Source organism: Palaemon carinicauda, chromosome 34 (genome assembly GCF_036898095.1).
Source record: "Palaemon carinicauda isolate YSFRI2023 chromosome 34, ASM3689809v2, whole genome shotgun sequence".
NCBI lineage: Eukaryota > Metazoa > Arthropoda > Malacostraca > Decapoda > Palaemonidae > Palaemon > Palaemon carinicauda.
Window position 1 is genome coordinate 75,752,315 of NC_090758.1, and position 144,179 is coordinate 75,896,493.

The 144,179-nt window shown below is 41.8% G+C and overlaps 3 protein-coding genes across 3 annotated transcripts; 2 read left to right on the forward strand and 1 right to left on the reverse strand.

Moving 5' to 3' along the window:
* The first annotated feature begins 8,951 nt into the window (after nt 1-8,951).
* LOC137626462 (coenzyme Q-binding protein COQ10 homolog A, mitochondrial-like) lies at nt 8,952-57,550 on the forward strand. Its single transcript, XM_068357476.1, has 5 exons — nt 8,952-9,131; nt 24,523-24,705; nt 34,842-34,953; nt 43,820-43,975; nt 51,672-57,550. Exons 1-5 carry the CDS (start codon nt 9,058-9,060, stop codon nt 51,855-51,857), a joined length of 711 nt encoding a protein of 236 aa, XP_068213577.1. The 5' UTR covers nt 8,952-9,057; the 3' UTR covers nt 51,858-57,550.
* Nucleotides 57,551-60,788: 3,238 nt separating this feature from the next.
* Nucleotides 60,789-89,256, forward strand: LOC137626463 (thioredoxin domain-containing protein-like). The gene is made up of 6 exons (XM_068357477.1): nt 60,789-60,988; nt 63,677-63,822; nt 64,439-64,582; nt 72,614-72,828; nt 81,398-81,523; nt 86,116-89,256. Exons 1-6 carry the CDS (start codon nt 60,835-60,837, stop codon nt 86,291-86,293), a joined length of 963 nt encoding a protein of 320 aa, XP_068213578.1. The 5' UTR covers nt 60,789-60,834; the 3' UTR covers nt 86,294-89,256.
* A 13,138-nt stretch (nt 89,257-102,394) lies between these two features.
* On the reverse strand, nt 102,395-138,894 carry LOC137626464 (ras-related protein Rab-43-like). Its single transcript, XM_068357478.1, has 6 exons — nt 138,840-138,894; nt 121,566-121,813; nt 119,503-119,587; nt 110,958-111,056; nt 108,396-108,553; nt 102,395-105,027 (listed from the first exon to the last, which is right to left on the reverse strand). Exons 2-6 carry the CDS (start codon nt 121,776-121,778, stop codon nt 104,920-104,922), a joined length of 663 nt encoding a protein of 220 aa, XP_068213579.1. The 5' UTR covers nt 121,779-121,813; nt 138,840-138,894; the 3' UTR covers nt 102,395-104,919.
* Nucleotides 138,895-144,179: the final 5,285 nt, after the last annotated feature.

Here is a 144,179-nt window from a genome sequence, read left to right on the forward strand (position 1 = left end):
GCAAAAGGGTCGTTTAAGAGAAAAAGTCAAAGTTAGTGATCGGTCGATTATGTCTCAGATGTTTTAGAGAGAAAAGACCTTAACGCATAGAAAGTGGAGAGAGTTTATGCTCTATCTATAAGGTGTTAAATGTGCTGTTGATGACCATAGTATTTTATATATTCTTTGCTGACAAATTCCTATTAATTCCATTAATTTTAACAAGAGAAGCTTTGATGATCTTTGGCTATGTGGAACGAAAGAACTTACCTCGCTAATGGTAACTTCGAAGGCTCACAATCTGTCGGTCCTGAGTTCGTATTGTGCTTGGGAGCAAGAGGAGTATATAGACCTAGCTGTTGAATCATCTGCAAACTATTACCTGGTTATCCTTGGTCCTAAGTTGGGTGCTTGACATCTGCGCATGCGGTCGCCTCCGCGACGCTAAACGGCAAAGCAGCGACACCATCTTTCGTCTGCTACTCGCGAGCAATGTTTGTAAACTTTTAAGCTTATACATATACCTGCTGAATCACCTGCAACTATTACCTGGTTATACTTGGTCCTAAGTTGGGTGCTTGACATCTGCGCATGCGGTCGCCCTACGCGACGCTACGCGGCAATGCAGCGACATGATCTTTCGTCTGCTACTCATGAGCAATGTTTAAACTTTTAAGCTTATACATATACCTGTTGAATCACCTGTAACTATTACCTGGTTATCCTGGTCCTAAATTGGGTGCTTGACATGTGTGCATATGGTCGGCCTCCGCGATGCTACGCGGCAACGTAGCGACACGATCTTTCGTCTGCTACTCACGAGCAATATTTAACTTTTAAACCCTGTTTTGGCTAAATTGGGTAGATTATTCATACAACTGAATAGCTGATTATCAATATTCCCCTTTTTAAATGTCTTCTTAATGAAAAGTTAAAGTAAAATAGTGCCCTCATTAATTGTAATAATCTCGTGCTTTTCAAATATCCTCGATACTACGAAGCCTTTATCCAATTAGGAAATAAACGAAGAAGCTTTCATCTCCTGCACCAGGATTTGAACCAATCCTTTGAAGGGTCCCAGGGTAGGTCGGCTGACCCACATAGCTATGGAGATGGGATAAATGTTCCTGTAAGTGTTGAAGGATAATCTTATATCCTGCGAACATCTACAGAGTGTCCTTCGCAGAAGATTTCCTGTAACTCTTTTTAGTAACTCAGAATGTAAATTTATAAGTAAATTTATATATGTAATCTATCATTAATAAAGATTTAACAAATAATAGTATACTTTCAATCGTCAAAATGCACCATTACTGTACCAAAAATGTTCAGACTACACACACACACACGCACACACACACACACACACACACACATATATATATATATATATATATATATATATATATATATATATATATATATATATATATATATATATATATATATATATATATATATATTATTACTTGCTAAGCTATAACCCTAGTTGGTAAGCAGGATGCTATAAGCCCAAGGGACCTTACAGGGAAAATAGCCCTGTGAGGAAAGGAAACAAAGAAAAATAAAATATTTTAAGAACAGTAACAACATTAAGATAAATACTTCCTATATAAACTATAAAAACTTAACAAAACAAGAGGAAGAGAAATAAGATAGAACAGTGTGCCCGAGTACCCTCAAGCAAGAGAACTCCAATCCAAGACAGTGGCAGGCCATGATACAGAGGCTATGGTATTACCCAAGACTAAAGAATAATGGTTTGATTTTGGAGTGTCCTTCTCCTAGAAGAGCTGCTTACCATAGCTAAAGAGTCTCTTCTACCCTTACCAAGAGGAAAGTGGCCACTGAACAATTACAGTGCAGTAGTTAACCGTCTGAGTGAAGAAGAATTGTTTGGTAATCTCAGTGTTGTCAGGTGTATGAGGACAGAGGAGAATGTGGAAAGAATAGGCCTGACTATTCGGTGTATGTGTAGGCAAAAGGAAAATGAGTCGTAACCAGTGAGAAGGATCCAATGTAATACTGTCTGGCCAGTCAAAGGACCCCATAACTCTCTAGCGGTAGTATCTTAACGGATGACTGGTGCCCTGTGTGTGTGTGTGTGTGTGTGTGTGTGTGTAAATATAGGGTGATGCTTGGTAGGACCGTACCATTAATGGGAAAATATTTGGGAAAAATCCTATTTCAACCAGATTGAATACAGACTGTATCCAAAACAAACTCCATAGAATGGGCTATCTATGGTACCCACATGAATTGTTAAAGATAATGGCAAATACGAAATTTTGAGCCTCAAAAAATAAAAATAAAAATTGACTGCATGGAGTTCCACCATATGTGTTTAGCGCTGTTCAGTATCGGGTACCAACAAATAAAGATTTTTCAACCACCTGAAATTGTATATTAATGGTATAAAGAGGTTTTCAATATATAAGATTACTCTAGAGGGGTTTATTAAGCTTATCAGTATATGGAATTAACTAAATTCAATAAAACTTACATTTATTTTGTATGAATAAACTCAAGAAAATATATGATGTTGTGTTTAGCAGAAGTGAAATCGTTGGCAACACTGCCTATAAAAGAAAGATACTGAGCTTGTAAAAAACGTTATACAAGATATTCTTATTAATTCTACAAAGTGATTTTAAGCAAATAAAATTATTTATCTATACATAACTTCAGAAAACGAATTGAAATAATTTTTGATTATGTGTTTACAAACTCAGAGAATTTGTTTTTAAAGGCAGCGTTGCCAATAGTTTCTCTTTCATACGTGTCATAAGCTTTCAATTATTATTATTATTATTATTATTATTATTATTATTATTATTATTATTATTATTATTGCTTGAAGGTACACTCAGGCACACTTTTCTATCTTATTTCTCTTCCTCTTGTTATTTTAAATTTTTATAATTTATATATGAAAGATTTATCTTAATTTTGTAGTTTATATCCTTAATTCCTTTCCTCACTGGGCTATTTTCCCTGTTGGAGCCCTTGGTATTTTAGCCTCTAGCTTTTCCAACTAGGGTTGTAGCTAAGCTAATAATAATAATAATAATAATAATAATAATAATAATAATAATAATAATAATAATAATAATAATAATAGCTAATAATAATAATAATAATAATAATAATAATAATAATAATAATAATAATAATAATAATAATAATAATAATAATAGCTAAGCTACAACCCTAGTTGGAAAAGCAAGATGCTATAAGCCCAAGGGCTCCAAAAGTAAAAAATAGCCCAGTGAGGAGAGTAAATAAGGAAATAAATGAACTTCAATAGAAATAATATATTTAACAAAAAAGAAAATAGAAAAATAGAAAATAGATATATTAATTAATAAATAAATAGATAAATAAATAAATGAATAATTAAATAAATAAATAAATGGATAAATGAATAAATACATTAATAGATAAATAGGTGAATAAATAAATAAATAGGTAAATATATAAATAAATATATAGATAAATAAATAAATAGATAAATAAATAAATAGATAAATATATAATTAAATATATAGATAAATAAATAAATAAATAAATAATTAAATAGACAAATAAATTAATAAATATATTAATAAATAAATAGGTGAATAAATAAATAGATGAATAAATAAATAAATAAATAAATAAATAGTTAAATGAATAAATAATAATAATAATAATAATAATAATAATAATAATAATAATAATAATAATAATAATAATAATGATAATTATTATTATTACTATTATTATTATTATTATTATTATTATTATTATTATTATTATTATTATTATTATTATTATTATTATTATTATTATTATTACTACTACCTAAGCTACAACCCTTGAAAAGCAAGATGCAATAAGCCCCTACTGGCTCCAACTGGGAAAAATAGCCCAGAGAGGAAATGAAATAAGGAAATAAATAAAAGAAATGAAAAATAATGAATAATTGAAATAGAATATTTCAAAACCAGTAACAACATCAAAACAGATATTTCATATATAAACTATAAAGAGACTTATGTCAGCCTGTTCAACATGAAAACACTTGCTGCAAGTTTGAACTTTTGAAGTTTTACCGATTCAACCACCCGATTAGGAAGATCATTCCACAGCTTGGTCACAGCTGGAATAAAACTTCAAAAGAACACTCCATTTTGGGTGGTTCTTTAGGTTCACTCTCCTCATCCCTGTCCAGGGACTGAGAGACAGTCTGTTTTCCAATTTTACCTTTCCTCTCTGCCTTCTTCTTTTCCTCATTGGTCAGTACATCAGAGCATCTTCATATCTGTCATAAGGGCATGAAGGAGCCCTTACGGTAAGGGAAGACACTCTCCTGGAGTCCTATGGAGTCCTGGGTGCCTTCTCACACGTCTCCACTAAGGGACGAAGGTTGAAGATCTTGGAATGCTGTAGGAAGGATCACCGTAGGTCAAACGTTCCAGTCTACTGGCATCGCAGGTGCCTTGCCTCTGCCTTTGTGGCAGAGTAAGAGATACCTCTGAGTCCTGGTTCAGAATCAGTAGCAGTTCTCAAGCAGTAGAAGGAGTCTGCTACGATACCTGGGCCCTTATCAATGCCTCACTGGGGAGAAGGTTGCTGCTCACAAGCCGGTGTAAGCAAAACCACTATGAATGTTGGTCCGAATGACTGTGGTCGAAACTCTAGAGGCAAACTCTGGCAGCATGTACTTGGTAATATACGTGTTTTGATATGATAGAGTGAAGTCACCATGCAATTCATACAGGTAAATCTTGAAGGGTCCAAACACACTAGCATCTAATAGCTGGAGTTTGTCTGTGGTATGTGGTGGCAAGGTAAGAATCGCGATATCAAGTTGGGTCGCAAATGTCGCAGCACGAATGTTCATGTGATATTCAACACTGTTCATAATAAGCTAAATCTAATTCTCTATATAGCAATAAGTCTTCATGAACATGCAGAAGTGTCTTTAAGAAACACTTACCATTCATCCAGCCAATTATCCGTCTTATGAAAGCATCGCTCCACATACATCCGGGGGTAATAAATTCTGGAGGGAGGTATGCCCTGCAGGATTTATTACGCCAATAAAAATCCATGATTGATCCTCTTTCACAAGTGATTTACGATGCTACAGGCTGACCCCTCTCTTATACGGGCTTCAACGGTTTCATTACAGCGGGGAAGCGACTCGCATCCAAGTTGAAGACCCGGTCTGAAATCAGTTTGTACTTTTCCATTTCCTCAATGTAAGCCTTGAGGAAGAAGACATCAACATTTACACAGGTGAATACTACTATCCTGGTAATGAACGTGTTCGCTGGAACCTTCAGCACAAGGTCTGGAGTGCGAGCCATGTACACTTAGCGACGATCGCGTTTTGCCGTTACCTCCCTCGCCCAGGACTGACTTACACAGCATACACCTCCCTGTAGAACTTATTAATTTTCAGGACATGGAACATCCGAGCATGATCAGCAAAGCTGTACTAGTCAGGGCCAGCCATACTAGGCTGGTTTGCTTTGAGCAATCAGACGAAAGTCTCTCACCATAACCAACTCGCACTAGCTGGCGTGGTGATGAAAACTGGCGAAACCCATGTACGAATAAGGACATGTCTGAGGCCTTTGTCTTGCAAAGCTGTACTAGTCAGGGATAACCATACTAGGCTGGTTTGTTTTGAGCAATCAGACGAAAGTCTCTCACCATAACCAACCCGCACTAGCTGGCGTGGTGATGAAAACTGGCCAAACCCTAGACATGAATAAAGACATGTCTGAGGCCTTTGTCCTGCGAAGCTGTACTAGTCAGGGCCAGCCATACTACTCTGGTTTGCTCTGAGCAATCAGACAAAAGTCTCCCACAATAACCAACCCGCACTAGCTGGCGTGGTGATGAAAACTGGCCAAACCCCAGACATAAGGACATGCCTGAGGCCTTTGTCCTGCGAAGCTGTACTAGTCAGGGACAACCATACTAGGCTGGTTTGCTCTGAGCATTCAGACGAATGTCTCCCACAATAACCAATCCGCACTAGCTGGCGTGGTGATGAAAACTAGCGAAACCCATACACGAATAAGGACAGGTCTGAGGCCTTTGTCTTGCAAAGCTGTACTAGTCAGGGACAACCATACTACTCTGGTTTGCTCTGAGCAATCAGACAAAAGTCTCCCACAATAACCAACCCGCACTAGCTGGCGTGGTGATGAAAACTGGCCAAAACCCAGACATGAATAAAGACATGTCTGAGGCCTTTGTCCTGCAATGCTGCACTAGTCAGGGATAACCATACTAGGCTGGTTTGCTCTGAGCCTTCAGACGAAAGTCTCCCACAAAAACCAACCCGCACTAGCTGGCGTGGTGATGAAAACTAGTGAAACCCATACACGAATAAGGACATGTCTGAGGCCTTTGTCTTGCAAAGCTGTACTAGTCAGGGGCAACCATACTAGGCTGGTTTGATCTGAGCATTCAGATGAAAGTCTCCCACCGTAACTTATCCACACTAGCTGGCGTGGTGATGAAAACTGGCCAAACCCCAGACATGAATAAGGACAGGTCTGAGACTTTTGTCCTGCAGTGGACTAGAAATGGCTGTATATGTTCTTGTTGAACACCCTTCTGGTATGGGACTCCATTAACACATATAGGCTTGTTCATCACTCAGATAATTACCTACAAAGAAGAAGAAGAAGAAGAAAAAGAAAACAATGGTTTAGTCATGCACAAACTTACTAAAAAGACCAAACTGTTTGAAAGCTTTTAAGGAAAATCCAATTGTGTTTTAATTAGTGATTCACATAAACTTTTCTTTACTTTCAAACCCTATATTTGATTCTCTATGTACCTTCGGTATTATTGAATACAAAACCAACACGATTTTAAAATTCAAATAGCAACAAAAGGCCAAATGATTTTCATATTTAGCTAAATATAAAACACACGTCCACTGGCAACCAGCTCCTTGTTGCTGGTGCTTATATATATACTGGGCTGGTAACTGAAGTGCTGGTGGGTTTTGAAATATTGCAATTAAAAAACAATAATTGAAAAATTAAGAAAAAATAAATAAAGTTTGGAAAAACTATTCATTTTGTCTCTCTCACCTCTATGGTGTTCCCAGAAATATCATATTTATAAGAATATCTTCAAAATAAACTACTAGGCCTAATAGATTCTAAACATCATATAAATGCCTTACATTTGTTATTATATATCTAGACCTAATAATAACATTGGTACCATATATTTTTACTGTTTCACATGTGGATCTTAAATTTTGATCTTAATTCAAATATGTAGAGAGAGAGAGAGAGAGAGAGAGAGAGAGAGAGAGAGAGAGAGAGAGAGAGAGAGAGAGAGAGAGAGAGAGGAGAGAGAGAGAGAGAGGAGAGAACACAAAAAACTGTATAATCATAGCTATCTGGCATATATATATATATATATATATATATATATATATATATATATATATATATATATATATATATATATATATATATATATATATATATATATATATATGAGAAACTAAGATCATATACATATATAAAAAAATATATATAACCCACGTGAAAAATACTAGGTGAAATACTCTAAAATAGAATTGTCCCAATAGCACAATGGCTATTAGGAAGCTATTTTTAAAAATAAAGTAATAGTACTCACGTTTTTACCCTTTTTTTTACAACATCACGTGAGGAGAACTTATGGCCAGGTCTGGCATATAGCCAGTTGGCTTAAGAATTTTTTAAATGTCGCCTCAGTGTGTAATCATATAGCGTTATCTTCCTTTTTCATTGAAAGTATTTTATAAGTTGTATATGAAGTAGATAATCATTGTAATTATAACTTATTATGTTTATTTTGATGTGAATACTTGAATATTTATGTCTGGCTAAGTTTAAGGCCAGAATCTAACTTACGAGTTCAGTTGACTTCGAAGTTGCATTTCAATTGTAAATGTCAAAATAAATGTGAAGTTAAACATATTTTAAACATATTTTATTATATTAATAACTTTGTTTATGAAAGTTTAATAACATGCCAATCAATTATTGTGATTACTGGAGGAATTAAGTTTTATTGTAGTGATATTTTTAGGAGAAATAAGACGTTTAAACAAGTGAAGAGAATATAGCTACTCGTGGCTAGTTTTACCTGATATAGCCTTTGAATGGGCTATTAGTAGCGATTTTGATCAAGTCCTATAATCTATGGTGTGTGTGTGTGTGTGTGTGTGTGTGTGTGTGTGTGTGTGTGTGTGTGTGTGTGTGTGTGTGTGTGTGTATAAACGTTTGTATTTTGTGTATGCTTGTCTGTAATTAATTCTAAATGATAAAATTTTACTCCATTTATGACATACATCGATAATTTCCCGATGAGAGAGAGAGAGAGAGAGAGAGAGAGAGAGAGAGAGAGAGAGAGAGAGAGAGAGAGAGAGAGAGAGAGAGAGAGAGAGAGAGAGAGAGAGAGAGAGGTAGCAAATAAATAGCGTTTTTTAGGGGCTGTATCCTTAAGAACCTCAAAAAATAAACTAAGAAGAATGTGGTCCTATTTTATGTCCTGCCTTAAATGCAATGTATTCCAATGTTAGTAATTTATTGCAATTTAATCTTGATAATATATACATTCTGAAAATTTGTATATTATACATAATTTTATACAATTTAAATTAATTGCTATTTTATATATTCGAAAAAAAAACACGCCAAACCACGGAATTTTAAACCTTATAGCGAAATTTTTATTGGCAACACTGCGATAATCAAGGGTAAATGTCTTATAAAGGCGGTTAATTAAACTGTATTTTAATAAAATATGATATATAAATAACATAAAATAGATAAATTAAATTTCTTTTAATAATTGGGTAAATAAAAGATAAAAAATATATGAATGATAAATATAATTAGAATGAAAAATAAGTAGTTGGCAATACTGCCAGAAAACCTTCCCAAGTTGTTATTGTACGATCAGCTGATTCAGTCTTCTGCCAGGTTACGCAACCTTATTTTAATAAATTCACGCTTTCCTCTGAGGTCATAAGGTCAAAGTGGGAGGTCAAAACACCAGTGAAATATGCGTGTAGTTCCTAGACCAGCTGTGAAGTTATTTACCGGCCATACCAGGAGATTATCTGCAAATACTACCAGGTAGATATGTGTGGCTCGTGGCCTCGTAACTACATTTTTATATATTTGGACATATTTTAATTTCTTTTTACTTTTTTGGGATCATAGGCAAATTTTTATGATATTTTGAAGGCTTAGGATTACAAATTTAATATATCTTTACTTTAAATACTTCCTTATGCCAAACCAGCTTTTAACTTTTCAAGGTTATACATATAGACCTTCATACCATTAGGTCAATTAATAAAAAAGCTACTTTATATATATTAACCTTTGTTTTAAGCTCCTCGTCTCATAGGGACGGCAATTTTTTGGTTTACAAGTGAGGTAAATCAAGCCTTGAGCTAGATTTCAAATAGGTCAAGGTCAACTAATCGGAGATTCTATTTTAGCAGAAAATATATTTTGGATCAATTGTAGTGTTATATTATAGTTACGGACTAAAAATCCTTTCTACTACAAAACCGGTATTTCCCCTAGAAGAACATCCGTTTTCTTCGAAAATGACACTTTTAACGGCAAATCAAATCTTAATTATCTAAGAAATAATAATCAATGGGGTTAGCGTGCGCATTTCAGCATGTACCGCTTGCCTGTACATAGGAGCTTGATGTTTTTCTCTCTCTGCGAGTGAAGTGAGCGCACTGCCAAGCAAAAAACCAATAGATTTATAAAAAATATCCCCGTTCCTAGCTGGTCTAATAGGTTTTTGGTTTATTTGCAATTGAAATGAAGGTAAAATTCAATGAAAGCACATTATTTACTACAGGAATAACTATTTTTTTCTGTTCAAACTGGTGTTCCGCCTTTAACTATAATTTTACCGTTTGTAGGTGGTTGGGTCGGTTAAGAAATTAAGTGAATAATATCCTAACTTCACTTATCCGTAGCTTACTTTACCTTACTTAGTTTAACCCTACCTAACTTTACCTTACTTAGTTTAACCCTACCTAACTTATCCTGTCCTATCATTGTTATTATTATCATCATTACCTATATGTTTATATTTGCTCAAGTTTAGGGAAAGTAACATTAGCAATGATACACCTCTGTGAAAAAGTATTTGAAAGAATATTAATGAAGGATGGTTTCAAAATTAACTCGTGAAGCTTCGTAGAGATCAATAATTGTTTGATAATCTACTCTGAACCAACTGACATGGGACAGACATAATGACAGAAGTCTTCGCCTTTTAGGAAATAGTTCATCCATTTATGTTACTCTACTCTGAAGTAATGACTGTAGCAGGTTTATCGGAAGAATATGGGATTCCATCAAGCATTGGACCCTTTGCTGAAGACTCAAGAAAATTCCAGAGCAGCAACAGACTTGAATAAATTATATTGCCTTCTTAATGTTTAACCCATTTACCCCCAGGCTATTTTGAAATTTCCAACCCTTAACCCCCTGGGGGTTATTTTTTTTCCAGCACATTTTGCAGTATATTTTTTTTAAATTGCTCTAAAAGCCGTAATGTTTGTCATAGAGAGGTCAGGTTGGTCTCATTCTCTTGGAAAATGCCTAAAATTTCTCAAAAAATTATCAAAAATATGAAAAAAAATTTTTATAGCATTGTTTTGCAAGGACGTACCAGTACGTCCATGGGGGTAAAGGGATGGGTTTTGTGAAACGTACCAGTACGTCCTTTGGGGGTAAAAGGGTTAATGTTTAATTGGAAATGTGAATGAAAAAAAGCTCTCAGATGGTTATAGTGACCAAGAACTAGCCAATAAATTTCTAAATTCTTTAAAACCAAAATACAGTATATTATAGGATTTTTGCCGATTTCAGAATCAGTTTGACACTGAACAAGACACAAATAAGATACGTGTGACTTAACAATGTAACAAATGATGAAATTACCAAGATTATTAGCTGGGTATTGATGATGAAGCTTTTGTGTACTGTTTATAAAAATTGCTTGGTTTACAGAGACTATTACAACTTGGAAAATCTTATTCATCATATGAACCATTAAGAAGTGGGGTGCCTCGGGGAAGGTGTACAAGGCCCAAGCTTATTCTGTATCTATACTATCAGTCTATCAAAAGTACCAGAGACATGGAGTAAAGTTCAAGCTATTTGCTTATGATACACAATTTTACTTCATAAATCGTATTGATGATACAACTATGAATTTAAACCACATTCTTGCTAGTGTTATGGAATGAATGACAATTAAACAACTAAAACCAAATGGAAATAATTGTGAATTTGCTGTAAGGTGATTGGAAAGAAAAACAATCTGAGAAGCCTTGTTGACATCCAAATCGATATTGATGACAACTTTGTTCTGATATGTAGTAAAGTTCATGACATAGTTGTATTATTATTATTATTGTTATTATCATCATTACTAACTAAGCTACAACCCTAGTTGGAAAAGGAAGATGCTATAAGCCCAACAGCTCCAACAAGGAAAAATAGTCTCTTGAGGAAAGGAAATAAGAAATTAACGGTATGAGAAATAATGAACAATTAAGATAAGATATTTTTCAATATTAATCTTACCCGATAATCATGTAGCTGTCAACTCTGTTGCCGACAGAAATCTACGGTCGGGATACGCCAGCGATCGCTATACAGGTGGGGGTGAACACCACAGCGCCATCTGTGGTCAGGTACTCCAGTACTTCTTGTCAACACCACCTCAATTTTTCCTCTGTCGTGCCTCCGGCTAGACCTACATGGATACGCTGTTGATTCTGGAGTTTTTGCTCACGATTTGGTGATGTATTTGCTCTAGAGTTTAGCTTTCGCTATTCAGGAAGTTTTATCATTAGCTTAGCTAGCTTTTGGAATTAATTTGATTAATTATGGTGACGAAGAGAGTATGAACTCTCTTTCACTTTTAAATGGCCGACCCTTCCCTTAGACGGAAGTGTTGGTGTCTAAGAGAGTATAGACTCTCTTTCTTAATTTTGCTTAACAAAAGTTATAGATTTATTTTATATCTCTCCGCCTTTTATAGGCCTCTTCGATTAACTTCCTTTTATTATAAACTTATTAAAATTAATTTTTATATTTGTTTATATTCGACCTTTCCTAATAGTAGGCGGTCTTTTCTTGGTACCGAAGTTAATTAACATTGAGCCCGTCATTTCGTTTTTACCTGTTAACATATTATGCTATTTTAATGTTTTTGAAAGAATTTCTTTGATAGTCTCGTACTGTTTTCAAAGTTGAACTAACGTTTTGTTTTGTCTCTGCAGTTGTTGACGTTTAGAACGTTCAACTTGCGCTCTATCGTTACGATAGAGAGAGAATTTTCACGGTGTCACGTTGCAGTAAGAGTAAACCGATTCTAGCGTTTTGTTCATTCTTTCTTAGCTTAATGGTTTTAATTCTAATAAAGGAACTTTTTATTTGGGAAATCTTTCAGTTTTTTTCCTTTAACAATAATACAGTATGTTTTAACGATATATATGATTGGGCTCATCTCTCAGGTTCTAAGTCAAGAGAGAGAGAGAGAGAGAGAGAGATAGAGACGGAGGGAGAGAGAGGAGGATAAACGTTTCGTTCAAGCGAGTAACGTTGTTATCGTTTTTGCTCTTCTCCCTAGTCTCTTTAGGGGAAGAAGGTAAACGTTTCTAGAGTTTTATTCTTGTTCTCAAGCTTTATGCGGTGAGAGATTTTAAACGTAGTTTATTTGATCTAGTGTTTAGTCTCTTTCCAGCCACTGAATTATTTATCTTTCATTATATTTTTCTGTTACATTGTAATTCTGTTTTCGCAATTACTAACTTTTAAGGAAGGATAGAATTGCGTGTTTCAGGTACAAACCACTTAAAGTTTCGAGTTCAGTGAAATAAGTGCAAACAGAAAATCAAAAGTGATAAAGTGATAAGCGCAAAGTGTTACAGTGTTGCGTTCGAGGGTTCGTCTGTTCGTGCCAGTTGTTCGCCTAGTCTGGGACCTCTTACAAGCTCCCAAGCCCAGGGGAGAAGTAATGTCGAAGGACTTATGGGTTCAGCAGGCCTTGATCGACGAACAGACGTTTCCCTCCGTGGTTTCGGGTGTATCTACACACGTTGCCGACGTGATCACCCCACCCACACAAAGACGAGAGAGCCCTTTTATTCCTCGTCTGCGGAAGAGGTTTCTCGCAGAAACCATGGACCAAATCTTGCAGCTTTTAAGTGCAAGTCGGTCCCTTCCGCGCAAGTCCAACTCCTAGGTGTAGCCATTAGCACTGGGTCAGTTCGGACTTGCTGCAGTACGACAACTGCACACCTCCCAGAGAGGCAAGGTGGTATCGCAACAGGCAGTAGCTCCGTCTGTTGCCGCACCAGCTGTTTTAGACCCTCAGTCTCAACGGACAGTAGCTCCGTTTGTTGTTGTCTTTCTTAAACTCTAGTGGTCTATGCTGCAGACAATGCAGTCTCAGCTTGCGGTGTTGATGCAGGAGTTTCAGGCAGAGAAGGTTAACACACCTCCTCCTGCGAGCGCTCCTCCACCTCTACGCAGTCCAGCCTGCCAGACGTATGATGTTGAGGTTCCTCAAGCTACCTCCATGCGTGAGCTGCCGCATTGGGAGTTGCCAGATACCAGCTCTGTGCAGCAACCTCCACTTTCCTTGAGGCAGGAGCCTCTTGCCACGCGGCAACCTCCTCAACACTTGAGGCAGGAGCCTTATGCTTTGCAGCAACCTCCTCTACCCTTGAGGTAGGAGCCTCATGCGTTGCGACTACCTCCTCCATCCTCGAGGCAACAACCTCTTGCGGTGCGACAACCTCCACCATCCTCGAGGCAGCAACCTCAACTCCACCTCTGCGCAGTCCACCCTGCCAGACGTATGATGTTGAGGTTCCTCAACCTACCTCCACGCGTGAGCTGCCGCATTGGGAGTTGCCAGATACCAACGCTATGCAGCAACCTCTTGCGTTGCGGCAACCTCCACCATCCCTGAGGCAGCAACCTCAACTCTTGCGGCAGCCACCTCCACTCTTGAGGCAAGAACCTCAACTCTTGAGGCAAGAGCCTCAACTCTTGAGGAACCTCATGCTATGAAGCAGCCGCCTCAACGCATGCAGCAACCGCATTCTTCACAGCATGAGCCTCTCTCTGCGCAGCTACCTCCTCAACCCTTGAGGCAGACGCAACTCTTGAGGCAGGAACCTCACAGGAGCCTCATGCTATGCGGCATCCTCCTCAAACCATGAGGCAGGAGCCTCATGCTATGCGGCATCCTCCTCAACCCATGAGGCAGGAGCCTCATGCTATGCGACATCCTCCTCTACCCATGAGGCAGCCTCATGCTATGCGGCATCCTCCTCAAACCATGAGGCAGGAGCCTCATGCTATGCGGCAACCGCTTCAACCCATGAGGCAGGAGCCTCATACTATGCGGCATCCTCCTCAACGCATGCGGCATAAGCCTCTTCCCTTGCAGCTTGAGCCTCATCCCATGCAGCATGAGCCTCATACCATGCAGCATGAGCCTCATCCCATGCAACATGAGCCTCATCCCATGCAGCATAAGCCGCACGCCATGCAACAGCATGCTCTACATACAGCATGCTCTGCATACAGCATGCTCTGCATACCTTACCGCATGCTTCTCAGTCACACATCTTTGGTTGTTGCCAACTCACTAGACTGTCAAGCAGTTTCATAACGTTGCCTTCTAGTCTGCTGCTTTTGCACCAGTGAAACCCTCACTGAGAGAACTTAGCTTTTCTCGGATATGGTTCCTGTAGATGAGAAAGTGCTATTCTCCCTCCTTCTGATATTCCCTTGAGGACTCTGTCATTTGGAGAGGAGCCTTTAGCTGCGTAGCCTCCTATGGACTTTTATTTAAGCATAACATGCTTCCAGGGAAGGTAATGGTTCCACTTCAGTCGCTAACCCCGTCTGTTACCACACCTGCTCCCATAGACCTTGAGCTGTGTTGCAAGACATGCAGTCCAAGCTTAGTCCTTGTTAGAGGATTTTTTGTTTACGGAGTCAGTGTGTCACTGGGAAGACGTTCAACAACCAGCAGAAGTGACTTGTGACGCAGTGCGGCAACCTCAGCAACCCGATAAGGAGTTGCCTGTACGACCCAGACAGTCTAGACAGCTTCGGGTTGTCACTGTACTTCCTCGCTTCCCCATGGTTGACAGTTCACAGACTGTGCAGCAGTACCATGATCTTGTGTCCGGCTCCGTCAGACGACTAGCTTTTAAGAGCTCCCACAAGTCGTCGCTGTCTGGAGATTCTCAGATGGACTATGGATCTGACCAAGGAACTGGGCCTCCTGGTCAATTTTGAGGAGTCCCAGCTCGTCCCATCCCAGACCATTGTCTACCTGGGTATGGATCTTCAGAGTCGAGCTTTTCGGGCTTTTCCGTCGGCCCCAAAGATCTACTAAGCCCTAGTTTGCATCCAGAGCATGCTGAGAAGGAACCGATGCTCAGTCAGGTAGTGGATGACACTACACTTTCATCGCTGGCCCTGTTCATCGAGTTAGGGAGACCCCACCTCCGCCCCCTTCAGTATCATCTAGCGGCTCACTGGATAAAGGACATGACGCTAGAGACGATCTCAGTTCCTGTTTCCGAAGAGAGGAGGTCTACTCTCACGTGGTGAAAGAACAGCTTTCTTCTCAAGGAAGTCTACCTTTGGCTGTTCAGAAACCCGACCGCCGTCTCTTCTCTGACGCATCAGACACGGGCTGGGGTGCGACTTTGGACGGACAGGAATGCTCGGGAACATGGAATCAGGAGCTAAGGACACTTCACATCTTTTGCAAGGAGCTGTTGGCGGTTCATCTGGCCTTGATAAACTTCAAGTCCCTCCAGCTTAACAAGGTGGTGGAGGTGGACTCTGACAACACCACAGCCTTGGCTTACATCTCCAAGCAGGGAGGGACTCATTCGTGGAAGTTGTTCTAGATCGCAAGGGACCTCCTCATCTGGTTAAAAGATCGAAAGCTCACGCTGGTAACGAGGTTCATTCAGGGCGATATGAATGTCATGGCAGATCGCCTTAGCCGGAAGGGTCAGGTCATCCCCACAGAGTGGACCCTTCACAAGAATGTTTGCAGCAGACTTTGGGCCCTATGGGGTCAGCCAACCATAGATCTGTTCGCTACCTCGATAACCTAGAGGCTCCCGTTGTATTGTTCTCCGATTCCAGACCCAGCAGCAGTTCACGTGGATGCTTTTCTGCTGGATTGGTCCCATCTCGACCTGTATGCATTCCCGCCGTTCAAGATTGTCAACAGGGTACTTCAGAAGTTCGCCTCTCGCAAAGGGACACGGCTGACGTTGGTTGGCTCCGCTCCGGCCCGCGAGAGAATGGTTCATAGAGGTACTGCAATGGCTGGTCGACATTCCCAGGATTCTTCCTCTAGGAGTGGACCTTCTACGTCTACCTCACGTAAAGAAGGTACATCCAAACCTCCACGCTCTTCGTCTGACTGCCTTCAGTCTTTCGAAAGACTCTCAAGAGCTAGGGGCTTTTCGAAGGAGGCAGCCAGAGCGATTGCCAGAGCAAGGAGGACATCCACTCTCAGAGTCTATCAGTCTAAAGGGGAAGTCTTCCGAAGCTGGTACAAGGCCAATGCAGTTTCCTCATCCAGTACCACTGTAACCCAGATTGCTGACTTCCTGTTACATCTAAGGAACGTAAGATCCCTTTCAGCTCCTACGATTAAGGGTTACAGAAGTATGTTGGCAGCGGTTTTCTGCCACAGAGGCTTGGATCTTTCCACCAACAAAGATCTACAGGACCTCCTTAGGTCTTTTAAGACCTCAAAGGAACGTCGGTTGTCCACTCCAGGCTGGAATCTAGACGTGGTCCTAAGGTTCCTTATGTCATCAAGATTTGAACCTCTCCAATCAGCCTCTTTTAAGGACCTCACATTGAAAACTCTTTTCCTCGTGTGCTTGACAACAGCTAAAAGAGTAAGTGAGATCCACGCCTTCAGCAGGAACATAGTTTTCACATCTGAAACGGCTACATGTTCCTTGCAGCTCGGTTTTTTGCTAAAACGAGCTTCCTTCACGTCCTTGGCCTAAGTCGTTCGAGATCCCAAGCCTGTCCAACTTGGTGGGTGAGGAACTGGAGAGAGTACTTTGCCCAGTTAGAGCTCTTAGGTACTATCTAAAAAGGTCATAACCTTTACGAGGACAATCAGAAGCCTTATGGTGTGCTATCAAGAAGCCTTCTCTTCCAAGGTCTAAGAACTCAGTTTCTTACCTATTCAGGCTCCTGATTAGGGAAGCACATTCTCATCTGAAGGAATAAGACCTTGCTTTGCTGAAGGTAAGGACACATGAAGTGAGAGCTGTGGCTACTTCAGTGGCCCTCAAACAGAACCGTTCTCTGCAGAGTGTTATGGATGCAACCTATTGGAGAAGCAAGTCAGTGTTCGCATCATTCTATCTCAAAGATGTTCAGTCTCTTTACGAGAACTGCTACACCCTGGGACCATTCGTAGCAACGAATGCAGTAGTAGGCGGGGGCTCAGCCACTACATTCCCATAATCCCATAACCTTTTTAACCTTTCTCTTGAATACTTTTTATGGGTTGTACGGTCGGCTAAGAAGCCTTCCACATCCTTGTTGATTTGGCGGGTGGTCAATTCTTTCTTGAGAAGCGCCGAGGTTAAAGGTTGTGATGAGGTCCTTTAGTATGGGTTGCAGCCCTTTATACTTCAGCACCTAAGAGTCGTTCAGCATCCTAAGAGGACCGCTACGCTCAGTAAGGAAGACGTACTTAATAAAGGCAGAGTAATGGTTCAAGTCGTCTTCCTTACCAGGTACTTATTTATTTTATGTTATTTTTGAATAACTAATAAAATAAAATACGGGATACTTAGCTTCTTTGTTAACATATATGCTGGTCTCCACCCACCACCCTGGGTGTGAATCAGCTACATGATTATCGGGTAAGATTAATATTGAAAAATGTTATTTTCATTAGTAAAATAAATTTTTGAATATACTTACCCGATAATCATGATTTAATTGACCCACCCTTCCTCCCCATAGAGAACCAGTGGACCGAGGAAAAAATTGAGGTGGTGTTGACAAGAAGTACTGGAGTACCTGACCACAGATGGCGCTGTGGTGTTCACCCCCACCTGTATAGCGATCGCTGGCGTATCCCGACCGTAGATTTCTGTCGGCAACAGAGTTGACAGCTACATGATTATCGGGTAAGTATATTCAAAAATTTATTTTACTAATGAAAATAACATTTTATCGAATTTCTAAAGTATACACGTAGGCTAGAGAGAGATAGAGTTAGGAGAAGTTCTTCTCGTTCTATTGATATATCCTCTCCTCATGCCCCACAACCTATTCCTTCCCCTGTAGTGGTTGCTCCTAACCCCCCTCCTGGCACTCAGGAACCTTCGATGGCTGATATGATGCGTGCCATCCAGGCTCTGGGTGAGAGAGTTGAGTCCCTTGCTAGTGACCGTAATCAGCTCATGGCGGATGTAAAGGAGCTTAAGTGCAAAAGTGCAGTGGGAAGTGCTAAAGTGCCGAGTGATAGTGTTGTGGATAGTGTTGCGCTTGAGGGTTCGTCTGTTCGTGCCTGTCGTCCTCCTAGTCCGGGACCTCTTGCAAGCTCCCAAGTCCAGGGGAAAAGCAATGTCGTACGACAAATGGGTTCGAGAGGCTTTAATCAGCGAACAGACGTTCCCTCCGTGGTATCGGGCGTATCTACCCAAGATCGCTCCTACCTAACTAAGACGAGAGAGCCCATTTATACCTCGTCTTCGGAAGGTGTTTCTCGCAAGAAACCCTGGACCAAGGTCTCACGACCGTTAAAACGCAAGTCGGTCCCTTCAGCGCAAGTCCAACGGCCCGGTTGTAGCCACTGGGTCAGTTCGGACTCGCTGCCGTCATCAGATGACTGCTCACCGCCTAAGAGAGGCAAAGCGGTACCGCTTCAGACAGTAACACCGTCTGTCGCCGCACCTGCTCCTGTAGACCCTAAGTGGTCTCTACTGCAAGACATGCAGTCTAAACTGACGTCTCTAATGCAGGACTTTCGTGCGGAGAAGGTTGCTGCCGCACCAGCTAGTGCAGTACCTAGCCTACAACCTTCCACACGATCGGTTGTGCGTCCTGTGGACGCTGAGGTAACCTTCTCACGCACACCAGTTGAGAGAGTTCCGCCACCCATGCGTTCCAGTGTGATCTGCCAGCCGCATGTTGACGTTAAGCGACGCACGGAGGTCTCCGTTGACGTTCGGGAGGTTCAACAACCGTCAGAGTTGCTTTGTTTTGACGCGGTGCGTCAACCTCCGCAACCCAGTGTGCTTTCCACTGCGCACCCACATCAGTCTGGAGTAGACGCTGTGCGTCCCCGTGCGGCCATGGTTGTTGCCAGCTCACAGACTGGGCAGCAGTTCCATGACGTTGCGTCCGGCTCAGTCACGCATGCACCCGTGCGACCGGACTCAGCGAACCAGCTGTTACCCACTCCGTTGCCGTTTCCTCATCAGTTATCGGATGAGGGACTTTCTGATGATGATGTTGCTGCACACATAGATGAACCACAATCTGAATTGGACGAGCCTAAGTCTACTCAACCCTCTTTGGACTTTAGGAAATTTTTGGCCATTTTCAAAGAGATGTTTCCGGACCAGTTTGTTTCTGTGGCTCCTCGTTCTCCTCCGTCAGAGTTTGTGTTAGGCATGCCGTCTACCACTCCTGCCTTTACTAGACTCGTCCTCGCACGCTCGTCCAAGAGAGCTTTGCGGGTGATAGGAGAATGGTTGCAGTCCAAGAAGAGTTTAGGGAAGACAGCCTTTACGTTTCCCCCTGCTAGACTCTCTTCTAGATCGAGCGTCTGGTATGCCACGGGAGAAGTTCTCGGCTTGGGAGTTCCTGCCTCTGCCCAGGGCGACTTCTCAAGCCTCGTAGACTCTCCCCGCCGCCTTGCCATGAGACGCTCAAAGATATGTTGGTCATCTTCGGACCTGGACCACCTTTTGAAAGGTATCTTTAGGGCCTTCGAAGTTTTTAACTTCTTAGACTGGTGTCTAGGAGCCCTAAGCAGACAGATCTCTCCGACAGAGAAAAAGACTTCCTTGCTCATTATGTCCTGCATGGACAAGGCCGTACGTGATGGGTCTAATGAGCTTGCTGCATCATTTGTGTCCGGAGTCCTTAAAAAGCGTGAAAACCTATGCTCATTTCTTTCAGCTGGAGTTACACCGTGCCAGAGATCCGAGCTTCTTTTTGCTCCTCTTTCCAAGTGCCTTTTTCCAGAAGACCTGATTGAGGAAATAGCCGCTTCATTGATACAGAAGGACACTCACGATCTTGTTGCGTCCTCCGCTCGCAAAGCTACCCCTTTGCCTACCTTGTCAGCTAGACCAAGGATGGACACTCCAGCGTCCCGTTTTATTCCGCCCTTTCGTGGCAGAGCCTCCAGCAGAGGAGGTGCTCGTGCCGAAGGGAAACGAGGAAAGAAGAAAGGAACCAAGTCCTTTAAGGGCAGAGTCTGACTGCCAGCTTCTTCAGACAGCAGTGGGAGCCAGACTCAAGAACTTCTGGCAGACTTGGGAAAAGAGAGGCGCAGATGCACAATCTGTGAAGTTGCTCAGAGAGGGGTACAAGATCCCGTTTGTACGGAAACCCCCTCTAGCAACGTCTCCCATCGATCTCTCTCCCAGGTACAGAGAGGAAGACAAGAGACAAGCCTTGAAACGGGAGGTGTCTCTTTTACTAGAGAAGGGAGCGGTGGTCAAAGTCTCGGACCTTCAATCTCCGGGATTCTACAACCGACTCTTCTTGGTGTCAAAGAAGACAGGAGTGTGGAGGCCGGTGCTAGACGTCAGTGCTCTGAATGTCTTTGTCACAAAGCAGACGTTCTCCATGGAGACCTCAAAGTCAGTCTTAGCAGCGGTCAGAAGGGAAGACTGGATGGTCTTTTTAGACCTAAGGGACGCCTACTTCCACGTCCCCATCCACCCGGACTCCCAACCTTTTCTGAGATTCGTTTTCGAAAAGGTTGTCTACCAGTTTCAAGCCCTGTGCTTTGGCCTAAGCACAGCTTCTCTTGTGTTTACGAGGCTGATGAGGAATGTAGCCAAATTCCTTCATTTAGCGGACATCCGAGCCTCCCTCTATTTGGACGACTGGCTTCTCAGAGCTTCTTCCAGTCGTCGCTGTCTGAAGGATCTAAAGTGGACTCTAGATCTGACCAAGGAATTGGGTCTCCTTGTCAATATGGAAAAGTCACAACTGGTCCCATCCCAAACTATTGTGTATTTAGGGATGGAGATTCACAGTCTAGCTTTTCGGGCTTTTCCGTCGGCCCCCAGAACAAGCCAAGCCCAGTTATGCATCCAGAACATGCTGAAGAAGGAACGATGTTCAGTCAGGAAGTGGATGAGTCTGATAGGGACGGTATCATCCCTGGAACAGTTTGTGTCATTAGGAAGACTACACCTCCGTCCTCTTCAATACCACCTAGCATTTCACTGGAAAAAGGACAAGACGCTAGAAGCGGTCTCGATCCCCATTTCCGAGAAGATGAAGTCTTGCCTGACTTGGTGGAAGGACAGTATCAGCCTAAGAGAGGGTCTTCCCCTGGCTGTTCAAACTCCCAACCACGTTCTCTTCTCGGACGCATCGGACGTAGGCTGGGGCGCGACATTAGACGGTCGGGAATGTTCGGGACTATGGAACTCGAGTCAAAGGATAATGCATATCAACTGCAAGGAGCTACTGGCAGTACATCTGGCCTTGAAAAGCTTCAGGTCTCTCCTTCAAGGCAAAGTGGTGGAAGTGAACTCGGACAACACCACTGCCTTGGCGTACATCTCCAAGCAAGGAGGGACCCACTCACTGACGTTGTACGAGATCGCAAGGGACCTGCTCATCTGGTCAAAAGGTCAAAACATATCACTAGTAACGAGGTTCATCCAAGGCAACTTGAATGTCATGGCAGATTGTCTCAGTCGGAAGGGGCAAGTAATTCCAACAGAATGGACCCTCCACAAGGATGCATGCAAGAGACTTTGGGCCACTTGGGGCCAACCAACCATAGATCTCTTTGCAACCTCGATGACCAAGAGGCTCCCAATATATTGCTCACCAATCCCGGACCCAGCAGCAATACATATAGATGCCTTTCTCCTAGATTGGTCGCATCTAGATCTATACGCATTCCCACCGTTCAAGATTGTCAACAAGGTACTGCAGAAGTTCGCCTCTCACGAAGGGACAAGGTTGACGCTAGTTGCTCCCCTCTGGCCCGCGAGAGAATGGTTCACCGAGGTACTTCGATGGCTAGTAGACGTTCCCAGAAGTCTTCCTCTAAGGGTGGACCTTCTACGTCAGCCACACGTAAAGAAGGTACACCAAAGCCTCCACGCTCTTCGTCTGACTGCCTTCAGACTATCGAAAGACTCTCGAGAGCTAGAGGCTTTTCGAAGGAGGCAGCCAGTGCGATTGCTAGAGCAAGGAGAACATCCACCCTTAGAGTCTACCAATCGAAGTGGGAAGTCTTCCGAAACTGGTGCAAGTCAGTATCTGTATCCTCGACCAGTACCTCTGTAGCTCAAATAGCTGACTTTCTCTTATACCTGAGAAAAGAACGATCACTTTCAGCTCCCACTATCAAGGGCTACAGAAGCATGTTGGCATCGGTCTTCCGGCATAGAGGCTTAGATCTTTCCAACAATAAAGATCTACAGGACCTCCTTAAGTCTTTTGAGACCACGAAGGAGCGTCGTTTGGTTACACCTGGTTGGAATTTAGACGTGGTACTAAGATTCCTCATGTCAGACAGGTTTGAGCCGCTACAATCAGCCTCCCTGAAAGATCTCACCTTAAAGACACTTTTCCTGGTATGCTTAGCCACAGCTAAAAGAGTCAGTGAGATTCATGCCTTCAGCAAGAACATCGGATTTTCGTCAGAAAAAGCTACATGTTCACTACAACTTGGTTTTTTAGCCAAAAATGAGCTACCTTCTCGACCTTGGCCGAAATCGTTCGATATTCCCAGCTTATCGAATATGGTAGGCAATGAACTAGAAAGAGTCTTATGCCCTGTGAGAGCTCTTAAGTTCTATTTAAAACGAACTAAACCTTTACGAGGCCTATCTGAAGCTTTATGGTGTTCAGTTAAGAAACCATCTTTGCCTATGTCAAAGAATGCTTTATCCTATTTTATCAGACTGTTAATACGAGAAGCTCATTCCCATCTGAGTGAGGAAGACCAAGCATTGCTGAAGGTAAGGACACACGAAGTTAGAGCTGTCGCAACTTCCGTGGCCTTTAAGCAAAATAGATCTCTGCGAAGTATAATGGACGCAACCTATTGGAGAAGCAAGTCAGTGTTTGCGTCTTTTTATCTAAAGGATGTCCAGTCTCTTTACGAGGACTGCTACACACTGGGACCATTCGTAGCAGCGAGTGCAGTAGTGGGTGAGGGCTCAACCACTACAATTCCCTAATTCCATACCCTTTTAATCTTTCTCTTGAAATGTTTTTATTGTTGTTTTTTAGGTTGTCCGGAAGGCTAAGAAGCCTTTCGCATCCTGGTTGATTTGGCGGGTGGTCAAATTCTTTTCTTGAGAAGCGCCTAGATTAGAGGTTTTGATGAGGTCCTGTGGTATGGGTTGCAACCCTTGATACTTCAGATCCTAGGGGTCGATCAGCATCCTAAGAGGATCGCGAGGCTCCGTAAGGAAGACGTACTTAAAAGGCAGAGTAATTGTTCAAGTCGACTTCCTTACCAGGTACCTATTTATTTTGTTTTTGTTATTTTGATAACTTCTAAAATGAAATAAAAACTCTTAGCTCATAAAAGTGTAAACATATATTGCTGGTCTCTACCCACCCCCCTGGGTGTGAATCAGCTATATAATCACCGGCTAAGTTAAATATTGAAAAATGTTATTTTGATAATAAAATAAATTTTTGAATATACTTACCCGGTGATTATAAATTAAAGGACCCTCCCTTCCTCCCCAATAGAGACGCAGTGGGACGAGGAGAAAATTGAGTCTTTGTTTACATTGAGTACTGGGTATCTGGACGACAGATGGCGCTGTTGGGCACACCCGCAACCTGTGTAGCGATCGCTGGCGAGTTTTTACCGTAGAGTTGTCTGTCGGGCAACAGAGTTGCAGCTATATAATCACCGGGTAAGTATATTCAAAAATTTATTTTATTATCAAAATAACATTTCTGTAGATCTTGCAGGGCGCAGGGCATTTCGATGTGGGACAGCGCAAGGAAAACAGCTCTTAAAGGAAAGTGAATAGGAAAGAGAGAGTACAGCATAGTAGTTTGTATTGCCAATTTATTTAAAGACTTAGTTTTTTTATAGAATACAGTATAAATAAGCTTCAAAATATTTCAAGGTTTCTACTCTCACGATGAAGAAAATATTCCCCAGATGTAGTTTTCATTCCCTTTTCTGCAACATCAAACTGTCTCTCGTCCTTTGCAGACGTCCCCTGAGCGTATGGGATCCCAACGGCACGAGCGATGATGCGGCAAGAGGGCATTACAAAGAGAACAGGTCGTTGCTTCTGCCGCCACCGGCCTGGCCAGGGATTCCGCCTCACAGATACATAGTCGGCAGTGTTCTCGGAAGTAAGAAGAAGGAATACTCCGAAAGAAGGATTCTAGGGTGAGTTCTTGTAGTCGGTCTAACTCTAAATAGTTTTTCCTTACCCTTAAGGTTTTGTATTTCATAAAAGTTGATATGAAAGTTAATGGATTTTAGTAGGCTTATTTTATTAAATATTTGATTGCTCATATTAAGTAAGGGTATGAATTGTTCCTCTATGTAGGTGATTCAAATCACGCTAAAGAATGTTTCTATATGAAGGACTCAGGTCGGTTAGGAAAAATACAAATGGGGAAGAAGGTCACCTCGACCTTCTCTAGACCCCGATCGTCCCAACCTGCAACTGCTTTTAATCGAAAGGATCCTGTAAAGCTTTTTCAAAACCCCTACCCTGACCAGTTAAGTAAGGGAGGCAGAGAAGACATAGAGGGGTATGTTTATGGTGGAGTCTCCCTTCTACTGCTGCTACGGGGAGGGGTATGCCGGGTATCGATTTTCCTTATGGATGGGTATACTACCTTTTCTTGACTGCCGACCCACCCCTTTCATACAGACAGATAGCATTTGTAACTATCCTCCAATGTCACCGAAAGCCCTTGCATTGTTGCAGAGTGGAAAGGGATGTTGGAAGAAGCTTGTACCAATTCTAGACCCGGAGTTCGGACTGCGCTACCCAACAGGTGTTGACGCTGATGGCAGCTTGGGTCTCTCTCATATGGGTTACATCTTTTCATGTATCCCAAAGGTTTGGTGTGAGCGTGGCCTTTTCAGGGAGGCTGTTGCCACAGGATCAAGATATCCTCCTTGCCTTTCATAGTGATCTGAGGATCGTGAAAAATTTGCGGAAGTTTGTTCTCGCACTCAAGAATAGGTTGAAGTAGCTGACCATGTTGATAAACAAGGCAGTAGCAAGAGTCTTTCCATCAGACGATGGCATCAGCAAGCTGAGAGGTAGCAAGATAATTTTTCCCAAATAGTACTTCCAGCTTGATGAGCTGAGTGAATCTAGTTTTGTTAGCATCTTTAGTGCATATTGCAGACACTTACTCATCGATCTTTGTCAAAATGCGCCTCTCAGTCATGACTACGGATGGCTGCTCCTGAGCATTGAGTCTTGTCTTCTGACTGAAGACCATAAATCTCCTATCCTCGGGGGAGTTGTTGGTACTCGTGAAGAGCTTCAAGCGGTCTTGCTCACTCCGGAACCTCGGACCATTGGAATCGAACATTCTCAAGTCTCTTGCTTACGCATTGTATGAGCCTTTGAGATGGTCACCAGACATTTCTAACTCTCTAGACTGTCTTTTTGCAAGCAGTAACATTGGTGAAGTAAGTCACACGACCCAGTTTCAAGGCATTCTCCGACCAATCGCTTCATGAAGTGGCTCATGGCAATCAAGGAGATATTTTTGTGATGGTTCAGCTGTGCTGTCTGAATAGAACTCTGCATCTTGGGAATTGAGTGGCAGTGACTCTTCCTTAGCACTGGTAGAACCAAGAAAGAGGTGTCAAGAATATATTTATTTTTTGGCTTCATATGACAATTACAATCATGTACTTTGACCTTTGATGGGGTAGAGGTACCAGCTCGTACTTGAGATCCTGAAGTCAAAGGGGGGCCCTTGAGAATCCGAAGAATCTGCTGTCGGACAGTTGATGAAGGTTCTCGTATTTTAAATATTAAACTTAGCCGGTGAATATATAATAGCTGATGTCTCCGACGGCTCGACAGATTCCAAAAACTCGCGAGCGATCGCCGTGAAGGTTGCGGGTGTGACCACCAGCGCCGACTATCGGCCAGATACCGCATATACTTGTCAACATCTCCAGTTCTTCTCTGTCGGTCTTGTCGACAAGTTGGTTCCACTCGCTTTATGACCTCGAGTTTTCTACCGAATTGGTGAAGTACTTGGTTTTGGTTTTATTGCTTTCGCCGTGTTGGATTATTCAATACTATCTTCAAAAGAAATGCTTTTGAAAGGAGAGGAAAAGTGTTTTGCCCTTGCTTTTTTTTTTTTTTTTAATCTCTGGTTTTTCCATAGAGAAAAGATGGCCGACCCTTCCCTCAGTGTACGGAAGTGTGTTTAAGGCTTTTAGTAGTTTTTTTTTTATCACTTTAGAAATTATTGTTGATATTTATAGATTTTCCTCTATATATTTTATATCTCGCCCGCCTTTATTAGGCCTCTTCGATTAGCTTTCCATTTATACTAAACATCAAGATAAATTTTATGTTTTGAATATATGCGGCCTTTACCTATTCCTTGTAGGCGGTCTTAACTTGGAAAACGAAGTTAAACAACGTTGAGCCCATTCGACTTTTATTTTTGTTAAGTTTAAATCAATTGCTCTGTAAGAGTTATGAAATGAATATTTGTTAGAAAATATTTTAAGAAATATATTCTTTGAATAGTCTTCGTGCTGTTTTTTCAAAGATGAACTTACGTTTGGTTTATTTATGCTACGCAGTTTGCGCTCTATCGTTACGATAGAGAAAGAGAGAATCACGGTTTCACTTTGCAGAAAGAGTAAATCGATTTTGACGTATTGTTCATTCTTCTTTCAAACTGAAGTGTTTTAAATACTAATTTAAAGGAACTTGTTAATTTTCATTTTCTTAGTCCTTTCAGTTTTTTCCTTTGGTCAAATAACCTGTTTATTGACGAAGGGTGAGTGGGCCATTCTCTTGTGTGTGACATGAGAGAGAGAGAGAGACGGAGAGAGAGAGAGAAAGAGAGAACGATCCGATCTTTATTCTCATCCCAAGTCTCTGTACAAGGAGTTTGGGAGCGAGTAACGTTCTCGATTCAGTTTTTTTACTCTCGTCCCAAGTCTCTGTACGGGGAGAGAGGATAAAACGTTTTAGTTTTTATTCTCGTCCCAAGGCACTGTACGGTGAGAGATTGAAAACGTAGTCCTTAGTGAACTAGTGTTTAGTCTCCTCCCCAGTCACTGATCTTTTTAACTTTATATTTTTCCGTTTTATTCGATATATATGTATATGTTTATTGATTTTTGCATGTGTGTTTCATTTTGTACTAATGTGCTTACATTATACGACTCATTTCGCAATTCTAACCTTTTGATGTAAGGGAGAATTGCGTGCTTCAGGTAGAAATCAGTTTTATTCATGTCTAATGTGAAATTATTGAAAAATACGATATCAGTGAAGTAAGTGCAAAAAACATGTTCTGTGTTGCGGAGGGTTCGTTTGTTCGTGCTTGTCACTTGCCTAGTCCAAGACCTCTTTCAGGCTCCCCTGCACCAGGGAGAAGGAATGTCGTAGGACCTAAGGGAGTGAGGAGTGTAAACCAACGAACAGACGTTCCCTCAAAGGTATCAGACATTGCTCGGCAAGCACGTCCTTGCCATAAGACAGGAGAGACGAAGTTTCTCCTCGTCTTCCGATGATTCGTCTCTTTAAAAGCCTGGGCGTATAGTTTCGAGACGGTTGAAACGTTTATTAGTTCCTTCAGAACAAGTTCAACGTCCTAGCTGTAGTCATAATAAGAGTCCCGTTCATAGCGATGACGTTCATGTACAGACATTTCTGCCACAGACTCGACGTGACGTTGAGCGGTGGACGCCGTGGACACAACGTGACGTCGAGTGTCAGTCACCGTAGTCTCGATGTAGCATCGATCAGCAGTCACTGCTGTTTACTACGTGACGTTGGAACGTCAGCCACTGCAGTCACAGGTTGATCCGAAGTTAGATATGCTGTTAAAGCTTTCTTCTTCAATAGAAGCTTTCGATCCTGTTCCTGTGTGAAAGGATCCTTTGCTTTTTGTACGTCACGGTTCTGGGATACGTGATTCGGGTCTTCAACCTTCTAGACGAGCTTTGTTACGCCACGCTGACGTTATCTCTAGTGACAGCTTTGCTGTTAAGCGAGATGCGGAGCATAAATCTCGATGTAACTTTGATCGCTTTGAACGTCAGCCACCGCAGTCACAGCGTGACGTTGAGATGCAGAACGTGACGTTGAGCGGTGGACGCCGTAGACATGACGTGACGTCGAGGGTCAGTCATCGTAGTCACGATATAGCATCGAACAGCAGTCACCGCTGTTACTACGGGACGTTTGAACGTCAGTTACTTCTGTCACGACGTGTAGTAGAATAACATTCTCTGCAGTCACAACGTGACATCGATCCTCCAACTTTAACTTCTGTTCATATACAAGTGGATGTAGCCTGTCAGGCTTTTCCTTCACGTCATTCTGAATATAAATCTCCTTCTCGCAAGACTTTAGTTTTATCAGATGATGTGCCTTCTGAAGAAGTTGATGACCCCCTTTCAACTAATGTACCTTTGGGGAGTCATTCAGAAGAGGAGTAACCTAGGGTGGTCCAACAATCCCTTGTATTTTAATTATGAATTTCTTTAGTGAAATTTTGTCCTAGACTTTCTTCGACGCCTGCTTTTACGAAGTCAGTTCTCTCTTGTTCTTCCAAGAGGGCCATGCTCTTACTGGGAGACTGGTTGGAATCCAGGAGAAGTTTAGGAAAGTCTGCTTTTGCTTTTCCTCCTTCTTAATTAGCTTCTCGCTCGGGCATCTGGTGTGATACAGGAGAAGCTCGAGGAGAAGTTCTCGGCTTGGGAGTACCTGCCTCTGCCCAGGGAGACTTCTTAAGCCTTGTGGACTCTCCTCGTCGTCTAGCCATGAGACGCTCCAAGATTTTATGGTCGGCTTCAGAGCTAGACCATCTCCTGTTAGGAGTTTTTTCGAGCGTTTGAAGTTTTTATTTGTTGGATTGGTCCCTGGGAGCCTTAAGTAAGAAGGTCTCTCCAGCTGTCAATGTATTGCTGTACAATTATGTCATGCATGAACAAGGCTATCAGGGATGGCTCCAATGATCTGACAGCCACGTTCACTGCAGGAACAAGGCTATCAGGGATGGCTCCAATGATCTGGCAGCCACGTTCACTGCAGGAGTACTTAAGATGTAAGTGCGCTCAATGTGTTCATTGTCAAGACAAACTTCACGATGAAGACTACCAAATCTGTCTTGGCAGCAGTAAGGGAAGGCGACTGGATGGTCTCTCTCGACCTTCAGGAAAGTAATGTACCAGTTTCGAGCACTGTACTTCGGTCTCATTCCTGCTCCTCTTGTTTTTACAAGGCCCTTGCAAAATGTAGAAAGCTTTCTACATTTTTTGAGGATTCTGAGCCTCCCTTTATTTTGACGACTGGCTAATCAGGGCGTCGTCATTATATCGCTGTCTGGAGAGCCTCTAATGGACATTAGACCTAACCAAGGAGCTAGGTCTCATAGTGAACGTAGAGAAGTCGTAACTTACAGTACCCCATCCCAGACTATTCTTTATTTGGGAATGGAGATACAGTGTCTGATTTTTCGGGCCTTTTCGTCTCCCACAAGAATGGAACAAGCTCTGTTAAAAGTCCTTCACTTGCAAGAGAAAAACAGTTGCTCTGTAAGAGTTTGAACTAGCCTCGTGGGAACTCTTTCATCGCTGGAGTAGTTTATCTCTCTGGGGAGACTCAACCTATGCCCTCTCCAATTTCACCTAAACCATTGGAACAAGGAGAAGGGCTTAGAGAGTATCTCTTTCCCAATCTCCAACTCAGTCTAGACATGTCTGACTTGGTGGGACAGCAACATCAGACTTCGAGAAGGTCTTTCTCTTGCGATCAAGAACCCAAACCATGTGTTGTATTCAGATGCATCGGATTTGGGTTAGGGAGCTCCACTGGACAGTCTGGAATGCTCGGGTCTTTGGTCCACGGATCAGAAGGAACTCCATTTAAGGCAAGTAACATCTCTCCTTTGGCGAGATTTGTGCAAGGAAAAATGAATGTCTTGGCGGACTGCCTCAGCAGAAGAGGACAAGTCATCTCCATGGAGTGGACGTTGCATAAGACTGTGTGCAAGAAGCTATGGATGACATGGGGTCAACCCACCATAGATCTTTTTGCGACTTCACTGACAAAGAGGCTCTCGACTTACTGCTTTCCAGTTCCAGATCCAGAGGCAGCCCACATAGACGCTTTCCTGCTGGACTGGTCTCACCTGGACGTTTATGCCTTTCCACCTTTCAAGATCCTAAACAAGGTGCTGCAGAAGTTCACCTCTCACGAAGGGACCAGGTTGACATTGGTTGCTCCACTCTGGCCCGCGAGAGAGTGGTTCACAGAGGTACTTCTATGGCTGGTAGACGGTCCAAGAAGTCTGCCGTTACGGATGGATCTCTTGCGACAGCCTCACGTAAAGAGATTTCATCAAAGCCTCCCCACGCTTCGTCTAACTGCCTTCAGACTATCGAAAGACTCTCTTGAGCTCGAGGGTTTTCGAAGGAGGCAGCTAGAGCGATCGCGAGGGCTAGAAGATCCTCTACCTTCAGGATCTATCAGTCGAAATGGGAGGTATTTAGAGACTGGTGCAAGTCCTCCTCTATTTCCTCTTCCAAGTGCCTCTGTAGCGCAGATTGCTGATTTTCTGCCTTATCTGAGAAACGGTCGCTCCCTCTCTGCATCCACCATTAAAGGCTACAGAAGCATGTTAGCTTCTGTTTTCAGGCATAAGGGTTTGGATCTTTCTAATAACAAAGATCTCCAAGACCTGCTTAAGTCTTTCGAGACTTCCAAGGAGCGTCATATTTCGACTCCTGCTTGGAACTTGGACGTGGTCCTACAGTTCCTTATTTCAGACAGGTTTGAACCATTAAATTCAGCCTCCCTGAAGGATCTTACCCTCAAGACACTTTTTTTTGGTGAGCTTGGCTTCGGCTAAAAGGGTTAGTGAGATACATGCTTTTAGCAAGAACATCGGCTTCTCCGCTAATAAAGCAGTATGCGCTCTTCAACTTGGTTTTTTTTGGCCAAGAATGAACTTCCGTCTCGTCCTTGGCCTAAATCATTTGAAATCCCCAGTCTTTCTGAGATTGTGGGGAATGAAGTTGAAAGAGTGCTGTGCCCCGTTAGAGCTCTTAAATTTTGTTTATCCAGAACTAAACCGCGACGAGGTTGTTCAGAGGCTTTATGGTGCTCCGTTAAAAAGCCCTCTTTGCCCATGTCTAAGAATGCGTGGTCTTATTTTATTAGACTTTTGATTTGGGAGGCACACTCTCAATTAAGTGAGAAGGATCATAATTTACTTAAAGTCAAGGCTCATGAAGTTAGAGCGATAGCAACTTCTGTAGCGTTTAGGCAAAATAGACCCATTAAAAGTATTATGGACGCGACCTTTTGGAGAGGCAAGTCGGTTTTCGCTTCATATTACTTGAAAGATGTCCAGACTCTTTATGAGGACTGCTACACACTGGGACCATTCGTAGCAGCGAGTGCAGTAGTGAGTGAAGGCTCTACCACTACATTCCCTTAATCCCAATATCCTTTTAATCTACTCTTGAAATTTATAATCTTATTTTGGGTTGTACGGGAGACTAAGAAGTCTTTCGCAATCTTTTTGATTTGGCGGGTGGTCAAAATATTGTTTCTTGAGAGCGCCCAGATTAAGGGTATTGATGAGGTCCTGTTATAGGGGTGTTCACCCTGGTTATAGCAGCTCCTGGGAGTCTTTCAGCATCCTAAGAGGATCGCTGGGCTTCGTGAGGATAGCGGACTAATGAGGCAGAGTAATAATCAGAGTCTGCTTCCTTACCAGGTACCTATACTTAAGTCTGTTTTTTGAATAGTTGTCAAAAACTCTTGAGCATATACGCCTTTATTGTATTAATACTGGTCTCTACCCACCACCATGGGTGTGAATCAGCTATTATATATTCACCGGCTAAGTTTAATATTTAAAAATGATATTTTGATTATAAAATAAATTTTTGAATATACTTACCCGGTGAATATATAAATTAAAGGCCCTCCCTTCCTCCCCGATAGAGACCTAGGGGACTGAGAAGAACTGGAGATGTTGACAAGTATATGCGGTATCTGGCCGATAGTCGGCGCTGGTGGTCACACCCGCAACCTTCACGGCGATCGCTCGCGAGTTTTTGGAATCTGTCGAGCCGTCAGAGACGTCAGCTATTATATATTCACCGGGTAAGTATATTCAAAAATTTATTTTATAATCAATATATAATTTTTCATAACAACCTTCACAGCTTTCTATTCAATGGAGGTTACCCCCATATCCTTTCAACACTTCTAGTTTTGTGATGTATGCTCTAATATTATTTTTTAGCCAGCCTAGCTCCCCTACTTGAGAGGAAGCTTCTTTTTTATGGTAACCTGTTCAATATATATCTGGAGGAAAGGTAGAATGACAGGCTTTTCTGCTTCTTCTTCCCTTCCCTTTACTTATGACGAAGCATTCGTACCATTACACGCTGGATCTGACATTGATACATGTTAGTTACATCTCTGAGTACCACTTTTATTAGATCAGATCTGTAGGAAATAGGTCTCGTAAAGGGAGTATGGTGAGATGAATACCTATCAATTGGCTGTCATGCGCCAGGTATTTCATTCCTAACTGTATATCCCCTTTGAGGGAGAAAGATTTCTCCATAGGCCAAGCCTACTCATCCCTATGATGGGCTGATAGGAGGTTGCAGGAGTCATATCTCCTTCGCTCCTGTATGGGACGAGGAAGACCGACATTTTCCAGGGAAGAAAGAGAACCAACTACTTCTATTCAAGAGGGACTTCTTCTTACCCAGCAATGAGTGTGTGTGTGTGTTTTAAATGGCAAAAGATTTATGTACGTACAGGAACAAATAACAATTGTTAAATGTACAGTAATATGTATTTTTCCTATCTATACAAATCCAAGTCCTTTTACCCCCAAAGGACATACTGGTACGTTTCACAAAAGCCATCCCTTTACCCCCATGGACGTACCGGTAAGTCCTTGCAAAAAAAATGCTATAAAAAATTTTTTTTTCATATTTTCTATAATTTTTTGAGAAAATTCAGGCATTTTCCAAGAGAATGAGACCAACCTGACCTCTCTATGACAAAAATTAAGGCTGTTAGAGCAATTTAAAAAAAATATACTGCAAAATGTGCTGGGAGAAAAATAACCCCTTGGGGGTTAAGGGTTGGAAATTTCCAAATAGCCTGGGGTAAAAGGGTTAAAGTGTATGTATTTTTCCTATTCATACAAACCTGAATCCTTTAAAGGGAAACTTCTCACCTCAGCCGCCTCTCTCAGTCCCAAGCCGAAGATCATTAGTGAAAGTCGAAAGGGCTGCTCGCCTTTACTCGGCATCTGTCCCTAACTACCTCGTTAACAATTTCAACGGCTGTTCCATCTCCGTTGATGTTAGAATAACCTATGTTAAAGTACTCGGGTTGTTAAAGGTAGGAAAATTACAAATTACTTTTAGGATGTTATATTGAACCTACATTCAGCCTATTCCTAGCCAATGTTCTTACCTCTAACGCTGTATATTCTGTGTAAATATATGTGATAGTGCTATCTTATTAGCTGCCAGATAATCTTGTGGGGAATTGTCACAAGTCAACTGATTTTCTTTATTTATTATATTATTTATTTTTATTTTTTATTTTTTTTTTATTGTGTATGTAAATTTGGCCTTGTATTCTGACAGCATGAGATCTATTATTATTTTTATTATTATTACTACTAGCTAAGTTACAACCTTTGCTGGAAAAGCAGGATGCTATAAGCCCAAGGGCTCTAACAGGGAAAAGTAGCCTAGAGAGGTAAGGAAATAAAGAAATAAACAAAGAAAAGTACAGTAATGAAATATTAATGTAAAATATTTTAAGAACAGTAACAACATTCAAATAATCTCATCCTTTTTTGAACAGTATAAGTAGTATAGTACTTATGAAAGAAAAACTCAAATAATTTTGAAATATGTTGTTAGTTTCAAGGCAAACTTTCGATAATCTATTGTAATTACTTTTGTACTTTTCAGTAAATTACAAAAGGATTCAAAGTTTAGTAAATTATTGCAAAAGTCTTATAATTTTTATAGATTATAGTTAACATGAGCCATCTTTTTCTTTATTACAATCATAATCATAAATCAAATGGTACTGTATTGATCTTGTATTATTCTTGCAATGAACGTGTTTCAGTGATCGAAAACTGTGGGATTTACTAATCATAACCTAATTTAGATAAGGCATCTAAACTAACAAGAGCTCGCTCCTTTTAGGACAAATAATTCATTCATTTTTGTCTGAACGGCTTGTTGAGAATACGTGTCGTTCGTATGTTTAATGGCGTCCCTTTTCTTTTCAGTTACTCAATGAATCAAATGTTTGATGTAGTGTCCGAGGTGGAACATTATCACAAATTCGTCCCCTATTGTAAGAAGTCCTTAGTCACGCTGAAACGGCCAGGTTTTCTCAAGGTATGGACAGTATTTAGTTTGTGTTTCTTGACATATCTAATACATCATCATGAAGCGTTTTGATAAGATTATATTCGGGTTTTTCTGAAGGCCTCGCGTTCTGTTAGATCGAATCTCCTGGCCTCTGGACCAGAACATGTTGTGAAGATAGATGTTTATGTAAGTATTCATACCAATGTACAAATTCAGGTACCTTACAGCCCTCTCTTCAAACAATAAATGATATCTCTTCTCATTCAACCATCTAAATGAAGAGGGAAGTTGTTTATTTACCACTTAATATACAAACTGAAAGGTAACGTAGGAATATTACAGTGCAACACAAGAATTAAGTTATGATACTTAACAATGCCTAAGAGAGCTTCTAGGGTAGCAGTCAGGGAGAGATGCATCCTCACTCGGTGACAGGGAAAGAAGACTAGTGATTGTGTTTGGATAAGGAGGATATCCCCTTGTTTCTCATTACTTACAACTTGTGAATTGCATGATAGCAAGCTTCTTTGACTATTTCAGCTTTAGCTTAAACTATATACATAATGAGTAGGTTCCATTTAAGATTTGCAATATTTTCAAGGACTTTCATCTTTTTCCTGTTGGGTTTTTTTATAGGAATCACATCTCTGACATAGATTTTTTTTGTAGAATAATTAGGATTAATGGAACCTCTCGTATAGGAGATACAGTAGAAAGTACGACATAAGGAGAAAAAGTTAATCGCAGATATTCCTGGTATCGTCAAAGAAGCCAGGAAATGAAGTAATTTTCTAGAAGTTCTTGATTCTTGAATAGAAGACCAGAATGGGAAAAAGATTGTTGAAACTAATACAGTTGAGTGACACTTTATTAATAACTGCATCTTTCTGGGTATAATAAAGTAAGAAGTTTGTATTCATGACTAAAATATTTTAGTTTTAACAAGATTACAGAATCATTGTAGACTTCCCTAGACCTGGTTTAACCCTTTTACCCCCATTGACGTAATGGTACGTTTCACAAAACTCATCCCTTTACCCCCATGGACGTACCAGTACATCCTTGCAAAAAACTGCTATTTACATTTTTTTGCATATTTTTGATAACTTTATGAGAAACTTCAGGCATTTTCCAAAATAATGAGACCAACCTGACCTCTCTATGACGAAAATTAAGGCTGTTAGCGCAATTTAAATAAAAATATATTGCAAAATGTGCTTGAAAAAGAAAACGCCTCGGGGTTAAGGGTTGGAAAGTTCCAAATAGCCTGGGGGTAAAAGGGTTAAATGACTTTTTTTTCATGTGGTTGTTGAAAATATGAGGCAAGGCATTGTCAATGAACTTGAGCAGGCAGGTATATTGAGGTCATAGGAATTGGTCAAAGTGTTGATGGATGAGATTATGTGGGGTTGTTGTTGTTGTTGTTGTTGTTGTTGTTGTTGTTGTTGGTGGTGGTGGTGGTGGTGGTGGTGGTGTAGGGGTATTGCAAAGAATCTTGAATGCTGCAGTAAGTGTAATAAGTAATTCTTTTGACGCTGTGTAAGAAAAAGTGTAACTGGCATTTACCGGACGTCAGTTTCTTTTTAGTACAGTCATTGTTATTATTATTATTATTATTTTTTAAATATTTAACTTAGCCGGTGAATATATATAGCTGCAACTCTGTTGCTCGACAGACAAAAAACAGTAAAACTCGCCAGCGATCGCTATACAGGTTGCGGGTGTGCCCACCAGCGCCAACTGTCGGCCAGATACCATACTCGATGTAAACAAAGACTCAATTTCTTCTCTGTCGACGTGTCGACAAGACGTACTTTACTCGCTGTTGAAACCTGGAGTTTTTCCCATCATATTTGGTGAAGTACTTTAATTTGGTTATGAGCTTTCGCAGTACAGGGTTTTTCTTCAAATAAATCCTTGAACTCTTTTTTGTATCGGATTCATTGTTGATGACTTATATCGTTTTTTGGAATTTTCCCTTGACCAATTCAAAATGGCTGACCTTTCACAAGTTCCCAAGTTTAGAAAATGCAATGCTAGGGACTGTCATAGGCGTCTTCCAAAGGCTTCTCTCGACCCTCACACTGTTTGTTCCAATTGTCGGGGTAAAACCTGTCAATTGGAAGATCGGTGTGAGGAATGCGTGGGCCTTTTGGAATTCGATTTTATCGAATTTGAGAAGTATACACGCAGACTAGAGAGAGATAGGGTAAGGAGAAGTTCTTCTAGGTCGGTAGATTTTTCCTCTCCTCATGCCCCTCAACCTAATCCTTCCCCTGTAGTGGTTGTTCCTAACCCCCCTCCTAGCACTCAGGAACCATCGATGGCTGACATGATGCGTGCTATCCATGCCTTGGGGGAGAGAGTTGAGTCCCTTGCAAGTGACCGCAATCAACTCATGGCGGATGTTAAGGAACTAAAGTGCCAAAGTGCCGCGGGAAGTGATAAAGTGCCTAGTGTTTCTCAAAGTGTTGTGAACAGTGTTGCGCTTGAGGGTTCGTCTGTTCGTGCCTGTCGTCCTCCTAGTCCGGGACCTCTTGCAAGCTCCCAAGCCCAGGGGAGAAGCAATGTCGTATGACGCATGGGTTCGAGAGGCTTTGATCAGCGAACAGACGTTCCCTCTATGGTATCAGGCGTATCTCCCCAAGATCGCCCCTTCCAACGTAAGACGAGAGAGCCCGTTTTTACCTCGTCGTCCGAAGGTGTTTCTCGTAAGAAACTTTGGACCAAGGTCTCACGACCTTTGAAGCGTAAGTCGGTCCCTTCAGGACAAGTCCAACGTCCCGGTTGTAGCCACTGGGTCAGTTCGGACTCGTTGCCGTCATCTGATGACTGCTCGCCGCCTAAGAGAGGCAAAGCGGTACCGCCTCAGTCGCTCACCCCGTCTGTTGCCGCACCTGCTGCCGTAGACCCTAAATGGGTATTGCTACAGGACATGCAGTCCAAGCTTGCGTCCTTGATGGAGGACTTCAATGCGGAGAAGGTTGCTGCTGAACCTTCTGGCCAACAACCATCCAAGCGGTCTGTTGTGCGTCCTGTTGACGCTGAGGTTACTTTCTCGCGTCTACCAGTTGAGGTTGTACCCCCACCGATGCGACCCAGTGTGGTTTGCCAGCCGCACGTTGACGTTAGGCGACGCACGGAGGTGGTTGTTGACGTTCAGGACGTTCAACAACCATCAGAGGTGACTTGTTTTGACGCGGTGCGTCAACCTCCGCAACCCGGTATGGTGTTGACTGCACAACCCAGACGGTCTAAACAGTCTCGGGTGGACGCTGTGCGTCCTCGCGCACCCATGGTTGTTGACAGTTCACAGACTGTGCAGCAGTTCCATGACGTTGCGTCCGGATCCGTCACGCATGCACCAGTGCGACCGGACTCAGCGAGCCAAACGTTGCCCACTCCGTTGCCGTTTCCTCATCAGTTTTCGGATGAGGAACTATCAGATGAGGACGTTGCTGAACCGCAAGAGGATCAACCTTCAGAACTTGACGAACCTAAGGCAACTCAACCATCATTGGACTTTAGAAAAGTCATGGCTGTATTTAAGGAGTTGTTCCCTGACCACTTTGTTTCTGTGGCTCCTCGTTCGCCGCCGTCAGAGTTTGTGTTAGGCGTGCCTGCTACCACACCTGCCTTTACTAGACTCGTTCTCTCTCGTTCATCCAAGAGAGCTTTGCGGCTGTTGGGAGACTGGTTAGAGACTAAGAAGAGTTTAGGAAAGACAGCATTTGCCTTTCCCCCATCTAAACTCTCGTCTAGATCGAGCGTCTGGTATGCCACGGGAGAAGTTCTCGGCTTGGGAGTTCCTGCCTCTGCCCAGGGCGACTTCTCAAGTCTTGTAGACTCTCCCCGCCGCCTTGCCATGAGACGCTCGAAGATTTGTTGGTCACCATCGGACCTGGACCACCTTCTTAAAGGGATTTTTAGGGCTTTCGAAGTCTTTAACTTCCTAGACTGGTGCCTAGGAGCCCTGAGTAGGAAGATCTCTTCTGCAGATAAGGACGTTTCCTTGCTCATTATGTCCTGCATGGACAAGGCCGTCCGTGATGGGTCCAACGAGCTAGCCGCCTCTTTCACGTCCGGAGTCCTGAAGAAGCGAGAGTCTCTATGTTCTTTCCTGTCTGCTGGAGTGACGCCATGCCAAAGATCCGAGCTACTCTTTGCTCCCCTTTCCAAGTGCCTGTTTCCTGAAGTCTTGGTAAAGGAAATTGCCCTATCTTTAGTTCAGAAGGACACCCACGATCTAGTTGCGTCCTCGGCTCGCAAAGCTCCCCCTTTGCCTACGTTGTCTGCTAAATCGAGGTTAGACACTCCAGCGTCTCGCTTTATTCCGCCCTTTCGTGGCAGAGCCTCCAGCAGAGGAGGTGCTCGTGCCGAAGGGAAGCGAGGGAAGAGGAAAGGATCCAAGTCCTCTAAGGGCAGAGTCTGACTGCCCGCAACTTCAGACAGCAGTAGGAGCCAAACTCAAGAACTTCTGGCAAGCCTGGGAGAAGAGAGGCGCAGATCAACAATCTGTGAAGTTACTCAGAGAGGGGTACAAGATCCCTTTTGTACGCAAACCCCCTCTAGTGACGTCCCCCATCGATCTCTCTCCCAGGTACAGAGAGGTAGAAAAGAGACAAGCCCTGAAACTGTAAGTGTCTCTTTTGCTAGAGAAGGGAGCGGTGGTCAAAGTCTCGGACCTTCAATCACCGGGGTTTTACAACCGTCTCTTCCTAGTATCAAAGAAGACAGGAGGGTGGAGACCGGTGCTAGACGTCAGTGCTCTGAATGTCTTTGTCACGAAGACGAAGTTTTCCATGGAGACCACAAAGTCAGTCTTAGCAGCGGTCAGAAAGGAAGACTGGATGGTCTCGCTAGACCTAAGGGACGCCTACTTCCACATCCCCATTCACTCAGACTCCCAACCTTTTCTGAGATTCGTCTTCGAAGATGTGGTCTACCAGTTTCGGGCCCTGTGCTTTGGCCTAAGCACAGCTCCTCTCGTATTTACGAGGCTGATGAGGAATGTGGCCAAATTCCTCCACTTATCGGACATCCGAGCCTCCCTTTATTTGGACGACTGGCTTCTCAGAGCCTCTTCCAGTCGTCGCTGTCTGAAGGATCTCAAGTGGACTCTAGATCTGACCAAGGAATTGGGACTCCTAGTCAATTTGGAAAAGTCGCAGCTGGTCCCATCCCAAACTATTCTGTATTTAGGGATGGAGATTCACAGTCAAGCTTTTCGGGCTTTTCCGTCGGCCCCCAGAATAGATCAAGCCCTGTTTTCCATCCAGAAGATGCTGAAGAAAGAACGCTGCTCAGTCAGGCTGTGGATGAGTCTGGTAGGGACGCTGTCATCCCTGGAGCAATTTGTATCACTAGGAAGACTACACCTCCGTCCTCTTCAATTCCATCTGGCTTTTCACTGGAAAAAGGACAAGACGCTAGAGGCGGTCTCGATCCCGATTTCCGGAAAGATGAAGTCTTGTCTGACTTGGTGGAAGGACAATATCAACCTAAGAGAGGGTCTTCCCCTGGCTGTTCAGTTACCCAACCACGTTCTCTTCTCGGACGCATCGGACTTGGGCTGGGGCGCGACGCTGGACGGTCGGGAATGCTCAGGTCTGTGGAACACGAGTCAGAGGAGCATGCATATCAACTGCAAGGAGCTGTTGGCAGTTCATCTGGCCTTGAAAAGCTTCGAGTATCTCCTTCGAGGCAAAGTGGTGGAAGTAAACTCGGACAACACCACGGCCTTGGCGTACATCTCCAAACAAGGAGGTACCCACTCACTGACGTTGTACGAGATCGCAAGGGACCTGCTCATCTGGTCAAAAGATCGAGACATCTCCCTAGTAACGAGGTTCATCCAGGGCGACTTGAACGTCATAGCAGACTGTCTCAGTCGGAAAGGGCAAGTAATTCCAACAGAATGGACCCTCCACAAGGATGTGTGCAAGAGACTTTGGGCCACTTGGGGTCAACCAACCATAGATCTCTTTGCAACCTCACTGACCAAGAGGCTCCCAATCTATTGCTCTCCAGTCCCGGACCCAGCAGCAATACATATAGATGCCTTCCTCCTAGATTGGTCACATCTGGATCTCTACGCATTCCCACCGTTCAAGATTGTCAACAAGGTACTGCAGAAGTTCGCCTCTCACGAAGGGACAAGGTTGACGTTAGTTGCTCCCCTCTGGCCCGCGAGAGAATGGTTCACCGAGGTACTTCAATGGTTAGTAGACGTTCCCAGAAGTCTGCCTCTAAGAGTAGACCTTCTACGTCAGCCGCACGTAAAGAAGGTACACCAAAGCCTCCACACTCTTCGTCTGCCTGCCTTCAGACTATCGAAAGACTCTCGAGAGCTAGAGGCTTTTCGAAGGAGGCAGCCAGTGCGATTGCTAGAGCAAGGAGAGCGTCTACCATTAGAGTCTACCAATCGAAGTGGGAAGTCTTCCGAGACTGGTGCAAGTCAGTTTCTGTATCCTCGACCAGTACCTCTGTAGCCCAAATAGCTGATTTTCTCTTATACCTGAGAAAAGGACGATCCCTTTCAGCTCCCACTATCAAGGGCTACAGAAGCATGTTGGCATCGGTCTTCCGGCATAGAGGCTTAGATCTTTCCAACAATAAAGATCTGCAAGACCTCCTTAAGTCTTTTGAGACCACTAAGGAGCGTCGTTTGGCTACGCCTGGGTGGAATTTAGACGTGGTACTAAGATTCCTCATGTCAGACAGGTTTGAGCCTTTACAGTCAGCCTCCCTGAAAGATCTCACTCTTAAGACTCTTTTCCTGGTATGCTTAGCCTCGGCTAAAAGAGTCAGTGAGATTCATGCCTTCAGCAAGAACATCGGATTTTCGTCGGAAAAAGCTACTTGTTCGCTGCAACTTGGTTTTCTAGCCAAAAATGAGCTACCTTCTCGGCCTTGGCCTAAATCTTTCGATATTCCCAGCTTATCGGAGATCGTAGGCAATGAACTGGAAAGAGTCTTATGCCCTGTTAGAGCTCTTAAGTTCTATTTAAAGCGTACTAAACCTTTACGAGGCCAATCTGAAGCTTTATGGTGTTCAGTTAAGAAACCATCCTTGCCTATGTCAAAGAATGCTTTGTCATACTTTATCAGATTGTTAATACGAGAAGCTCATTCACATCTGAGTGAGGAAGACCAAGCTTTGCTTAAGGTTAAGACGCACGAAGTTAGAGCTGTAGCAACTTCCGTGGCCTTTAAGCAAAATAGATCTCTGCAAAGTATAATGGACGCAACCTATTGGAGAAGCAAGTCAGTCTTCGCGTCATTTTACTTGAAAGATGTCCAGTCTCTTTACGAGAACTGCTACACACTGGGACCATTCGTAGCAGCGAGTGCAGTAGTGGGTGAGGGCTCAACCACTACAATTCCCTAATTCCATATCCTTTTAATCTGTCTCTTGAAATGTTTTTAATGTTGTTTTTTATGGGTTGTCCGGAAGGCTAAGAAGCCTTTCGCATCCTGGTTGATTTGGCGGGTGGTCAAAGTCATTTCTTGAGAGCGCCCAGATTAGGGGTTTGATGAGGTCCTGTTGTATGGGTTGCAGCCCTTGATACTTCAGCTCCTAGGGGTCTGTCAGCATCCTAAGAGGATCGCGAGGCTCCGTAAGGAAGACGTACTTACAAGGCAGAGTAATCATCTAAGTCGACTTCCTTACCAGGTACCTATTTATTTTGTTTTCGTTATATTGATAACTTCCAAAATGAAATAAAAACTCTTAGCTTAAACGATGTAAACATATTTAACTGGTCTCTACCCACCACCCTGGGTGTGAATCAGCTATATATATTCACCGGCTAAGTTAAATATTTAAAGATGATATTTTAATTATAAAATAAATTTTTGAATATACTTACCCGGTGAATATATAAATTAAATGACCCTCCCTTCCTCCCCAATAGAGACGCAGTGGGATGAGAAGAAATTGAGTCTTTGTTTACATCGAGTATGGTATCTGGCCGACAGTTGGCGCTGGTGGGCACACCCGCAACCTGTATAGCGATCGCTGGCGAGTTTTACTGTTTTTTTGTCTGTCGAGCAACAGAGTTGCAGCTACAGTATATATATTCACCGGGTAAGTATATTCAAAAATTTATTTTATAATTAAAATATCATATTATTATTATTATTATTATTATTATTATTATTATTATTATTGAAAACCAAGCTACAACCCTAGTTGGAAAAGCAAGATGCTATAAGCCCATGGGCTCCAACAGGGAAAAATAGCCCAGTGTGGAAAGGAAATAAGGAAATAGATAAGCTACAAGAGAAGTAATGAATACTGTAATCAAAATAGAATATTTTAAGAACAGTAACACAATTGAATTAGATCTTTTATATATAGACTATAAAAACTTCAAAACAAACAAGAGGAAGAGAAATAGTCACAGTGTGCCCAAGTGTACCCTCGAGCAAGAGATTATTATTATTATTATTACTAGCTAAGCCACAACCCTAGCTGGAAAAGAAAGATGCTGTAAGCCAAAGGACTCCAACAGGGAAAATAGCCCAATGAGGAAAATAAATAAACGATATAAGAAGTAATGAACAAATAAAATAAAAAATATTTTAAAAGCAATAACAACATTAAAACAGATATTTAATATATAAACTATGAAAAGACTTATGTCAGCCTGTTCAACATAAAAACATTTGCTGCAAGTTTGAACTTTTGAACTTCCACTGATTTAACCACCTGATTAGGAAGATCATTCCACAGCAAACTTGTTGCTAATTCTTATGAATATTTTACAGGGGATTAATACTGACAAGTTAATTTATACATATAGTTACATAAATAAAATACAGAATTACTGTTTGTAGTAAGCTATATGATGACTGCATTTCCCTATTTCTACTTCATAATTCTTTCCAGGCCGATCTTATCGTGGGCTTTCCACCCGTGGTAGAATCTTACACTTCGAGCGTGACCTTAGCCCGACCGCATCTCGTACGCGCCGTGTGTACAGAGGGAAAGCTGTTCAATCACCTTTTGACGATATGGAAGTTTTCGCCGGGAATCCCTGGTCAGGTAAGTGAAAATAGACTGGCTTGCGGAGAATTCCTTTCGTACTTAGGCTCTCATTGTCGTTTTCGTTCTTACAATATCAGACCTGTTTGTGAGAAGGAAAACGTTAGTGAGGCTTGACTGAATTCTGGATGATATATTGGACTTGGATGTTTTAGTGTACGGAAGTTATAAAGCTAAAGATAAACCTATATTCTCGAAAAGAAAATCGTGATTGGTTTTATTTCAGTGTTATTATCTAGTGTTGTTTAAAATATCACTGCAGACCAAACGTTAATGTTAGCCATCCGTGTTACAGTATTTTTTAGAAATGAGATTCAGATACAAATCTATTAGTCATTGTTTTCTGCGTAGATTCTCTTTTGGAAAATAAGAAATTAAGCAGCTTTTGTTATGCATGGGTAACCTTTAATGATTGCTAGTTCTCTTTGTACCTTTCCTAACCATTTGTTCGGGGCTTGGGATTAAGCCCATGTAATTATCTAGTCAGTCAACTAGCCTGGTTCTTTGGACTGTCAGATAGCTTGTCAAGTAAAAATGGGAACAAGTATTTTGAGACTACTGTAATGTACAGTAATACTTTACTGTACCTCAACATTTATTATTTTAAGTATTCTTATTAAGTACAGTACTATTTATTGTGCTATATACTTTGAAGCATAATGATTAATGTGTATTTAGATAATACATTTTATTAACCCTTTTACCCCCAGGCTCTTTGGAAATTTCCAACCCTTAAACCCCCAGGGGGTTATTTTTTCCACAGCACATTTTGCAGTATATTTTTTTTTAAATTGCTCTAACAGCCTTAATTTTTATCATAGAGAGGTCAGGTTGGTCTCATTTTCTTGGAAAATGCCTGAATTTTAAATATTTAACTTAGCCGGTGAATATATAGCTGCAACTCTGTTGCTCGACAGACAAACTGTACAGAAAAAACTCGCCAGCGATCGCTATACAAGTTGCGGGTGTGCCCAACAGCGCCATCTGTCGACCAGATACCAAGCTCAATGTAAACAAAGACTCAATTTTCTCTCTGTCGACGTGTCGACAAGACGTACTTTACTCGCTGTTGCTAAACTGGAGATTTTCACATCTAATTGGTGAAGTACTATATTCTGGTTTTGAGCTTTCGCTGTGCAGGGTTTTTCTTCAAACAAATCCTTGAACTCTTTTTTGTACGGATTCTTTGTTGATGACTTAGATCGTTTTTTGGAATTTTCCCTTGGCCAATTCAAAATGGCTGACCCTTCACAAGTTCCCAAATTTAGCAAATGCAATGCTAGGGACTGTTCTAGGCGTCTTCCGAAGGCTTCTATCGACCTTCACACTGTTTGTTCCAATTGTCGGGGTAAAACCTGTCAATTGGAAGATCGGTGTGAGGAGTGCGTGGGCCTTTCGGAATTCGATTTTATCGAATTTGAAAAGTACACACGCAGGCTAGAGAGAGATAGAATTAGGAGAAGTTCTTCTAGGTCTATTGATGTTTCCTCTCCTCATGCCCCACAACCTATTCCTTCCCCTGTAGTGGTTGTTCCTAACCCCCCTCCTAGCACTCAGGAACCTTCGATGGCTAACATGATGCGTGCCATCCATGCCCTGGGGGAGAGAGTTGAGTCCCTTGCAAGTGACCGCAATCAGCTCATGGCGGATGTTAAGGAGCTTAAGGGCCAAAGTGCAGTGGGAAGTGCCAAAGTGCCAAGTGATAGTGTTGTGAACAGTGTTGCGCTTGAGGGTTCGTCTGTTCGTGCCTGTCGTCCTCTTAGTCCGGGACCTCTTGCAAGCTCCCAAGTCCAGGGGAGAAGCAATGTCGCACGACGCATGGGTTCGAGAGGCTTTAATCAGCGAACAGACGTTCCCTCCATGGTATCAGGCGTATCTCCCCAAGATCGCCCCTACCTACGTAAGACGAGAGAGCCCATTTATACCTCGTCGTCTGAAGGTGTTTCTCGTAAGAAACTTTGGACCAAGGTCTCACGACCTTTAAAACGTAAATCGGTCCCTTCAGGACAAGTCCAACGTCCCGGTTGTAGCCACTGGGTCAGTTCGGACTCGTTGCCGTCTTCTGATGACTGCTCACCGCCTAAGAGAGGCAAAGCGGTACCGCTTCAGGCACTAACACCGTCTGTCGCCGCACCTGCTCCCGTAGACCCTAAATGGGCTTTGCTGCAAGACATGCAGTCCAAGCTTACGTCTTTGATGCAGGACTTTCATGCGGAGAAGGTTGCTGCCGTACCAGCAGCGAGTGCAGTACCTAGCCTACAACCTTCCAAGCGATCGGTTGTGCGTCCTGTTGACGCTGAGGTAACCTTCTCACGTACACCAGTTGAGGGGGTTCCTCCACCGATGCGATCCAGTGTGGGTTGCCAGCCGCATGTTGACGTTAAGCGACGCACGGAGGTGGTTGTTGACGTTCTGGACGTTCAACCACCATCAGAAGTGACTTGTTTTGACGCGGTGCGTCAACCTCCGCAACCCAGTGTGGTTTCCACTGCGCAACCCAGTCGGTCTAGACAGTCTCGGGTAGACGCTGTGCGTCCTCGCGCTACCATGGTTGTTGACAGTTCACAGACTGTGCAGCAGTTCCATGACGTTGCGTCCGGCTCCGTCACGCATGCACCAGTGCGACCGGACTCAGCGAACCAGACGTTACCCACTCCGTTGCCGTTTCCGCATCAGTTTTCGGATGAGGAACTTTCTGATGATGATGTTGCTGCACATCAATATGATCAACAATCGGAACTGGACGAGCCTAAGTCAACGCAACCCTCTTTGGACTTTAGAAAAGTTTTGGCTATTTTCAAAGAGTTGTTTCCTGACCAGATTGTTTCTGTGGCTCCTCGTTCTCTGCCTTCAGAGTTTGTTTTAGGCATGCCTTCTGCCGCACCTGCCTTTACTAGACTCGTCCTAGCACGCTCGTCCAAGAGAGCTTTGCGGCTGATAGGAGACTGGTTAGAGTCCAAGAAGAGTTTAGGGAAAACAGCATTTGCTTTTCCCCCTGCTAAACTCTCTTCTAGATCGAGCGTCTGGTATGCCACGGGAGAAGTTCTCGGCTTGGGAGTTCCTGCCTCTGCCCAGGGCGACTTCTCAAGTCTTGTAGACTCTCCCCGCCGCCTTGCCATGAGACGCTCAAAGATTTGTTGGTCATCATCGGACCTGGACCACCTTATGAAAGGAATCTTTAGGGCTTTTGAAGTCTTTAACTTCTTAGACTGGTGCCTAGGAGCCCTGAGCAGGAAGATCTCTTCGACAGATAAAGAGACTTCTTTGCTCAATATGTCCTGCATGGACAAGGCCGTCCGTGATGGGTCCAATGAGCTTGCTGCCTCATTTGCGTCCGGAGTCCTGAAAAAGCGAGAGTCTCTCTGCTCGTTCCTGTCTGCTGGAGTTACACCATTCCAGAGATCTGAGCTTCTCTTTGCTCCCCTTTCCAAGAGCCTATTTCCAGAAGTCCTGATAAAGGAAATAGCTGCTTCGTTAGTGCAGAAGGACACTCACGATCTAGTTGCGTCCTCAGCTCGCAAAGCTCCCCCTTTGCCTACATTGTCTGCTAGACCGAGGATTGACACTCCAGCGTCTCGCTTTATTCCGCCCTTTCGTGGCAGAGCCTCCAGCAGAGGAGGTGCTCGTGCCGAAGGAAAGCGAGGGAAGAGGAAAGGATCCAAGTCCGCTAAGGGCAGAGTCTGACTGCCCGCAATTTCAGACAGCAGTGGGAGCCAGACTCAAGAACTTCTGGCAAGCCTGGGAGAGGAGAGGCGCAGATTCACAATCTGTGAAGTTGCTCAGAGAGGGGTACAAAATCCCTTTTGTACGCAAACCCCCTCTAGCAACGTCTCCCATCGATCTCTCTCCCAGATACAGAGAGGAAGAAAAGAGAACAGCCCTGAAACTGTAAGTGTCTCTTTTGCTAGAGAAGGGAGCGGTGGTCAAAGTCTCGGATCTTCAATCACCGGGATTCTACAACCGCCTCTTCCTGGTTTCAAAGAAGACAGGAGGGTGGAGACCGGTGCTAGACGTCAGTGCTCTGAATGTCTTTGTCACAAAGACGAAGTTCTCCATGGAGACCACAAAGTCAGTCTTAGCAGCGGTCAGAAGGGAAGACTGGATGGTCTTTTTAGACCTAAGGGACGCCTACTTCCACGTCTCCATTCACTCAGACTCCCAACCTTTTCTGAGATTCGTTTTCGAAAATGTGGTCTACCAGTTTCGGGCCCTGTGCTTTGGCCTAAGCACAGCTCCTCTCGTGTTTACGAGGCTGATGAGGAATGTAGCCAAATTCCTCCACTTATCGGACATCCGAGCCTCCCTTTATTTGGACGACTGGCTTCTCAGAGCCTCTTCCAGTTGTCGCTGTCTGAAGGATCTCAAGTGGACTCTAGATCTGACCAAGGAATTGGGACTCCTTGTCAATTTGGAAAAGTCGCAACTAGTCCCATCCCAAACTATTGTGTACTTAGGGATGGAGATTCACAGTCTAGCTTTTCGGGCTTTTCCGTCGGCCCCCAGAATAAGTCAAGCCCTGTTATTCATCCAGAACATGCTGAAGAAGGAACGCTGCTCAGTCAGGCTGTGGATGAGTCTGATAGGGACGCTATCATCCCTGGAACAATTTGTGTCTCTAGGAAGACTACACCTCCGTCCGCTTCAATACCATCTAGCTTTTCACTGGAAAAAGGACAAGACGCTAGAAGCGGTCTCGATCCCGGTTTCCGAAAAGATGAAGTCTTGTCTGACTTGGTGGAAGGACAATATCAACTTAAGAGAGGGTCTTCCCCTGGCTGTTCAGACTCCCAACCACGTTCTCTTCTCGGACGTGGGCTGGGGCGCGACACTAGACGGTCGGGAATGCTCAGGACTGTGGAACTCGAGTCAGAGGAGCATGCATATCAACTGCAAGGAGCTGTTGGCAGTACATCTGGCCTTGAAAAGCTTCAAGTCTCTCCTTCGAGGCAAAGTGGTGGAAGTAAACTCAGACAACACCACGGCCTTGGCGTACATCTCCAAACAAGGAGGGACCCACTCACTGACGTTGTACGAGATCGCAAGGGACCTGCTCATCTGGTCAAAAGGTCAAGACATCTCCCTAGTAATGAGGTTCATCCAAGGCAACTTGAATGTCATAGCAGATTGTCTCAGTCGGAAAGGGCAAGTAATTCCAACAGAATGAACCCTCCACAAGGATGTGTGCAAGAGACTTTGGGCCACTTGGGGCCAACCTACCATAGATCTCTTTGCAACCTCGTTGACCAAGAGGCTTCCAATCTATTGCTCCCCAGTCCCGGACCCAGCAGCAATACATATAAATGCCTTTCTCCTAGATTGGTCACATCTGGATCTCTACGCATTCCCACCGTTCAAGATTGTCAACAAGGTACTGCAGAAGTTCGCCTCTCACGAAGGGACAAGGTTGACGCTAGTTGCTCCCCTCTGGCCCGCGAGAGAATGGTTCACTGAGGTACTTCGATGGCTAGTAGACGTTCCTAGAACTCTTCCTCACGTAAAGAAGGTACACCAAAGGCTCCTCGCTCTTCGTCTGACTGCCTTCAGACTATCGAAAGACTCTCGAGAGCTAGAAGCTTTTCGAAGGAGGCAGCCAGTGCGATTGCTAGAGCAAGGAGAGCATCCACCATTAGAGTCTATCAATCGAAGTGGGAAGTCTTCCGAGACTGGTGCAAGTCAGTTTCTGTATCCTCGACCAGTACCTCTGTAGCTCAAATAGCTGATTTTCTCTTATACTTGAGAAAAGGTCGTTCCCTTTCAGCTCCCACTATCAAGGGCTACAGAAGCATGTTGGCATCGGTCTTCCGGCATAGAGGCTTAGATCTTTCCAACAATAAAGATCTTCAAGACCTCCTTAAGTCTTTTGAGACTACCAAGGAGCGTCGTTTGGCTACCCCTGGTTGGAATTTAGACGTGGTACTAAGATTCCTCATGTCAGACAGGTTTGAGCCACTGCAATCAGCCCCCCTGAAAGATCTCACTCTAAAGACTCTTTTCCTGGTATGCTTAGCCTCAGCTAAAAGAGTCAGTGAGATTCATGCCTTCAGCAAGAACATCGGATTTTCGTCAGGAAAAGCCACCTGTTCGCTACAACTTGGTTTTCTAGCCAAAAATGAGCTGCCTTCTCGGCCTTGGCCTAAATCTTTCGATATTCCCAGCTTATCGGAGATTGTAGGCAATGAACTAGAAAGAGTCTTATGCCCTGTGAGAGCTCTTAAGTTCTATTTAAAGCGTACTAAACCTTTACGAGGTCAATCTGAAGCTTTATGGTGTTCAGTTAAGAAACCATCTTTGCCTATGTCAAAGAATGCTTTATCCTACTTTATCAGACTGTTAATACGAGAAGCTCATTCACATCTGAGTGAGGAAGACCAAGCTTTGCTTAAGGTAAAGACGCACGAAGTTAGAGCTGTTGCAACTTCCGTGGCCTTTAAGCAAAACAGATCTCTGCAAAGTATAATGGACGCAACCTATTGGAGAAGCAAGTCAGTGTTCGCGTCTTTTTATCTAAAGGATGTCCAGACTCTTTACGAGGACTGCTACACACTGGGACCATTCGTAGCAGCGAGTGCAGTAGTGGGTGAGGGCTCAACCACTACAATTCTCTAATTCCATATCCTTTTAATTTTTCTCTTGAAATGTTTTTAATGTTGTTTTTATGGGTTGTCCGGAAGGCTAAGAAGCCTTTCGCATCCTGGTTGATTTGGCGGGTGGTCAAAGTCATTTCTTGAGAGCGCCTAGATTAGGGGTTTGATGAGGTCCTGTTGTATGGGTTGCAACCCTTGATACTCCAGCTCCTAGGGGTCGATCAGCATCCTAAGAGGATCGCGAGGCTCCGTAAGGAAGACGTACTTATAAGGCAGAGTAATCGTTCAAGTCGACTTCCTTACCAGGTACCTATTTATTTTGTTTTTGTTATTTTGATAACTTCTAAAATGAAATAAAAAACTCTTAGCTCATAAAATTTAAACATATATTACTGGTCTCTACCCACCATCCTGGGTGTGAATCAGCTATATATTCACCGGCTAAGTTAAATATTTAAAAATGATATTTTAATTATAAAATAAATTTTTGAATATACTTACCCGGTGAATATATAAATTAAATGACCCTCCCTTCCTCCCCAATAGAGACGCAGTGGGACGAGGAGAAAATTGAGTCTTTGTTTACATTGAGCTTGGTATCTGGTCGACAGATGGCGCTGTTGGGCACACCCGCAACTTGTATAGCGATCGCTGGCGAGTTTTTTCTGTACAGTTTGTCTGTCGAGCAACAGAGTTGCAGCTATATATTCACCGGGTAAGTATATTCAAAAATTTATTTTATAATTAAAATATCATTTTTCTCAAAAAATTATCAAAAATATGAAAAAAAAAATTTTATAGCATTTTTTTGCAAGGACGTACCGGTACGTCCATGGGGGTAAAGGGATGAGTTTTGTGAAACGTACCAGTACGTCCTTTGGGGGTAAAAGGGTTAAGTATTCTTATTAAGTACTATTTATTGTGCTATATACTTTGAAGCAGAATGAATAATGTATATTTAGATAATACATTTTATTACTGTATGAATATTTTTTTATAATACCTGTATAGTAAAGTTATTACGGAAAATTACAGATATTTAGTTCCATAGTGGCACTGTTTTTTGTAATGTCATTAACGCATTAGATTGACAGACCAAATTGACATTTCAGCCAAACACTTGTACCCTCGATTTCTCCGTTTCGTTCGAGTTCCGGTCCATGCTGCACTCGCGACTCGCGCACGTCTTCTTCAACGAAGTCGTGAGACAGAACGTCAACTCGTTTTTAGCCGAAGCCAAGACCCGGTACGGAAACGAGTCCATCCGCTCGCAGAGGCCTCAGATCTTGCAAACCTGAAAGAAGTAGAACGTAGGTTTTCAATTGAGTGATCAGGTGTAAAAACTATATTAATATTTATCTATGCATAAGGGTATTTTGCTGCTGTTATTTTCTAGTATTGTATGACTTGTACATAAATTTGAGTACAGTAAGAAGGTGTTTAATGTAGTACAGTACAAATGTTTGTCATCATTGCCATGGGGTTGTACGGAACTATCGTACAGAGTGATGGTGGCGAATTAGAATTTTGAGAACATCTTAGGTGATACGGAAGAGTAAGATCTCGCATTGATAGCCTGTAAGATTATCTCAGATCTTGAGTGATGGCAGACGTTAACAACAGAGAGAGTTTAAAGCCTAGTCCACAATAGGTTGTTTGACACTAATAAACTCCATTTGTGGCAGACGACACTCAATTTGATGTTAAACCAGATGTAGATGCGCAGGCAACGTGATTATTAATACATCACAATGCAGTCAGGGGTGATGATTTGTTGGTTACGGACAGATACAAAATACGTACGACTCAAAACAGAAGAGTGTACGAGGGTTAAGAAATAAACTTGTTTTTCATGGGAATCCTGGATATTAGAATAGACTATACAATATTTTATGATGCTCATTTAGTTTTTGTAGTGTGCAGAACCATTCAAGTAACAGTAATTATTTGTCACAGCAAAATAGTCAGAAACAAGCCAAGGTTGAAGTTTTTTGGACCAAACTCAGTTCAGTACCTTTCCTTTTGCATGTTGCAATGAATAGACATTTTGACCCCCATTATATCCTCACACTAGCAATAAACATCCGTTCTCTGATCGTCTTACCCTAAAAAGCCGAGCTACTTTCTGGTAAAAACAGGGAATTCATAACTACAGACTTCCTTGCCTGCCGGTAGCGTTCGTCACCTGCTGAGATCCAATTTTACGTGATTTATTAATGCAAGAATCTGCTCTACTGTATTCAAACGTACTACAGTAAATGGTAATGATGCAAACATACTTTTAGAATTTGATATGATATATATTTACATATATATAGATGCAATGAAAACGTTTCTAATATATTTTTAACAGCTGGTTGTTTCGTTGAAAATGAAAATAAGTCGTTTGTCATAATGATGTTTTGAAGTGAATATTTCAAAGTGCTAATTTATTTAGTATGAAAGAACTGATTTCACGTGAATGTATTATTGCCGTTTTTATAAAGAAATAGACCCAGGGTTACTAGAAAATATATATGGTTTATTTTACAGATGATTGAGTTTTTTGTCTGGAAAAGTTTTTTTTTTTTTTATGTGAAGGGAAGCGAGTTCCTTTTATAAATGGGTGTCAAGTACGTACTACATATGAAATTTGTGAATTGTATACTATTGGCGTACTTTTCGTTAATGTAAGGATACAGTATATTATACAGTACAGTACGGTATTGCTTTTTATGAATGGTTGTAAAGGAAAGTACGTACTGTATGTGAAATTTGTGAATTGTATACTATTGGCGTACTTTTCTTTAATGTAAAGATATAGTACTGTTAATCGATTTTTATGAATGGTTGTAAAGGAAAGTACATACTGCATATGAAATTTGTGAATTCTATACTACAGTATTGTCGTTCTTTTCGTTAATGTAAAGATACAGAATATTTCTTTTTATGAATGGGTGTAAAGGAAAGTACGTACTGCATGTGAAATTTGTGAACTGTGTACGAGTGTTGTACGTTTTACTTGTTTACTTGTTTACTTGTTTTGGGTTTAAATCCAACCCTCCACTGAAGTCGAGTGAACTACTTCTCGGGCGGGTCCATATCAATCATCTAACGAAACATTTTCATTATAACTTATACAATTCTTTGATTGTAGCATCTTCCAAATCATATGATCTTGTGAAAAGTAATGTCTTTAGTTTCTTCTTAAATTCAATTGCTCCCTTTAGGTCCTTCATTTCAGTTTGTTAATATAAAGGTATAGTTCTTTCGCCAGTACCGGAAAATTGTCTTAAACCTTGTTTACAGATTTAAAAACGATACAACTTTATCATCCGAAGATGATCGATAGGTAGAGCATAAGGGCAGCTCTTGTTTGGTAGATATATAGTGAGTATTTTACCACTCGGAAGTGTTACTCTATTTGTCTGTGTATTTATTTTACCATGTACGCTAACTGGAGGCAACCTTCAAAGATTTCTTCTTAAGGGCTTCAGTTACGGTTAATGGCGACTGGCTACATTATTTGTAAATGAGTGAAAATTCCTTACTATCTTCAAGAAACTGTAATGTAATACCTACCAAATTCACCTCTATTCATATAATAGTCAGATAATTTTTATTGACACTTGAATAGTTTTGTGTACAGATATAGAAGTGAGAAATATGAGATCTTGTCACAGCAAGGAATGGTTTTGAATAATTGGTTCAAGGAAAAGTCTGGTATTACTGAAAGTTGGTATTCCTGTCTCTCTTTTCCTGACCGAGATAGAAATCTATTTCAATTTTCATGTAATAAATTTGAATACAGTATATCGGGAATTGATAGCACCTTCATATTTCAACAAAATAGTTGTCACATTACAGAAAACCCAATGTCTATGCTTTGTGTTTCATATTAATATTACAGTTTTCATTAAACTGTAATTCTACAATTAACTATTTTGATTTTGTACACACAGAGAACCCTTGTTTTATATAAGCTTTCAATGTTTTGGCTTTTGTTTTGTTGCTAGACCATATATATTGAAATGATTACAATATAATACAGTTTATACTGTGATTATTACAAGAAGTTATATCTGCACTTGCTTTCAGTGACAATCATCATCCTCTTCAATTTAGCTTGCTTACTAAACCCTACTGTTGCTTTGCGTTTAAGTATTCTCATTTTGGGACGATAATCTTTAATCTCTTTCTTTCTTTGGACTACGGATAATGACTCTTCTAAGTAGACTTTTTAGCTTACTTCGCAAATGGACGTCAACATACAGGCCAACGTTCTGTTGGAGTGGATTATCAGGAAGACATTGTATGCAAGTTTAGCAGCTGCAGTTCAAGAAGGCCTTTATAGTTCTGCATTCAGCCTCGGTACAAATGCTGTTGGGTTACATACTAAGTGTCGTAAGGTTACGTGCTAAGTGTCGTAAAGTTACGTGCCAAGTGTCGTAAGGTTACGTACTAAGTGTCGTAAGGTTACATACTAAGTGTCGTAAGGTTACGTGCTAAGTGTCGTAAGGTTACGTGCTAAGTGTCGTAAGGTTACGTGCTAAGTGTCGTAAAGTTACGTACTGTCGTAAAGTTACGTGCGAAGTGTCGCAAGGTTACGTACTACGTGTCGTAAGGTTACGTGCTAAGTGTCGCAAGGTTACGCGCTAAGTGTCGTAAGGTTACGCACTAAGTGTCGTAAGTTTACGCACTAAGTGTCGTAAGTTTATGTACCAAGTGTCGCAAGGTTACGTGCTAAGTGTCGCAAGGTTACGTGCTAAGTGTCGTAAGGTTACGTGCTGTGTCGTAAGGTTACGGGCTAAGTGTCGTAAGGTTACGTGCTAAGTGTCGTAAGGTTACGTGCTTAGTGTCGTAAGGTTACGTGCTGAGTGTCGTAAGGTTACGTGCTGAATGTCGTAAGGTTACGTGCTAAGTGTCTTAAGGTTACTAGCTAAGTGTCGTAAGGTTACGTGCTTAGTGTCGTAAGGTTACGTGCTGAGTGTCGTAAGGTTACGTGCTGAATGTTGTAAGGTTACGTGCTAAGTGTCTTAAGGTTACGTGCTAAGTGTCGTAAGGTTACCTACTAAGTGTCGTAAGGTTACGTGCAGAGTGTCGTAAGGTTACGTGCCAAGTGTCGTAAGGTTACGTGCCAAGTGTCGTAAGGTTACGTGCTAAGTGTCGTAAGGTTACGTACTTAGTGTCGTAAAGTTACGTACTAAGTGTCGTAAAGTTACGTACTTAGTGTCGTAAGGTTGCGTACTAAGTGTCGTAAAGTTACGTACTAAGTGTCGTAAAGTTACGTACTAAGTGTTGTAAGGTTGCGTACTAAGTGTCGTAAGGTTACGTGCTAAGCGTCGTAAGGTTACGTACTAGGCGTCGTAAGGTTACGTACGAAGTGTCGTAAGTTTACGTACTAAGTGTCGTAAGTTTATGTACTAAGTGTCGTAGGGAAAGTAAATGGACTGATCAAGACAATATTCTTTTTCGGACGAGATATTAGTCGCTATCTTTGAAGATTCAGACTTTATTTGCTTTTATTTTAGTAGTGCTTAAAAGACATTTTTTGTTGTATATACAGTACTGCATATTATTTAGAAACTTCTGAGTGGCGCATTCAGTTGGATAGATTTGTCAAATGGATGATTCAGATAATTTCTGGCTGATAATTATTTTCTGGTGATACTCATATCTTTTCTAAAGTAGTTTAGGATGGTCAATAGTGATTGGCAGTCCCAGTCACAAGAATGGCTTGATAGATTTCACTAAAATAGTACTACTTTATTGATTGTGTCTATACCTGATCAATGTGTAGGGACCTGCTCCTTGCCTCTACCGCTTATGAGTGACTTCTAAACCTCTGAACCACACAGTTTATTAATTTCTCCTCTATTATTGTGGTCTATTGGGACATAAGACCAACAATTAGAAAATGTGCCAAACAAATTTCATTTTTTTCATTTCGCTTTATTAGTCTTATACGAATAGTAAAGTTTAGTAACACAATTTTATACATTATCTAATCGTGTTAAAAGTTTAATTTCAAAGTATCGAAATCTATACTGTATGTTAGTGTTACTATTTCTTGATTTATAATGCTTACTAACCCAGCCATGCAAATTAACAAACCGTCAGCTATTAGTATTTAATTTTCTCCACGAATGAATGCGGAAATACACTAACACTACTATCAGTAGAATTCACTTTGGCTTTGAGAAAGATTTTGTCGGTACTGTGCAATATGATGACCGGAGGAAACAAATGAATAACTGTTGTACTGACTGTCGCTGGTTGTATTTGAGATGTGCAAGGATAATTATTTGAGATTCTAATGTCTTATACATGACAGTATTTTTTTGTTCCTACTTTAGATGTAACTCTTGAAAATATGTTTATGATAACTGTTTAAGGTAGCTGTGCCTTTGCAGACACAGCCCCGAGGAATGTCGATTTGATTGTAAATATATTCGCATTGTATAAACAAGGTCTTCACATTTTCCTGTACATGTTGTAAATACATAATTATGTCTAAGTGAAACTAGTCCACTTTACTTATTTCGGGGATACCACCACGTTACCAATTGCAGGTTATTCAGTTTAGGTAAGTTATTTATTTTACATTCTTACTAACCATTTCAGTTCTCTTTTTTTCGATTCATTTATGTATTTATTTTATGAACGTCAATCGTATGCCTCAGTCGACCTCAAGTAGGACACCGTTGGTCATTAAGGGTTGTAAATAGTTTTAAAAATGGGTAAATTTATTCTTCTTGACAGTGAACAGTGGATTTTATGTTCCAAGTTTTTGTCGTATCTACCATTAAAAGATCTTCCATGTCATGAATACTGTACTCCACTGAAAGTGTTACCAATTACTTAGCACAATATTACACGAAGTTTATTCTCTTTTATACAGTGTAAAGAAAAACTCCATGTACGCCCTTGCGACTAGTTTTATTGTAAAGTTTTCTTTATGTACATTTGTTTTCATTATCCTAAATATTAAAAGTTTGATTATTCAAAAGTATATGATGTATTTATTTCCAAATATTTCTTACTCAGTTTAATCTAAATGTATCATGCTCAAGGTGATATATTGATAAATACTCTATGTGAAATTGATTTATTTAGTAATTAAATCTTCACCAGAAGAAGGGTTATTTGAGAAGGTCAAAGGTTAAGCAGAAAATTAACTGTGTAGTTACTATATGTGGGTAAAGACACAGTTTTTGATTAGTGACCCGTGCGAATACATCCATGAATGATGAAACTCGCACAACTGTTAAAACTGTTAAAACCGAATCATTTCATGTAAGAATTGGTCTGGTGAGCATCCTGTTGGTCCAGATGTTCTGTTAACAAAAAGGAACTATCGTTCTATTAATAAGAGATCATCAAATGTTCTTTTAAAGAACATCGGATGTTCTAATTACGAGAAGCAATATCAGAAGTTCTACTGATAAAAAGAATGAGTTAGAAATTAATTTTCTTCAATAGAAAAGTGATATCTTTTAAAATTTTGTTACATAGATCAACTACCTGTTGAGGAACTGTCACATTTGTAAGTTTTTCATATACATCTTGTCCCGTAAGATTCAGAAACTGGTGTGAAATCCCATAGTAAAATTAGAGAGGGACAGCCTGGGCACTGAATAGTCTCCTTGCCCCCGGCACGGGGCCATATGGGCAAAATTCCACAAAACATTCAGAGTAACAAAAAATGATCTTGGGGTCCTAATGCCAGTTCGATATCAAAAGGTTTATCATTAATGTAAATAAGGCCAAGTCTTGTCACAGAAAGGTCGTCTAAATGATTTTTTGAGTTTTTGTTATTATTAAATTACATAAAAACAAAAAATACATAAATGATCTATCCCCATTGAGAAAGATTTGCTGTATTTATACAGAACGTAGTAATTAATTCATAAATCAAATTTTGATATGGAAGGAATAATGAATGAAGATTATTATTATTATGACTAGCCAAGCTACAACACTAGTTGGAAAAGCAAGATGGTACAAATCAGAGATAACATATGAGAAATCCTATGGACTTGGTATGACTATAGTGAAAACCTTATCGTTATTATCATCATCATCATCTCCTCCCACACCTATTGATACAAAGGGCCTCGGTTAGATTTCGCCAGTCGTCTCTTATCTTGAGCTTTTAAATCAATATTTCTCCATTCATCATCTTATAATAAAAATTTTTACTTAAATATTTATTATACAGAACGTAGTAATTAATTCATAAATCAATTATGACTAGCCAAGCTACAACCCTAGTTGGAAAAGCAAGATGGTACAAGTCAGTGATAACATATGAGAAATCCAATGGACTTGGTATAACCATAGTGAAAACCTTATCATTATCATCATCTCCTCCCACACCTATTGATACAAAGGGCCTCGGTTAGATTTCGCCAGTCGTCTCTTGAGCTTTTAAATCAATACTTCTCCATTCATCATCTTATAATAAATTTTTTTTACTTAGATATTTCAATATGCAGCACTAAATTGATCAAAACTTTAGTGATTTACAGGCCACTTATAATATATATCATTATTATTTGCTAAGCTACAACCCTATTTGGAAAAGCAGGATGCTATAAACCATGGGGCTCCAACAGGGAAAATAGCCCAGTGAGGAAAGGAAGTAAGGAAAATAAAATATTCCAAGAACAGTAACATTAAAATAAATATTTCCTATATAAACTATAAAAACTAAAATAAGAGGAAGAGAAATAAGACAGAATAGTGTGCCCGAGTGTACCCTCAAGCAAGAGAACTCTAAGCCAAGACATTGGAAGACCATGCTACAGAGTCTATGGCACTACCCAAGACTAGAGAACAATGGTTTTATTTTAGAGTGTCTTAGAAGAGCTGCTTATCATAGCTAAAGTCTCTCTTTTACCCTTACTAAGAAGAAAGTGGCCACTGAACAATTACAGTGCAGTAGTTAACCCCTTGAGAGAAGAAGAATTGTTTGGTAATCTCAGTGTTGTCAGATGCATGCAGACAGAGGAGAATATGTTAAGAATAGGCCAAACTATTTGGTGAATGTGTAGGCAAACGGAAAATGAACCGTAAGGAGAGAGAAGGATCCTATGTAGTACTGTCTGGCCAGTCAAAGGACCCCATAACTCTAGCGGTAGTATCTCAACAATGGAAAAGAAATACATTCTTGTAAACGAAAGTCTAAAGTAACATTAATGACAGCTAATGGGAAATTAGCCTATTAAATTGGAAGTGTTCTGTTTCCTTTGGAGATAGTGGAAGACCAAATATGGGGACCATATGGTGAATGTTGGGAAAAAGTATTATAGAAATTTGCAAAAAATATATTACAATTGAAGAAGTAAGAAAGTATAAAATCAAGAATTCAAAAAATAAATAAAAAATAAAGTGGAAAATAAAATTAAGAGCAAGAACTTATAAGATAATTATAAAATAAAGTGGAAAATAAAATTAAAAGAAAAATAGAAGAAAAGAAAGCATAGATGACCAAACTGAGGTTTGTGGATAGTAATGGCAAAACAGATTATATAGGAGAACTTGACACTAAGGAAGCAGTATTAGTTATGAAAGCAAGGTTGTTGATTATGATAGAATTTAAAAGAAATTATAGAAAAAGAAATTAGAATTCTTCTAGTAGTGTGCCCACAATCACAGTGTTGTGGAGAGAGCAACGAGGAACCTGAAATCTGGACCTGAATTCTTTTATAAATTCTATGCATAATTTTTTTTTTCTGATGTGTTTACGCCCGTCACAAATATATCTGTAACTATTAGGAATGCAATAAGGAGTATAAAACTTAAACTACAATATTAATTGAATAGCTGTCTGTAATTTAAAAGCTGCAATCCACTAAGCAACGTAAGCGCTATTGAGTACTAAGTCAGACCACGCTCTAATATTACACGTACAGCAGTGCAATATTTATACCATATGGTAATATTTGATTGTTAATATGATACATTAATTGCTAATAATAATAGAATTTTACAGATAAAGCTAATTTTATCTTATCCACGTTTCCTGTGTTTGGGGGTTTAATTTTCTGTAAGTCTATATCTAATACAGGTATTGGGTTGACCGCTATTATTTAAAGATGCATATTTTTTAATCCTTCCCTATACTTCAGAGATTATATTTATTGAACGTGGTCTTTTTGTTAATATATCTCCGTTTAAATAATAAAACAACTAGATTTCAGAAATAAATAAAAAGAAGAAGAATCCACCTCACCGGTTGAGTGGCTGCGTAACAGCGCTGTCGTAATATTTGACACATCTGAGTTGTCAACAATGGCGAAAGTTAGAGCAGGTTTCACCTTATTAACGGCCTTTTACCTGTTATGCCAGAGATGCCCGCTAATTTGGGCGAACACACTGGAGTTCATGGAAGGGCAGGAGGTGAAACAACTCATAAATGACGAGAAATATGTCGTAATATTACTCAGTAAGTAGAAGTGCTTTCGCTTGCTTCACCCGGTCTGACGTATAACTCGTCTTTTCTAATTTTACTTTCTCGTAGCATTGTTTTGTTTGCATGTTTAATATCTCTTTTGAATATATTTAAGTATATATTGTACATTGATATGAGTACTTTAGAGGTGATATTTGTCTCGTAAGTTAAAATATACCTTTATAAATTAAAGAAATCTGATATATCTTGCCATGGGTTTGACTTACCGTAGGCCCTTTAAGTTACATTACGATCATATCCCATTTTCATGAGTTATCAATAATCTGTGTAAATGTTTCCGGGTTTTATAGTATTCTAAGGTATATATAACCCTAAAGGTAAAATTCCCCCTAAGCCCATTGGGAGGTTACCTCTCTATTTACTTATAATAATCTAGAAGTACTCGTTCTTATTCAATATTTCAGTGTATTTATGAAAGGTGCATAGGTAAAGTATATAATAGTTAGGAGACTTTAAAGTTAGTTGGAACAGGACAGACCAGGGTCATATTTAAAATATGCGTAAATATTTACTATAGCACAATTTTCCTAATGAGGAAAATAAGAAGGATATTTGGAGCCTTTGTATATCAGCGGCCAGTTCCTCCCACGTGCATGGCAAATGGACACCAACTGACCTGAACTTCCCCCCCCTCCCCCTCACCTAACCTACAAGCCGTACTCCTAGTCAGCCATCATCATACATACAGGTGGTCGCTATTATACATACACCCTGGGGATTTCATTATAGTTCCAGTCAGGGAGATTATTTTCGTAGAGTCCCACCCCGCTCCATTACCGCCTGCCAGTACATAGGAGCTTGATGGCTTTCTTTTTTCGCGAGCAAATCGAGCGCACGGTGGAGCAAAAACCATTAAATTTTGGTCATATTTTGATAGAGTCTAATGGTTTATGCTCCACCGTGCGCTTGCTTTGCTCACATAAATAATGGTAAAACAAACCTTTTATACTCTACATTATTTTCTGGAGTATTTATAGGTACTGAGAACTGGTCTGATGCAAATATGTTTGGGAAACCTATATTTTTGAAACTTTAGACTTTTCAAAGTCCCCAAAGTTTTGACTGAAAAATTTTGTAAAAGGGAAACAAATACAAGAGTGCCATCTAACCTAAGGTTCTCCACCTAACGTAAAATTCCCCACCTAACCTGAAGCTCCTACTTAACCTAATAGCTGTATCCTTAACTACTGGTACCGCTGTACAGTATATTTAACTTACCCTATGACTAAGTCTCAACCCTGTGTTTGCTTTCCAATTGGTTTTGCTCCTAGTGAGGTAACAACGCTAGATCATATTATGTTGTAAACTGTAAAATTCTCATTATATCATTTCAGACAAGGATAAACAACAATTTCCCCGTAAAGAAAATTAGTTTGACAAGTAAAAAGAAAGTTTACACCTGTCCCAGTACATACATCCCAACATTGTATTAATTTAATTTTTTGGGTTCTTGCAGAACCTTGGCAAGCTTAGTTTGAGAGACACTTTCGAGAGGTCTTTGAACTCTCGGAATCGAGGGTCCTTCTCCTGCAGAACCTTGGCAGGTCAAGTTTGAGTAACACTTTTGAGAGGTCTTTGAACTCTCGACTGTTTTGTGATTTGACTGGTGTACGTACATACATTTGCGTACTTTATTAGTGAAGCTAATTTGTGAAAACTCGCCTGGGATAACGCATCATTTGCAGCAAATTTTATGGCAATTCTATGAATTTATGGATAACGTTGCCACTATCTATCGCACGAATAAGCAAGATACAGTAATTGACATGAGTAGCCTCATTCCTGAATGATATGAAAATATGATGGATGGATTATTCTATCAAAGATACTGTATTGGTTGCTAATTTGATCTTATATGCACAGTGAAAAGAAAAAGGAAAGATTTTACCCTGGTACATTCTTTGGCACTGTATAAATCGGGAAACAATTATTTACAGTACATTATGTTTAGTACATGCAGTCTGTAATACCGCTCTTCCTTCTTGCCTATCTTGGACTCCCATTAATCTTTGTCTTTTTAACTTACGATGTTGGTCTTGATGCTCTGCTAGAGTAGAAAGAAGTCAACAGGTGTACATGAAATCCCTTTCTTTATATGGGCTTCTGTTACCAGCTAGCTTGTCCTTATGATGCAATGAGAAGAGTATTTTATATTCCTTTATGCTATTAGGACTAGCATAGAGTAGTGCATGCAGATTTTGTAATGTTTCTTTCCTTTTAGCATTGAATTTATTTTACTTTCATAGGCCTTAAATAATTTTGGTCACGATTTCAGGCGATCAAAAAGAATGCAGTAGCCTGTCCTTATGATGCAATGTGAAGAATATTTTATATACTGTACCTTTATTTATGCTATTAGAACTAGCGTAGAGTAGTGCATGCAGATTTTTTAATGCTTCTTTCTGTTCAGCATTGAATGTGATTTTACTTTCATAGGCTTTCAATAACATAGATCACAATTTCAGGTGATCAAAAAGAATGCAGTGAAAAATGCGGGGAACTGGAAGAGACATTAGCGTCAATACGAGAGGATGTTGTCGAGGCCCTTAATGCCTGGGTTGTATGCACTTATGCTCCAGAGCTTTTGTAATGTTTCTTTCTGTTCAGCATTGAATTTATTTTACTTTCATAGGCCTTAAATAATTTTGGTCACGATTTCAGGCGATCAAAAAGAATGCAGTGAAAAATGCGGGGAACTGGAAGAGACCTTGACGTCAATACGAGAGGATGTTGTCGAGGCCCTTAATGCCTGGGTTGTACGCACTTATGCTCCAGAGCTGAGTGTAGAATATGGATTGAAAGATGTGGTAAGTGTGCCGTTGTTCATTTTTGAAAAGTTTTCTTCTAAAAAAAAAAAGGATAATTTTTTTGACGATTCAGATGCTTTCTGTTACTATCAGAATGAATAATTTGGCTTCTTGAACTTTGCCATTTGAAAACAGCTACATGACTATACATGAAATTTTGTATGTACTGTATACTGCTGTATACTATTAGATGAAGCGATACAGTACTGTATATACAGTACAACTGTACAGTACACTATGTATTTTTTCCATTAAATTTGAATATGATTTTACCCGGACTTTCATGTAAATTTTTCAATGAGAATTCTGTAATTAACAATATCTTGTCTTTTAGTTGTTTGTTATATATAAGATTACTCATATCTTTGGGATTTAACAAGGGTTTTGTAGTACAGGTATTTATATATAAACAACCAATACCCCAGCCATGGTATGCAATTTGTTTTTTTAATTGCAGAAATACTTTGTTATATTTTGTCATGATATCGTAGTTTATTTGATCCTGATAACTGATGGAAAAAGAAATGATTGATCTTAACTAAGCACATTTCAGCATCAGATCCAATGATTAGACAATTATCTTCCTTTTGTAATTAATTATATTTACGATTTCCAGAACCTCGACAACGCAATTGTGTTTGTTCGATCGGGCGTTCCTCTACTGTACACCGGGCCTGTCGACAACGACGAGTTAATGTTGCACTTTATCGTGACTAACTTGGAGTCTGTGATACATACTCTCAACGATGATACCTTTGAGGTGAGTGAAGTTGTTGGAGAAGTGTGCATTTTTGTTCTCAGTTGTCTGTTATGTCACGGATGTCACTATAAGAATTTAGTTTGTACTCTTATCCTGCCTAAGCTTACAGTATACAGAAAGTCCTCGATTTATAAACTAAGATTCACATGCCTACGGTTCATTGCAGATGGAGAGGATCTCGAGAAGAGAAATTGAGAATAAAAATTATACGTGCTGTATTGGACATATACTCTCATGTACCCCTAATGTAATATTGTTAGAAGGTCCATTGTCTTCATCGTCTGTTTGACTATTTGTTCAGCCGGTGCTGTTTTGGTATGGGATCTCGGAAATTCAAAATATATACATACACATACATATACCAAGGCCCTTCCCCCATTTTTGGGGGGTAGCCAACATCAACAAAGAAACAAAAACAAAAAGGGGACCTCTACTCTCTACGTTCCCCCAGCCTAACAAGGGACTCAACCGAGTTCAGCTGATACTGCTAGGGTGCCACAGCCCAACCTCCCACATTATCCACCACAGATGAAGCTTCATAATGCTGAATCCCCTACTGCTGCTACCTCCGCGGTCATCTAAGGCACCGGAGGAAGCAGCAGGGCCTACCGGAACTGCGTCACAATCGCTCGCCATTCATTCCTATTTGTAGCACGCTCTCTTGCCTCTCTCACATCTGTCCTCCTATCACCCAGAGCTTTCTTCACACCATCCATCCACCCAAACCTTGGCCTTAAAAGTGTCCATAAAATATACAAATCACAAATAGTGACACTTTTTCAATTTTAATTTAGTATATATTTTGAATTTCTACGATCATTCCATAAATGAGATCTCTTACCAAAATGGCACCGTTCAGCCTTATTGCGTAGTGGAATAATATTTTTTCAATATTTAACTTAGCCGGTGATTATAATAGCTGCAGCTCTGCTGCTCGACAGAAAACTCTACGGAAAAAATCCGCCAGCGATCGCTATGCAGGTAGGGGGTGTACTTCAACAGCGCCATCTGTCGTCCAGATACCCAGTACTCATTGTAAACAAAGAACTCAATTTTCTCTCTGTCGTGCTACCGGCAAGACCTACTAATTCGCTGTTGCTAACTGGATTTGTTTTCACAACTATTTGGTGAAGTACACTATTCTAGTTTTGAGCTTTCGCTGTGCAGGCTTTCTCTTCAATAAATCCTTGCATTCTTTTTTTGATTACGGATTATTTGTTGATGACTTTGGATAGTTTTTGAATTCCCCTTTGACCAATTCAAAATGGCTGACCCTTCTCAAGTCCCAAAATTCAGGAAGTGTAATGCTAGGGACTGTTCAAGGCGTCTTCCGAAGGCCTCTATCGATCCTCACACTGTTTGTTCCAATTGTCGGGATAAAACCTGTCAATTGGAAGATCGATGTGAGGAATGCGTTGGGCTTTCGGAATTCGATTTTATCGAATTCCAAAAATATACACGTAGGCTAGAGAGAGATAGAGTCAGGAGAAGTTCCTCTCGTTCTGTTGATATTTCCTCTCCTCATGCCCCACAACCTATTCCTTCCCCTGTAATGGTTGCTCCTAATCCCCCTTCTGGCACTCAGGAACCTTCGATGGCTGATATGATGCGTGCCATCCAAGCTCTGGGTGAGAGAGTTGAGTCCCTGGCTAGTGACCGTAACCAGCTCATGGCGGACGTCAAGGAGCTGAAGTGTAAAAGTGCAGTGGGAAGTGGTAAAGTGAGTGATAGTGTTGTGGATAGTGTTGCGCTTGAGGGTTCGTCTGATCGTGCCTGTCGTCCTCCTAGTCCGGGACCTCTTGCAAGCTCCCAAGTCCAGGGGAGAAGCAATGTCGTACGACCAATGGGTTCGACAGGCTTTAATTAATCAGCGAACAGACGTTCTCTCCGTGGTACCGGGCGCATCTTCCCAAGATCGCCCCTGCCGCACAAAGACGAGAGAGCCCATTTATACCTCGTCTGCGGAAGAGGTTTCTCGCAAGAAACCATGGACCAAGGTCTCACGACCGTTAAAGCGCAAGTCGGTCCCTTCCGCGCAAGTCCAACGGCCCAGCTGTAGCCACTGGGTCAGTTCGGACTCGCTGCAGTCTTCCGATGACTGCTCACCTCCTAAGAGAGGCAAAGCGGTACCGCCTCAGACAGTTACACCGTCTGTCGCCGCACCTGCTCCTGCAGACCCTAAGTGGTCTTTGCTGCAGAACATGCAGTCACAATTAACGTCTCTGATGCAGGACTTTCGTGCGGAGAAGGTTGCTGCTGCACCAGCCTCTTGCCTACAACCAACCACACACTCGGTTGTGCGTCCTATGGACGCTGAGGCAACCTTCTTGCGCACTCCAGTTGAGAGAGTTCCCTACCCATGCGTTCCAGTGTACCCTGCCAGCCGCATGTTGACGTTCAGCGACGCACGGAGCCTTCTGTTGACGTTCGCGAGGTACAACAACCGTCAGAGTTGTTTTGTTTTGACGCGGTGCGTCAACCTCCGCAACCCAGTGTGGTTGCCACTGCTCACCCACATCAGGCTAGACAGTCTGGAGTAGACGCTGTGCGTCCCCGCGCTGCTATGGTTGTTGCCAGCTCACAGACTGGGCAACAGTTCCATGACGTTGCGTCCGGCTCAGTCACGCATGCACCCGTGCGACCGGACTCAGCTATCCAGCCGTTACCTACTCCATTGCCGCTTCCTCCTCAATACTCGGATGATGGACTTTCGGATGATGATGGTGCTGCTCACGTTGATGAACCACATTCGGATTTTGACGAGCCTAAGTCCACGCAACCCTCTTTGGACTTTAGAAAGGTTTTAGCTCTGTTCAAAGAGATGTTTCCGGACCAGTTTGTGTCTGTGGCTCCGCGCTCTCCTCCGTCAGAGTTTGTTTTAGGTATGCCGTCATCCTCGCCTGCCTTTACTAGACTCGTCCTCGCACGCTCGTCCAAGAGAGCTTTACGAGTGATAGGAGAATGGATGCAGTCCAAAAAGAGTCTAGGGAAGACAGCCTTTACGTTTCCCCCTGCTAGACTCTCTTCTAGATCGAGCTTCTGGTATGCCACGGGAGAAGTTCTCGGCTTGGGAGTTCCTGCCTCTGCCCAGGGCGACTTCTCAAGTCTTTTAGACTCTCCCCGCAGGCTAGCCATGAGACGCTCGAAAATATGTTGGTCATCTTCGGACCTAGACCACCTTTTGAAAGGGATATTTAGAGCCTTCGAGGTCTTCAACTTTTTAGACTGGTGTCTGGGAGCTCTTAGCAGGAAGATCTCTCCGACAGAGAAGGAGACTTCCTTGCTCATCATGTCCTGCATGGACAAGGCCGTACGTGACGGGTCTAATGAGCTTGCTGCATCGTTCGTGTCCGGAGTCCTCAAGAAGCGTGAGAACCTTTGCTCTTTCCTGTCAGCTGGAGTGACACCTTGTCAAAGATCCGAACTTCTGTTTGCTCCTCTTTCTAAGTGCCTCTTTCCAGAGGACTTGATTAAGGAGATTGCTGCTTCTTTGATACAGAAGGACACTCATGACCTGGTTGCGTCCTCTGCTCGCAAAGCCACCCCTTTGCCTACCTTGTCAGCTAGACCAAGGATGGACACTCCAGCTTCCCGATTTATTCCGCCCTTTCGTGGCAGAGCCTCCAGCAGAGGAGGTGCTCGTGCCGAAGGGAGACGTGGAAAGAAGAAAGGAACCAAGTCCTTTAAAGGCAGAGTCTGACTGCCAGCTTCTTCAGACAGCAGTGGGAGCCAGACTCAAGAACTTCTGGCAGACCTGGGAGAAGAGAGGCGCAGATGCACAATCTGTGAAGTTGCTCAGAGAGGGGTACAAGATCCCGTTTGTACGAAAACCCCCTCTAGCAACGTCTCCCATCGATCTCTCTCCCAGGTACAGAGAGGAAGACAAGAGACGAGCATTGAAACAGGAAGTGTCTCTCTTACTAGAAAAGGGAGCGGTAGTCAAAGTCCTGGACCATCAAACCCCGGGCTTCTACAACCGTCTCTTCTTAGTGGCAAAGAAGACAGGAGGGTGGAGGCCGGTGCTAGACGTCAGTGCGCTGAATGTCTTTGTCACAAAGCAGACGTTCTCCATGGAGACCACAAAGTCCGTTCTAGCAGCGGTCAGAAGGGAAGACTGGATGGTCTCTTTAGACCTAAGGGACGCATACTTCCACGTCCCCATCCACCCAGACTCCCAACCTTTTCTGAGATTTGTTTACGAAAAGGTTGTCTACCAGTTTCAAGCCCTGTGCTTTGGCCTAAGCACAGCTCCTCTTGTGTTTACGAGGCTGATGAGGAATGTAGCCAAATTCCTTCATTTAGCGGACATCCGAGCCTCCCTCTATTTGGACAACTGGCTTCTAAGAGCTTCTTCCAGTCGTCACTGTCTGAAGGATCTAAAGTGGACTCTAGATCTGACCAAGGAATTGGGTCTCCTTGTCAATATGGAAAAGTCTCAAGTGGTCCCATCCCAAACTATTGTGTATTTAGGGATGGAGATTCACAGTCTAGCTTTTCGGGCTTTTCCGTCGGCCCCCAGAACAAGCCAAGCCCAGTTATGCATCCAGAACATGCTGAAGAAGGAACGATGTTCAGTCAGGCAGTGGATGAGTCTGATAGGGACACTATCATCCCTGGAACAGTTCGTATCGTTAGGAAGACTACACCTCCGTCCTCTTCAATATCACCTAGCTGTTTACTGGAAAAAGGACAAGACGCTAGAAGCGGTCTCGATCCCCATTTCCGAGAAGATGAAGTCTTGCCTGACTTGGTGGAAGGACAGTATCAGCCTCAGAGAGGGTCTGCCCCTGGCTGTTCAGACTCCCAACCACGTTCTCTTCTCGGACGCATCAGACACAGGCTGGGGCGCGACATTAGACGGTCGGGAATGCTCGGGAACTTGGAACTCGAGTCAAAGGACAATGCATATCAACTGCAAGGAGCTACTGGCAGTTCATCTGGCCTTGAAAAGCTTCAAGTCTCTCCTTCAAGGCAAAGTGGTGGAGGTGAACTCGGACAACACCACGGCTTTGGCGTACATCTCCAAGCAAGGAGGGACCCACTCTATGACGTTGTACGAGATCGCAAGGGACCTCCTCACCTGGTCAAAAGGTCAAAACATTTCGCTAGTAACGAGGTTCATCCAAGGCAACTTGAATGTCATGGCAGAGACTTTGGGCCACATGGGGCCAGCCAACCATAGATCTCTTCGCAACCTCGATGACCAAGAGGCTCCCAATATATTGCTCGCCAATCCCGGACCCAGCAGCAGTTCATATAGATGCCTTTCTCCTAGATTGGTCACATCTAGACCTATATGCATTCCCCCCGTTCAAGATTGTCAACAAGGTACTGCAGAAGTTCGCCTCTCACGAAGGGACAAGGTTGACGTTAGTTGCTCCCCTCTGGCCCGCGAGAGAATGGTTCACCGAGGTACTTCGATGGCTAGTGGACGTTCCCAGAACGCTTCCTCTAAGGGTGGACCTTCTACGTCAGCCACAGGTAAAGAAGGTACACCAAGGCCTCCACGCTCTTCGTCTGACTGCCTTCAGACTATCGAAAGACTCTCGAGAGCTAGAGGCTTTTCGAAGGAGGCAGCCAGGGCGATTGCTAGAGCAAGGAGGACATCCACCCTTAGAGTCTACCAATCGAAGTGGGAAATCTTCCGAAACTGGTGCAAGTCAGTATCTGTATCCTCGACCAGTACCTCTGTAACTCAAATAGCTGACTTCCTTTTATACCTTAGGAAAGAACGATCTCTTTCAGCTCCCACTATCAAGGGTTACAGAAGCATGTTGGCATCAGTCTTCCGTCACAGAGGCTTAGATCTTTCCAACAATAAAGATCTACAGGACCTCCTTAAGTCTTTTGAGACCACGAAGGAGCGTCGTTTGGCTACACCTGGTTGGAATTTAGACGTGGTACTAAGATTCCTCATGTCAGAAAGGTTCGAGCCGCTACAATCAGCCTCATTTAAAGATCTCACCTTAAAGACTCTTTTCCTGGTTTGCTTAGCCACAGCTAAAAGAGTCAGTGAAATTCACGCCTTCAGCAGGAACATCGGATTTTCATCTGAAACGGCTACATGTTCTCTACAACTTGGTTTTCTAGCCAAAAACGAGCTACCTTCTCGTCCTTGGCCGAAATCGTTCGATATTCCAAGCCTATCGAATATGGTTGGAAATGAACTAGAAAGAGTCTTATGCCCTGTGAGAGCTCTTAAGTTCTATCTAAGACGAACTAAACATTTACGAGGACAGTCAGAAGCTTTATGGTGTTCAGTTAAGAAACCATCTTTGCCTATGTCAAAGAATGCTTTATCCTATTTTATCAGACTGTTAATACGAGAAGCTCATTCACATCTGAGTGAGGAAGACCAAGCTTTGCTGAAGGTAAGGACACATGAAGTTAGAGCTGTCGCAACTTCAGTGGCCTTTAAACAAAATAGATCTCTGCGAAGTATAATGGACGCAACCTATTGGAGAAGCAAGTCAGTGTTCGCGTCTTTTTATCTTAAGGATGTCCAGTCTCTTTACGAGGACTGCTACACTCTGGGACCATTCGTAGCAGCGAGTGCAGTAGTGGGTGAGGGCTCAACCACTACAATCCCCTAATTCCATAACCTTTTTAATCTTTCTCTTGAAATGTTTTTATTGTTGTTTTTGGGTTGTCCGGAAGGCTAAGAAGCCTTTCGCATCCTGGTTGATTTGGCGGGTGGTCAAATTCTTTTCTTGAGAAGCGCCTAGATTAGAGGTTTTGATGAGGTCCTGTGGTATGGGTTGCAACCCTTCATACTTCAGATCCTAGGGGTCGCTCAGCATCCTAAGAGGATCGCGAGGCTCCGTAAGGAAGACGTACTTAAAAAGGCAGAGTAATTGTTCAAGTCGACTTCCTTACCAGGTACCTATTTATTTTGTTTTTGTTATTTTGATAACTTCTAAAATGAAATAAAAAATCCTTAGCTCATAATAATGTAAACATATATTGCTGGTCTCTACCCACCCCCCTGGGTGTGAATCAGCTATTATAATCACCGGCTAAGTTAAATATTGAAAAATGTTATTTTGATAATAAAATAAATTTTTGAATATACTTACCCGGTGATTATAAATTAAAGGACCCTCCCTTCCTCCCCAATAGAGACGCAGTGGACCGAGGAGAAAATTGAGTTCTTTGTTTACAATGAGTACTGGGTATCTGGACGACAGATGGTGCTGTTGAAGTACACCCCCTACCTGCATAGCGATCGCTGGCGGATTTTTTCCGTAGAGTTTTCTGTCGAGCAGCAGAGCTGCAGCTATTATAATCACCGGGTAAGTATATTCAAAAATTTATTTTATTATCAAAATAACATTTTTGTTTACTTCCTCCTTTTGCCTTATTCTTTATTTGCAAAGATTTTTAGGCTTTTTAAGTATCCATTCAATTGTTTGTTCAAATTTACTTCATCTCAGTGCCGGTCCCAGTTTCTTTTGTTCATTTTATCAGTGTTTTTTAACCCTTTAACCCCCAGGCTCTTTGGAAATTTCCAACCCTTAACCCCCAAGGGGTTATTTTTTCCCCAGCACATTTTGCAGTATATACTTTTTAAATTGCTCTAACAGCCTTAATTTTTGTCATAGAGAGGTCAGGTTGGTCTCATTCTCTTAGAAAATGCCTGAATTTTCTCAAAAAATTATCAAAAATATGAAAAAAAACATTTTTATAGCATTTTTTTGCAAGGACGTACCGGTACGTCCATGGGGGTAAAGGGATGAGTTTTGTGAAACGTACCAATACGTCCTTTGGGGGTAAAAGGGTTAACTTGAGATGTTTTTCTCACACTGGAATTGTATTCTTTGAAACCTGGCATTGTCATTTACTCCTCGTGAATTCTTGTATCCTTTGAATAATGACAATACTTCTTCATCATTTGGTGATTCTATGTCAGATTTTCCTGCTATGAAGCTCCTGTCCTTGATGCTTTTTTATGCCACATAGAGCAATGCTGATTATTTTCTTCGTAGCCGTTTTCTATGATTCTTATTGCCTCTTCTATTTTTTCTTCTCCAGCACGACACTCAAGCATCAACCGGCGCGACCACGGGGGATTGGCTGGTAATGTTTACCAGGAGTGGCTGCGATACTTGTAACCACATGAGAGCCACCCTGGAGGCCGTCGCTGCCGGATTGCGCGGCAGGAAAAACGTGGCTGTCGTCGACCGGGATGCAGACGGCGGACAGACAACCAGGAGATTTGGAGTCAAGGACTTCCCCTCGTTTGTCCTGTAAGTTTTTGTTTGATGAGAGCTTAGTTTTTTTGTCTTTGAAAATGTGTTATCGTTTTTGTATGAAATCATCATCATCATCTCCTACGCTTATTGGCACAAGGGATCTCGGTTAGATTTCGCCAATCGTCTCTATCTTGCTTTTAAATCAATGCTTCTCCATTCATCATCTACTTCAGGCTTCATAGTCCTCAGCCATGTAAGTCTGGGTCTTCCAACTCTTGCAATCTGTATGGAATAGTACAAAAGCGTTATCAAAAAGTTAATTTTGTTCTCGTTGGAGAAGCTCATGTTCAGCTCCTTGTGAAAAGGCCTCTTGATGAGACAGCTATTATCTGGCCTAATGCTACATGTTGAGCATCTTTCAATGATGGAACTTACGATTGGCTAAAAATACAGATTCTAAATTAGTAAAAACCCACGAGTTTCAAGTTTTGCATTTATTGAATTACAGTTGAAGTGTACATTGCCATCTTTTCATTAGATTACAACTTATAACATTTCAACCAGTGTTTGTGAAATTGATTCTTGATTACAAAAAAAAATGTCTGAAAATGTACTACAATACTCCTACTGTACTTTTCCCATTATATATTTTGTCACTAAATATTTTGTAACAAAGAAAAGGGATTTTGACGAAGGAAAAATCTATTTCTGGGGAGAGACCTGTGGCGCCGGGCGAAAAGTCCTTCTTGTATACCTTTTCTGATAAAAACCTTCCAATTATACCAGAGAAAGATAAAAGCATGGAATGCTGAGGTTACAACCCTCGCGCGAGCACCTTTTGGGTGTCGTGTATAAAGCAAAGGCGCGTGAAATCCACTATTCACAGGTTGTCTTCCATTTAGTTAATTCCTTCGCCAAAGGGATGGGCCGATACAGAGGCCCTAGACACATCCCCATCGCCGCACCACCCACGCCACGACGCGAGCGCCATCTGAACAACATCCTTCTGTATTGACCATGATGGCTTGGAAAGGAAAGGGTGGGATCGTGTAAAATAAGGGGAAGGGTTTCGCCGGGCGCCACAGGTCTCTCCCCAGAAATAGATTTTTCCTTCGTCAAAATCCCTTTTCTGGGTCGAACCTGTGGCGCCGGGCGAAAATGTACCAGAGAATGCCTTCCAAGCCCAACAATAACTACTAATTTAATAAGGGGAGAGAAACAACACCATGTAAAGAAAATCATATATAATTCAGGTAAGTAGGCATAAAATATAAACTAGCCACAGGGCATAGTGAGAGTAAGGATAAACAAACATGATAACAAGGAAACCTCTGAGTATCAGAGGAAAACATGCAACAAAACTGACATGGCTAAGAATATCCCAACTTAATAACAAGGGAAAACAATAATAGTTACAATCATATTAACCTAATATGTAATACACTTAGGGCTAACGAACCACCAAGGAAGCGGCGTCGTGGTGCGAGTGGCGGGTAGGAGGGAGAAGAGAAGAGATGGATGAAAGGAAGAACAAAAGATCAATGGGGAGAGATAAGGCTCCCAGCTGCAACCGTTGGATATTTAAGAGCCTGTAAGTTCTTTAGATAGTGGCGTTTGAAGACCATAGGAGATTTCCAACCCGTGTACTTCTTAAGGTTATCAAAGTCCATATTCTGGAAATAGTTGATGGAGGTAGCTATCGATCGGATATCATGAGCATGGGGAAATGATCCCGGATTGGCTTGTTTAATGAAGTATAGGATCTGTTGCCTAATGCCACGTATGGAAATGGTACCTCCTTGTTCTCTGATAAACAGGGGGCCAGACGATCGGGTAGCAGTCCTGGCTAAAAAGGCCCTGAGAGTGGTGACCGGACATAGAGAAGTATCTTGGAGAAGAGGAATAATCTTCCAAGGGGACCACCTATTTTGGGGGTCCTCGTTCTTAGCTAGGAACGCCCTGTCTGGTGAAAGAAGTACCTCACCTGAAGGGAGGAAATCCATGTTCTCTGAGTTTCGTGAGAGAGCTGCTAGTTCTGAGATTCTGGAACCCGAGGCCAAAGCTGTTAGAAATAAAGTCTTCCTAAGAAGAGTGATATAAGAGCAGGATTCGTTGTCCGTGTCGGAGGCCAGTTTGAGGACATCATTTAGAGACCAAGAGACCTTTTGAGGACGGACCGAAGGTCGAAGCCTAGCACATGCTTTTGGAATAGATGAGAAATAAGACTCCGCCAGGTTAATGTTAAACCCAACCAGGAAGACTTTCCTCAGAGCTGACTTAATGGTGGTTATAGTGCTAGCTGCTAGGCCTTTGTCAAAAATGGACCTAAAGAAGGAGATGGCTAAATTAGGAGTCATAACCGAATGGTCTGAAGTCCTTAAGAAATCCGCTAGTTTCTTAACCGCCGAATCATATTGGCGAATCGTTGAGTCCCTTTTGTCTGATTCTATAAAGAGGACATTATCTGGGTCGATGTTTGCGTCCCTACGTGCCGCAAACTTCATGAAATCCACAAAGTTAGGGTTTTGGCTATCCTTGAGGAATCTGACACAGTCCGTGTTTGGACCACCTGGGTCAGTTTGGGGAATGGGATCCGGAAGGGACGGAGTTTCAACTCGAGGAGGAGAGGAAACCAACTGCTCTTTGGCCAGTGAGGTGCCACTAAAGCTACTACCCCGTTGAAGGAGCGGAGTTTGTGCAAGACTTTCAGTAGAAGATTCACTGGAGGGAATAAGAAGATCTTCTGCCAATGGTTCCAATCCAGGGTTAATGCGTCCATGGCATAAGCCTGAGGGTCCAGGTTCGGTGTCACATAACACGGGAGTTTGTGATTGAGTCGGGTCGCGAATAGATCTACCTGGAGACCTGGAACCAGCCTGAGTATCCACCGGAAGGAGTAGGTGAAGATAGTGACCAGGATCTGATTCAGGTTGGGTGATTTGGACCCCCCCCTGTTGAGGCAGTGTACTACGGCCGTGCTGTCTGAGACTACTCTGATGTGGGTCGACCTCGGAGGGGAGATTCTCTTCAGGGTCAAGAACACCGCCATGGCTTCGAGAACATTGATATGGAACTGTCTCATGGCGGGTGACCAAGAGCCCTGACACATCTGATGTTGGGAGTAACCCCCCCAACCACTCAGAGACGCGTCGGTATGAATTGTCACTTGTGGAGAGGGGAACTGTAGAGGAACCGACTTGGAGAGGTTCCTCCGATCGGACCATGGTTGTAGTCTCATTTTCAAGACAGAGGGGATCTTCGAGGTCTTGTCTCTTAAAGGTATTGTCGCCCTCTTTCTCCAAACTCGATTGATGTCTTTGAGTTTGGCTTTTAATAGGAGATCGGTCAGTGAGGCAAACTGGAGTAGGCCGAGGACCCGTTCTAAAGCTCTTCTGGACACCTGTTTGTGTTTGAGAAAGTTCCTGACCTTGGAAGCTATCTCCCTCACCTTCTTGGGAGGAAGGGAGAGCTTGTGCTTTGAGAGGTCCCAACGGATGCCTAACCATTCGAAGAGGCTTGATGGTTGTAGGCGGGACTTCCGGAGGTTGACTTGGAAGCCCAGTTTGGCGAGAAAATGGAGTACCTTCGACGTAGCTCTTTTGCATTCCTGGTGCGACTGGGCCCAAATGAGCCAATCGTCCAGATAGGCGACGATTTGTATCCCTTGGTGTCTGAGTTGCTCGAGCACCGTCTCCCCCAGTTTCGTGAATACCCTGGGGGCAATGCTGAGACCGAAGGGCATGACTTTGAATGCGAAGGCTCTCTTGCCGAGACAGAAGCCTAGATAAGGAGAGAAGTTTCGAGCTACTGGGACATGATAATAGGCGTCGGTAAGATCGATAGAGGTGGTGACGGCCCCACGGGGAAGTAAGGTCCGTACCTGAGAGATAGTCAGCATACGGAACTTGTCGCAAAGGATGTAAGAGTTGAGCTTCGACAAGTCCAGAACTACCCTCAACGCCGACGAGTCTTTCTTCGGGACTGTAAACAGGCGGCCTTGGAACTTCAGGGATCGAACCCGCTTGATTGCTCTCTTCTTGAGTAACTCCGCAGTGTACTCTTCCAGGATGGGAGTGGGTCTCTGGAAGAAGGTCACCGGTGGAGGAGGGGATCCCTGTGACCATTTCCAACCCAAGCCCCTTGATATTATGCTGTGAGCCCATGGACTGAAGGTCCAATGATCCCGGAAGTGATAAAGTCTCCCTCCTACCGGCATCACATCATTGGGAGGGAGTGAACTTAGGGCCCCTCCCTCCACGGGAACCCCTTGCTCTGGGCCCGCCGCGTTGGCGGAACTGTCCTCTACCTCTGGAACTCCCTCTTTGGTATCCACGAAAGGAACCGGAGGGTTCGTAGGCAGGGTTGTATGCAGGTGAGGGCATCCAAGAGGGGTTGGGCTGTGTACCAGGGGGAGCAGCGAGGTAGACTACCTGCTGAGGAGGAGCCTGTTGTCGAGAAGTCGAGGCCGCGGAAGGCTGTGGGGACGAGGTACCCCGGGCCGCTTTGTAAGGACTAAACCTCAGCTTCTTCTTGAAGAATGTGTGTCTCTGGGGTTCGAACCTCTTTTTGGCTGAGAGACCCCACCTTACCTGCAAATTCTGGTTTGCCCTCGCTGCGTCCTGAAGAACCTTATCCACCTCGGTCTGAGGGAAGAGGGTCTTACCCCAGCAGGAGGAAGCTATCAGTCTGTTCGGCTCATGCCTGATGGTGGCCTCCGACAGAACGAACTTCCTGCAACTAACCCGTGCTGACCAGAAGTCATGGAGATCTATTTGGTAGGATAGCAGCTGGTTCTTTGTGGCGACTCTGAACAGCGTTTCCTCTGGGTAAAGAGATGCAAGGGACTCCATGGAGGTGATGGATTGGAGGGACCTAGCAAGTCTAGTACGGGTCTCGAACTCAGTTTTGAGAAGACTCTCTATTAATCTGGGAAGCTTCTCAGAGAAAAGAGTAGAGGCACAGTCCGGGTCTAGTTTCCCCACCGTGAAGGTAGAGGCCGCAGCATCCCAGGCTGCCGAGGAACCCGGAATAAGCAAAGAGGTGGGGTCCGTCTCCTTGAGAGCCGGCATGGAAGAGCCTTCTTTGATGGCCTGTATAGTCAGCTCTGTGACTTTGTCTATGAGCGGCAAAGAGATGGAGGCCGCTGTCGTAAAAATAGTGTAGGAACCCTTGTGAGGGGTGAGCTTGGAGTTAATACACCCCCACTCTGATAGTGTTCTGGCCCAGATAGCCTGGGCCTGCTCTTTTGGAAATATGACCGTTTCCTTCGGTACCTTGTCCATACGGACCAATGCATGTTCCTTTAACCGTACAAAACCATTGAACGGGAATGCTAGGTCCGGGGGATAGAACTCCAGGTCCTCTAGAGGGCGGGTGCCCATGCCCTCCAGAGTTAGGGAGCCATCTACGAATGGAGCATGCAAAGCAAACCGCCAAGGATTGTTTTTATCGAAGGGCGGCAGCTTCGATGCGTCTGGGGCAGAAGGGGGAGGGAACTGAGTTCCGGCGCGGATCAGAGTAGCCATCATATCCTTAATCTCTGTTATTGCACCAGAGTGATGTTGAACTTGATCCCTGACCAATCCTTTGATCAGTTGGATGGGGAGGAGATCAGCCCAGGGTACCTGAAAGTCACCCGTTGGTTTTTTCTTGGATTTGGTAGACTTAGACTTCTTAGGAGTAGTGGTTTTACGAGGAGCAATATGAATATCAGGAGCTGTCGAGGGTCCGGGGACCGGTGACGTTGATACTGGCAAAGCTGAAGTCTTATAAGTTCGAAGTGGCTTCACCTTGGGTCGTACGGAGGCAGAGGGATCCCGAGGAGAAGCCTTAGAGTTATCAAAACCTAGAAAGGAAGAGGTAGAAGAGGGAGTAGGAGAGAAAAGGGTTTCCACCAACTCGGCACCACTTACCTGCTCGTCCCTGAGTTCTACGTCTATATCCAGACCAGCCATGTCCATCGGTACGAGGGTTTCGTCCTCCACGGAAATGGTAGCCCTGACTTCTTCAATTAAAGGGGCAGCAAGGTCAGGAGAGACTGCAGCAGTAGTCGAGCCTGGGAAGAGACGGGAGGCCATATCCCCATCGAGGAGATAGGGAGCGCCAGACGGGGCATTCCTGCCAAAGCCCGACACCCACGGCCGAAGAGTAGCCCTTGCTGACCGAAGAGAGACATCATCGGCCTGTAAGATTTGCAGTGATTAGTGATGGAGGAGGGGGTTTGCCCTCCTAAATATACTGTGTATATCATATTCATGTCTATATTAGTGTCTGCCAACGAGAAATAAGGAACAAAGGGAAAACCCACTTACATCATCATTCAGCAGAACTGACGACAACTCGTAACAGAACGAGCACAAATCCGGGAACCACACTGGGTATTGGGCCTGTCCCGGTTCCTGGATAAAGGGAATGGAGCAGTGAGCATGAGACCGGCAGAGGTCATGCCCAACGGGGTCGCTGAACGAGGCAGAGCATCCTTCAGCAGTACAACGGGCCTTCTGTAAAAGAAAGGAGACATGAGTCTGGTGATGCTTGAAACTCTGATAAGGGATAAAAACCTATTATTTTAGAGTTCTGGCACTCACTGAATTACCTAAGCACCCATATTGCATTGACCAAACAACTAACTATTAACTTTAAGTTGATACTGCCCCATACCATTGTTGGCACTTTAAAATTCAATTGTCTGTATATTTGTAATGCACCCAATGTCTGTTAATGACATAAGGATAATAAGCTTAAAGTAATCCGCCGACCTCCAAGGGTCGGGGAAGCAGTGACATGCCCTTAAAATAAATACAAACACCAGCCTTAGCTAAAGGCAAGGCAAATATAAGTGTGAAGTGTATGGGCGACCTCCGGTGAAGCCGGAGCTCCGGTGAGGCCGGATCGTAATGAAATGTCCTGAATAAAGGAGCCTTAGCTAATTAGCTAAGGCAACTTTAAGTGTTAAGTGTTTGGGCGACCTCCGGTGACGCCGGAGGATAATGAGATGCCCTGAATAATTCAATTGTGGCTAATAATTCAATTGTGAAAGATAAAAAGCTAAGTCGTAGCTAAAGACTAAAGCTTAGATTATAGTAAAGCGTATTTACGATCTCCGGTGAGGCCGGAGGGAGAAGAAAGGTCCTGAATAATTATTGTGAATAACAACACAGTTGTAATAACAAAGGCTATTGTGGATATGGCCGTGGCCTGAGACCGAAGTAAGGGCCACCGGAGGGTCTTATCTAAACAATATGAAGCCCGTCCCATGTAGTAAACAATATAAATATAACAATAGAACGAAAGTTATTGAGAATCCCTCGTGGCGGAGTATAACTCAAGGCGGAGTGGATAACGTTCATAACTACTCCCGAGCCGTAACGGGGAGAGGACGAAACACGGACCAAAATAACGCTAACAATTGAAAAGACACGAAAAATAAATAACTCGTAAGTTATCATCCACCCAGAGGGGGAGAGGTGAGGGAGGGAGAACCCGCTGAACGCACAAAACGGAAAACGGGAAATCCACTCCCCCACTGGAGCTAAGAAAGAAAACGAGAGAAAGGGGTAACTCGTGACTGCGAACAGAAAACGGGGACCCCAATCTCCCGCTCTCTTGGACACAAAAACAGGACTAAAAATCACAAAACACTATTACCTGTATAAACGTATAAAATAAAAATGTACATCCATATAATACTACGATCGAAGAATAGCATCCGTTAAAACTTAAAATAAATAGCACTGTTCCTTTAACCGAGTCGAGTGACGAACGCCTCGGGCGGTTACTAAACAAAAACAAAGCTAAATCGCTATCTCGATCGTAGGCTGGACTTACTTGCAAAAAGTACCATGAGCATAAATACACCAAAAAAAAAAAATAAAAATAAAAATAATAACGGTTCTAAAGGCATAAGGCCAGGGACTTAACCAAGAACCTAAGTGACAGAGTACTAAACGGGCAGATAAAGATGAATTCCCAAACAAGTGAACAAACAATGGCCGCCATGACAGGCCAGACGGGAATAATAAAACAGACTATACTGGATATAAAACACAAGCCCGGTACAATAAAATACTGTCAAAACAAACTATGGTACTTAACATTGGAATGTGTGAAGATGGAGCTTCGGACATGACAAAATAAATCCACGATAGATAAAAAAGACCGAGAGCACAACGAAAACATTCAACACCTTGAATTCCAAAAAGAAGGATGTAGTTCAGATGGCGCTCGCGTCGTGGCGTGGGTGGTGCGGCGATGGGGATGTGTCTAGGGCCTCTGTATCGGCCCATCCCTTTGGCGAAGGAATTAACTAAATGGAAGACAACCTGTGAATAGTGGATTTCACGCGCCTTTGCTTTATACACGACACCCAAAAGGTGCTCGCGCGAGGGTTGTAACCTCAGCATTCCATGCTTTTATCTTTCTCTGGTATAATTGGAAGGTTTTTATCAGAAAAGGTATACAAGAAGGACTTTTCGCCCGGCGCCACAGGTTCGACCCAGAAAATGAATTTTACAGTATATATTTATGTAACTCTCTCTCTCTCTCTCTCTCTCTCTCTCTCTCTCTCTCTCTCTCTCACAGAGAGGTTTGTGTAATTGTTCAATTTTTCATTTATATTTTGCAGCTTCCGTCTTGGTCGACTTTACCGCTATGATTTGCCTCTCTTGGACGCGCCGACTCTCGTGGCGTTTGCCACCGACGGATTTCGAAATGCACGTGCGGAAGACATACCCCACCCAAAGACGCCGTTGTAAGTTTGGAGTGATGTGCTTGCTTTATATTTCCTGTTTTAGGGTTTGGTTTTATTAGGAGTTTCATCAACTTTTTGAGTTTTCAGGCTTAATTGAAGTTATGCAACTCTTGAGAAATATGTTGTACAGTAAGTAGATGATTTTTATTGCCTTACTGCATTGCTTTTAAAGCTTTCCATTGCCTTAAATTATTAATAAATGTTGAAAGGAAAGTTTAAATTCAGTAATACTCTTGAAGATTATCCTCAATATATACTGTACAGTATAGTAATTTAATGAAAAAATTTTGCATTACATTTTATGATTGGGTGCTTTACTGTTTTGTCTCTATCTAACCCCTGTAGCCTATGATATCTATCATTTAGTTGATATTCACTATCATCGCTTATCTGGTGCAGCTTTGAAGTTAATCTGTTTCAAGATACATATTCTATTTGCTTCTACATAAATACAAACTATCGACATTTAATAAAGGTATGATATCAGCAAAGCTGAAATGGCTCTTAAGAATTTAATGAAGGACTTATAACTACAGGCAGGTGCAGGGCTTCGACTAGACACTCAATTTTGACTACACCTGCAAGCAGTACACACACTCTTTTGAGGTATCTGGGTGACTGCCTGATCCTCTCCTCATCTGAGAGGCAGTGGCTTCAAGATCAAAACCAACACTGCTGTCTTGTGTCACGATCAGGGGATGTTGATAAATCGGGGAGTAACTTGAGTCTCACACCCAGGCAGAGGATAAAGTAATAGGTCATGCCGATAGACACTGCAGAAGCGAGCGTCTTCCACCAGACGATCATATCGGCAGGCTGAGATAGGGGTTTCTACTGTTCCCTTTCAAGTGAGAACTCCCGGTTTGGGGGAGGTAATTTTTCTGTGACATCTTTCCTAGGAGAAGCTCGTTTCACTCTGGTCTTCGTCGGTGATCGCTCTGGTGGTGTCTGGGGCGTCGATGATCAGCCGCTAGCTATCTCCCTTCCCATCTTTTTCTAGAGGAACTAAGGTGCAGGACAACAAAAACCTCACCAGGAAAGTTCCACTGAACTCATCTTCTTAGATGGTTTTGTTCTTGTACGCACCCAAGAAGGGATAGGAGATACACTTGAGGAATCAAGTCGCTTCAGAGCTGTGGTTCCCACACGAAAAGCACCAGGATGTCAACCTGATTGGAATGCATGTAACTTTCATAGTACTGCAAGCTTTCAAACAGTTTGATGGGGCACTCAGCAATGTTGAGTGATAACAATGCAGTCATAGCATACATCAACAAGCAAAGAAGGACTGTCTCGTATATTCTTTGCGAGTGGACAAAGCAGGAGCTTGTCTGGGCAGTGGTCAATGCTGTAGAATTGTCGGCGAGAAAAATGTTCTGACATACTCAGTCGAAAGAGCAAGTTATAGGCCGAGAGTGATCCCTTTGTCAGGAGGTAAAAAGGCTTCTTACTCTCTGGGGATCCCCGGTAAACGACCAGTTTGCTACATGGCAAAACAGGAAATTTCTTGTGCTTTTTCTCTCCATTTCAGAACCTTGGGAAGTGTTCATGGATACTGTCCAACAACCTTGGAGTAACCTATACACTTAAGCCTTTCCCTCCGTTACCCCTGATTTGCCGGCGGTGTCAACTGACTGTTGATCATGCCAACTCTCAGGATGACCCTGGTGCCTCCCAGATGACTACAAGTTGGATCCTAATCTGTTACCACATTTGGTTGGCTCCCGAGAGAACTACTCCTTGGAACACACTTTTCTGTCAGCTGCACCTTAAGAGCTACTTCCAATTAGTGAAGCTGTTTGCACTTCAGAGCTGAAGACTTTACATCATCTCTGAATGAAAAGCATTTTGCAAGGGACTGGTAAGATGTGTGGGGATCTATGATGGGACTTTGCAGTTGTCATCCAAGGAAGTGAACCATTATTTTGCAGTGTCGTAGAAGGTGTACTTCTCTGATTGTAGTTTTCCTAGTGCAGGTCTTAGACTCCGTGTCTTCAACAGAGAGAAGCGTCTCTTGGTCGTGGTTGGGAAAGGCTACTGCTCAGAGTTGAGCAAAATCATCCGACTAGGGAACATAGATTTCTGTTCCTCGTGGGAGTTGGCCATGCTCATGGGGAACTTCAAGCAGTTGTTCTCACCCTGGGACTTCAGGCCCTGAAGTGTGATATGGCCAGTATTCTCAAGTCTTCTGGTAGGCCTTTGAAATGTTCTTCAGACAAAGATCTGATTCTACAGGCGTGTTTAGTGAGCCTTTGATCAGCGAGTGTTGTACAGTATAGTAATACTAGATAAGAACAACAGTATTTTGTTATAATTGTATGATGACTACACAGTAAAATTATAGGTTCGGTCAGAGCAATGACTACGTACTGTAGTGTTCCATACTGTACTGTAGCCCTTCCGTGTCCTGTACATGGTGTGCACATGTACTGTACACTTACCGATTTAATTACAAACTATTTATACTGTGATAGAAACCAAATAAATGCAATATTAGGCAGTACTTGGTGTTAATTATCCGAGCGTAGGCAATGGGCAGCGAGTTGTTAGGTTAGGTTAGGAGTTATCCCACCCAAAGGCATCAAAGTTATGTGAATTTGCTCCTATCTGTTACCTAATTCTCGTGTAAGACTAGGGCTTGACTGTATTAATTCTCTTTCTTGGTTTATAAGAACTTCCTGCTAAGGATGTCATACCTATGAAAGGATAAGATTGCATTTACGTAAAACAAATCATATATTTTAAAAGTACAGTAGTTTCTAATTTTAGTAAGTAAGTAAACAAACCTAATTCCTTTGTGTTACACTTTGCACCTCAACCACCCAACAAGCCATACCTAACGTGTTATAGTGTGTCTGGCTTTTGAGACTTCCCTGCCATCTGGTGGTACCTATAACTACCGGGTTGAATTCTTAATACAGTAACCATTTCAGCTTTGATGAAGTTGTACCCCTATCAGGTGATATGTTTATATTGTTAGGAAAAATACAAAATGGTTAGAAAATCTGTGATTTCAAGTTATGCAAGTGCTATTTTACTTGTCAAACTTAACTTTAAAGACACCGCGCAACAGTAAATAGGTATTGATCATTGTAGTGTTAATACTGCGTGGCATGTACTCTTCATATAGAATACAGAAAAGACTTCTATATACAGGTGTACTGGGTAATTTAAATAGTAATTTTTCAGAAATCGCCACTAGATTGTATGAGAATAATTTTCTCTACAGAGGACACTTCTATCGAGTTCTCCTGAAATCTGTACCGGACAATGAACCGTTACCTCCTACTTTAGTTCTATATTCATATTTCATGGCGCTGAAACCATAGTGTGATTTATCTCAGGAAAGCAAATACCTTTTTTAGCCATTAATAATGCCCAATACATGTATGGTTTTTTAGTTCACCTTCATGGGTAAAAAATGAATACTTGTAGAAGGTTTTCTCTAAATTAGCTCGAGAGTTCCTACGCCCCTCTGCTTCTTCTCTTGACAGGTCACAGAAACTAGTAAGGTAGAGATGCCTTGGCTTCTACTTAGTAAAATGATACCTAACTTTGAGTTCAGACAAGTCTTGAGAAATTCAAAATTCTAAGCTTGTTGAAAAGTGCCATTTCCACTTTTGAAATTAAATAAGGGTATTTTGCAGTTTTATACACATGACTGAGATATTAGTTCACCAAACATTTAACTAGGCTCCACAAGGCTGTAGAGTTGGAAGACCCAGGCCTACATGGCTGAGGACTATGCAGCGTGAAATAGGTGGTGATGAATGGAGACGACTGGCAAAATCTAACCGGGGCCCTTTGCGTCAATAGGAGCAGGAGATGATGATGACATGACCTTGTGATTTGGTGTAATCTTGTGCTCATTTTACCTTGGATAATCGGGTGATGACGGTGTCATGGGTGAACAGCCCATCTTGGAGTACGTAGCCTATTAAAGGTGGCTAGTGAAAGTACTCTTAAGGATATGGTTAGGAATTTTTGTGATATGACATTTACAGAGTTGACTTTCTTTGATTTTGTTCCCTAGCATTACATTTACTCTTTGAAGGCGAGGTCGGTGCTTGCCATAACATTATAATGGCAACGGCCAAGCACCTTCATAGTTAAGATCCTTTTATATTTCTAATTGAAAATATTTCAACTAAGGGCAATGGTCTGTGTTTTTACTTTACAAAATTCCTACTGATTTTTTTTTATTTTTTTATTTTATTAAATATCTTGCACCTTCTGAACTCAGTTGAGTCCCTTGTTAGGCTGGGAGGAACGTAGAGAGTAGAGGTCCCCTTTTTTGTTTTTGTTTCATTTGTTGATGTCGGCTACCCCCCAAAATTGGGGAAAGTGCCTTGGTATATGTATGTATGTAAATATCTTGCCATCAGTCTGCTATCATTTCCCCTGTTAATCACCCACTGATATTTTAACACTTATAATACAATATATCGAAGTTATTCTGGAGTTGCTGTCTTCCTACAGGCCAACAAAGATGAACCACTGTGTTACTGTATCGCCCATGTCTTGTGTATTCAACTAACTGTATTTCCCATCCTCACAGAATCAAAGTGTTTCACATTTCTTACCCTTTTCAGTGATGATCTGACGGAGCAGATTGCCGACTGGCTGAGAGAGAACCCAAGCATCGTGAGCGCCGTTATGTACGCCAGCATAGGACTGGTGGCTGTGATAGTCGTGGCTTCCGTCGGGTTTTTCAAGAAGTCTTCGGCCGCAAAGTCGGAAAAGAAACAGGAAAGTAAAAAGAAAAAGTAGATTAAAGCGTGGCGGGTTTTTTATATTATGCAGAATTTTTGTACATTTTTGTAGAATATAATTGTGATGTAGAACATTAAGTTAATATTAGTTTGCCTCGTTGCTTCGTGAATTGGGCGAAAGTATTAAATATGAAAACAGCTGTTGGATGTTTTAAGCCAGCCATTATTTTTTATTTTTCTTGAGTGTTATCCCTTTTTTGGCCTAACATTCTCATTTTAGGAGAGTGTACTTGGCCGGTGTTATGTGTGACAAAAAGACGAGTGTACTCGGAAAGTGTTACTAGGGATGATAAAAACATGAGTTGGCGTTGCCAGTGTTATAGTTGTTGACAAAAAGAGTAGTGTACTTGGTCTGTTTTATAGTGGATGACGAAATGAGTGAAATGGAGTGATATATTCTTATTGAACTTACTACAATTATCTTTGAAATTTGCTTGTAGTGGTTTGGGGTTGTATTTTAGTATTTAGAAAGATAATAAAGTAGTGTTGTTGATCCTTAAAAGCATTCCATTTTACAATTACTTTTATCATTGCTTGTTAAAAAAAGGTAGAGAAATTTAAGACATTTTTTCTTTTTAACTGTCTAAGAGAAAAGAATTATTTACTATTAAGAAAATGACAATCATTTTTAAATTGAAATTCTTGAACTTGCAGTTATTATAGATTATAAACTTATAAAGCCGAGTTCGTGGAACACATTGTTTATGAAGTATTATACTGTATTGTTGTTTTTTCCTCGATATACGTCCCTGATTATGCACGATATCTTCGGATAGTCGTTTCTGGGGGGCGGAACCCCGTGATACCTGACGGTAATTCTCTTAAAATATCAATCACAGAAACATTATACTGTAGAAGTTGCCAGAAGGAACTTCCATCAGGACGACATACGTCAAAATCCCTTTAAAGCACATGAGGCTCATGGCATGATCGTAAACCTTTGGTTTACTGGAATTCATTTTTTTTTTTCCACAGTTTTTGATGGATGATAAAGTATATTTTACTAATCCTCATCTATTATTTTTGTCTTCTTGCAACAAACTCTTAACAACTTGTTTTCTTCAAGTTCCTCGCACTGTCTCGAGTCTGGTGTCTTCTTGTCGAGTCTCTCTTCTATAAGCATTTTACTCTTCGGTCAATTAACACTGATAACACTTGTCTCACTCGTATAATTTAGATCCTTCTTTGTAGAACAAGATGTCCTATATTACAGATTATAGTTTGATCAAGCTAATATTTTTTCATGTTGGTCACTCCTCTCCGTGTTACTGTTAGAGCCCAGACTATTTACAGATTCAAACTAGATTTCTATAGTCCACTTGTTATTAGTCGGTTCAGTATGAAAGACTTACTTTTCATCTGTAGTGTCGTCTGCTTCTAACTACCATGGCACTTCCCCCAATTTTGGGAGGTAGCTGACATCCAAACGAAGCAAAAAAGATTTTTTCGTCTTAATTTCCGGATACAGGAACTTGTAGTCCATTTTGAAATTGCAAATCATTTGGACAATAATAATAATACAGTTTCTAATGTGTTATTTTACAGCTAAAGGAGAATTGCAAAATAGCCAATATTGGTTTTAAGATCTTCAAGAACTAACGAGATAGAGATGGTTCGGAAGATGCCATATAACTACAAGCCTCTTATTTAAAATGTACCAGTTCACTTGTATAAAACAGGGACTTGTACATGTGTCAATGCTACCATTATTTTTTAATGGCCTGTATTAATTGAATCTTCAATAATTTATCTGTCGTCAGTCGGAGACCTATTAATATGTTGTTAGCTCTCGACAAAAGTATTTAGAATGTTCCTACATTTATTATATATCGAGCACTATTGAATGCCTAGGTTTGTGAACAGTACAGTACCTTGAAAAATATCTACATATCCATTAGGTAATTGGATTGTAGCTTTAATCGACTCGCCGTAATGCAGGAACGCGAAAGGACGGTAGACTGCGTTGCCAGTCTTCTAGCGTTCAGTTTTCTAAGGGTCGTCGTCCTGTACAGTCTCTTTGTCATCCGTAGAGTAGCGAGTAGTTCCTAGCGCTTCTATCCTCTTAAACTTGTCCGTAGAGCTTACATTTAAGAAATTCTGTATATTAGATATAGCATCTGTTTAGAATGCTTTGCGTACGGAGATAGCGAGAGAAAAATGCGGACCGAAGTCTTCTTACTCTTTAATTACGGGAGTCAGACTTCCAAGATTCATTCTCGGAGAGATGTTGGTTTTGTTATTTATATATTGAAGTGATTACTTGGCGCATAAAGTTAGTAGTACGAATAATGATACTTTCCAGCATTTCTTGGGGTTTTAGAATTTTATGAAAATGTTTCTCTTCATTTTGAACATAAGTATGCTCGATCAGTCAATGAATGAAAGCCTATAATTTGAAAGTTAATTTTCTTAGTAAGTGAAAGAACTTGTCTACATAACATTTTCAATAGCATTGTTCCAATAAGAGTTGTGCTCTTTTGTTGTTAGGAAGGCTGTGCAAGTTGTAACGTTGCGAGATTGAACAACACGATAATCTCGAATTGGCAACTGATTATTGTTATTTACCTTTATATCAAATTTTCATTCTCTGAAAGGATACTCTTTAATGTAAATAAGTTGTTGTAGAATCAAGTTTAATAATTAAGAGTCTTTTAGTCTTTTAAACCATCGCAAACACAGAATACCTTTCGTGAAGCAAAGAGTTTACTGTAATAAGAAAAAACCCAACTTGTTTCGCTTTGAATTAGGTTGGTAAGTGCAGGTTCGATTAGAATTTTGAGTTGAGTGTATGAGCAAGTTGTGTTGGGTGGAATCTTAACCCATATCCAAGACAAGGTTAACTCTGTTTGTGTTAGGATAGCCGTGGATGTTTCGAAACACGTCCCTGTTAACATACACGGTATCTTTCGGGATATTCACTCCGGGGGTTAGTAACTTCGTGATACCTTTACAGATAAAATTCTCTGGTATATCACTCGCAGAAATATCCCAAGTAGAAAGCTGCCTAGAGGAACTTCCATCAGGACGACATGGCTTGAGCTCAAAAAATGTATTGTTAACTTACGATATAGACCATTAAAAGTCTGTTACTGTCCATAACAATGATCGAGTATTATCTAATGATTTTCAGGAGTATTGCATTGTCTGCTTAAGGAGTTACTTTACAAAGAGCGTACAAGTAATTGGTTTCAGAGGTTAGAAAATTGTCAATCGTTTTCTATACTTGTCAGGGTAACTTAAGGAAAACGTGTGACATATCAACTGGGAATTCGGTATGAATAACTTAGCTTTGGAGGTTAGAAAATTGTCAGTTTTCTTCTATACTTGTCAGGGTAACTTAAGTAAAACGTGTGACATATCAACTGGGAATTTGGTATGAATAACTTCTATTTTGATTCTGGTGTCCTGCCGCGTGGGATTTCCCAATCGTACGTACATTTTCAGGTGGTATATAAATGACGCTTTGTAATTTATTGGAAAGTTCTATTTCATGAGGCTAACAGAGCGAAGTAAATAACACGTGATGTTTCTGTAAGTTTTTGACGAAAGAGTTTTATTTAAAATCTAAATTATAAAGTGTTTTAATTTCTACATAGTGGTTTTCCAGTGTCTTTAAACACAGTACTTGTATGTATGTAATTCGGTAAAATTCTGGGTTTTGGTCATTATTAGAAATATTAATTACAGTACTTTGATTAATCTATTGTGGTAGTTTATATATGAACGATCTAATTTAATGTTATTACAGTACTGCTCTTCAAATGTTTTATTTTGATCGTATTACTTCTTTTGTAATGTATTCATTTCCGTGTTTCCTTTCCGCACTGGGCTGTTTTTCCCTTTTGGAGCCCTTGGGGTTATAGCATCTTGCTTTTCCTAGTATGGTTGTAGCTTAGCTTCCAATAATAATCATAACCGTTTTATATCAAACATTGCGACTTTTTCTTTAGCTATATAATAAAAGTTTTAAGAAATTTGTTGGGATTGAAATATAACCAGAAAGATGGTTGTTTTAAAGTTATCAGATTTGTCTCGGGCTAAATATGCCATTGCTCTTTTACAGTTTAATAAAGACTTAATTATTATTACTACTAGCTAAGCTACAACCCTAGTTCATTAGTTTATACTGTATTTGATATCACTAGAGCATTATAACTCATTTTTGTTATTAGAAAATGCTTAATTCCATTTGTTTGGTTATTACGTACAGTATTTTTAACGTTGAACGAAGCCGTTGCATTTTTTTACTTTTACATATGAATTTTATGTATTTATCTTGGCTGTGGTATATTACATTTTCATTTCAAATAATATACTGTAAGTTTGATATTTATCCTGGGTTTTCATGTCTTTCTGTACGAAGGTATTTTAAAGTTTTAATAATGTTTTAACTCTCAAAATCTGCAAATGGTAGGTCTAAAACTAATAAGAGTTTGGTTGAGCAAGAGATTTTGATTTTATCAAAGCATTAATGATAATTTCAAGTATACTGTTTCAGTCCAGCCAGTTTTTTTCATTTTGAAATGTTCTCTTCTGTATTTCACGAAATTATTAGAATAAAACATGAACTTGGCAGACATAGATCATATTTTAATGGAATCCATCTTTGAACGTTCAGGGGCGATTACATTTATTAAATGTCGATAGAAAACCTTGTTTAAAGGGAAAGAAAAAACTAATAGTTTAGCATTCTAACAGAGCAAGATTTAATAAATCATTAGGTAACTAGCTCTTTAAAAACAGTATTCTGGGTTACCTATTGACATATTCATTATCAAACCTGTATAACTTTTAATTTAGAAAGGTAAATCACTTTTATCTTATTAGGAGGAGGATTTATCTAGCTAATTCAGCCGTAGTGTGGCTTAAAAATTTACCATGTCCTAACACAGAAGGTGGCAACACGTAAATTGCTTGGCAAAGAAAATATAGTATATTAGTTTGATTAGTAATGTTACCGTTGTCAAAGTTGTTTAAATTTATGCCAAAATTTATCTTCCTGGTGTCTAATTGAAGATATATTACTGAATATAACATTGATTGATGTTAGCATTGTTTTTTTTATTACACGAGTTTAAGCACAAAGATGACCCAACAAAATATATGACAAGAAGAGACATAGAAAAGTTATTAGAAATAATTGCTTGATCATATTTTATTTATTTCCATTTATAAGTTGTTTTGCGAGTTAGAGAAAAAAATAGGCACAAGAAATTCAAGTATTTTTCTTTCTCTTTGTGATGCTTTGCTAAACACAGTTTGGGATACTAGTTACTTGGTGAATGGTAAGCTATATTTTAGGTGGTTCTTTCCTCTGAATATTTGCATTTAATTATGTTTTTTGGTGAATTTACAAGGAAATAAAATTTATTTTACTAATTTTGGATCTTATTTTAACATACCAATGTATTTACAGATGTAAGATTTTATATTGTGATTTTTCTCTGCCATCTAGTTTGTCATCTTATTTATATTGTTATCTTGACACCTTTGATTTCCAATTATTTGTGGATGAGGGATTAAAATTTAACTTTGTTCCGTAACCGAAATACAATCCACGCTATTTACAAAGGGTTACCTTTTAGCGTAGCTGAAATGGTGAGCCATTAGAATTTAACGAGGGTGTATTACCCCCGCGCTAGTTAGCGGGCGGGGGGGGGGGGGGGAGGGGGGTAGGGGAGTGGTAGCTAGCTACCCCTCCTCCCCCTCACACACAGGTGAATACTCACTTTCACTTTTGGCTCGGACTGTGACAGACGTCTCTGTCTTGGTCCTCTCTTGGCAGCCATTGTTTGTTTTGTCTTTACTTAATCGCTTACTTTTCATTTACTCAATATATATGTAAACATGTTTTCATGTTTGTATATATATTTGAGTATAGAAATAAGTAAGTTTCCTTTTCAGATGTGTGTGTGTAGTGTACGATATCTACGTGGAGGCCTCAGCAGTTAGGCCACCACGGCGTAATTTTATGGGTGGCGATCGAGTTTGACTTATGTCTTTCTCCCTCTCTCTCTTGAGGTCGTTCACCCTTTTACTACGTGTTACTACGCCCTTGTAGCTTCCTTTCCGTGTGGGGGGGTTGCTACGCCGTACGTTTGTCTCAATTAGTTATGAATCTAATTGTAGTTGTTTTTTGTTTTTCAGCTTGTAGAACGATTCCTTTCGGGGTTTTCGTTCTTTCTTTAGTGTTCATTCATTTTTAAATTACATAATTACAGTACATAGTTACATAATTATAATTGTTATGATTCTGTTTTGGTTACAGCTCTCCTTCCGCGAGTGTAAGTGGTTGTGAGGGCACGTGCCTGTTGTGTAATTCTTGTTCCTTTCCCTCGGGATTCCTCTTCGGAGCCTTCCCGGGGAAATGAATGTGTACTAATATTATTTTTTTTATTTTTTTACAGTTACCGATCTAGTTCGTTTCTGTAATATGGCAACGGTGTGAGCTGTCTGGTTGAGTCCTGGGGATTCGGCTGTTGCTGCCTCCCCCCTTGTATTTTCGTCAGGGGCGTGTCTCCTTCTACTGGAAGTACTCCCGTGACAACGGACAGCTCTCCAGTTCATTTTAGAACTCTCAGGAGGCTTGCCTCCTTGGGCGGGTAACTTCCTTCCGAGGGAAGTTTTTCCTGTCCAGGCTTGAGTTTTTCCCCTTTTGGGGGGTTCTTCTCTTGCCTTTTTTTCGTGCGACTATGCTCTTGGTGCTGAGCGGTCGCACCTGCAGTTTCGCTCAAGGGGCTAGGCAACTGCAGGAGCTCCTCTTCGGAGGATTCCTCCTTTTAGGTCACTGGCTGACCAGTCTCTTCCACGAAGTGTTTCTCTTTCGTTCGCGAGAGAGTACACTCATAGAGACTCCTCTTCGGAGGTTTCTCCTGTTGCTGTTGCTGTTGGCCTCCCTCGCCGTAAGGCCCACCGTCCGCCTCGTCGTAAGGGCCTCTCATCTCCCTATAAGGGTGCTTGAGGCGCCTTTTTGGATCTCCGTTTGCAGCCTACAACTCCTTTTTCTCGATCTTCCGCCTTGGTGCAGATGGACAGCAGTCTGATCTCGTCTTCCGACGGGCAACGGTCTTCCCGACGGACAACGGTCTTCCCGACGGACAGCGGTCTTCCGACGGACATCAGTCTCCCGGCGGACAACGATCCCTTTGGGGCAAAGGGTAGCCCCCACGGGGGTTCTTCCCTTGCGTGTCAGGGTTTCCCTGCGCGCCCTTCTGCTGTGTTCTCTCCTGCTCCTGCTCAGTGTTAGCACACAGGCGCTCTTCTGCTCATCAGCGCTCTCCTGTTCGTCAGCGCTTTCAAGATGATCATCCCTGCGGTTCCTGTTACGCGCCCTGTGCGCCCACGTTCGCCCTCGCGATCTAGAACTTCGGTTCAGGTCGAGGTCAAGGACTCTTCTTCTTTGTGCAGGCTTCCACGCGTAGCCTTCTGCTCGTCAGCGATCACCTGTCTCTCGGCGATCTCCGGATCGCCCGCGTGTGTTACAGCCAGCACGCCAACGTTCTCCAACACTTCTGAAGGAACATGGTTCGCCAGCTACTAGCTCAACTGCGGATGCTGCTCGCCATCGCGCGACCCTCAACTGCGGATGCTGCTCGCCATCGCGCGACCCTCAACTGCGGATGCTGCTCGCCATCGCGCGACCCTCAACTGCGGATGCTGCTCGCCATCGCGCGACCCTCAACTGCGGATGCTGCTCGCCATCGCGCGACCCTCAACTGCGGATGCTGCTCGCCATCGCGCGACCCTCAACTGCGGATGCTGCTCGCCATCGCGCGACCGCACACCTGCGGATGCTGCTCGCCATCGCGCGACCCTCAACTGCGGATGGTGCTCGCCATCGCGCGACCGCACACCTGCGGATGCTGCTCGCCATCGCGCGACCCTCAACTGCGGATGCTGCTCGCCATCGCGCGACCGCACACCTGCGGATGCTGCTCGCCATCGCGCGACCGCACACCTGCGGATGCTGCTCGCGACCGCACACCTGCGGATGCTGCTCGCGACCGCACACCTGCGGATGCTGCTCGCGACCGCACACCTGCGGATGCTGCTCGCGACCGCACACCTGCGGATGCTGCTCGCGACCGCACACCTGCGGATGCTGCTCGCCATCGCGCGACCGCACACCTGCGGATGCTGCTCGCCATCGCGCGACCGCACACCTGCGGATGCTGCTCGCCATCGCGCGACCGCACACCTGCGGATGCTGCTCGCCATCGCGCGACCGCACACCTGCGGATGCTGCTCGCCATCGCGCGACCGCACACCTGCGGATGCTGCTCGCCATCGCGCGACCGCACACCTGCGGATGCTGCTCGCCATCGCGCGACCGCACACCTGCGGATGCTGCTCGCCATCGCGCGACCGCACACCTGCGGATGCTGCTCGCCATCGCGCGACCGCACACCTGCGGATGCTGCTCGCCATCGCGCGACCGCACACCTGCGGATGCTGATCGCCATCGCGCGACCGCACACCTGCGGATGCTGATCGCCATCGCGCGACCGCACACCTGCGGATGCTGATCGCCATCGCTCGACCCTGCGCATGCTGATCGCCATCGCGCGACCCTCAACTGCGTATGCTGTTCGCCATCGCGCGATCGCCCACCTGCAGATGCTGTTTGCCAGGCGCATGCTGATCACCATCGCGCGATCGCCTTCCTGCACATGCTGCTTGCGATCGCTCACCTTCGCATACTGCTCGCCAACGCACGATCGCTCACCTGCGCATGCTGCTCGATCATCGCGTCGGCATAACACAACGCGCCATCGCCAACCTGCGCGTTAGCGCTCACCACCGATCGCTTGTTGATCCATATCGCCAGCGGTCTTCCTCGCCCACGCGGCAGCGCGTTTCCTCGCCATCGCGCTAATGCTTGCGTTCGGCGCCTCGGACTCGCTCTCATCCACCTGCCCACCCTCACGACCGCTTGCCTGCGCGACCGCTCGCCTGTACAGAAGTATTTTTATCTCCTACTCGATCTTGGCCATGTTAACTTTTTTCTTCTCTTTGTGGCTTTTAAGAGAAGTGCATTTAGATGCAGCCATGTTTGTTGAAACCTGGAAAGAAGTGTGGCAGGTACTTGGCAAAACCTGCTGTTGATCCTTACGCCATCTCTCATCCCCTTGTAACGAGTGCAGGACATGGCCGCATAGGCAGTGAGTTGAGTTTTCTTAGACAATGAAGAAGGTATAAGGGATTCTTTAATATCAGAACTGGTGATTCCTCTGGAGGAACTGGGGAGGGTCAGCTCACTCTCTGGGGGGGTTTCCTCAGGGTAAGTGCTAGTATAACCTTTACCTACTGAAAATAATATTTCTCTACCTTTTCCTAGACATTCTCCTATTGCCATTTTAACTGACAATGACCTAAGGAACTAGTAGCCTTCCTTGAGCATCGCCAGTACGCCATCGACATGAACGTTGCTAAAGGTATTGGCTGCCGCCAGGACTTCTGCTGTTTTCTCCGCTGTGTTTTCCCCCATCTTCTGCTCCACGTGTAGGGGCGCTTGGCAATGTGGCAACTGTTGATGTGGTCTACACTGATGTCGAAGAGGCCCCGGTGGCCTCTTATTGTGTGGATTGTCGTTGTTAGCCTCCCAAGATATGGGATGGCAAGAAGAAGCGTGGGTTGCTCTTCCTCACCTAAAGTTTTTCTTCATATGCTTCTGCTACTATTCAAAAGGAAGAATTTTTCTTAGAAGTCCAATTGGATTTACAGTTTTCATTCAAGATTTCAACCGATCTCTCCTCAGTTACAAGGAAGGTGTCAGGGTATGCAGTAATGGGGTTTACTTAGGTTCCATTCTTGTTCCAGATCATATATACTCTATGAAGAAAGAAGTTTCCCTGACGTGTGCGTTGAGAACTTCTCAGGGTTTCTATGTCCCAACGGCGCTTGACTCCTGTCCAGCGGAGGCAGAGTCCCAAGACCAAGTGTTTGTTGACATTTTAGCACTCTCCCATCACCAATTCCAAAACCCTCTCGAGTTGAAGCATCAGAAGGTCTAGGCTTCTGGATAGATCTCTACTCAATAGACCAGTCTCATCGCAAGGAAAGATATTTTGACAGACTGGCCCAGTGTGTCAAAAGATCTGTTCACGGATATCTCTTGGGGAGGAACACGCCACTGGCAATTCGAGTCCTGGTAAAGACGTGATTTTGGGATGTGGTGCGTGAACTATAGTGCATGGCACACTGTCGGTACTATACAGTACTGTAGTCCCATTGCAAAGAGAGTCCTTTCGGCTTGCATTGCTCGTTCTTAAATTTGTCCCTTTTCATCCTCTACAGCCAAGTTGCAGTGAAGAAGCGCGTGGAGACCAAGAGTATGGAAAATTGGCGTAGACTGTTGATGAACACGATGATCATGAGACATTCGATCTACTCCACGCTCACATGAGGGAAGTGCTCATATGAGTGACGAGGCCGATTGGAAGGTCCTCCTCCACCTCGAGTAAACTTCTCAAGAGCTGCTGAGGAATTGCTCTAATGTCCAGGAGTAGGATGGGGATGAGGGCGACATCCCTCGTCCAAACCTAGCTAGCAGCGTGTGTATATTCTATCCCGTACGAGACAGTACCGATAGCAGAATTTCTATCTACCTTCAGGTTGGGTAGAGTCTATACCGCACCACCTCTTTCACTTTAAGTGGGGAGAGACCAGTCTAAGTCCCTTGAGTGACTAGCTGAGCAAACTTCCTGGACTAGTATGATCAAGGAAGAGGGAAAGAGAGTATGTACGCTTCTTTTCCCCCTTACCAAGCTTCAAAGCTGGGGGCTATGACTTTAGTCAAAGAGCCCCGTTAGGGGCGAAATCCCTGGCCACTCTAGACCAACTAACCAACCAGACTTCAGGCTTCAGAGACATCGAGGAATTAGTCGCTGGCAACGACAACCATTCGACGGGGGGAAAGACAGGTTCCTAGCAGATATCAGACAAGGTCTCATCAATGATCATCACATCTCGCAGCTCTGCAGGTGGAACGGCCAAAGTAATCGTTAGGGTCATGGCGTCAGCCAGTTTTTAGAAGATTCTCATTCCACAGATGGGATGCCATGGATTTCCAAGGGAGGCCATCTCTTCCGCAGGTACAAGTACCCACACACATCGTTGCGAGGGAGCAAAACAGAAAGCTAACTTCAGGAAAGAGGCAGAAGACCAAATCCTTGAGTAACCGCAAGGAGACAGCAGGTTTTTAACTTCCTTAAGCAAAAAAGGAGCTATACAGCCCCTTTGCCATCAACTTAGGCATTATTAGCCCTCCTTTTACTTCTTTTCAGTTCACAACCTACACTTATCATAAGGTGGGCGACTGCCCCAGCCCACGCTTACGGCCGGGTTTACCGGGGCATGCCTGGATGTCGAGTCACCATTATCAAATTCACGCTATTCTGAAATAAAAGCAATAAAGATCAAAACACCCAGCTTATGAGGCAATAGAGATGGAAGAATGTATGCAACTGAAATTTGTGTCCATCATTTGTACTCTAGTAAGACCAAATATTAATTGCTTTAAAAATTTTTATACCTCTTTTCTGGAAATGTCAGTACGGTTCAGTCATGAGTTTTTTTTTCTAATGGCAGGAGAAATCAAAGTGCATTATAAAATTCATCAGTATTCAGCTGATGAACTTTGAGAAGGAAACTATGAAAATTGAGGACACTTAACAAACCAACAAAATAAATGTCAAAACTAATTGAGTTGGGGAAACAAAAATGACCATTTTGAAACATTGTTACATAACTTTTACACATATTTATAAGTACTTCATGTACAATATATGAGATTAAAACCTCTTTTTACATGGTACAAATATTCTTGAAACTACAATTTACAGGATAAAAATAGCAATAATCTTTTCTTGATAAAAATAGGATACCATACTGTTATTTGTTTATTACAATCATTTGAGATTAATATACCTTGAAACTTCACTCTTACAGTAAATATCACATACCTTAAAACTCTGCCAATAATAACCTGTGACCAGTTCCTCTCGGATCCAAATGGTAATCATCAGACCTCGAGATACTGAATATCTCTAAAAATTATACAATCCTCCTAAGTTTTATTTACATTTATGCCACTCCCAGTTGGGTTGAGAAACTAATCGCCCTCTGCCCCGTATAACTTTAAGCTCGCGAAGTGTGGAACAACCTTGCCTGTCTGGTAAACTTAACATCGAGTTATAGTGAGGCCTGCAAGCCTGGTTGATCCGCTTAAGTTTAGCGACTCGCATTCTACAGCTCGGAACTTCCGCATGGAATGTGTTTCTTGGTCAAAGTTAAAATTGAGAGCTGGAGAGAAAACTTTTATAAATTTAATTCCCATTATTGAATCTTGGCCTAAAACAAGACTTAGAAAATCACAGACTTGATGTTACGATGACAAAATTAATCGCTGTAACCAAACAATAGAGGCAAATTTCAATCAATTCTGGTTCAAAGGGTATCTACTCTTAAGGGAAATTGGGGCACATGAAAGCCAAGGTTAGCTTAGGAGCTTGGCTGGGGAAGATGAAAAGGGCCGAATTTAAGAACGAGCAATGTAAGCCGATAAGACTCTCCTTGCAATGGGACTACAGTGCTGTACAGTACCGACAGTGGGCCATGCACTATAGCCAATTCTTTTTAGTCAGGCAGATTTGCACCGACTCGCAGGGGTGCCCTTTTAGCTCGGAAAAGGTTCCTGATTGCTGATTGGTTGAACAAGATAATTCTAACCAATCAGCGATCAGGAAACTTTCCCGAGCTAAAAGGGCACTCCTGCGAGTCGGTGCAAATGCTACAAAGAATTCTTTAGCAGGTTCCATTTTGCTTTGGCTTCATTGCATTTCAAAATTACCTTGCTTAACTTCCCACAAATTTGTGGCCACACTTGAAATTTCCCACAAATTTGTGGCCACACTTAAAATTTCCCACAAATTTGTGGACACATAAAATTTACCACAAATTTGTGGACACATAAAATTTACCACAAATTTGTGGACACTTAAAATTTACCACAAATTTGTGGACACTTGAAATTTCCCACAAATTTGTGGCCACACTTAAAATTTCCCACAAATTTGTGGCCACACTTAAAATTTCCCACAAATTTGTGGCCCCACTTAAAATTTCCCACAAATTTGTGGCCCCACTTAAAATTTCCCACAAATTTGTGGCCCCACTTAAAATTTCCCACAAATTTGTGGACACTTAAAATTTCCCACAATTTTGCGGACACACTTAAAAAGAAATGAGATTCTGTGACCTTGTTACAATATGAACCGTCCCCTATAGGGATACAAACATCATGCTCAAACATGACATAATTCATTTTAAAAGGTTGCTAAATTATTGTAAATAGCTATACTGTACAGTATAGCATAATCCAAATGATACAGAATTAAGTACAGTGCAAATAAGTTGAATTTTAACCTGATTTACTACATATGGAGAACACATTAAAAACAATATTTGTGACAGAACACCAAGATAACAGTTATTGGTTTACCTGGCTTTAAGAGATTCCTCCTCATTAATACAACATGGCAATATACACAGTCATTACTATTCCTTATACATTAAATAAAATACAAATAAAATTATACCAAATACAATTATTTAGCATATCGGGATCAAAGTACTGAGGAGGCAGATACCTCAATAATATACAAACTGTATTCAGTTTTGAAGATTATTTTATGTTTTTTAATTTCACTATAATATACCAAATAAAATGAGAGGTATTAACCCTTTTACCCCCAAAGGACGTACTGGTACGTTTCAAAAAACTCATCCCTTTAACCCCATGGACATACCGGTACGTCCTTGCAAATAAATGCTATAAATTTTTTTTTTTTTCATATTTTTGATAATTTTTCGAGAAAATTCAGACATTTTCCAAGAGAATGAGACCAACCTGACCTCTCTATGACAAAAAATAAGGCTGTTAGAGCAATTTAAAAAAAAATATACGGCAAAATATGCTGGGGAAAAAATAACCCCCTGAGGGTTAAGGGTTGGAAAGTTCCAAATAGCCTGGGGGTAAAAGGGTTAAAATATATAAAGGCAATACTTGTGCACAATCTATATAACTTCTCTCTCCCCCAACAAAAACACACAAGTCATTTGATAAAAATAGTGATTAATAACTCCAATTTACTAAAAAAATAATATATATTTAAGTTCAAAAAGTGTGAGATTCTCCTTCTCATCTGCAATAAAGGTTAAAGGTTAAAGGTTAAAGGTGTCTGGTTTCAGTTCCAGTTCCATCAGAGTAGATGCTCACCAGAAAGTCAGCCGGGCAAGCCCAACCCCCCACTGTGGTGCCCTACCACAGCAGTAGCCTCCCCAGTAAACAGCTTAAACTCACGGCCCTGGGCGGGGATCGATCTCTTGCCACGCGAATGCGAGGCAAACACGTTACCAGGAGACTAAAGTTTATCTTTTTCTAGTTTGAAATATTTCAGGCAATGTATAGAAAACTATATACATTTAAGACTAAAATTCGTCTATGATGGAAGTACTGCTTTGTATACAAAGGTAATCTATCAAGAAAGTCACTATGAAGTTACACCAGATTAAAAAAGGCCTATCAAAGAACAAATGTTCTAAAAGGCTTCCTAACTTTACTATTGATTTATAGGTCGCAAAACCTTATGATATGCCAGTCGTCTATATCTAAAATTACTTCATTTGGAAATTATTAAAATATAGCCATTTCATGTAAAGGATTATTAATACCTACTTTTCACACAGAATGTACTAACTCAAATTCATTGCATGTTACATTTAGTCCAACTTATCATTCATAATAACTACAGACCTGTTAATGTTTTCACTTTGATGTATTGGACTATAAAATAAGCTTCCAACGTTACTTTTAAATATACCGTATCGTCAAGTTCATTATGATACGATTTCTACTCCACAAAACTCTATTTTCAAATACAGACAAGTTATAATTTCAAATACAGACAAGTTATAATTACTAAAGACAGATTTTTTATGACATTTTTACACCTCCGTACCTCAACTCCAGATGGCCCTCTTCGCTCGGATACCCGAGCCTTGATCCTAAATACAATTGGTCAGTCTTTTGATTCCAAAATACATATATTTCAAGAGGGAGTTCTTAACTTCAATTCAAAACAAAGAAGAGTTTAACATATGGGACAAATGAAATAGAATGAATCTGAAAACCTAAAATAAAAACATTCCGGTTTGTAAGAAATCATTTCTATCACTTTTCCTATAATTTTCCATGAAATATATATAGGAATCGTAACCTTTATAACTTATTAGTTTATAGATTAAAGCTTAACTATGATAATTATTAATGTTAATATCATTAATATATCTAATAAAAATGAACTAACTAACTCTTATGGCCATCGGTACTAGTCGACAATGGATATGATGAATCTCGCTGTGGTTAAATGCTTCAACCTTGTCCCTTAACCCTTTTACCCCCAAAGGACGTACTGGTACGTTTCACAAAACCCATCCCTTTACCCCCATGGACGTACCGGTACGTCCTTGCAAAAAAAATGCTATAAAAATTTCTTTTTTCATATTTTTGATAATTTTTTTTTTTTAAATTCAGGCATTTTCCAAGAGAATGAGACCAACCTGACCTCTCTATGACAAAAATTAAGGCTGTTAGAGCAATTTAAAAAAAATATACTGCAAAATGTGCTGGGAAAAAAAATAACCCCCTGGGGGTTAAGGGTTGGAAATTTCCAAATAGCCTGGGGGTAAAGGGGTTAAATGCTTCAACCTTGTCCCTTAAAAGGCAGGGGAGAAAGGGGAGAAAACTGCTGCGCAAATGGAAAAAAATATACCTACAGTATAGAGAGTCCTCAAATTGCAAACTTACAGGTTTCAAAGCTGTTCTCAAGTCTAATTTTGTTAAATTTCGGCTTAGGGTAGGATTAACGAAACTTGCATGTCTATGATTTTCAGCTGCAAGTCAACAAATAGTCTAATTTCATATTGCAAATGTTATCTTGCTTATTGCATTAAATTATATAACCCTTTTACCCCCAATGGACGTCCTGGTACGTTTCGCAAAACTCATCCCTTTACCCCCATGGATGTACCGGTACTTGAAAAAAACTTTTTTTTACATTTTTTGGATAACTTTATGAGAAACTTCAGGCATTTTCCAAAATAATGAGACCAACCTGACCTCTCTATGATGAAAATTATGGCTGTTAGAGCCATTTAGAAAATAAATATATTGCAAAATGTACTTGAAAAAGAAAAAACACCTGGGGGTTAAGTGTTGAAAAGTTCCAAATAGCGTTAGGGGTAAAAGGGTTAAAATTGTTTTCATTACAGTATTTCGTTATGAACTTTTGATACAATATCAGAGACATAAGATTTCAGCCAGATTATTATCTCCAAAAGTTCGCAAGTTAAGGACCTCCTCCCGATATAGACCTGCAATATTGGATGGTTCCGAGTAATATTTATAAACCATGTTTTCAATGATTTGCACTATGAGAAGAATTATTTATAAAACTAGTTAGCAACGAAGCTATCGATACTGGCGATAGATCATGGATATTTTTTATTAGAAATAAGGTTCCATACCGTAATCCTGAAATGTCGTGATGTTCCACATAGTTTTACTTGAAGGGAACACTGTAATTTACGTAAAACTTTAATGATTTTTATTTTTGTAGTGGTTTTTAATTGTTCGAGTTAATTTCAACATGGTGAGACTCAGAGATCCAGTACTACAATTAATTACCGATTTCTTATTCAAGGATCTAGACAAGTTGACAAAATGGTTTTGACTACCTCGCTTGCGTCCTCTATGCCGTTCAGATCAATGGCTCTGAAGGAACAAGCAATGTATTTCATCAACTCGATACTGCACTTGTTCTCGTCGTTACGTTATAGCCATTCTAAAATGCAAACGCAACAAGGGCTTCTAACTGAACCAGCAAAGTTCCATCATTATTTGTCATACAGTAATTCAAATGAAAGAGAGGAATTCAGTACAACAAAATTTTCAAAACTAAAAATATATCTGCAAATAGAAGCCTGCAACTTTTTAGTTGCCTATTTTGTTCATTACAGAATTAGCTTTCTAACATCCAACTATCACCTACTGCTGCCACTATCAACTAGCAATTATCTTGCTTTCTGAAGAGAAAGTCAAGGTTGCTATAGCATCTCCTGGTACTCTTGTTACCACTGCTATCGATCTATCGAAGCCATTGGTCCCTAAATTGACAAGCTCCCAATTCAAACCACAAAACTTGAGATTGCAATTACCGTCGTGTAAATGAGCAGAGAAAACAATACCCTATTTCCCTCGCTAAACAAAAATTATTAATGAAGAATGTAACATATTAATTCAAATAAGTACAAAATAGATTTCACCACAGAGACAAAACGTTCATTATAAAACAGAACTGAAGGTCAAAATAGTTAAATAACAAAATAAGAATACAGTACAGTACACATAACGAAGAATTACCATAATATTTCGTCTTGTAAACAAAACAGGAATGTAAAAAAATTGATAAAGATTATGGTTTCGAAAGAATAATAAAATGAGACAAAATTATTTCCCAGTTAGTAACATTATTTCCTCGACTATAATAAAGGTAACTACAAAACTGCCGTTTGTGTTACAGTAAGGTACGAATATCTGCCGACGTTCGTGATTGTTCTTTGCGCTCTGATCCCTGTCTGTGGGGTCGGAAGTCCCGTTTCGGAATTGCGAAAGGGCTACGAAAAACATTGTGACATTTACAATTCATTGTACTTTTAAGTTTAGCCAAAATCCAGTGCTTGGCTTCTGGTCTTTTGTAGACTTGGTGATGACCATTTTAAAAAGAATTAAAAAATTGTGTAATTGAGATTAACTACTCACCAAAACTAAAATATGTATTGGAAACTTCATAGAAAAAAATCAAGTATAATTAGGGCTATTTGTAAAAAGTTTTAAACTAATTTGTTTTGGAAGGAAATTCACGAAGTTTTAAAATACGTTATCAATAGGATTCAGTATTCGTTAAATACAAATTATTTCATGTATCACAGTTTCAAGTTTTGAAAACCTGGATGGAACCAATCGTCTTTTTTTAAGGACGTGAAGAAATAAGATCTATGGTCTTAGAATCTGGACGATTTTAACCTAAGTGGCCCGCTATAACAAATACTGTAATCTCTTAAAATGTACTGTACACATAATATATTTTAATTAACACCCAACTGTGAAAAAACAACATACGGTTAAGGTTATTTCATAGGTCTTAAACTTTTCGTTATGCCCAAACACCACTGTGAACACAACCTCACACCTCGGAAAATCGTTAACCTCTTGTGCCTAACAAAACATTTAAAGCTAAACTTATAAAAAGACCATTTCGAAATCTCCTGTACGTACAGATGAATGTAACAGAGACTCCGTCAATATAGATGCCTATAACTCAGCTGAGACATTAAAAAAATTACTGTACACTTTACAGTATCAATATTCTACCAAGGGATACCATTTGAAAAAAAACTGAGATCTTCGCCAAGCAAAATGGTTAAACTCAAGAGGGAAAATCTACACGTTGCTATTGCCGTTACAATTTCTCGTTAAAATCAACATAACACATACGTGCGTAGTCATTGCGCGCACGGAAGAGAGCAGCGCGGCCACTTCTTCATCGACACTGAATTTCCCAGCCTGATGTTATCTGGATGGAGCAGGTCCCGAAGAGAGTCGTGACGGCACTAGAAGAAAATAAATAGATTAGAATTTAGATACCGTATATACTTGTGTAATGTTCGATTTTTGAAGGCCCATTTTTCAGTTAAAATAGTAAGGGTCGAACATTACACGAGATATATATTTGAAAAAGTAAAAATTTCTGGCCTACCGGTAGGTAAACGTAAGCTAGGCCTAGGCGAACATTACCCTAGGCTATGTTACCTACCGGTAGGTAATCGTAGGCTATGCTTACACGTATAAAAGGCTACCTACCGGTAGGTAAACACAGGCTAGGCCTATATATACAGTACTAACCATATTCATTTAACACCACGCATATTACTAGCATGGATTTTATTTCCTAAACCATCATAAATAGTTTTTTCCGCTACGAGTAATGACTTTATCATAACTCAGCAGGTATGAAGCTAGCAAACAGTCGGGTTGTGTATGTTATAACGTGATATGGTTAATGAAAAAATTAGGCTCATTTTATTTTAATTGATATTAATAATAAATCCCCCCAAAAATTCCTGATTGAATCCACATTTTTTTTTCTCCAAGTTCGAACGCTAGTTTCGGTAACTCCAAACATTTTTGGCATCTTGAACGTTATTTGTCGTTTCAGCGGCTGCAATAACTTGAAGCTTGAATTTTGCAGTAAATATTCTATATTTCTTGGTAGACATCTTGATGGGTTATGAGTAAATTCTTATTCATATATACTGTGAGGAAAAAAAAAATGATTAGCATAACGGGTAATTATAATTACCGTAATTACCTGCAATTACCAGTAATGGTAATTTGTTACGCAATACGATGAACTAATTTTCTTTGCTACTTGTAGTGTTTGCTTGTTTTTGAAAGCTATTAGGCGGTGATGATAATCGGCTGTTCGCTAGAAAATGTACGCTGAATACTCCATTGTTATTGTAAACAAACAGTAGTTAGTATTTAGGTGTTGTTCCGATTTGTTTTACAGTATACATTTGTTTATCGCACTTAGGCATAACCCCTACTTTGTTGGTAATTATGGTATGCTGGAGATAAAAGACCATTGAGACATAACCTCTAGCCTACTGCCAAAATCAAGACTAGAACATTACATGAGGTATATGATGAATTCATGATTTTGAAGGCAAAATAGGGGGGGTCGAACATTACACGAAGTCGAACATTACACGAGTATATACGGTAATAAATAAACTAACATTTTTCTCTATTCTTGGGTAGTGCCATAGTCTCTAGACCATGGTCTTACACTGTCTTGGGTTAGAGGTCTCTTCCGTGAGGGTACACTCATGCACACTAATTTATGTTTCCATATTTCCTTTCCTCACTGGGCTATTTTTCCCTGCTGGAGCCATTGGTCTTATAGCATTCTGCTTTTCCAACGAGTGTTGTAGCTTAGCTAATAATAATAATTGGAACTTATACAAACAGAGAAGGACAGAGCTAATAAAGTTTAAAAAATTAGAAAGTAATTAATTTGCACAGGTAGACTATTGTAAGGTTTCTCCGGAAGGAGTTTTTCTCAAAAGGCTACACATCATTCTCGCAAGCCAGGTTACAGCAGTAATTGGAATAAGAGAATACTAGATTAACAAGTCGTCGCCCCAAAGAGGAAAAGCAACAGTGCAGAAAATAACAACTATTTAAACTTGATCAAATTATACATACATACATACATATACCAAGGCACTTCCCCCAATTTTGGGGGGTAGCCGACATCAACAAAGAAACAAAAACAAAAAGGGGACCTCTACTCTCTACGTTCCTCCCAGCCTAACAAGGGACTCAACCGAGTTCAGCTGGTACTGCTAGGGTGCCACAGCCCACCCTCCCACATTATCCACCACAGATGAAGCTTCATAATGCTGAATCCCCTACTGCTGCTACCTACGCGGTCATCTAAGGCATCGGAGGCAGCAGCAGGGCCTACCGGAACTGCGTCACAATCGCTCGCCATTCATTCCTATTTCTAGCACGCTCTCTTGCCTCGCTCACATCTATCCTCCTATCACCCAGAGCTTCCTTCACTCCATGTATATATATATAAATAAGTAAATAATTAAACAGCAGATAACTTATGAAGAGCAACTATGTCAATTGCGCCTCAAAAACTATTTGTAGCAATTGTAGTACAATATCCGCTGTATAAAAAAATAGATAAGGATAGGTTTGATAGCTATTGAAGGTGAAAAAGAATAGTTACAAGCGAATGTGTGTAATTGTAACTTATTGAAGGTAAAACAGAATAGTTACAAGCGAATGTGTGTAATTGTAAGCATTTGCGTAGATAGTTAAATATAATACAAGTAGACGTGTGTGTGATCCAGGTCCTTAGTGCCCAAAATTTCCATGGTAACAAGCAATTAGGGTCTTGCAAATGTCAAACTCCATAAAAGATGATTATTTTCGGCATATAAATTCTGGATTTTTTAGCAACGGACGTTTAGCAACAGAAATGAAAATTCGAGATATTTAGAGTTAATAGAAATTTGAAGGTAATCGGCAGGGCTACAGCTAAAATAAGAACCATTTGCTAATAGGGTAACTATACCAATTTGCCCAAAGCACTTCCTCATACTTATGAAAAATAATAAACTACAGTACTAACGAGCCACTTACTGTGATATGCATTTAAAAAAATAATCATCATTAGCCTTTAAAGTAGTCCCTTCTAACTGAACTGTTCAACTTCTCTCACACAGGGTAAGGCCTTCTTCGGTAAAAATACGACTAGCCGATTTTGTTAAACAAACAATATTACACAAATATAAAGAGTAAGCCAGTGACTTGTACTATACATAAAAAACGGTTTTTCCTGGGCTGGTTTTCTGGGAGTGAACCAAAAAACACGCAAGAGACCAAAGCCAACAGTGGGCCAAGCAGAGTAAGGACTTTACCTCCTGCCAACGGGGTCTTTTAAAGTTGGGCATTAGTAAACTATAACAAATGTTCAACAATAAACATATTTTTACCCCAATGGAAATTGTGCCGAAAATTCTTCCCTCCTCCTAGTGGAATGAATTTGTCCATTATGTCGCTGAAATGATGGATCTTTGAAACTTAATTTTTTCTGCCACATTTCATCCGTTATTTATTTTACACATTTTACTTTGTTACTCTTTTTTTATTATTTCTCTATATGATTTCTTCAATTCTTTTTTCTTGTTACATGTCAGGCCGCTTTCTCTATTAAACCCCCTTCAGTTAGCTTTCATCAATAACAACAACATAGAAGCAAATGCAATACAGTACTGTATTATTTGTATGAAAACCTGCAACATAAGACAGGAGGGAAAACAAATATCATTTCAGACTTCCAGGCAATTTAAACAGAAATGGGCAAGAGCTTACGGACAACGATCAAAGAAAGAAAACTCACCTTCAATTCCGATGCTAAGTGTGAGAACGTATCCTCGATGTTTGTGTTGTCCTTCGCGGACACTTCCATAACTGCCATAATCTCGGGAACAACTTCACACATGGCCTCCGCTTCTTCAAATTCAACTTCTCGTAGTGTTTCGAGGTCGCACTTGTTACCTGCGGGGAATTCCGTAGACATGACTTAAAAGTAATTATAGTGGTAAGCTATTCTAACAGAATTAGGGACAATACTACTTAAAGCTTCCTTACTCTTTCCTATCGTTATGCTTGGTAAAGTCCTGCTGACCTACTGGGATAATGTAGCTTTAAATTACTCGTGTGTTCATCTTTTCACTTGAGCCCTTCAAGAGGATAAAAGCACAATTGACTATGTTTAACTACATCCGAATAATAACTACACCTATTTTGTTAAATTAACTGTACTCTGTGTGTGTAAAAGAGAAAAAACTTATCATGATAAGGTAGTTTGTCTTACCAAGATCAAATAACTTTTTAACTTTAACTGTGTTGGCGTTAAATGATAAATTTGGAAACATTTTGTAGTTTTCCTGACACAAACCTTGTGCTCCTTACAGTAGATATTTCGGCCAAAGCTGAAACTAGCCAAGAGACTCTTCAGCGAGGTATGACCATCCACCGCTAGTTAGGTCTCCCAGATGCAAGGAACATATCAAAAGTAACATATCAAAAGTGAGGAACAAATCAACAACGGTGATTTTAACAGGGAACACATCCTGTTACTCGTAAATTATTATTACATTACATAAATGTGGATCTAGAAAAATTATTACACAAAATCACCAAGACAAACTATACATTTAACCCTTTTACCCCCAGGATATTTGGAAATTTCCAACCCTTAACCCCCAGGGTTTTTTTTTTCCCAGCACATTTTGCAGTATCTTTTTTTTAAATTGCTCTAACAGCCTTAATTTTTGTCATAGAGAGGTCAGGTTGGTCTCATTCTCTTGGAAAATGCCTGAATTTTCTCAAAAAATTATCAAAAATATGAAAAAAAAATTTTACTGTATAGCATTTTTTTGCAAGGACGTACCGGTACGTCCATGGGGGTAAAGGGATGGCTTTTGTGAAACGTACCAGTACGTCCTTTGGGGGTAAAAGGGTTAACACTACAAAGGCAGAAAGTAGCAGGATACCAACAAAGATAGCGATGTTACCCTACCGTAATTCAAGATTTTGTGTGAAGGCAGAAGCAGGAACAATATGGCTTTGGGCACCAGTTCTTCTATGGCACCAAGGACAAGAAAGTGAGGATGGTTTAATTTGGAATATATTATACAGACATATAGTATGTTGGACTCTAGGTCTGTATTCCTTTCATGATCTCCGACTTGTTCCAGGTATCATACAAACCCTCTCCTTTTCGAGACTCGTTCTTTAGGCGAGAGGTTTGACGATAAACAAACCAGTGTTCGTTACAGCCCGAATATATCTTTCTTGTGACGTGTGAGAGCAAATGGAAGAATGACTACGCAACAGATGTAACACGAGCGACACAGCCTTGCGTGTATGAAAAAAAACAAATGTTTTCATAGAACATAATGTGTTCTTAAGATGAAAACACCAGCTCTAATGTGAGATTTTCAGTGCCCAAAATATGCAAGTGGAAATGGGAATAAGAGGGAGGTGGAGAACCTTAAAAAAAAAAAAAAAATGCAACTTCAAGTAGCAAATGTATCAGACAGAGTTGTTTCTATAGAACATGATGTGTTCTTAAGATGAAAACACCAGCTCTAATGTACAAGAGAAAACGGGGATAAGATGGAGGTGGAGAACCTATTGTGACAAAAATAAAGAGGCAGATACAGAAGTAGTAATTCATGCCACTTACGCAAAGGCTGCATTGGACTGTAAAGTAAGAGGAGGGATGGGGCTGTATAAGCAACAGCAATGGCTTAAGGTGCATTCATGTGATCAGTGACTCTAAAAAGGCATGCGCTGAAAGCCGAGGTTCCCGGCCAGAGTGCTGCGAGATGATCACATTAAGACTGAGGAGCTGGCAGAAACAGGCGATGTCCAGCGGCAGAGAAATATATCTCTCGGATGGTTTGGAGATGTGATGAGAATGGATGTGAAACAAGGGAACAAAGGCTAGACGCACAAAAAAGAAAAAAAAAATCAATCAATGTGACTTCAAGTAGCAAATGTATCGGACACAGGAGAGGGAAAGAATTAATTTCATATTTAACACCATAAACTGCAAAGTACTAATCAAAAACTATTCAAGATGATGACCGATTCCCAGTGCCTAACACAAAGGACCAACACAGGACGTTTTCTTGGAATGAAAACTGCAAATTGAAGAAAGAAAAAAATAAATGAAACTGACAGAGTCGAGACCAAGGCGAATGGATGAAAAGCCGAATCAGAAAGCAATTTAGCTGGGCATAAGAAGGGATAATCCATTGAGATGCAAAGAATTTGTCTCGTAATGCAAACTACAATAAATACCTCGCTATAGGAACCAATAATTGAGCCTCCCGTATATGGGGTAGCCCTTACAGAAAATGTACAGAGGAAAGGCAATCCTTTTACTTACCTATAAGAATAATAGCAACTCTGGGATGGGTGTATCGGCTGACCTCTTCCATCCATCTCTGGACGCTCAGAAAGGACGATCTCTTGGTGATATCGTACACTGTAAAGAGGCATCGAATCACTTTAGTGAAAAGAATAACATGAATTAGCCTAGAGACATATAAACTGGGTATTAATATTTTAATACTTTTTGTTTAGGTTAAAGAGATCTCACTGACATTACCTGATAAATAAATATACTCTATAAGTTAGCACATGCCGTACACAAACATGCCGATATTTCGGTAATGATATTTTGGCGAGGGGGAACTACTTTTAAAAGAATGGATAAAGCAACAGACTCACAATCACTATTTCTCTTTGGCCATCAAGTTATCATCGTTATGTTTTCCATAGAAGAGGAAGAGAATACAGAAGGATTGAAACTAAATATATACAGAATTACTCTTCCTGACAGTCTGTATGTCTGAGGAGTAATACCTCACTGTAACACTGATGTTATTGCTTTTGTATCAATTCCTTTGGATTAGATTTACGAATCTGGGCTAATTAGCACTGTGCTGGGGCCTGTGAGTCCATTCAACACCAAAGTAGAACTGGGGAAAACCACACAGTTATGCTTAATCGAAAGCTAAAAGGATGTCGAAACAATAATGACGGTAAGGAAGCCAGAACGGAAATAAGTTGAAGGATATAAAGGAAGTGCAGCCAGGGGCTAAAGGAATACAGTATTGTACTGCAAAGACCCTTACAAATGCCTACAGTGTATCCCACGAGATGCACCCATGACATTAACACCCCATACGAGATCAATTCCTGTCTAAGGTTGAATTCCACTTTCTAAGTAGCCTAGCGATATCACCAATAGCTCATATATGTGGGCCAGAGTTCAAGAACCACTCACAGCTTCATAGATTTCTATGGTAATATCACCACCTTACTCTTACCGTGAGATACGGATAGGTTGGGGAGGGTTGAAATAGGTCTACCTACTGAGTTATTAGCAGCCATTGCCTGGTCACCTTTGGTCCTAGCTTGGGTTCCGTGCTACACAATCTATGCACTGTCTATACTCTATATTCACAGAACATTTTTACCCTTACAAATCTAACAGCATCGAACATACTAAAAATTACAGTCTCTATCGCAATTCAAATCTCGTCGGAAAACCCTCCACAGAGGAACTCCGTGAGAATGGCACGCAAATGAAGCAGGACACGACCAATACGTTGTCTGGAATTTGGAAACTTGGAGCCAGCCAACACAGAGGTATCTGGAAGCATCGTTTTTTGGTGCAATGTTCAACGCCTGTAACTTTCCATTCATTAAGTTTGGTCATTCTATATTTTGTAGTCAAACTTTTTAACTTTACATTGCATCAACATTTATTCAATTTTAGGATAAATTCTTAATATAAATCCTATGAGTTAAAGAATGATAAGTGGTCATATAATCTCATGCACTTATAGTAATATTAATTTGTTCCAAGAAGCTGTTTGCAAGTCAAGTTGTTTGAGTTAAATTTTGATAAATTTTGTCCTAGGATACGCCTAACCTGAATCCCATGCCTGAATATATGTGTAATTACAGAATCTAGTGGGTCAAACACTGATACACTCAGCATAAAGATTTGAGGACAGGCAAGTTTTAGCAAAGGTAACATATTGACATCATAAATCAGTACTGAACTTAGAACTTAGTGAAGCAATGTAATAGAAAACTGTACAGTAATAGGTTATATTGACAAAAAATGTTATTTTTATTAATAAAATAAATTTTTGAATATACTTACCCGATAATCATGTAGCTGTCAACTCCGTTGCCCGACAGAATTCTATGGAGGGATACGCCAGCTATCACAATACTAGAAGGGGGTGTATTTACCAGCGCCACCTGTGGCCAGGTACTCAAGTACTTCTTGTTGACACCTCCTCAATTATTCCTCGGTCCACTGGTTCTCTATGGGGAGGAAGGGAGGGTCGATTAAATCATGATTATCGGGTAAGTATATTCAAAAATTTATTTCATTAATAAAAATAACATTTTTCAATATTAAACTTACCCGATAATCATGTAGCTGATTCACACCCAGGGGGGTGGGTGAAAAACCAGTGTACAAGACTAAAGGATAGCTAAGTATCCCGTATTTCATATAATCAGTTATCCACAATAACAATGAAATAATAAGTACCTGGTAAGGAAGTCGACTTGAACCGTTACTCTGCCTTTAATAAGATCGTCTTCCTTACTGAGCGCAGCGTTCCTCTTGGGAGGCTGAATCAACTCAAAGGTGCTAAAGTATACAGGGCTGCAACCCATACTAAAGGACCTCATCACAACCTTTAACCTTGGCGCTTCTCAAGAAAGAATTGACCACCCGCCAAATCAACAAGGATGTGGAAGGCTTCTTAGCCGACCGTACAACCCATAAAAAGTATTCAAGAGAAAGGTTAAAAAGTTATGGGATTATGGGAATGTAGTGGCTGAGCCCTCGCCTACTACTGCATTCGTTGCTACGAATGGACCCAGGGTGTAGCAGTACTCGTAAAGAGACTGGACATCTTTGAGATAGAATGATGCGAACACTGACTTGCTTCTCCAATAGGTTGCATCCATAACACTCTGCAGAGAACGGTTCTGTTTGAAGGCCACTGAAGTAGCCACAGCTCTCACTTCATGTGTCCTTACCTTCAGCAAAGCAAGGTCTTCTTCCTTCAGATGAGAATTTGCTTCTCTAATCAGAAGCCTGATGTAGTAAGAAACTGAGTTCTTAGACATTGGTAGAGAAGGCTTCTTGATAGCACACCATAAGGCTTCTGATTGTCCTCGTAATGGTTTTGACCTTCTTAGATAGTACTTAAGAGCTCTAACTGGGCAAAGTACTCTCTCCAGTTCGTTCCCCACCATGTTGGACAGGCTTGGGATCTCGAACGACTTAGGCCAAGGATGGGAAGGAAGCTCGTTTTTAGCCAAAAAACCGAGCTGCAAGGAACATGTAGCCGTTTCAGATGTGAAACCTATGTTCCTGCTGAAGGCGTGGATCTCACTTACTCTTTTACCTGTTGCTAAGCACACGAGGAAAAGAGTTTTTAATGTGAGGTCCTTAAAAGAGGCTGATTGGAGCGGTTCAAATCCTGATGACATTAGGAACCTTAGGACCACGTCTAGATTCCAGCCTGGAGTGGACAACCGACGTTCCTTTGAGGTCTCAAAAGACCTAAGGAGGTCCTGTAGATCTTTGTTGGAGGAAAGATCCAAGCCTCTGTGGCGGAAAACCGCTGCCAACATACTTCTGTAACCCTTGATCGTAGGAGCTGATAGGGATCTTACGTTCCTTAGATGTAACAGGAAGTCAGCAATCTGGGTTACAGTGGTACTGGTTGAGGAAACTGCATTGGCCTTGCACCAGCTTCGGAAGACTTCCCATTAAGACTGATAGACTCTGAGAATGGATGTCGTCCTTGCTCTGGCAATCGCTCTGGCTGCCTCCTTCGAAAAGCCTCTAGCTCTGAGAGTCTTTCGATAGTCTGAAGGCAGTCAGACGAAGAGCGTGGAGGTTTGGGTGTACCTTCTTTACGTGGGGTTGACGCAGAAGGTCCACTCTAGGAGGAAGAGTCCTGGGAACGTCGACCAGCCATTGCAGTACCTCGGTGAACCATTCTCTCGCGGGCCAGAGGGGAGCAACCAACGTCAGCCGTGTCCCTTTGTGAGAGGCGAACTTCTGAAGTACCCTGTTGACAATCTTGAACGGCGGGAATGCATACAGGTCGAGATGGGACCAATCCAGCAGAAAGGCATCCACGCGAACTGCTGCTGGGTCTGGAATCGGAGAACAATACAAGAGGAGCCTCTTGGTCATCGAGGTAGCGAATAGATCTATGGTTGGCTCACCCCACAGGGCCCAAAGTCTGCTGCAAACATTCTTGTGAAGGGTCCACTCTGTGGGGAAGACCTGACCCTTCCGGCTGAGGCGATCTGCCATGACATTCATATCGCCCTGAATGAGCCTCGTTACCAGCGTGAGCTTTCGATCTTTTGACCAAATGAGGAGGTCCCTTGCGATCTCGAACAACTTCCTCGAATGAGTCCCTCCCTGCTTGGAGATGTAAGCCAAGGCTGTGGTGTAGTCGGAGTTCACCTCCACCACTTTGTTAAGCTGGAGGGACTTGAAGTTTATCAAGGCCAGATGAACTGCCAACAACTCCTTGCAATAGATGTGAAGTGTCCTTTGCTCCTGATTCCATGTTCCCGAGCATTCCTGTCCGTCCAGTGTCGCACCCCAGCCCGTGTCCGATGCGTCCGAGAAGAGACGGTGGTCGGGGGTCTGAACAGCCAATGGTAGACCTTCCTTGAGAAGAATGCTGTTCTTCCACCACGTTAGAGTAGACCTCATCTCTTCGGAAACAGGAACTGAGCCCGTCTCTAGCGTCATGTCCTTTATCCAGTGAGCAGCTAGATGATACTGAAGGGGGCGGAGGTGGAGTCTCCCTAACTCGATGAACAGGGCCAGCGATGAAAGTGTCCCTGTTAGACTCATCCACTGCCTGACTAAGCATCGATTCCTTCTCAGCATGCTCTGGATGCATTCTAGGGCTTGGAAGATCCTTGGGGCCGACGGACAAGTCCGAAAAGCTCGACTCTGAAGATCCATACCCAAGGAGACAATGGTCTGGGATGGAACGAGCTGAGACTCCTCAAAATTGACCAGGAGGCCCAGTTCCTTGGTCAGATCCATAGTCCATTTGAAAATCTCCAGACAGCGACGACTTGTGGGAGCTCTTAAAAGCCAGTCGTCTGACGGAGCCGGACACAAGATCATGATACTGCTGCACAGTCTGTAAACTGTCAATCATGGGCAAGCGAGGAAGTACAGTGACAACCCGAATCTGTCTAGACTGTCTGGGTCGTACAGACAACTCCTTAACGGGTTGCTGAGGTAGCCGCACTGCGTCACAACAAGTCCCTTCTGTTGGTTGTTGAACGTCTTCCCCGTGACACATTGACTCCGTAAACAAAAAATCCTCTAACAAGGACTAAGCTTGGACTGCATGTCATGCAACACAGCTCAAGGTCTATGGGAGCAGGTGTGGTAACAGACGGGATTAGCGGCTGAAGTGGAACCATTACCTTCCCTGTAAGCATGTTATGCTTAAATAAAAGTCCATAAGAGGTTATGCAGCTAAAGGCTCCCTCCAAATGACAGAGTCCTCAAGGGAATATCAGAAGGAGGGAGAAAAGAACTTTCTCATCTACAGGGACCTTATCCTAAAAAAGCTAAGTTCTCTGAGTGAGGGTTCACTGGTGCAAAAGCAGCAGACTAGAAGGCAACGTTATGAAACTGCTTGACAGTCTAGTGAGTTGGCAACAACCCAAGATGTGTTGAGAAGCATGCGGTAAGGTATGCAGAGCATGATGTATGCAGAGTATGCTGTATGCAGAGCATGCTGTATGTAGAGCATGTTGTATGCAGAGCATGCTGAATGCAGAGCATGCTGTATGCAGAGCATGTTGTATGCAGAGCATGCTGAATGCAGAGCATGCTGTATGCTGAGCATGTAGTAAGCAGAGCCTGCTGTAAGCAGAGCCTGCTGTAAGGAAAGCAGAGCGTGTGCATGGCGTTTAACATTTCTCAGAAATTCCATGACCAGTGCTAGAGTGCTTTATGCATGCTTGCATGGGGTTTAAACCATGGTATGAAAATGGAGGTAAGGTATGCTGAACAGCAGAAGCTGGAACAACAATAGTTGTGGTTTCCTCTTCAAGACTCCGATGAGGGAACACCTGAGGCTCAGTCTGCAAAGGCTGAATAAAAGACAAGCAGAAGGAAGGCGCATGGGTGGAGGAGGCTGACTCCTAGCATGAGTGGTTGAACCCAAGGGTTGCGCTTGCTGAGCGGTTGGCGGAAGCGGAGTAGCAAGTTCCAGTTCCTGTGGTGTGAGCGGAGCGCGATGAGGAAGAGGCTGCGCAGAACAAGGTAAATGTCTCGCAAGCTGAGGCTCCTGAGGCGTAAGGCTAAGGTGTTGTGGTGCTTGCCTTGTGGAGGGTTGAGCTCGCTGCAGCGAGAGCTGAGGAGACTGACTCATGGACGGGAGAGGTTGTTGTACCTCAACCGAGTGTTGCATCACTGGTGGAGCAGCAAGTGGAGGCGGAGGAAGAGAGGTATAATCCTCCTGATCCCAATGTAAAGGTTGCCTTAAGGAAGGCGGAGGCTGAACACCACAGGGAACAGCAAACTCAGCACGTGGCTCAACATCGTACGCCTGGCAGGTGGAACTGCTGGCAGGTGGTACTGCGATCAGGCGGAGCGAGTGTAGGTGGAGGGAGTGTAGGCGGAGGCGGAGGAGCAACACTCTCAGCCCGACACTCACGAATCAAGTCCGAAAGCTGTGCTTGCATGGACTGTAGTAGAGTCCACAACATCGTACGCCTGGCAGATGGTGCTGCGACCAGGCGGAGCAAGTGCAGGCGGGGCGAGCACAGGCGGAGCGAGAACAGGCGGAGGAAGTGTAGGCGGAGGAGGAGGTGCAACACTCTCAGCCCGACACTCACGCATCAAGTCCGAAAGCTGTGCTTGCATGGACTGTAGTAGAGTTCACAACATCGTACGCCTGGCAGGTGGTACTGTGATCAGGCGGAGCGATCATAGGCGGGGGGGAGTGTAGGCGGAGGCGGAGGCGCAACACTCTCAGCCCGACACTCACGCATCAAGACCGAAAGTTGTGACTGTATGGACTGCAGTAGAGTTAACTTGGGGTCGGCAGACACTAAGTTCTGCTGAGGTAAAACCTTAACAGCAGAGATCTGTTGTGGCAGAACCTTACTCCTCTTAGGCGGAGTGTAATCAACTGATGACTGAGGAGAGTCAGAGCTAACCCAATGACTGCATTCGGGTTGTGAACTTTAACTTCGTACGTCTGGCATAGGTCTGGACTTAACGTTTAAGAGGTCTTGAGACCTGAGACCAGCGTTACTCTGCCTTTATTTTCTCCCCTAATCTCTTCTGCAGACGAGCAAAATAAGGGCTCAATCGTCTGCGGGTGGGAGTGACGGTCTCGGTAAGACACGCCCACAACCACCGAGAATACTTCTGTGCGCCGATCAAGGCCTGCTGAACCCTTATGCCCTTCGACATTGCTTCTCCCCTGGGCTTGGGAGCTTGCAAGAGGTCCCGGACTGGGAGGACGACTGGCGCGCACAAAAGTACCCTCACGCACTAATCACTTATCACTTTGATTTCTGTTTGCACTTATTTCACTGAACTCGAAACTTTAAGTGGTTTGTACCTGAAATACGCAATTCTATCCTTTCTCAAAGTTAGTAATTGCGAAAACAGAATTACAATGTAACAGAAAAATCTAATGAAAGATAATTCAGTGGTTGGAAAGAGACTAAACACTAGATCACTCTAGAAACGTTTAGTTTCTTCCCCTAAAGAGACTAGGGAGAAGAGCAAAAACGATAACGACGTTACTCGTACGCCTGGCAGGCTTGAATGAAACGTTTATCCTCTTTCTCCCTCCGTCTCTATCTCTCTCTCTCTCTCTCTCTCTTAGAACTTAGAACCTAGAACTTAGAACCTGAGAGAAGAGCCCAATCATATATATCGTTAAAACATATTATTGTTAAAGGAAAAAACTGAAAAGTTCCTTTATTAGGATCAAAACCATTAAGTTAAGAAAGAATGAACAAAACGCTAGACACGGTTACTCTTACTGCAACGTGAAACCGTGAACATTCTTTCTCTATCGTAACGATAGAGTGCAAGTTGAACGTTCTGAACGTCAACAACTGCAGAGACAAAACAAAACGTTAGTTCAACTTTGAAAACAGTACGAGACTGTCAAAGAAAATCTTTCAAACTCTGTGGCGGAAATAGCATAATATGTTAACAGGTAAAACCGAAATGACGGGCTCAAAGTTTATTAACTTCGGTAAAAGACCGCCTACTATTAGGAAGGTCGAATATAAACAAATATAAAAATTAATTTTAATGAGTTTATAATAAAAGGAAGTTAATCGAAGAGGCCTATAAGAGGCGGAGAGATATAAAATAAATCTATAACTTTTGTTAAGCAAAATTAAGAAAGAGAGTCTATACTCTCTTAGACACCAACACTTCCGTCTAAGGGAAGGGTCGGCCATTGAAAGGTGAACGAGAGTTCATACTCTCTCGTCACCATAATTAATCAAATTAATTCCAAAAGCTAACTAAGCTAATATAGAAGTTTCCAGTAAAGCGACAGCCGAAATCAAAGAGAAATACTTCACCAAAGTCGTGAAAATACTCCAAGAACATAAGCGTATCCCAGAACGTCTTGCCGGAAGCACGACAGAGGAATAATTGAGGAGGTGTCAACAAGAAGTACTTGAGTACCTGGCCACAGGTGGCGCTGGTAAATACACCCCCTTCTAGTATTGTGATAGCTGGCGTATCCCTCCATAGAATTCTGTCGGGCAACGGAGTTGACAGCTACATGATTATCGGGTAAGTTTAATATTGAAAAATGGTTGGTAAAGAGGGATACAGAAAACGACAGCTTACTTACCAATGACTACACCATTTGCCGAACGATAATAACTCTGCGTGATGGTGCGGAAGCGTTCTTGTCCGGCAGTGTCCCAGATTTGGAGCTGGAAGATATTTTTAAGACATGCCATTACTATGAAAGTAGTTAGATTTGGGTTACTTGCATGTGTGTTTTATATTTATGTAGCTCGGAGGACTATGAAATGTGAAGTAGGAGATGATGAATGGAGAAGTATTGATTTAAAAGCTCAAGATAGAGACGGCTGGCGAAATCTAACAGGGGCCCTTTGCGTCAATTGGCGTAGGAGATGATGATGATCATGATGAGCTCTGAGTGAACTTCCTCAGACAAAAATGTGTTCACATGGAAACCATACATTAATCAATATCACAGAATTAATAAAAGTTCCAAAAGAGGATATGTAAATATTTTCATGTGTCCCCATTGTCTTCAAAGCCAACAAAATTAAATCTTTAAAATCATTAAATCTCAGATTGATTAAACAAGTTAGTTAATATCGGACTGTACACCACGCTCCATTTCCGATTCGATTAGATCACACACAAATGGTCTATCATTACACTAGCATCCCTGTACAATGGACAAGGACAAAACAGCGTGTCCGGAGCCTAGTAAAGATACAGGCATTCCTGTATACAGTACTTCTATATGAGCCCGTGATGAGATAATGGTACCTCGCTAAATGAGGAAGAGTGTAAAAAATTAATCTATTGCCCATACTCAATCACTTCTGTGCAGAAATATATCAAGATATATTACGTTTATTAAGTTGTAGATATGTGGGAGATGAAAACTGGAAGAAGACACAGCCAAAGACATTGAACAAGTAAGAGAAAGATGTAAATACAAGATAAGTAAAAAGACAAAATGGACTTCAGTATCATTTACAGTAGAAGGCATGATTGATAAGCACCAATCCATAAGAAATTTAACATTATCATCATCATTAGCTAAACCACAACCATAATTGGAAAAGCAGGATGCTTTAAGCCCATAGGCTCTAACAGGGAAAATAGCCCAGGGAGGAAATGAAATAAGGAAAGAGAAAATAGTGTACCTGTATGTACCCAATCTCAAGCAAGAGAACGCTAATCCGAGACGGAAGACCATGATACAGAGGTTATGTTATTACCCAAGACTAGAGAAAAATGGTTTTATTTTGTAATGTCCTCCTAGAAGAGTGGCTTACCATGGCTAAAGAGTCTCTTCTACCCTTATCAAGAGGAAAGTAGCCACTGAACAATTTCTATGCAGCAGTTAACCTCTTCAGTGAAGAAGACTTTTTCAGTTATCTTAATGTTGGCAGGTGTATGAGGAAAGAGAATGTGTAAAGAATAGGCCAGACTATTCGGTGTATGTGTGATTTTGGTCTTTATTAAGTTTATAACAATACCTGTCAAAGTTCAGAGTGCAAAAGCTTCATTACTAAAAAGACTATTGTATCTAGCATGGGAAAATGCTCCAGGAGAAGACGCCTAACTTTAACAAAGTAATTCGGGTTGAAAACCTGATCAAAGATAATCCAATTTAAAAGATGTCCAAAATTTCTGAATATCTCCTCTGCTTCAAATTCTTAATTTTAAAAAATGGGAATATACAATACGTTGATGTTAAACATCCTCTGATTGAGGAAAGTTGTAGAATTTAATAAATAATAGTTGGATAATATTAACCCTTTTACCCCCAAAAGGACGTACTGGTACGTTTCACAAAAGCCATCCCTTTACCCCCATGGACGTACCGGTACGTCCTTGCAAAAAAAGCTATAAAAATTTCTTTTTTCATATTTTTGATAATTTTTTGAGAAAATTCAGGCATTTTCCAAGAGAATGAGACCAACCTGACCTCTCTATGACAAAAATTAAGGCTGTTAGAGCAATTTAAAAAAAATATACTACAAAATGTGCTGGGAAAAAAATAACCCCCTGGGGGTTAAGGGTTGGAAATTTCCAAAGAGCCTGGGGGTAAAAGGGTTAAATGAGATCCTCCTTCTTAACAGTGGTAACAAAACAGATAAAACAAAAACACAGTGCCCTCAGCAGAGGTAACAACCACCTTACCTTGACTTTCTTGTTATCGACGGTAACGGTCTTCATGGAGAAGTCCACTCCGATGGTGTTCCCGTGTCTCTCCACGTACATGCCGGACTTGAACCTCTGCACGACACACGTCTTGCCGACGCCGCAGTCGCCGATGACGACAATTTTGAACAGAAAGTCAAACTGATCGTCCGCTGCATTGCTTGCGTTCATGGATTGTGTCGTGGCCGTCATTGTGGCGAGTTATGGCGGTAATTTTTTTTGTAAGTCTGGGGGAGTAAATAGAGATACAGTAAATCCTGAATAGCTATAACCTTTGATTGGAAAAATATGCGTTATAATAAAAATGACAAACTTATAAGAGAGTTTGTATTTTTCCTAACACACAAACTCGAATTCTTTACTATAGGAGATATTCTAGCGCGAGCTGGAAAATACGGCAGAAAAACCTTAACCCTTTTACCCCCGGGGTATTTGGAAATTTCCAACCCTTAACTCCCAAGGGGTTATTTCTTCCCCAGCACATTTTGCAGTATATTTTTTCTAAATTGCTCTAACAGCCTTAATTTTTGTCATAGAGAGGTCAAGTTGGTCTCATTCTTTTGGAAAATGCCTAAATTTTCTCAAAAAATTATAAAAAAATATGTAACAAAAAATGTTATAGCATTTTTTTTGCAAGTTTTGTGAAACGTACCGGTACGTCCTTTGGGGGTAAAAGAGTTAACAAGGTTGTTAACGACCGGACAGGTAATTACCCACCTGACAGTGGTGGGGGGACCGCTGGTCGGTAGCTGCTGTTTACCTTCAACCGGATTCTAGTTGGGACTATCCAAGGGGGCGGTGATGGAGGGAAGATTTGTGTAAAGAATTCGGGTTTGTATGTTAGGAAAAATACAAACTCTGTTATAAGTTTGTCATTTGTTCCTACACTAAATACAAACCCTCATTCTTTACTATAGGAGACTTAGTCTTGAGGTCAGGGTGGACGAAGGGTTCCCTATCTTAAGGGAAGATAGTCCTCAGACTAGACTCTTTTGAAGCAACAATCTTCCGTTAATCTTCTTTCTTTGTAGATCCCCAGAATCTCAGTACGACTGAAGGTTTGTAACTTCATGGAAACAAATGTTTCAGGATGAAGTGGGTCAGGAACATTCGACTCGGACCCCTTCAAACTTAGGATTCCCCCGACCTTGCCAAGGGGAAACCTCGTGACCACGAGTATAACTTGTACTCTGTGAGAGGAATCAGATGAGTATCGTACCTTATTTCCATTGGCGAGTCCAGCTGAAACTGGATACAGGCTAGGATCCCCCGATATGGGGGAGAAGGAGACGAAGAAGATCGAAGAATGTCCTTCTTAAAACCTAGCGTAACCCAGAATCCTCAACCAATGGTAGTAAAAGCATCTGTTGACCTGTCACAATAGGCCCTATAAAACGGGTGTCTAGAGACCTATGTGTCACATCGCTCAAATAGTGAGCAGTGAATTTAGATTGGCGTTTCCAGACCCCAACACTTAAGACTTGGGAGACTAAGAAAAATCTCTTAAATGGCAGAGAGGCAGCCACTCCCCTAACTTGATGGGCTCCGGGTTGTGCTGCTTCTGGGTCTCCGTGAAAAGACCTCGCAATAACTTTCTTAAGTCAGAAAGAGATGGTGTTGCGAGAGATTCTCTTCTTTACCCTGTTGGAACAAGGAAGAGATGACGGAGACGTGGTCTGAAAAGTCTGGTGCGCCTCGGATGTTTCTTTGACGCCCTGACTGGGCATAGTAACGACTGGACTGCATCCTGTGTTACCTATTGAGAGTGGATATTCTCGAAATCTCCCATCGGTAGATGAAGGATTGAGAGTCTAGCCACCAAGCCCGGTACGAAGTTGCGAGACACTGGCGGCCCCCCCCCCATCTCTTAGAATGGGTGGCGTAAGAGACCATATAGCTCACTGACCCTTTAAGCGGAGGACAGAGGTACGAGGAAGACGGTCTTAAGGTTCAGAGAGGGTCTGAGTCCCTTAAGGGCACAAAGGGCAGACCCTTCAGCGAACGTAAGACACGTCTCAAGGAGATGGTCTAATCTCAAGTGGGGGCAAGATCACTCCAACACCGAAACAACCAAGGTGATGTCTTCTGAGGCAGAGAGGTCAACCCCTTCTCCGTCTACAGATGAGTCTCAAGGCTGTGCAATACCCCTTAATCGCCGAGACTGAGAGAAGCTTTCCTCACTGAGGAACAAAAGGAAGTCTGGGAACTACTGATCCTTCCTTTTGAGGATCCAAATGCTTCACATTGTCGCTGTTGTAGCGGTTAAGAAGTCCATGTAGGGTCTGCCTAGAGTTTGGTTTGACAAGTCCTCGTGGCTCGCAAGGTAGCCGACTGTATCAGACCACGTGCAAGCCAGAAGGGACATTGAAGTCGCTTCCCTTGCCGAGGCTTCTGTGACTGAGAAGAGTCTGGAAGAGTCGAGTGTCTCTTCGAGGATTAGCCTGGTGTGAGCCTCGCCGTGAAGGGATCCAAGATCAGAGGAGAAGGTTGACGTCTCTGAACTCGGAGAACAGACCAGGTTTAAAGGTCGCTCAAGAAAGCAGAGGCGAGGGACAGTGACATTGCACTAGCCGTTAGGACAATGTCCTAGAGACTGACCATATATGGTCAACAATCAAGCCTCCTCTCCAACCCAGGTAGGACCAGGGAAGGACAGGCAGTGGCTGCTGAAGACTCAGCAGATAGAATTATAGGCTCCCCCCCAACCTTAGCTTACAAGGATGGTAAGGTTGTAGGCACTGAAGGCTCTAACGAGTCTGGGCGGGACTCGAACCCCAGACTTTCAATACATAGCCTGTCTAAGTCTGGAGAGACAACGGGTCGAGGAGACAGATGCAAATCGCCGAGGCATGAGATATAACACACAGTTCTTAGAGTCCTTAAATAGGAGGATTCTAAGTCCCTCTACGGCAGCACTCACGAGGAATCCTCAGGCTGCGATAATTCCTCGCGTGTTATTACAGGAAAAAGTGGTGACGCGAGAAGCAGACAAACCTTATATCTTACCCCTCGAATCTTTCCTATCGAAAGGGGAAGAATTGTAGAAGTCGGAGTGTCTGGAGGTAATGGAGAAGACCGCTGACGAGAGTCGGAGGGCTTTGTCATAAGAGTAAACGCTTAATGATGATGATCGCGTGCATAGCGCTAATTGCGCGCATGCACGGACACTCTGTGCTAATTGTTACGAGAGCCTGACTACTCGCATAACTGAAACTCGAAGGTTCCAAGTCGTGTGAACTCATAAGTCCAACGTGACAGAGGCCCGAAGGACTCCTAAGGTCATGAGAACCTGTAGGATAAACATGACGAAAGTTTAAAAGGCTCCCAATCACACCCGGCGAAAGGGTGATCGTCTCGAGACCCCGAGGGGTCAACGTGAGGGGAACCAGTAGGATAAAAAAAGACGTCTCCTACCAGCAGGAGGGGGGGAGAACGTCAGGGATGAAAATACCTCCTCCGCAGGGTACATTTGTTCTCCCGAAGGAGAATGTCGCTTAATATAAGGCTCTCGCTCCGCCCCTGGAGGAGAACCAAAAGGCATAAGAGGGAGGAGCGTAGATCAGTAAACTTCTAGAAGTTTCTTCTCGTGATTGGTAGTAAGGTTCTCCCTAAGGAGATTGCCTAAAACAAGCTTTCTCCCTGCACTATGGGGAAAAGCGTAGGCGTATTAACTTTTCTCTCTCAACGAGGGAAAAGTTTTCCCGAAGGAAGGATTGCCAAAGGCAAGATTTCTCCCTTCCCTAAGGGGAAACCCGTAGGTTTAATAATTTCTCTCTCGCGAACGAGGGAGAAGTCCTCCCGAAGGAGGACATCGCCTAAGGCAAACTTTCTCCCAGATCTATGGAAAAAAAGCATGGGCGTAATAATCTCTCTCTCGCGGACGAGAGAGAAGTTCTCCCGAAGGAGGACGTCGTTTAAGACACGTTTTCTCCTAGTTCTAGGGAAAAAACGTAGGCGAATAAAACTCCCTCAAGTGAATGAGAAAGGAGTCCTCCCGAAGGGAGACTTGGCCTAAGACGAGCTTTCTCCCAATTCATGGGGAAAAAAGCATAGGCTTAATAATCTCTCTCGCGAACGAGAGAGAAGTTCTCACGAAGGAGAACATTGCCCGAGACAAGCTTTCCCCCAGTTCTATGGGAAAAAAGCGAAGGTGTAACAATCTCTCTCTCATGAACGAGAGAGAAGATCTTCTGAAGGAGGGCATCGCCTAAGGCAAGTTTTCTCTCAGTTTTACGGAAAAAACGTAGGCGAAAAAATTTCCTCTCGTGAACGAGAGAGAAGTCCTCCCGAAGAAGGACATCGCCTGAGCCCAGCATACTCCCAGGGAGAAGTTCCCCCCGAAGGAGGCATAAGCCGTAGACTTGCTTTTCCCCAGCTCCAGGGGAGAAACCACAGTCTTCGGGGACGAGATAGCAGAGGTAAAACTCATTGAGCTCTTTGCTACTCCTTACGAAGGAGGGAAGGTTGCTGACTGTCTGAAGTGGGAAAGCTTTCCCTCGGAAGGGGAATGGATCTTTCACGCAGTCCAATTCCGAGGAAGGTTATCACTCCCTCGTAAGGGAAGGATCTCTAATCCCTGGAGGCGAACCTCCTGTCAGCAATCTGAGTTTCCCGATAAGTTGATCAAGTTGCAGGTTGACAACGAGTGTTACCTCGTAACATGGGCAGCTCATGAGCTGCCACATGACTTTTCCCTTCTGCTCTCAACCGAAGAGAAGAAGGGGGCGAACCCCAGCATCTTCTTTCGAGGTTTCCGAGAGACTCAAAATCCTTAACTTGATAGGGAGCAAAGGAATTAGGGAGGTTGTCCTGTCTGAAACACGGGAGCGAAGGATTGACCAAGCGAGTGTATGATCGGAGATTTGCGTGTGTAGCACTAATTGCGTGCGAACAACTGCGTGACTGGGGTCTTAAGACTCTGCCATAAGAGTAAAACTCCTGATCGTTATGGGCGTAGTGTTGGATGGGCGTACGCGAACACTCCACGTGACAAGAGTCGGAAGACTCTCTGACATAAGAGTAACGCTCTTGATGACTTGTGTCACGAGAACCTGAAGGTTCAGCGTGATCGTGCGTGCCCCTAAAGTTTGTGTTGCGAGAACCCGAAGGGCTAGAACAACGGGAAAACTAAAGTCTCCCTTGTCACGAGACACCGAAGTGTCAGCGAGACTAAATGCACGAAAACCCAAGGTTTAAGCAACTAACTGTGAGCAAACAAAGGGACAGCGCACCGGGAAACCGAGGTTTCCTTGTCCCGAGACCCCAAAGGGTCAGAGATCGCTAATTCAAAGGCGAGAGCGATCTCTCTGAAGATAGAGAGAAAAGCAAGGAGAAGTGCTCTATCTGACTTTTTCTAGAGCAGACGGAGACCCTCAAACTAATATGCGAAGAAGAGGGTTCCAGGTTAGGACATGCTTTGCCCTTGGCCTCTCTCCTGTTCTCTTAAGATGATCCCTCGCACGACGACGACAGCGAGGCAGAACGATGACGAGACGGATCATTCTTCTCAGATTTGTGGCACGAGTGTATATAATCTCGAGGCAGGAAGTCTCGGTGAGAGACAGAAGGCGAGAAAGAGCGAGAATGATAACGTCTCCACCTATTTCGCCTGTCTCTTCGGTGAGAATAGGTGAAGGCGTACACAGGCGTGCGGGAGAGTTATCTCGCACGTCTGTACCAACTGTAGGGAGCGCGCGCGCGCAGGAGAAAATTCCCCATAGTGGAATCATATGGGCGCGCGGGCGTGCCCGCATATCCTTGCGGATGCGGGAGAAGGCTGGTGCACCGGTAAGTGCTGGCGCGTTGATAAGCGTTGGCGTGTTGCAAAGCGCTGCGGAAGAAGGCAGCCACGCTGCCTTGTCAGAAGACCTAACAGTAGAAAGTTGATGCGCAGGTTTTACCTGTTGCGTAGGATGGTGTTGGGCGCGGATGCGCACGTACAGGCGCAGGAGAGTGCCATTGCGCGGAAGATTGGTGGCGTGCAGGAGTTTGTGTGCAGGTGAGCACATGGCACGAGATGGAACTATGCTCTTGTTGGCGCATACGCTCTTGATGCCCTATGTTAGGGCAAGAAGGAAGCGCTCTCAAGTTTGTGACGAGAGTGCTTAGACTAACGGCGAGACATCTCGTGAAGAGACAGAAGGAGAGGAAGAGCAAGAACGATTATGTCTCCTCCAATGTTGCCTGTGATTTCCGAGAGAACCACTGGGCAATGGAGTGCGATCTCTCCTTTTCCTCTTCTCTATCTCTCCCTCCTAGCCTCCGAAGAGGGGAGGACAATGAAGTGGAGGAGGAGGAGGAGAAAGTAATGTGGAGACCTCTTCTACATACTTGGCAGGGGAACCCATCCTCCGCAGGGTAGCAGAACATCCATGACCTCCGTAACGGGGCAAAGGGAAAGAGGATCCACATCCAGCGGTGACAAAGGTGTCGTGAACACTTCCTCAAATAGGGGACATCATCTACAAAGAAAAAGAAAATGGATTAATCAAAACTCAAAAAAAAAAAGAAAGGCTAGTCTGCCAGCAAATACAGCAGGAGCAGAGGTGTTACCAATGCGACGGCTAGAATTCGATTGAAGGTAAACAGCAGCTACCGACCGGCAGTCCCCCACCACTGACAGGTGGGTAATTACCTGTCCGGTCGTTAACGACCTTGTTAAGATTTTTCTGCCGTATTTTCCAGCTCGCGCTAGAATATCTCCTATAGTAAAGAATGAGGGTTTGTATTTAGTGTAGAAACAAATAGCAAACTGCATATGCCATAAGAATAAAAATAATTAGCTTTTAAAGAGACACTGGTCCCAATGGACCTTTTTCAACAATAGGAGTCCCACTTTTGCCCCTTCAAAGATTAGTAGTCCCTCTGCCGAGTGGGTCTGCCATTCTTCAAAACCTCCTTGATAAGACTGTTTAGAGTTTACTGATGAGGGGGAAAATAGTCATAGAAAAACTTGGGCTGTGTAATAACAAAGCTCCAACCACCTAACCCAGGGATGGGGAACCTGCGGCCTTAAGGCTGCATATGGCCTTCTGGACCATCAAGTGCGGCCTTCTACGGCCTTTGATATATGCACAGCATGTGTAGTATACTTCTGATTTGACACTGAATATTGTATGTTTGAAATCATTCTACTGTATGTACACACATACAAAGATGTACACACAGGCAATAGGAAAGTTTTTTTCAGTGATGTACCTCCCCTAGAATGGAAGCAATTTTTCCTTGTAGTCAATGAATCTTAACTGAACACAATTAGCCGTTTCCTTGTCAGCTGCAACAGCTGTTGTAGCTGACAAGGAAAAACTGCCAGTTGCAGTGAGCGAGTGATTTAACAAATGATGTACGTGAGAGTTCCTGTTTTATCCATCTCCTCACTGTGATCTATGTTAGTTTTAGATGAGTCAACAGGTTCCAGATATTTGAAATTGTAATGCATTAAATTTTTTTTAAACCTGTTAATCATTCTTTGGATTACTAATAAATTACTTGGAGGATAAAATAACCAACAAAAATTTATGCGGCCTTAAGGAGCATTGAGGAATCGCAAGATGGCCTTCATCCAAAAAAAAAGGGTTCCCCACCCCTGACCTGACCTAACCAACCTGGCAGAATCCTTTTCCTTATTTACTGGTGGGGTTGCAACCCCCTACACTAACTTTAACCCTTTTACCCCCCGGCTACTTGGAAATTTCCAACCCTTAACCCCCAGTGGGTTATTTTTTTCCTAGCACATTTTGCAGTACATTTTCTTTAAATTGCTCTAACAGCTTTCATTTTTGTCATAGAGAGGTCAGGTTGGTCTCATTCTCTTGGAAAATGCCTGAATTTTCTCAAAAGATTATCAAAAATATGAAAAAAAAAAATTTTTATAGCATTTTTTTGCAAGGACGCACCGGTACGTCCATGGGGGTAAAGGGATGGGTTTTGTGAAACGTACCAGTACGTCCTTTGGGGGTAAAAGGGTTAAACGCTAGACTGATCAGAAGAATTAGCAAACGCCTAATAATCCTGGGTTCTTATCACTCCGATAAATGTTTTGATAAGGTACTGCCAAATTGATTGGTCATACGGTTGTGCCCATAACTGAACAACAAAATTTCTGAAAACCGAATAACCACCAAAAAGAACATTACTGGAGGTTCCATTTTAATATATAACTTTCTGAATAATATTAGTTCCAGTTTCACCTATTCGAAGTTTAGCGGTCGCCTACCGAATTGGAAAAAATCTTCAAAAACCCCAAATGCTAATTATTTGTTTGTGTCAATCAAGTTCCAATGGCAAATAAGCTTAAGATGATAAAAGTTCAAATACTGTATAATCTCATTCTTCAACACAATATTAAAAACAAAATCATCTAACAAACGTCTAACAAAAACATCTAACAAAAGTACCGTTATCTATCCGATGACAAGATTATATGAAAATAATAAAAACCCTCCCATTGGTATTTTGATTCTCAAACGTAGCAGTTTAAAAGCAAACGGGAGTCGCTCGTCCATACGCTCTTTTCTAAGTAACCCAAGAGATCTGACGAAGGATTGACGACGGGGAAAAAAAGAGGAATCGGACAGCCAGCCAAGTGGATGACTAAGGAACACTGGGAAGAACATTCAGTAGTGTCCAACTCCTTTGACTTTCCATTCCAGTTTTCGTCTCTCAATCGAGACGAAATCTCAAGGTTCCAGGTTCCTAACTGCTCACTCAAAATAAATTTGCGGGGATTATTGCATAATAGATAGGACAAAGCTTCTAAGCCTAAAGTTATTATTGTAATAAGGCTTATTTTACCTGTACCATAAACAACATTATTAACCTTTTACCCCCAAAGGACATACTGGTACGTTTCACAAAACTCATCCCTTTACCCCCATGGACGTACTGGTACGTCCTTGCAAAAAATGTTATTTTCATTAGTAAAATAAATTTTTGAATATACTTACCCGATAATCATGTAGCTGTCAACTCCGTTGCCCGACAGAATTCTACGGGAGGGATACGCCAGCTATCACTATACTAGAAGGGGGTGTACTCACAAGCGCCACCTGTGGCCAGGTACTACAGTACTTGTTGTTGACGCCACCTCACTTTTTCCTCAGTCCACTGGTTCTCTATGGGGAGGAAGGGTGGGTCAATTAAATCATGATTATCGGGTAAGTATATTAAAAAATTTATTTTACTAATGAAAATAACATTTTTCAATATTAAACTTACCCGATAATCATGTAGCTGATTCACACCCAGGGGGGTGGGTGAAAAACCAGTGTACAAGACTAAAGGATAGCTAAGTATCCCGTATTTCATATAATCAGTTATCCACAATAACAATGAAATAATAAGTACCTGGTAAGGAAGTCGACTTGAACCGTTACTCTGCCTTTAATAAGATCGTCTTCCTTACTGAGCGCAGCGTTCCTCTTGGAAGGCTGAATCAACTCAAAGGTGCTAAAGTATACAGGGCTGCAACCCATACTAAAGGACCTCATCACAACCTTTAACCTCGGCGCTTCTCAAGAAAGAATTGACCACCCGCCAAATCAACAAGGATGTGGAAGGCTTCTTAGCCGACCGTACAACCCATAAAAAGTATTCAAGAGAAAGGTTAAAAGGTTATGGGATTATGGGAATGTAGTGGCTGAGCCCTCGCCTACTACTGCATTCGTTGCTACGAATGGTCCCAGGGTGTAGCAGTACTCGTAAAGAGACTGGACATCTTTGAGATAGAATGATGCGAACACTGACTTGCTTCTCCAATAGGTTGCATCCATAACACTCTGCAGAGAATGGCTCTGTTTGAAGGCCACTGAAGTAGCCACAGCTCCCACTTCATGTGTCCTTACCTTCAGCAAAGCAAGGTCTTCTTCCTTCAGATGAGAATGTGTTTCTCTAATCAGAAGCCTGAATAGTAAGAAACTGAGTTCTTAGAACTTGGAAAAGAAGGTTTCTTGATAGCACACTATAAGGCTTCTGATTGTCCTTGTAAAGGTTAAGACCTTTTTAGATAGTACCTGAGAGCTCTAACTGGGCAAAGTACTCTCTTCAGTTCATTCCCCACCAAGTTGGACAGGCTTGGGATCTTGAACGACTTAGGCCAAGGACGTGAAGGAAGCTCGTTTAGCAAAAACCGAGCTGCAAGGAACATGTAGCCGTTTCAGATGTGAAAACAATGATCCTGCTGAAGGCGTGGATCTCACTTACTCTTTTAGCTGTTGTCAAGCACACGAGGAAAAGTTTTAAATGTGAGGTCCTAAAAAGAGGCTGATTGGAGAGGTTCAAATCTTGATGACATAAGGAACCTTAGGACCACGTCTAGATTCCAGCCTGGAGTGGACAACCGACGTTCCTTTGAGGTCTCAAAAGACCTAGGGAGGTCCTGTAGATCTTTGTTGGTGGAAAGATCCAAGCCTCTGTGGCGGAAAACCGCTGCCAACATACTTCTGTAACCCTTGATCGTAGGAGCTGAAAGGGATCTTACTTTCCTTAGATATAACAGGAAGTCAGCAATCTGGGTTACAGTGGTACTGGTTGAGGAAACTGCATTGGTCTTGTACCAGCTACGGAAGACTTCCCCTTGAGACTGATAGATTCTGAGAGTGGATGTTCTCCTTGCTTTGGCAATCGCTCTGGCTGCCTCCTTCGAAAAGCCCCTAGCTCTTGAGAGTCTTTCGAAAGTCTGAAGGCAGTCAGACGAAGAGCGTGGAGGATTGGGTGTACCTTCTTTACGTGAGGTAGACTTAGAAGGTTCACTCCTAGAGGAAGAGTCCTGGGAATGTCGACCAGCCATTGCAGTACCTCTAAGAACCATTCTCTCGCGGGCCAGAGCGGAGCCAACCAACGTCAGCCGTGTCCCTTTGTGAGAGGAGAACTTCTGAAGTACCCTGTTGACAATCTTGAACGGCGGGAATGCATACAGGTCGAGATGGAACCAATCCAGCAGAAAAGCATCCACGTGAACTGCTGCAGGGTCTGGAATCGGAGAACAATACAACAGAGAGTCTCTAGGTTATCGAGGTAGCGAACAGATCTATGGTTGGCTGACCCCACAGGGCCCAAAGTCTGCTGCAAACATTCTTGAGAAGGGTCCACTCTATGGGGATGACCTGACCCTTCCGGCTGAGGTGATCTGCCATGACATTCATACCGCCCCGAATGAACCTCGTTACCAGTTAGCTTTCGATCTTTAGACCAGATGAGTAGGTCCCTTGCGATCTAGAACAACTTCCACGAAAGAGTCCCTCCCTGCTTGAAGATGTAAGCCAGGGCTGTGGTGTTGTCAGAGTCCACCTCCACCACTTTGTTAAGCTGGAGGGACTTGAAGTTTATCAAGGCCAGAATAACCGCCAACAACTCCTTGCAATTGATGTGAAGTGTCCTTTGCTCCTGATTCCATGTTCCCGAGCATTCTTGTCCGTCCAAAGTCGCACCCCAGCCCGTGTCTGATGCGTCCGAGAGGAGACGGCGGTCGTGTTTCTGAACAGCCAAAGGTAGACTTCCTTGAGAAGAAAGCTGTTCTTACACCACGCGAGAGAAGACCTCCTCTCTTCGGAAACAGGAACTGAGACCGTCTCTAGCGTCATGTCCTTTATCCAGTGAGCAGCTAGATGATACTGAAGGGGGGGGGAGGTGGAGTCTCCCTAACACGATGAACAGGGCCAGCGATGAAAGTGTCCCTGTTAGACTCATCCACTACCTGACTGAGCATCGGTTCCTTCTCAGCATGCTCTGGATGCATTCTAGGGCTTGGAAGATCCTTGGGGCCGACGGAGAAGCCCGAAAAGCTCGACTCTGAAGATCCATACCCAAGGAGACAATGGTCTGGGATGGGACGAGCTGAGACTCCTCAAAATTGACCAGGAGGCCCAGTTCCTTGGTCAGATCCATAGTCCATTTGAAAATCTCCAGACAGCGACGACTTGTGGGAGCTCTTAAAAGCCAGTCGTCTGACGGAGCCGGACACAAGATCATGGTACTGCTGCACAGTCTGTGAACTGTCAACCATGGGCAAGAGAGGAAGTACAGTGACAACCCGAATCTGTCTAGACTGTCTGGGTCGTACAGACAACTCCTTATCGGGTTGCTGAGGTTGCCGCACTGCGTCACAACAAGTCACTTCTGCTGGTTGTTGAACGTCTTCCCCGTGACACATTGACTCCGTAAACAAAAAAATCCTCTAACAAGGACTAAGCTTGGACTGCATGTCTTGCAACACAGCTCAAGGTCTATGGGAGCAGGTGTGGTAACAGACGGGATTAGCGACTGAAGTGGAACCATTACCTTCCCTGGAAGCATGTTATGCTTAAATAAAAGTCCATAGGAGGCTACGCAGCTAAAGGCTCCCTCCAAATGACAGAGTCCTCAAGGGAATATCAGAAGGAGGGAGAAAAGAACTTTCTCATCTACAGGGACCATATCCTAGAAAAGCTAAGTTCTCTCAGTGAGGGTTTCACTGGTGCAAAAGCAGCAGACTAGAAGGCAACGTTATGAAACTGCTTGCCAGTCTAGTGAGTTGGCAACAACCAAAGATGTGTGACTGAGAAGCATGCGGTAAGGTATGCAGAGCCTGTTGTATGCAGAGTATGCTGTATGCAGAGCATGCTGTATGTAGAGCATGTTGTATGCAGAGCATGCTGAATGCAGAGCATGCTGTATGCAGAGCATGTTGTATGCAGAGCATGCTGAATGCAGAGCATGCTGTATGCAGAGCATGCTGTATGCAGAGCATGCTGTATGCAGAGCATGCTGTATGTAGAGCATGTTGTATGCAGAGCATGCTGAATGCAGAGCATGCTGTATGCAGAGCATGTTGTATGCAGAGCATGCTGTAAGCAGAGCATGCTGTATGTAGAGCATGTTGTAAGGTAAGCAGAGCGTGTGCATGGCGTTTAACATTTCTCAGAAATTCCATGACCAGTGCTAGAGTGCTTTATGCATGCTTGCATGGGGTTTTAATATCAACATATTTACCTTACATTCATAACTCATGATTCATATTTTTGCCATATTTTGCGATATTGTTAAAAATATATTGCAAGGAATACAAATATATTTTTATAAGAAATACAAATAACCTCCATTATCATAATGTTTGAAAATGGAGGTAAGGTATGCTGAACAGCAGAGTCAGAACGAGCTGGAACAACAATAGTTGTGGTTTCCTCTTCAAGACTCTGTTGAGGGAACACCTGAGGCTCAGTCTGCAAAGGCTGATCAAAAGAAGTAGCAGAAGGTAGGCGCATGGGTGGAGGAGGCTGACTCCTGGCATGAGTGGCTGAACTCAAGGGTTGCGCTTGCTGAGTGGTTGGCGGATGCGCAGTAGCAAGTTCCTGAGGAACGAGTTGAGGTTCCTGCGGTGTGAGCTGAGAGCGAAAAGGCAGTGGCTGCGCAGAACGCAGTAAAAGTCTCGCAAGTTGAGGCTCCTGAGGCGCAAGGCTAAGGTGTTGAGGTGCTTGCCCTGAGGAGGGTTGAGCTCGCTGCAGCGAGAGCTGAGGAGACTGACTCATGGATGGGAGAGGTTGTTGTACCTCAAGCGAGTGTTGCCTCACTGGTGGAACAGCAAGTGGAAGCGGAGGAAGAGAGGTATAAGCCTCCTGTTCCCATTGCTGAGGTTGCCTTAAGGAAGGCGGAGGGAGCTGCACACCACTAGGATCAGTAAACTCATAACGTGGCTCAACATCGTACGCCTGGCAGGCGGTACTGCGGTCAGGCGGAGCGAGCGCAGGCGGAGCGAGCGCAGGCGGAGGCGCAACCTTCTCAGCCCGACACTCACGCATCAAGACCGAAAGTTGTGACTGCATGGACTGCAGTAGAGTCAACTTGGGGTCGGCAGACACTAAGGTCTGCTGAGGTAAAGCCTTAACAGCAGAGATCTGTTGCGGCAGAACCTTACTCCTCTTAGGCGGAGTGCATTCAACTGATGACTGCGGCGAGTCAGAGCTAACCCAATGACTGCATCCGGGTTGTTGAACTCTAACTTCGTACGTCTGGCATAGGTCTGGACTTTACGTTTAAGAGGTCTTGAGACCTGAGACCAGCGTTTTCTCCCCTAAATTTCTTCTGCAGACGAGCAAATTAAGGGCTCAATCGTCTGCGGGTGGGAGTGACGGTCTCGGTAAGACACGCCCGCAACCACCGAGGATACTTCTGTGCGCCGATCAAGGCCTGCTGAACCCTTTTGTCCTTCGGCATTGCTTCTCCCCTGGGCTTGGGAGCTTGCAAGAGGTCCCGGACTGGGAAGACGACTGGCACGCACAGAAGTACCCTCACGCACAACACTGACACACTTTGCGCTAATCACTTATCACTTTGATTTTCTGTTTGCACTTATTTCACTGAACTCGAAACTTTAAGTGGTTTGTACCTGAAACACGCAATTCTATCCTTTCTCAAAAGTTAGTAATTGCGAAAAACAGAATTACAATGTAACAGAAAAATCTAATGAAAGATAAATAATTCAGTGGCTGGAAAGAGACTAAACACTAGATCACTCTAGAAACGTTTACCTTCTTCCCCTAAAGAGACTAGGGAGAAGAGCAAAAACGATAACAACGTTACTCGCTTGAATGAAACGTTTATCCTCCTCTTTCTCCCTCCGTCTCTATATCTCTCTCTCTCTCTCTCTCTTGACTTAGAACCTGAGAGAAGAGCCCAATCATATATATCGTTAAAACATATTATTGTTAAAGGAAAAAACTGAAATATTTCCCAAAATGAAAAGTTCCTTTATTAGGATTAAAACCATTAAGTTAAGAAAGAATGAACAAAACGCTAGACACGGTTACTCTTACTGCAACGTGAAACCGTGAAAATTCTTTCTCTATCGTAACGATAGAGCGCAAGTTGAACGTTCTGAACGTCAACAACTGCAGAGACAAAACAAAACGTTAGTTCAACTTTGAAAACAGTACGAGGCTATCAAAGAAATTCTTTCAAAGACATTAAAATAGCATAATATGTTAACAGGTAAAACCGAAATGACGGGCTCAAAGTTAATTAACTTCGGTACCAAGAAAAGACCGCCTACTATTAGGAAGGTCGAATATAAACAAATATAAAAATTAATTTTAATAAGTTTATAATAAAAGGAAGTTAATCGAAGAGGCCTATAAGAGGCGGAGAGATATAAAATAAATCTATAACTTTTGTTAAGCAAAATTAAGAAAGAGAGTCTATACTCTCTTAGACACCAACACTTCCGTCTAAGGGAAGGGTCGGCCATTTAAAGGTGAAAGAGAGTTCATACTCTCTTCGTCACCATAAATAATCAAATTAATTCCAAAAGCTAACTAAGCTAATATAGAAGTTTCCAGTATAGCGAATAGCTGCAAATTTAGAGAAATACTTCACCAAACCGTGAACAATACTCCAAAATCATAAGCGTATCCAAGAACGTCTTGCCGGAAGCACGACAGAGGAAAAAGTGAGGTGGCGTCAACAACAAGTACTGTAGTACCTGGCCACAGGTGGCGCTTGTGAGTACACCCCCTTCTAGTATAGTGATAGCTGGCGTATCCCTCCCGTAGAATTCTGTCGGGCAACGGAGTTGACAGCTACATGATTATCGGGTAAGTTTAATATTGAAAAACTGCTATTTACATTTTTTTTTGCATATTTTTGATAACTTTTTGAGAAACTTCAGGCATTTTCCAAAAGAATGAGACCAACCTGACCTCTCTATGACAAAAATTAAGGCTGTTAGAGCAATTTGAAAAAGAAATATAGCAAAATGTGCTTAAAAAAAAAAAAAAACCCTGGGGGTTGACGGTAAGTTCCAAATAGCCTGGGGGTATAGGGGTTAATGAAAATCTAGGAAGTACTCTGGAGTATGTTTAAACTAACAGGAGAAACAATAAGATGATGATTATTATAAACCCTCACATTAGGCAACAGTAATCTTCCTGTAACCTTTCTGTACATTAAGATAAACTGGCTAGGCTATATTAATAGTTAATGTAACACAACAAAACTAGTTATAAGCAATTTTAGTGGCTTTGGGAAAAATGGCCGAAGGTGTAGGTGCGCAGATCAATAGGTTTCCAGGCCTGCCACCCTCCTGGAAATCGAAAATCCTTTCTAACCGCATCTCATCGCCCACAATTAATAGATATACGTGGATATTCGTCCGCTGAACTAACAATTAGTAACTCGACGGTCTTTTCTCGGCCAAGACTCGCAATTTAGAGGAAACTCTTTGCTCATCTGTTCTGGTGAGCAGTAAAAGTCGCAGTCAACGTTATCCGTATTGGCGAGTATTCCGATAGGCTATTATCATGAAATTAACCAGGCAAATTAGTCTAGTCCAACTCTTATAAAGATGGCCAAATTTCGGTGACCCGACAACCTACATACTACCAGCTCAATGTAAGGGATAATATAGACAAATTATGATTATTACTATTACTATAAACTATTCTACAACCGTAGCCGGGAAAATAAACGGTAAATTTGTATTGTATTACAGGGTGTGATTTCGCTCAGAAAATATATGATTTCCTGTAGTAAATAACGTGATTTAACCGAATATGACCTTCATTTCAACCGGAAACAAATGGATCGACCAACCCGACTAACTTTAAGTCGACGAATTGGTTGATGTTATTCCGAATGAAATGAAGGTGAAAACCTGTTGGTATATTTGTATTGTATTACAGGGTGTGATTTCGCACAGAAAATATATGATTTCCTTTAGTAAATAACGTAGTAAAACTCTCTAAGAGCTAGGATTCCTATTGGGGGTGACCCGATCAGTGAAGAAAAATAAATTGTGCCTAGCCTAGTCCACCCGAGATCTAATATTAATTTTTAACGTAAAAAGCATTAATATAACTTCCGGTATTAAATTAACTTGAACAGTCGTAGATAGATAATAATAGACATTACGGTATCTTCAGTAAATCTATTCGCTAAAACATTCTTAAGGGTTTTAACTTAAGTTTTTACCTTATTTTAACCATTAAAGTGATTAAATAACGTACCCAATATGTTACTGAATATTAAATCATTGAAAATAAACAATAAATCACTTAAATAAACAATAAATAAACTAAATAAACAAATTAAAATAAGCACACAATAGGAAAAATGGGTAAAAATGATCGCCCGGAAAATGATTTTCTCTACGATAAAGAACCTCTCAAATATTAACAAATAACATAATACATTTAAAATGACATCAATCACAAAAGTCATTCATTGATGAATAACTTTCCAGTGAATTTTTATATTAAATAAAGTTTATAAGACACCAAAAATCACTTTTAAAATCAACAGGTGGTGGAGTCTCGAGTCGGAAATCTCAGACAAAAACAAATCCTCTTTTGTTTCTACTTGACAAAATTAGGTTTTTAGAATTTTGTTTGTTTATAATTTTTCTCTAAAACTTAATTTATATATAATAATTAGTTTAAATTTAATTGTGATATTAAATAACTTATTTTTCTAGTTTTATTTGCAAAGTTTATTAAAAGCTAAATAATATAGAGTCCTTTCAATACGCGTCATCAAACTTCCGGTCCGCCATCTTGGAGGACATACAAAGACGCGTTCAGTGAATAGCTATGGTTGAACTGTTGAATATTTAGCCATTTCATCACATTCACATTCACACAATGCCTAGTTTTTGCGCTATTGTTGGCTGTGGGAATCGAGGACGAAGAGATGACAAGAGTTTCTACCGCATACCGGCAGTTATTCAGAATCAGGACAAAGATACAGAAGAATTATCCAAGTGCAGACGTGACTTGTGGTTGACCAGAATATCACGGGCTGATCTACGTGAATCCTCACTACCCTAAGCACGTATCTGTTCTGATCATTTCATATCAGGTCAGTCTCGGCTAGGCCCTAAAAGTATCATTATTCCTGTGTAAACATGCTATATCCGATCGCATGGGTGACTTCACAAGTATCATCGTCAGTTCAGTGTGTAGTGTGTGTGGGGGAGGGGCATCTCAATTTTTAAACATCAAAGGGGCATCTCAGATTTACAAGACAAAAATTAAAAGCGCCCATATTGGCTATATTAACAAAGGCTACTTACCTAGGTCTCTCTTTCGCCAAGGTGCTCATGCCTATTTATAATTAAGTGTATATTTATATTTATTTTAATTTGTGTATTAAATTGTGCAGACATACAGGCCTATGCGATGAATAAACATTGATTATAAATAATAATAATAATATCTGAAAGCTGGTTTAATCCGAAGGGGTCTTCAGCTTATATATGAAACATCGAAAAAATAATTAAACTTGCGCATTTAATTGCAAGGAGGCAAAACGATCATCCAAGAGCATTACAATAGAGTTTGTCCATCATGTGTTTATATGTATATAAGAAATTATAGCATTTGTAACCAAACACAAACACAATGGTTAGGCATGAACTGATAAAGATTTGACATAATAATGCAAAACTTTTACATACATTTTGACAATAAAAAATTATAATACACAAGGTTAGGCTAAATGATCAATATTAGCATTATAATGATAAACACTCTCTTCATCGGCCCAGTGTTTATCTAATTTTGGACTTAAAAGCATTAAAGGGAAAAACAACAAATTCTGGAAGCAGATTATTCAATGGAAATGTATGCCCACTCATGTTCTGGGTTGGCCGACAGTACCAAGTAGTTCACCATATCAATGTATGAAATACTGGGAAAATCCTCAATATTTTGACTGAATGAATTCTGCATCTGGTATGGATCTAGGCCATCAATTAGATCGAGTTTCTGCTTGTAAAAACGCTTATCATCACCCGACAATTGTTTGACAAAGTCGCTCTCATTGTCCATATTCGCTGTAGCAGCCGCCATGTTTTCGCTTTGTATGCCCTCCAGCATGGCCGCCGGCGATTCCCAGTGACGTCATTGAAAGCACTCTATTGAGATTGTTAAACAAATCTCATTTCTACGTCACAAAATTAGATTTTTATAATTTTGTTTATTTATAATGTTTCTCTAAAACTTAATTTATATATAATAATTAGTTTTAATTTAATTGTGATATTAAGTAACTTATTTTTACAGTTTTATTTGAAAATTTCCTTAGAAAATGAATAATTTTGAGATTGTTTTCAGCGAAATTTTAATTTATTGTATCTATAGAAAAATTACTGAACATTTTTTTAATGATTCTCAATGATGCATTAATATTTTAAAATAAATTTCAGTTAATTATAATAGTTTCATAAATATCGATCCAAAAGAAATATTAACTGTTTAAATTTATAATTTTTAACAAAATATTGCTTAAAATTTGATAAACTATCGAATTAGTATAATTATTTTTTAAGAAAACACTTGTTAATTACTAAAATATATATACCAACTGATAAAAAATGATCAAATGAATTTTAGCAGTTTCCATTTGTAATGATGATATATAATTAATAAAGATTTTTATAACTACATTTTCATTACATTAATACTAATATATTGAAAATGTAAAATTGAAAATAAAAAAAATTAAAACAATATTATGAAAATGTTTTTCTCTTGCATCAACTCTGAACTCATTCACCAAAACCTTTTCAATATATATATATATATATATATATATATATATATATATATATATATATATATATATATATATATCTATATCTATATCTATATCTATATCTATATCTATATCTATATCTATCTCTCTCTCTCTCTCTCTCTCTCTCTCTCTCTCTCTCTCTCTCTCTCTCTCTCTCTCTATATATATATATATATATATATATATATATATATCTATCTATATCTATATCTATATATCTATATATCTATATATCTATATATCTATATATCTATATATCTATCTCTCTCTCTCTCTCTCTCTCTCTCTCTCTCTCTCTCTCTCTCTCTCTCTGTATATATATATATATATATATATATATATATATATATATATATATATATATATATATATATATCATCAGCCGTTACTAGTCCACTGCATAACAAAGGCCTCAGACATGTCCCTCCACTTAGGTCTGTTTATGGTCTTTCTTAGCCAGTCCACACGCGCAAACTTCCTTAGTTCGTCAACCCATCGTCTTCTCTTCCTTCCCCTGCTTCTTTTGCAATCTCAAGGGACCCATTCTATTATTCTTAATGTCCATCTATTATATGTCATTCTTATTATGTGTCATACTAATGTCCTTTTATTTTTCAAGTTTTTAGAATATCCTCTATTTTAGCTTGCTCTCGTATCCATGTTGTTCTTTTTCTGTCTCTTGGTGTTATTCCCACCATTATTTTTTTTTTTCAAATCTTACGTTTTTTAAGGCTTTAGTAAGGCTCCAAGTATTTTATGCACGAGTCAATACTAGTAGGACCACCTGATTAAACTTTTCTTTCTAGAGAAAGTGACATTTTACTTTTCATAATCTCATTTTCTTTACATATATATTTTCATCATCATCTATGCTACAAAGCAATTAATCTTTACCTAGCATATATAGATCTCACTTATTAATATTCAACATCCACACTTCACTTCTATAAAGTATAGATTGGCTCAACAATCTACCACATTTCAACCTGGACTCCAATAAACTGTACGCGCTCTCCTCGCGTCTTATCTTTCTCAATATTCACCCACAATTACTCATTAATAACTAAAGCTTTCATTAATACTTCCATATTAACTTTACTCAAATTTACTCTCCAATCACCTCCTCAAATGTTTAAAGGTAACTCATGAATGGCAGAGGTAAGGTATAGTGACAATGCCCTAGAGACTGACTATATAATCAGCGCCAAAGCTAGGACCAGGTAGGGTACGGCAATGGCTACTGATGACTCAGCATGTAGACTTCTAGGCTCCCCCAAACCCCACATCCCTAGCTTACAAGGATGGTGAGGTTGCAGATATCAAAAGAAACTTAGAGCTTCGAAGATGCCAAACTCCCATCCAATAGATTGACAAGCATGGACGTGCCCTATAGGCTTCCGTAATCCCAAAATTACATTAGATATTTCACGAGTTTCTGCTGTTTCTCATCACCATCTCCGGTCGGTACCGCTTCTTCTAAAACCTACAATCTCACATCGCTCAAACGATAAACTCCCATCCAACAGATTGACAAGCATGGACGTGCCCCATAGGCTTCTGTAATCCCAAAATTACATTAGATATTTCACGAGTTTCTGCTGTTTCTCATCACCATCTCCGTTCGGTACCGCTTCTTCTAAAACCTACAATCTCACATCGCTCAAACGATAAACTCCCATCCAACAGATTGACAAGCATGGACGTGTCCCATAGGCTACCACAATCCACAATTACATTAGACATTTCACGAGTTTCTGCTGTTTCTCATCACCATCACCAGTCGGTACCCGCTTCTTCGAAAACCTACAATCTCACATCGCTAGTTTGCGACAACGTCGTCGTAACTCAAAAATAGCTATTTTTCAGGAGAGCCATTTTAATCAATTAAAACACTATCATATTAATGTATGTCGTTGGGACATTTGGCGGGCTCTAGCGATCAATTTTTTAGCTACAATCATGACTTTTTTGCAAAAAAAATCAGCATTTGAAGATGAATATGTCTATATCGATAACTCAAAAATACATCTTTTTGAGTTATGACGTTGTTGTCGCAAGCGAGCGACATCATCCCATTCAAAATTAATCTTAACTTATACTTCACCATAGCAATATATCACTTTAAGTCATGCATATATACTTAACCTCCATATTGTCTCACTAGCAAATGTACATATACTGCAAGACTTCTCAAGGTCCATATATGTGACGTACATAGCTTCATACATCGACTTGTGAACTTATAGTGTAACTCTCTTAAAACGAACTCCCTGCTTTCCCTCATAATTTCTTCTGCCAACTGTACAGTTTTTTGTTTTTTTTCGTTTGGAAGCGTTACATATTTTTATGGCCGTATTCTCAATTTGGCCATTCAATTTCCTTGTCGAATTTTTATTTGAATTTCAACGATAAGTTTGTAAGAAATTTAAGAAGATTAGCAAGTTAACATGTCATTGATTTTATATCTATCTATCTATCTATGTATCTATCTATCTATGTATCTATGTATCTATCTATCTATCTATCTATCTATACAATACTGGTCGTTCCATCAAATCAAGAGTGTAAACAACTTCAGGACTGGCCATTATTTGGATGGGTGACCACCGGGAAAACATGCAGAAGCTGGAGGCTCGCTCGGACACTGTTTTTCTATTTTATCTTATCTCTCGCTCTTCCCTTGACTGATAATAAACCAACCTGTATAAACCTGATAGCTCATGATTTATTTTATTTAAATTTTCATAACGTTCTTACTCGCAAGTCCTGGTATTTAAGCTTGTCATCTATTTACTGTAATAAAGCAAAGCTATACTAGTCAGGGACACCCATACTAGGTTGGTTTGCTGTGAGTGATCAGAGTAAAGTCTCCCGCCGTCACCAATCCGGAGTTGGCCAGCGTGGTGATGAAAACTGGTCAAATCTCAGACATGAATTGGCTATGTCTGAGGCCTTTGTCCTGCAGTCAGTGCAGTGGACTAGGAAAACTATTTAATTTGTTATTGTTGTTCTTGTTATATATATAAATATATATATATAGTATATATATAT

Excerpts from the sequence above, each read along its gene's own strand:
- LOC137626462 (XM_068357476.1), top strand. The coding sequence starts at position 9,058 with ATGCGTGTAGTTCCTAGACCAGCTGTGAAGTTATTTACCGGCCATACC. Across the intron at positions 9,132-24,522 it reads TTATCTGCAAATACTACCAG|ACGTCCCCTGAGCGTATGGG; the intron begins GTAGATATGTGT and ends CGTCCTTTGCAG. Across the intron at positions 24,706-34,841 it reads TCCGAAAGAAGGATTCTAGG|TTACTCAATGAATCAAATGT; the intron begins GTGAGTTCTTGT and ends TTTTCTTTTCAG.
- LOC137626463 (XM_068357477.1), top strand. The coding sequence starts at position 60,835 with ATGGCGAAAGTTAGAGCAGGTTTCACCTTATTAACGGCCTTTTACCTG. Across the intron at positions 60,989-63,676 it reads ATATGTCGTAATATTACTCA|GCGATCAAAAAGAATGCAGT; the intron begins GTAAGTAGAAGT and ends TCACGATTTCAG. Across the intron at positions 63,823-64,438 it reads AATATGGATTGAAAGATGTG|AACCTCGACAACGCAATTGT; the intron begins GTAAGTGTGCCG and ends TACGATTTCCAG.
- LOC137626464 (XM_068357478.1), bottom strand. The coding sequence starts at position 121,778 with ATGACGGCCACGACACAATCCATGAACGCAAGCAATGCAGCGGACGAT. Across the intron at positions 111,057-119,502 it reads GGCAAATGGTGTAGTCATTG|TGTACGATATCACCAAGAGA; the intron begins GTAAGTAAGCTG and ends GCCTCTTTACAG. Across the intron at positions 105,028-108,395 it reads ACTTAGCATCGGAATTGAAG|TGCCGTCACGACTCTCTTCG; the intron begins GTGAGTTTTCTT and ends ATTTTCTTCTAG.